This window comes from Opisthocomus hoazin, chromosome 3, assembly GCF_030867145.1.
Source record: "Opisthocomus hoazin isolate bOpiHoa1 chromosome 3, bOpiHoa1.hap1, whole genome shotgun sequence".
NCBI classification, from domain to species: Eukaryota; Metazoa; Chordata; class Aves; order Opisthocomiformes; family Opisthocomidae; genus Opisthocomus; species Opisthocomus hoazin.
The window spans coordinates 35,010,382-35,132,277 of NC_134416.1; the positions used below are offsets into that span (position 1 = coordinate 35,010,382).

Below are 121,896 nucleotides of genomic sequence, written 5' to 3' on the forward strand. Positions count from 1 at the left end.
TAAAATTCAATACATTTTGCTTGTATCTGCTATTGTGTACATACAAAGAAAAGGTAAATCACTACATTGCTGACCATCACTAGCAGAAACCCAGGATCATCTTTGAGACAATGATGATTAAATAAGAGAATTTTAATATTTCAAATTTTAACTGTTTTTTTGCAACCTATCAATTTTAATATGAGGTTCACAAATCTACGGTGCTTGGTGTTTGTCTGCCACTTGCAACACTCAACTTTTATGCCAGTTTTATAAGCTCTGCACTGAAATAAGAATGGGGATATATAGATACCTGCTATGGTCAATGAAATAGTAAATTTGTTGTAATGTTTGTTAAAAATGAATTCTCCTGCTCTGCTGACAGGCAGGAGTCAGTACACTGATTTTCGTGACTGACTGGAGGATCAGATCTGTTTGGGTGACATGTCTGCTGGAGGGACAGTGTGAAGTCTGGTGGGTGCAGCCTCCTGAAGGTCATCTACTTATTCCATTCAAAAAGACGGTGCTTTTGCAATTCAGCAAAGTTCAGAGGTGGTAGTAGGCTTTGCTTGGTTAAATGGTCTGTGAAGAATATTTAGTGACTGTCAGAACTAAAGGCAGAATTGAGAGCTTATCAGAAAACAAGAAAAAAACCATAATGCTTGTCCTTTTTTATATACCACATGTTTTTGATGTTATAGACACTGGTTTATTTTGTATGAATAATGGAAGACCTTATGGAAGGGCCACCTTTACTAGAAAGCTGTATGTGAATTTGAAATGGAAATACGACTGGTGATCAGCAGCAGGGAGAAGGAGGACCTCCCTCTGGTTAAAGGAATAGAAAAAGATTGCAGAGATATCACAGCCTTAGTGCTATACGTTATTCTTTATTTTATTTCCTTTTTCCAGTTACCTCACTGTTACCAATTGCCAGACAAACAATATGACTTCTAGTTGAAGAAAGCTGATGCAGCTAATGATTGTGATACCAACATTTCATATTATAGAACGGATGGGCAGATTTGGTTCCAATCAAAGGTGTGCTAATGTACATTAAATAAACTATTATGTTTTATATTGAAGCTTGTGTAACTCAGTCCATAAGAAATCAGAAACCAAAATCTGCTTTCATATTGTGAAATCTTACTGTGTTGATTTTTTTCCATATTTAGCTAACAAGACAAACAGAAATTTTTAAATGTCTGTGACTGTGTGCATACTAACAGGGTGCTTCTACAACTATGATCAATGATCAAGTGGAGTACCTCCACTGGTCTTCAAATACTACATAAACAGAGAGGTCAGAATGGCAACAATATATTGTTCATGGACTCTACAGACTTATCCCTCTAGGCTGTAGCTTTTCTACAAACGTGTTTCTGCTGCCAGTAACTTGAAAGAACATATATTTGTCTCATGTTTTTCACAGCCAACTATTGGGATCATGGATTCACCATGTTGTAACTGCATTGGTTTCAGCTCAGATCTGGAAGGAGCACATTTATCCTCAAGCCATTCTAACATGAATTGTTGACTCAGTGCGTTATAGTCAACGTCAGAACAGCTTTTTTCCCCCTTTTTTTCTCTTCTCCCCTGTGATGTGTGCATTGTGCACCCTTCAGCCTTACTTCGCTATTTTTGTTCTTTCTCTGGGCTTCCTTCCCCCCCCTTTTTCCTTTTTTCCTTGCATAACAGACATCACTGTGCTTTAGTTCTCTTTTCATTCAGAAACAGTTAGCCATGGCACAAAACAGTAAAGACTAAGAGAAACACGATTATGGCAGGACAATATCCTGCTTTGGACAGGCTTCAGAACAAACTGATATTTAATGAATCAATATATAGTTACCATGGCAATCTTCAGTGATCACATTTGACCTTGCAGCCATGAAATCCTTCCTTTAAGAAACAGGCAAACAAGAGTGTTTGCTGCATGAACCTTCATATCCCTGATCAAAACCTGAACACAGTCCTGAACACAAAGTCCTGAACAGCCCAGCAGCATCCTTTGTGTGATTAGTGTAAGAAAAAATGATGCGCTCAATTGTAGCTCCGTATTTGGAATATTTCTTTGAGGTCATAAATAAGGAGGCAAATTGGAAATTTAAGTACTTTGGAATCAGATTCTGTATGGAATGGGTTGCAGAAAAAAAAATGAAGAAGAAGACAATGTCTTTTTATCTCTCTGTGAGACTATTTTATAACAATATCTCAAATCATGGGTTTTGGAGGAGGGATTAGCAATTGTAATCAATATATGTCATGGCTAATCTTGGGCTATATGATATCTTGAGTCGGCAAGAAGCTGAGCTGCTGTCAACTATTTTATTCCTAGCTTGCAGCAGTTAAAAATACATTGTAAAATATGGTAATACCAAATAATAGTGAACAAGAATTTGTGGGGGTAAGAGTGCTACCTCCATTGATTTTTAGAGGCTAATCATTGCCTCCATTGACACTTTGAGGCTTATGGGCTCATAAAAGTGTAAGCTGCTCAAACAGCATAATGACTCTTGCCTTGTTATTCCGTGATATTCACTATATGCAGGCAGTAGAGTTCCTTCTTATTTTAATAATGCAGCTCTTGATATATAGCTACTTGTTATTTTCTGATTATTAATTTTTACGAGCTTTCTTTTTTTGAATTACTGACACATGGCATAATAAGGCTGCATGCTCTTGCAATAGTGCTGTTTGAACATATAAAAAATAAAAGCTTGCATTATGCCTAGGGACACTTTAAAACATCATCTAATAAAAATCTCTAATAGGTACTTCTTTCTCATTGGGGAGGTTCATGTACAGCAGCTTTGTGTTCTGTTCCCTGGTGAATCTTGGAATGGAACTATATCTGACCTCAGTATCAAGCCGTTTAAATTGTTTTGTCTTTATTCTCTCCAATTTTGGTTTTGTTTTGTTATGACAGGATTATACAATACTTAAAACTGGAACAGACAGCTGCAATCAGTGCCTCTCTCAGCTGAGGAGAAGAGTTCATGCTACAAATCTGCCAGTTGGCTGGGTGAGAGTGGGCACATGACACAGCAGAAGTGAGGATGGATTTTCAAATGACAGGAGCTAGAAGGGGATGGAACCTGCAGAAGTTCATACATGTGCGTCTTTCTCTGCACTCACTTTCTCTGGGTTTACCTTTTGATTGGCCTAAATTTAGTTAATTTTACATTTTCTGCTTTTGGAAAACTTTCCCCTATAACACCATTCCTCTTCAAGCTAAGAAAATGACAGATTTAGGGGTAAGTATTTGATTTCTAATTAAACGTAAGTTTCTAAGTGATTCAGGTACTTTTGCAAATTTTACTTCTAGTGTTTATTCTATTAGCAGTACAGGGCTGAGTGCTTTGAATTATGCAGGTCTAAGGCAGTAAGATCTATACACTGCTGTCATTTGCATCTTCTTTCTGAAAAAGAAAATTTCATTTGAAAATTTTGTAGATGTAAGAAAAATCTTCATGATGTCTTCAGTCCTCTTGTGCGCATTCATTCTATTAAATTTTCTACTGGTTTCACGTCAGTTGTATTTTTTCAGAGTCACTACAAGTTTATATATTGGCATATCTTTAATGCCAGCCCATGCGTGATTTACTTTCTGTATCACTGGAAAAAAAGGAAAACTAGTGATGAGTGGTACAGTAAAAACTTTTTTCTCTAACAAATAAGATAAATCATACCAGAGAAATCATTTGTAAAAATAATGTGTCATTATAGAAACAAAATCTGGCTATTATATGTAAAGATTTTAGGTCTGTTTAAATAAAGTACAGAATTTAATTTTGTGCGTATTTCACGGTTTTCTTCTGCAGACAGTTCTGTTTAGGTTTTGACACATCTCCCAGTTTTTAGTATTAAGTAGTGCCCTGATACTGTTTCATATTATATTGCAATGTTTTATTTTCAAGTCCTCACCTTTTTTTGATTAAAATAATGTACGTGACGTGGCTACAGTTACAGCATTTGACCTTCCAAATGACAGTGCTCTTTCCAAAAAGGAGTCCAGTTGGCAAGAAGAGTATGGCTTCAAATCAAGACCCATGTTTTCTGTCAGACTGCTTAGCTCTGAGAGGAGCTAGCAAAGCGGGACCAGGATGAGCCCAGGCTGGTAAGTTCCTGTCACTATGGAGGGTCTTAACCTTAGTGCAGTGCTCTGATGTCAGATAGGTTTGAGGTGCCCAAGGGTAGGAGGGCTACCAAAAAAAGCCAGAGAGGAATTCAGATGAACATGGCAAATATTTTCCATCTGGTATTTTTAACACACTTCAAGAAGGAAAAAAACAAGATGCACAGAAGGCAGCATGAACTTGTACTGTTCTATAAAAATCTCTGACAGGATCTTGCATCTTTCATTCAGTTCATATGAGCACACAAAAATGCTTTTTTCAAAGCGCTAGGAGGCCTTTCCCATACCTCCTGTGCTCCATCCAGCCAGGCTTGCTGCGAAGAAATGGGTCTACAGAACTGTTCATCAAGGGCTCCTATCGGTGTTGTCAGAAAGAAACTTGCTCTTTCTTTTCTTCTGTGCTACATCTGGAAGGAAGTGGTACCTAAGAAGTATATATATTCCAGTATACTAGCCAATCTTTTGCAGGAAGAAGGGCCTGTCTTTGCCTCAATCATGTCCCACAGCCCACCAATCAAACCTGGGAATCATGCTGGTCAGTATGAATTAGTGATAGGAAGAAAATCCAGAACACAACACTTGCCAACACTGAAAAATATCCAGAGGAAAGAGTGGAAAGATGTTCAGTTTAGCTCAGTTTAAACACAGTGACCACAAAGCACTATTATTTTCAGAGCACCTCAGAACCCTCTCCCGCCTGCACCGCTCTTTGCTGCTTCAGATGTTTCCAATCACGTGCGGTGTTAAATTGAACAGATCATGTCAGAGAGGAGACAGGGGAAAGTGGCAAGCTGAAGATCTTTACTGTCAATCCGTTTGGTTTTCATGTACCCTGCTGCAGAGAATCTTCTCAGTATTTCATTGCCAGCAATATGATTTCTGAGAGTGGAAGATTATAGTTTCTCGGGGTCAGAGCTGTGCAAGTTCAGAGAAACTAATCTCTTTCACGGCCACAGGGAAGCCTGTTATCCACAGTAAGGCATCTGACCTGAATATTGGTTAACTATCTTGTGATGGTAAGATGTCCTATGGTAATCCAGTCTAAGGCGGGCAAACATGCAAAAATAGAAATCATATGTATAACCTACTCTCCTGCAACGAGGCAAATTCTTGAAAGAACAAACACTTCTTGATGTTTCTTTGAAACACACATCACTGAAAATACAAATCACTGAATTAGTGTCCTGGGTTTGGCCAGAACAGGGTTAATTTTCACCGGACTCCAGGAAGGGGCACAGCCGGGGGGTGGGGGCTGACCCCACCTGGCCAAACAGAGCCGGGTATTCCATACCATGTGACGTTACGCTGGGTTCCGGTGGGGGGGGGGGCAGGGCGGCGGGAAGGCTCTCGCGGCTTGGGCGGGCGCAGCGCCGGTCCGGTTTCGGGAGAGCGGCTGTTGTACGGTTCGTGGTTGTGTTTTCTCCTTATCTGTATCGTTGTTGTTCCTGTTTTCCCTCTGTTTGCTGTTCTGTTAAACTGCCCTTATCCCGACCCACCAGTTTCTGCCTCTTTCTTTTCATTCTCCTCCGCACGCCGGCGGGGGGAGGGGCGGCCGCGTGGCGCTTTTGTTGCCGGCGGCAGCCGAAACCAAAACATTAAATTGGCGCCCAGACGTGGAGCAGGGATAACGGCAGGGCTGAGCAGCGGCTGTTAAGACTGTTTTCTTAGATTTGCTTAAATTTTGTTATACGCATTTTTCTGTGTTAAGTAGTCGCCGGTAAAAAAGGAAAAAAAAAATGTTTCTGACTTTGATCAAGTGGCTCTGCTATGTAAATCCGTACTTGCACTATGTGTTCATTGCCATGCTGTTCATCATCACTGGAAAAAGGATTAAGATGATGATTTTGCTGTACTGTACGATATCGACTTATGATATGATAACATCACTGTGCATGAAATTAGTCTTGTATTTGCATGCGGCACTGCGGTCATTTCCGTACCTCGGATCCTATGTCTTAGATTTTGTTAATAATCAAACCCAGTCTGTGGGGAAAACCGAAGGGGATACCTTCCCCCACTCTTTCGCCCCCCCTCTCTCCCTCAGGCTGGTCCTAACTGCTTTTGAGAATTTCGAGTACCCGTGGGATGCTCAGGGCAGCGCTCTCCTTTTGTTCTGCCTCCTGAATGGGTTGCAGGTTTTGTTTAGGGTTAAGCAAGTCGTTAAGAACATCGTGCAGAGACCTGCCCCGGGGCTGGATAGCTGTGAGTGGCTGGGTGTGTGGGACAGCATGGGCAGATGTCTAGAGCAGTGGGCACCTGCGGTGTGTTTTAAACTCACCCCTGAACAAATACAGAATCCGGACAATCTGGTAAAATATCTGAAAAAAGTGTGCTGCCACCCTGGGAATTCCAGAGAGACACAAATCACCACAATGTGCTGGGGTCTGGCCCATGCCTACCGAGCCCTGTTCAACACTGTTCAGTGCCTTAAAGGGGAAAGGGGGGGAAGCGAAGCGGCAGGCGCTGCAACTGGCGCTGCCCCCCCAGCCGGCCCTGCAGCCCCTCCAGCCCAGCAGGCAGTCACAGCCCCCCAGACTGGCACTGCTGCTGCCACAGCTGCAGGGTCTGCCTCGGTTTCCCCGGTGGACACAGCAGCTGCTCCAGCTCCAGCTGCAGGCATCGCAGCTGAGCCCAATGACCAACCTGTGCCAGTAGCAGTCGCCCCCGTAAAACTAAAGAAAGATGCAAAGAGAGCAGATCGCTCCGGGAGGGATGACGATGAGCCAGGGTCATCGCGGGAGATAGAGACAGAGATCATCACCCGGTCCCTGTCCCTGGGCGAGCTGAGAGACATGCGGAAAGATTTCAGCCGCCACCCAGGTGAGCACATTGCCACCTGGCTGCTGCGGTGCTGGGATAACGGGGCCAGCAGCTTGGAGTTAGAGGGCAAGGAAGCCAAGCAGCTGGGATCCCTGGCCAGGGATGGGGGCATTGACAAGGCCATTGGGAAAAAGGAACAAGTCCTCAGCCTCTGGAGGAGACTTCTGTCAGGTGTGAGGGAGAGGTACCCCTTCAGTGACGATTTTGTATGCTATCCTGGCAAGTGGACCAATATGGAGAGGGGTATTCAGTACTTGAGGGAATTGGCTGTGCGGGAGCTGGTTTACTGTGACACAGACGATGAGCAGGTACCTACAGACCCAGATGAACTCCAGTGCTCACAATCCATGTGGAGGAAGTTTGTGCGGAGTGCACCCTCCTCGCATGCCAACTCACTGGCAGTTGTAAACTGGAAAGGTAAAGACGCACCAACAGTGGACGAGGTGGCTGTCAGACTCCGCCAATATGAGGAAAGTCTCTCTTCCTCTCTTGTCTCAGCTGTGGAGAAACTGGCCCGGGAGGTGCGGCAAATCAAAGAGAACATGTCCTACTCCCCACCTGTACGGGCCAGTGTCTCAGCTATTAGGGGCAAGCGTTTCCCTGCTCAGGAGAGGGAATACAGAGGCTACACACCACGGGGCACCCTGTGGTTTTACCTGCGTGACCACGGAGAGGACATGAGGAAGTGGGATGGAAAACCCACCTCAAGTCTAGAGGCACGAGTACGTGAGTTGCGAGGTAAAACAATCACAAAAGGGGACTCTGTTAGGAAAAATGCCGCTCCAGTTTCCAAAAGCCAGCTCTCCAGACCAGGTAGACAGTTTGACCTTGATTCCGATCCTCTGGAGGGGACCTCCAAGTCATTTTTACAGCAGGTGAGCAGCAATTTCTCTGACGAGGATTAGAGGGGCCCTGCCTCCAGCCAGGTGGAGGAAAGGGACAACCGTGTCTATTGGACGGTGTGGATTCGGTGGCCTGGCACGTCAGATCCACAAGAGTATAAAGCTCTAGTGGACACTGGTGCACAGTGTACTTTAATGCCATCAGAGTTCAAAGGGTCAGAGTCCATTTGCATTTCTGGAGTGACAGGGGGGTCCCAAGAGCTGAGTCTACTGGAGGCTGAAGTGAGCCTCACTGGGCAGGACTGGCAGAAGCACCCCATTGTAACTGGCCCCGAGGCTCCGTGCATCCTTGGGATAGACTATCTTAGGAGAGGCTATTTCAAGGACCCAAAGGGGTATCGGTGGGCTTTTGGCATAGCTGCTGTGGAGACGGAAGAAATTAAACAGCTGTCCATTTTGCCTGGTCTCTCGGAGGATCCTTCCGTTGTGGGGTTGCTGAGGGTTGAAGAACAACAGGTACCCATCGCGACCACAACGGTGCACCGGCGACAGTATCGTACCAACCGAGACTCCCTTCTCCCCATTCATCAGCTGATCCGCCAGCTGGAGAGTCAAGGAGTGATCACCAAAACTCGCTCACCCTTTAATAGTCCCATATGGCCAGTGAGAAAATCTACTGGAGAGTGGAGACTGACAATAGACTACCGTGGCCTGAATGAAGTCACACCACCACTGAGTGCTGCCGTGCCAGACATGCTAGAACTTCAATATCAGCTGGAGTCAAAGGCAGCCAAGTGGTACGCTACAATTGACATCGCTAATGCATTCTTCTCCATCCCTTTGGCAGCAGAGTGCAGGCCACAGTTTGCTTTCACCTGGAGGGGCATCCAGTACACCTGGAATCGACTGCCCCAGGGGTGGAAACACAGTCCCACCATTTGCCATGGACTAATCCAGACTGCACTGGAAAAGGGTGAAGCCCCAGAACATCTGCAGTACATCGATGACATCATTGTATGGGGCGACACAGCGGAGGAGGTTTTCGAGAAAGGGGAGAAAATAGTTCAGATCCTTCTGAAAGCCGGTTTCGCCATGAAGCGAAGTAAAGTCAAGGGACCTGCACAAGAGATCCAGTTTTTGGGAATAAAATGGCAGGATGGGCGCCGTCAAATCCCAATGGATGTCATCAACAAAATAGCAGCTATGTCTCCACCAACCAGCAAAAAGGAAGCACAGGCCTTCCTGGGTGTTGTGGGTTTTTGGAGGATGCACATCCCAAATTATAGCCAGATTGTAAGTCCTCTGTACCACGTGACCCGGAAGAAGAATGATTTTGAATGGGGCCCTGAGCAACGACAGGCATTTGAACAAATTAAACGGGAGATAGTTCATGCCGTAGCCCTTGGTCCAGTCCGGTCAGGGCAAGATGTTAAAAACGTGCTCTACACCGCAGCTGGGGAGAATGGCCCAACCTGGAGTCTCTGGCAGAAAGCACCAGGGGAGACTCGAGGTCGACCCCTGGGGTTCTGGAGTCGGGGATACAAAGGATCCGAGGCCCGCTATACTCCCACTGAAAAAGAGATTCTGGCAGCATATGAAGGCGTTCGAGCTGCTTCAGAAGTGGTCGGCACTGAAGCACAGCTCCTCCTAGCACCACGATTGCCGGTCCTGGGCTGGATGTTCAAAGAGAGGGTCCCCTCTACGCATCATGCCACCGATGCTACGTGGAGTAAGTGGGTCGCTCTGATCACCCAGCGTGCTCGAATGGGAAACCCCAGTCGCCCAGGAATTCTGGAGGTAATCATGGACTGGCCAGAAGGCAAAGATTTTGGAGCATCGCCAGAGGAGGAGGTGACACGTGCTGAAGAGGCCCCACTGTATAACCAGCTGCCAGAAGATAAGAAACAGTATGCCCTGTTCACGGATGGGTCCTGTCGCATTGTGGGGAAGCAGCGGAGGTGGAAGGCTGCTGTATGGAGCCCTACACGACAAGTCGCGGAAACTGCCGAGGGAGAAGGTGAGTCCAGCCAGTTTGCAGAGGTGAAAGCCATCCAGCTGGCTTTAGACATTGCCAGTCGAGAGAAGTGGCCAGTGCTCTATCTTTACACTGACTCTTGGATGGTGGCCAATGCCTTGTGGGGGTGGCTGCAGCAATGGAAGAAGAACAACTGGCAGCGCAGAGGCAAACCTATCTGGGCTGCCCCATTGTGGCAAGATATTGCTGCCCGGCTAGAGCAGTTGGCTGTAAAAGTCCGTCACGTGGACGCCCACGTCCCTAAGAGTCGGGCCACTGAAGAACATCAAAACAACCACCAGGTAGATCAGGCTGCTAAGATTGAAGTGGCTCAGGTGGATCTGGACTGGCAACATAAGGGTGAACTCTTTATAGCTCGGTGGGCCCATGACACCTCGGGCCACCAAGGAAGAGACGCGACATACAGATGGGCTCGTGACCGAGGGGTGGACTTGACCATGGACACTATTGCACAGGTTATCCATGAATGTGAGACATGCGCTGCAATCAAGCAAGCCAAGCGGGTAAAGCCTCAGTGGTATGGAGGACGATGGCTAAAATATAAATATGGGGAGGCTTGGCAGATTGACTACATCACACTGCCACAAACCCGCCAAGGCAAGCGCTATGTACTCACAATGGTGGAGGCCACCACCGGATGGCTGGAAACCTACCCTGTGCCCCATGCCACCGCCCGGAATACCATCCTGGGCCTGGAAAAACAAGTCCTGTGGCGACATGGCACTCCCGAAAGAATCGAGTCGGACAACGGGACTCACTTTCGCAACAGCCTCATAGACACCTGGGCCAAAGAACACGGCATTGAGTGGGTGTATCATATCCCCTACCATGCACCAGCCTCGGGAAAGATTGAACGTTACAATGGGCTGCTAAAAACCACTTTGAGGGCAATGGGGGGTGGGACTTTCAAAAATTGGGATACCCATTTAGCAAAGGCCACCTGGTTGGTTAACACCAGAGGGTCCACCAACCGGGCTGGTCCTGCCCAGTCAAAACCTCAGCGCCCAGTAGAAGGGGATAAAGTCCCTGTAGTGCACATGCGGAACATGTTAGGGAAGACAGTTTGGGTTAGTCCTGCCTCGGGCAAAGGCAAGCCCGTCCGGGGGATTGCTTTTGCTCAAGGACCTGGGTGTACCTGGTGGGTAATGCGGAAGGATGGGGAAGTCCGATGTGTACCTCATGGGGATTTAATTTTGGGCGAGAATAGTCCATAAATAAATTGTATAAAGTTAGTTGTTAAATAACCCTGTCACTGTCTGTTATCACTGTTATAATTGTTATATTTTGTACAAGTAGTAGCATAGTAAGAATCGTCCAGATTAAAGAAGGATGGACTTTTTCAATGAAAACCTAGCAGAGCACAGCGATGATGGAACTGGACCTGGTTTTCAACAACTGGCATCCAGCAACTTCATCAAGATCAACATCTCCTGCAGACTGTGGGCACGGGCCGCACCAGATACATCAGCCGTGAGCTCCAGATGCAGCAAGTGACCGCCCATCACCACACATCACCTCCCCTGCCACGGAAGATCATTACGACAGATGGAGCCTGAAGTCATGGATTAAATGAACTCAATGGACACTTTAGAGTGATGATCCATAGACTAAAGGAATGATATCTGGAGACAGGAGAAGTGGTGGTGATCAACCGGACAATGGGGGACCTGGGCATGACGTAGATGGTATGGAATAAGGGGTGGATAATGTCCTGGGTTTGGCCAGAACAGGGTTAATTTTCACCGGACTCCAGGAAGGGGCACAGCCGGGGGGTGGGGGCTGACCCCACCTGGCCAAACAGAGCCGGGTATTCCATACCATGTGACGTCACGCTGGGTTCCGGTGGGGGGGGGGGCAGGGCGGCGGGAAGGCTCTCGCGGCTTGGGCGGGCGCAGCGCCGGTCCGGTTTCGGGAGAGCGGCTGTTGTACGGTTCGTGGTTGTGTTTTCTCCTTATCTGTATCGTTGTTGTTCCTGTTTTCCCTCTGTTTGCTGTTCTGTTAAACTGCCCTTATCCCGACCCACCAGTTTCTGCCTCTTTCTTTTCATTCTCCTCCGCACGCCGGCGGGGGGAGGGGCGGCCGCGTGGCGCTTTTGTTGCCGGCGGCAGCCGAAACCAAAACAATTAGCTAATTTTTCACCAGTATGGAACATAACTATGTCTTATCAATAGCAATTATGAAAGTTTACACCATATTAGCATACAGAACTGCACAGTCTGTGATGCCATCAGATTACCCAACGAAAGCAGAAAGAAGCGTTGACACTGTAAGGAAACACATTGTCAAACTGGAGTAAATCCAGCAGGAGGGAGGCGGTTAGGAGCCTCGAGAAGATGACATATGAGGAGAGACTGAAGGACTTGTGTTTGTTCACTCAGAATAAAAAAAGAATCAGGAGGGATCTAACCACTAATCATTCAGCTACCTAATAGCTGGTAATAGAGAGGGCAAAGCCAGACTCCTCTCAGAGGTATCTGTGAACATACAAGAGGCTTTTGATGCAAGTTGTAGCAAGGGAAACTCTTACTAGAGAGAGAAAAAGTTGTAACACTTATGGTGGTTTCTGAGGGCTGACTAGGGGAACTCTAGAGGTCCCTTTCAACTGAAACTATTCTAGGATATATGGATTTTCTTTTATAAAAAGAATAAGTCCCTTCTCTTTTTATTTTAGTGCTAGAAAGTTTCTCTGCACACTGCTTCTTGGTACAAAGCAGTATATCTGCTGCTTAAACTTCCACTTGATAAACCATTAATACATGTTTTTTATTCATTCTTCTTTCTTTGATATCAGAATTACCAAAATACCCCTCAGTACATGTTCCCTGTTAATGAAAATTGCTGCTGCTTTGAGATGGATTAGAGACATCTGTAAGGCTACCTGTAAGGCCTCCGTTGCTCAGGCTTTCAAACTCTGGGCTACTGAGTAGGGTTCTTTAGCACCTTAAGAGCCTGCTTGGTTGTAATCGTTCATAATCTTCCTTTTCTTACTCCTTGTCTGTATGTTTTCATTCTCTAAAATAAAATTAGGAGGTTGCTTACCAGCAGAGGAGGCTGTTTGGGGTAGGTTGCTGAGTGAGGGAATGGTGGGGATGTGGAAAGGCTGAAGTAAGTGACATAGGAAAAGGAAGCATGAAGCAGCTTGGGAAAAAGATGCAGAGAAGCATGAGCAAGACCTAAGCAGCAAATGTACTAACTTGCCAAAACAGTAAGAGCTGAAGGTGGAGGCAACATCTTTCATAAAAATTGGAAGGAGCCTTGAAGCCTGTTTAGCTTGTAGGAGATGGAGGGAACAACACACGCGATGGTAAGGAACAGGAGTCAGGAAAGTTGGAAGCTAGGGAAGACATATTCCTTCTGAGCCATAACACAAGATAGACTGTTTTTCAACATCACTTTCTTTCACACGAGTTTCATATTACACTAGTGTGAGATGAAGTTTGTCAGCTCTCAGGTCCATAAGCACAAGCATTGCTCAGTGTTTTTGTATCCTACAGTAGAAATTCACTTTTCTACCTCTATTACAAAATCTCCCGATAAACCCAGCTATGGCCACATGGCTACAGAGGTCACGCAGGCTGTTTTCTTCCCCTCTTCTCCTCCCCCTTTCCACAGCAGTGTGGTCCATGACCCTCATACTTGGAGGGGAGGTATATCTTCGTTGCACAAAGAGAAATTTAGAACAGACTCTACTCTTGCTTTTCCCAGCTGGATTTTATTCCTTCTGGTAGTTTTAACTTAGCCAAATTTGTTGACTGTCTTTTCTTAATTTTATTAATTTTAACCAGCAACCTACAGCTTAACCATGCCAGCCTGACAGGGGGTAGGAGAAATGTTTCAGATGAGCAGTTATGTTGGCCAAAATCACACATCTTTGAGCAGAACTAAGTTAAATTTGGCCATTAGTTTTACAAGAGCCAACAAACAAAAGATACAAAAGTGTTCACTTAGGAGCAACTCTGAGAGCTGAAAAATAGGTTTGAAAAAAATGTCCGGGAATTTGTCTGTGTTTATAAATATTTCTCCATATCAGACAGTACTTTGTGACCAGTTATGAGCAGCAGAGCCAGAGCTGGAAGTCGTTCAGATAACAGATCACTGGCGCTAGACAGTGCCTCCTCTGCCTGTGTAACAGTGGTTACTTGGAAGGATGGTCTTCACATTCCCACCTTTCCAGCTGAGGCCAGAGTCTCCCACGCTCCAATACGGTGACAGGGGCATCCCTGAGAAAAGCAAGAAACCCCCTTCACTTGATTGTTTTTCTTCTGTTCAAGCAAATAATTTATATCAGGTTAAAAGACAATGTTACAAGGCCTATTTTAAAAGAATAAATCCTGTCTCAGTAAAAATATTAAACTGCATCATAATATATTGTAATTAAAGAAAATACAATAATTTGCATTAGCCAACTGAAGTCCAGTATTATACAGAGCCAAAAAGGAACAAAAATATTCCCTACAGGTTTATGATTTATTTTTTCTGCATTGAACAGCTATTTCTAATTATTTTTATTAGGCATACAAAATCCAGACCTGTGTACTTCGTGAAGAACAAGAAAAACAGTGGAATCCAAAGTGCTGTGTTTCCTCCAGCTTCCTTTCAGACCTCTGGTGTTACCATCCCTCGCGCAGTGAAGGCAAAGGAAGCCATTTGCAGAGCATGAAAAGGTTGCTACTTCTTATGCAGGTTCAATGCTACGCATTCTTGAGTGCCATCTACTGGCATTTTATTAACTGCTTGCATACACAAACGGAAGCGCTCCTGTAACCTCTGGTGCCAGTCAGAGACAGAGTATCGGACTTTGTGCTCCCAGGTATGTCCCATTATGATGGCTCCCATGCTTCAAAATCAAGCGCAAGAAATTGTATCTTAAGATGTGTTCTCAGGGTAGAATGAGATAGAGGAAAAAATACTGATCTAAAACGTAAAACAAGAAATTAGATACTTTAATGTTGTTCTTAAATGTAAGCCTTTTATCAGGAAATTAATTGTACATATGCATTTGTCACTTAGGAAAACAAAACTTTCCTTAAACCAAAGCGGAATGTTTTTGGCTTTTTAAGCAAAATCCAAATTTATTTTGATTCTATGAGCAATATTTTAGCTTGTCTTAATTTCTGAGTCATTAAACAATTATTGCCTCTTCAAAAGGAAAATTCAGATAATTTTTTTAGACCAAGCTGTCATTTTAAAATAAGAAATTAATTTAGCACCTAATAATATTAAGTTTAATACTTCTGGTATATTCAAAAGTAAACATTTAAATTTTATTTACTTGGTATGAAACATCTGAAATTTTCTGAAATCCAAATTTTTTTTTTCTTGTTTCTTGGTAGATGAAAGTCATATGATGTTCATTTGAGAATTTTTGCCCAGTTGTAGATCCTTTACCTTATTTAGGTTTGTCTCAAGAAAAAGAAAATGCCATTTAGCATGACTTTGTGTTTTTAAAGCAAATTTTATGCATTCTTTTCCAAACTGAACAGATGAAGTTCATTAAATCTAATGATAGCTTGAACATTTTTGGCTCTAAGTTTCCAATTATTCACACCTGTGCTCCCAGCTTTCCACCACTGCTGAGGAGATGAAGCTGTATTTCATTACATGGTGAGACCTATCAGAATAACGCTCATTTAGTTTGCAAAGTATTTGCAGACAAAGTCTCCCAGTGCAATTTAAATCACCTCCATTGCAGTATGCCACTAGACTTGTCACTTCAGAGGCCAGGGATGATATCTGAAAATGGGATGTTATAAATAGAGTGCAAAGCATTTTTATAATAGTCTCTGGTCCTAGGCTACGGCGATAACTTGCCTGTTGAACGGAAGATGAAATGAACTCTTTCTAGCATTCCTAAACTGATTGAGTGGGTTGGTGGGAGAAGGGAATAGAAGGTCTATTATAAATTTTTTTTCTCTGTTTTCCTGCTACCACTCTCTGACAATGAATCCCCAGGATATATAAAGCCTTCAGGTTCACAGGGGCATGACAAGACCTGGTTCTTATTGTCACATAGACACAGGAGAGAATGAAATACACTAAAAAAATGTATTTCTATTTCCTTGCTGGAGGGATAGTAACTGACATCTTAAAAATAAGTGAAAAAGGTGTAATATCACAAGCTTTTGAAATCAAAGTCATCCTCAGCACAGTCAATAGCAAGCCTCTACTTACTGCCCTACTAATAAGTCTTTTTTGGCAGGTCGGGTAGCTGGTAACCCAAAACAGCAGAAGCTACACACTCTGTTCTTCTCAAGACTTATTTCCTCCAAGTCTCCCTGCTTTCCAGACAACCCGTAGGACATGCAACTTCACCAGTCAGGCCTAAGCCCTGATTGCAAGAAAACTCTCTTCCATCCTTTTTTTTATGAAGGAAAGGGTTTTGCATATCTACTGCCTAATCCCAGGCCCTGGCAAAGCAAGGTAAAACTCTCTCCAGCCTTCCAGATCCCAGCAGTCTGCCCAACATACTGTTGCCTTGGATTCTTTGAAGCTGTTTGTCTAAAGATGTCTTTTCATTTGTCATTTTTTAATTTTATGGCGATTCTGCTTGACAATCTTTTTTGATTGCACTCCATAAAGTTTGCCATCATTAGATCATTAAATATATATTCATGTTTAGTGAGTGTTAAATTAATTTTTGTCTTTCTAAGCATTGCAGTCTTCATTTTATAAGAAGTTGCATTCTGCTGATTGAGGAGGATTTGTTCTGTGGCAGTACACCTTGAGGGAAGCAGACATCTACTGATGGACATTTCAGGCAGCGCTCTTCAAAGGCAGCTATGTTATCCTTTTAAGACAATAGCTGACAGTTTGCATGACTCAGGTAGCTCTTCTTTCATCACAGTTGCTGTTCTGTCATTTAAACTGCTCAGTTACGGGTGCTATAACCTTTCGAGTTAGCTTTGGTGTTAGTGTAAATGGGAAGAAGACCCAAGCATTGAACACCTGCTGGAGAGGCAGCCCTTGATGTCCTGCATCTCTGCTCACTGACAGGTTTATTGCATAGCAAATAATCTTGAAGGTTGATTAAGCCAGTGAACACTGCAATTCAACACATTTGCGGCCTTACCATACTAATTTGGGAAGAAAACCCAATGTGTCACACATCATGCTGGGTTACCCTCCTGATCAAATCCATGGTGAGGCTTGTCACCTCTCCTTTTTTGCAGTGAACTTCATAAGCACCATACTAAGCCCCGGCAGTGGTAGTCATGCACTAATTTACAGTGTTTCTAGCCAAGGCCCAATCAATTTCTTTCCTACCAAGTGAGACTGGTCTTCTCAGTAACATAAATATTGTGAAGAAATCAATTCTAGGAGAAAGTATCATTCCTTCTGCAGCTCCAAAGAAATCTATATTTCTCCATAATGGTGCCAGTACTCCACTATTAAAAAGCCTTCAGGTCTTTGTGATTTATTTGGACAGAAGACTTAATTTAATAAGGCATATTCTTACCTTGCTTCTCATGACCCACATGGCTGTCAGCAAATACCAAAAGCTTCTGAAATTCTCTGAAATTCCCAGATAACCTCATAAATGTAAGATGACAGTGTTCATGTTGGAGATTTTTGCTAATTTCTTGAGTTTCACTTTTTCTATTAAGCCATTAGGAAAAGCAAAGAGGCTTGGGGGCAGATATGTTTCAGTCTGTTTACTGTGCTTAGCAAGTGGATTAATTTCCTCCTGCTGAAATTGCAACTTCAGAACAATCAATCTTTCTACATCTTGGAACTTTAAACATTGCTGTTCATTTTCAGCTCCATTTCTCTCTGTGATTCAAATGTTTTCTTGAAATGTAGCTGATTTGCTGTGCCTCTTATTGTGGCATAAGGCACCACCAGATTGCGGAGGGTGCTACAGGGTGGTCATCTCAAGGCAACATTCCAGCTGGAGAGAGACAATGACCTGGAGAGGTGGCTGACGTCTTTATTGCTTAGCTAAACATTCGCTTGCCCTCAGCAGTTGGTAAGCTACAACTGACTGTGGGAGTCGCAAGAATAAAGCAAATAATTTACCCTTAAAACCAGTAAACAATCAATTAGAGAAATTTTTCACTGCACCAATTATGGAATTTAGAAACCTTGTTTCACCTAAATAGGACACTATTCTCAGGAAAAGCAGCGAGAAGTGCCAGTGACACCAAAATGTAAGACTGTATTTTAACATAAGATATGTATATTTCTGCCCTGTGCCATTTCTCCCGAACAAACAGCAAAATTAGAACATCAAATATTAATAATGTTTAGAGAATTAAGTGCAGACAATCCGTAGACTATATAAACTGCAACAAGAAAAAAACCACCTAATAATTTTGAATAATGGATAGATTCAAATAAAGCCTGATCTGCTTGTAGATATTCTGTGAGAAAGATATGCCTAAACTGTCCACGTTAATTATTCATTATAAATTAAATGTCTGCTGTTAGATTCCTATGAAAAAGTGTTACAATACAGTCTGTGATCAGCCTAAGCAGTCAGCAACACTTTAGATACTGTAAGGTATCCTGCCTCCATCTGCTGGTGTAGAACTGGTCCCTGTTAGATGCCAAATCTGCCAGCCCTATACGGATGTCTCAGACAACCTGGAGCACATCAAGGGACGTTAGATGCCTTTGTTTAGACCTCTGAGAAAAATGTCAGGTATCCCATTTGGTCTCGAGTCATCTACCTTGCAGGACACGTGTAGCCCTAAATCTTGTGCCACATTTGCCATATGGATTTCCTGGACAGCTGGATGGTGTCACAGATGCTACCAGACAGCTCGATGGAGATGAATCCCAGAGTCCTGAGGGAACTGGCTGATGTTATTGCCAAGCCACTCTCCACGCTATTTGAAAGGTCAGGGCAGTCAGGCGAAGTCCTTGGTGACTGGAAGAAGGGAAACATTGTGCCCATTTTTAAAAAGGGTAGAAAGGAGGACCCCAGGAACTACCGACCTGTCAGCCTCACTTCTGTGCCTGGGAAGATCATGGAACAGATCCTCCTAGAAGCTATGCTAAGGCACATGGGGGACAGGGAGGTGATTCGAAACAGCCAGCATGGCTTCACCAAGGGCAAGTCCTGCCTGACCAACCTAGAGGCTTTCTGTGATGGTGTGACTAGATCAGTGGACGAGGGAAGAGCTATGGATGTGATCTATCTGGACTTCTGTAAAGCCTTCAACACAGTCCCTCACAATATCCTTCTCTCTGCATTGGAGAAATATGGATTTGAAGGGTGGACTGTTCAGTGGCTAAGCAATTGGTTGGAAGGTCGCAGCCAGAGAGCAGTGGTCAATAGCTCAATGTCCAAATGGATGTCGGTGACAAGTGGTGTCCCTCAGGGGTCCGTACTGGGACCAATGCTGTTAAACATTTTCATCGATGACTTAGTGACACCGAGTGCACCCTCAGCAAGTTTGCAGATGACAGCAAGCTGACTGGTGCAGTTGACACAGCAGAAGGATGGGATGCCATCCAGAGGGACCTGGACAAGCTGGAGAGGTGGGCCTGTGTGAACCTCATGAGGTTCAACAAGGCCGGGTGCAAGGTCCTGCATCTGGGTTGGGGCAACCCCCACTATCAATACAGGCTGGGGGATATGGGGATTGAGAGCAGCCCCGCCGAGAAGGACTCAGGGCTATTGGCAGCTGAAAAGCTGGACATGGGCCACCAACGTGTGCTCGCAGTCCAGAAGGCCAACAATATCCTGGGCTGCACCAAGAGAATCATGTCTAGCAGGTCGAGGGAGGCGATTCTGCCCCTCTGCTCCACTCTGGTGAGACCCCACCTGGAGTCCTGCATCCAGCTCTGGAGCCCCCACCAAAAGGACATGGAGCTGTTGGAGTGGGTCCAGAGGAGGACCACCAAGATGATCTGAGGGCTGGAGCACCTCTGCTATGATGAAAGGCTGAGAGAGTTGAGGCTGTTCGTTCTGGAGAAATCTGCAGGGACACCTTATAGCAGCCTTTCAGCACCTGACAAGGGCCTATAGGAAACAGGGGGAAAATATTTTCAGCAGCGCTTGTTGCAATAAGACAAGGAGTACTGGCTTTAAACTAAGAGAGGGTAGATTTAGACTAGACATAAGGAAGAAATATTTTACCATGGGGGTGGTGAAACACTGGAACAGATTGCCCAGAGAGGTAGTGGAGGTCCCATCCCTAGAAACATTCAAGGCCAGGTTGGACGGGACTCTGAGCAACCTGGTCTAGTTGAAGATGTACCTGCTAACTGCAGGGGAGTTCGGCTAGACGATCTCTAAAGGTCCCTTCTAACCCAAAGCATTCTATGATTCTATGATCCTAGACCGCTCAGCAGCTCAGCAGAGCACAAGGAAGAATTCAGCTGATCAACCAGGCTCTTAGAGGAAGACAAACCTCGCTCTGAGCTCCAGACAGGTTGTCTTCGATTTTTAAATTTTTTTTACATTGACTGTAGATTTTGCTAGTGTTTCCTTGTTACAAGTGAACATAGCATAGAGTAACAAAGGGCAGAAGGAACTTAGAGCTTCATTCTAAGTTATACAAACCTTTAAATTTTAGAATGTGATTTTTTTAGTATTATTTCAACTTGAATATTTTGCCATGTATACCACGTTAGTCCTGCCAATCTGGTGTCATTTTTCTTACTACAGCCTCAAAAGCCCACTTCAAAGACATTATTTTTGAAAAGATAAGGTCACAAAACCGCTGTTAGAAGTGACAGTGGGACTGGCATAGGGGGACAGCCATTACCATGTTAAAATCCATATTTGTGAAATTTTATCAAAGTATACCTGGATATGACAGCTGATGAATTACTCTTTTCACTTTGTAAATGCTGTCACTGCTGCTCTTTTTCAGAGTAAAAACTGTGCTTTGTGCTTGATGGTAGTCAAGATGGCAAGATTTTGTGGTGCTCTGCAATTTCTGTTTCCAGGTTGGTAGTGAATTGTGTCAAAGCAGGGAGTATGAATGTAGCTGTTGTTTTACAACTGATTGTCTTCCTGTGTTTTCCTGGATTGGACTACCGAAAAAATGCCTGTGTGATCACAGAACATGTCATTTGTTTGTAATGTTGCTACAGTTACCACTTTCAGAGCTTAAATAAACAAGTTAGAAACTATATATACTACAGTTGTGCAAGGAGCTGAAACTACCAGTTTGGACAAGCTGGATAATGGATGTTTAATTGCAATAGCAAGCCAAGAATATTAACAAAACAGTTTATAACAGGTAGTTATTTTGGATTGCTACAGAATGTTAGCTCCAACTGTTGTTAGAATTTTTTTTCCGTGCTCAGAAGTTACCACTCCTTTTTATACCCTGAAAACTAGGCTTCTTTAATGCTTCTAGAAATTCAGATATGCTTGTTAAATATTGTGTTTATGGAGAACTTCTTTACAGCATGGAAAGATTCACAAATATTGGAAGTTTAAGAATCTATCAGAAATCAACTGTTAACAAACTTCACTACGCTTAAGGTTCAATGTATCAGCCATATACACTTGATTGATGTATATGTGGCCAAATATCCAGAGGTGACTCAGAAAAAGAAGGAATCTTTTTCACTTTTTTTATCAAAGACAGGAGTGTTAAGATAGGAACTATCTGAATTGCTGTTGTGAATGAGTAACAGTGGACGAATGTCAAGTTGCTGGGAGGACTTCTAAATGGTTTTTAAATGTAAAGATGGTCAGATTGATGCTACAGTTGCCCACCTAACCAGAAGGGAATTCCTTGTAACACAAAGCCCATGGTACATAATAAATTAACTATATTCAAGACTATTTCCAGATATTATATTGCTCATATCTGGTATACCATAGAATCATAGAATCATAGAATGTTTTGGGTTGGAAGGGACCTTTAGACGTCATCTAGCCCAACCCCCCTGCAGCGAGCAGGTACATCTTCAACTAGACCAGGTTGCTCAGAGTCCTGTCCAACCTGACCTTGAATGTTTCTAGGGATGGGGCCTCCACTACCTCTCTGGGCAACCTGTTCCAGTGTTTCACCACCCTCATGGTAAAACATTTCTTCCTTATGTCTAGTGTAAATCTACTCTCTCTTAGTTTAAAGCCATTACTTCTTGTCTTATTGCAACAAGCCCTGTTGAAAATATTTTCCCCCTGTTTCCTATAGGCCCTTGTCAGGTGCTGAAAGGCTGCTATAAGGTGTCCCCGCAGACTTCTCTTCTCCAGAATGAACAGCCCCAACTCTCTCAGCCTTTCATCATAGCAGAGGTGCTCCAGCCCTCAGATCATCTTGGTGGTCCTCCTCTGGACCCACTCCAACAGCTCCATGTCCTTCTTTTGGTGGGGGCTCCAGAGCTGGATGCAGGACTCCAGGTGGGGTCTCACTAGAGCGGAGCAGAGGGGCAGAATTACCTCCCAACTTGCCTTGTTAAAAATCCATTACTACAACCACAGTAGTAACTCTCAGCAGATTGGTATAATGTAGCAAGAATATGAGTCCTTCCAGATTTGACTGATTACTGCATTACAGTAAAATTACCCTTACCACCTAAGGGCAAAATCTTTTTTCTAATAAAATATTGAAACTTGTTTTATACTTTGAGTACCTGACCAGCTGAGCTTGTATTGTAAATTGAGCTGGGTTTTTTGCAGGTTTTTGATAGTGTTTTTATCCCTGAAGTATTTCTATTTCTCAAGTCTAAGAGAATTATTGTGGAGGTATGAGTATCAGTATTGGTAATTAGTGTCACAATTTAGCAATTAGAGCCTTATCATGGAGCAGCAGAAAGATACTGTTTTAATATCTCCTTAAAATTATCATCATTTCTATCACATTATGTAGTTGCCTGCAGTTCAGATAATGAATTCTCTTTTCTCCTTTGCCTTCACTACCTGGAAGGCAGCTCCACCAGGTCTAGTGGAGTTTTAGGTAAAGTTTTTTTGTATTTGATCTTCATTTACACCATAAGAAGGTGAAGAAAACTGAAGAGGAATTTGCAAATGCAGATTTATTGCCATGGGAAGGCAATTCAATGGTCCTTGAGCTCTTAGATCACCCAGTTGCCATTGTACACTCCATCTGCGCATGTCAGAAACTAAGACTCAAAAGAGAACACAGCTGCCTGTGCGAAATGTTGGGACAAACGGAAGCAGGTACAAACTAGCCATGAATAAATCTGTAGATGTTACAGGAAAATGTCCACAAAAAGCTTGCCAAAGCTTCTCCTCAGGGGCAGCAGCTTGATTTTACTAAGTTTTCAGTTTTCACCACCATTCTTGACAAGCATCCAGACACCTGCCACTTATACTAAACATGTTACCATTTAACCTATAGCTATACCAAGTAACTAGCAAGTTCAGAAGGACTTCTAGGAAATGCAAAAAAATAGGCCTTCAAACTAATGATTTGGCTATGCTTCCAAAGTACTAGTGAGCCACATACTAAATGCGTGTAACCTTTTTTTTTTTTTTTAGCACCAGACGAAATAAGGGCAAAAATGTAGCCATTCCAAGAATAAATATAGTTTACAGAAGTCCCTAGAGCTTTTTGCAGGGGTTAAATGAGGACAAGTTCCTTGCTAGTTTCTCTTTCAAAAGGAGGAAAATGTATTTCTAGCAGCATCGTATCAGGACAGAGTTAACTATCATAGGATCACCTTAAAAGCAGTATTTTCAAGGCTTTTGAAAATTGCTACTTTTCTGGTACGTATTTGTATCTCATTTAATTATGCAGCAAAGCTTGAGCAAGAACTGAACTTTCACAAAGGCAATGAATTTAATTTTGCTACAAGAATTTTCATTTGATAGTTCATTTTAGGGTTTTTTGCATGGGTCAGAAATCTGTTTAGCTAAATCCTTTTTGTCCTAGCCTTAGCTTACCAAAACCTATCTCAGTGCATCCTCTCTTAAGACTTATATATTTGCTTGTTTAAGTCCCTGTACTGAAATGTCTCTCCTGCAGTTCTGGGCATCAATCAGTCACTCAGCCCTCACTACCATGCAGGCAGAGCTGTGCTTACAGGTGACTGAAGCACAGCTAGTCACCAGCTGGTTTCAAATGAATACAAGAAAAAAAAATCAAGTAATGACAGCAGGAGGAGGCAATACCTGGAAAGAAGTGATAACTTTCTAACTTCACTTTCCCAATGAATAAAAATGCCAGCATGGTAGTCAGTGCATTTTTTTAAACCTCAACTTGACTATCACACTGCCCTCTACTTTGACTACTAATTCTTCAGGACATGTTTGCAAGATAAATATACTGTCCTTCGACAAAGCTTCCTTCCTGAGAATGATTAATACCTCAAGAATCCAAATGCCTAAGGGTCAATGTACTAATTAATGAGAACTCAGACCTGGTATCAGAAAGAGCTGGTTAGCGTGTCTGTGGAGCACATAAGCTTTACAGTGTGCGCTGCCTCCTGGACTCCCAAGTGTCAGGTTCAGCGACCTGGCTAGGGTACTACAAAACTCACTTCCAGACCATGAACCCATTTGCTTTGCATGAAAGAGCTGTGCTCAGGTGTTGTTCGAATTAAAGTCGGGACACAACCATGACATATATTTGGACCTTTGCTGGCAAAATGCTTCCATGCTCCACAGTGCAGGTTGAACTTTGAAACACACAATCACAAAAGAGTTGAACTGCATTTTTTAATATGCAGTATTTTCAGTTTGGTGTTCTGTAGCCAGAAATAAGCAGGTCATACAAGTTATAAGTTGTAGATTGCACTGATTTGAGTAGGCTTGGAAGAGATGGATATGGTTGTATCGTACCAAAGAAGCTTCTGATAGTGTACTTCTCCATTAAAGAAAGAGAACAGCTCAGAATCCAGTCTAACTCAATGCAAAAATGCATTACGAAATTGGGGAGTATGACAAGAGCCAAGGTTCACTGGGAATAGAACATTAAACATAAGTTCAGTGCATAGTGGTTGGTTTAAGAAGGATGAATGTACACCTTTATTATGATAATAAGGTATGAACAAAGGAGCGGTGAAGAACAGTGGCTGTTAGAAAGAGATGAGAGATGAGTGCATAGGGGTCACCAGGAAATAGCAAAAAACTACTAAGAAACCTTAAGAAGCAACCAGGTAAACCTGGCTTGAGTCAGGTATAACTTAACCCATCTTAAATACACCTAAAAGTGAAAATAGGCATTCCTTATTAAAAGGTTGATGAATCTAAAAACCTTCTCAAAGACCCTGTCCATCCTTCACAATATCCAACAACTGCCTGCCTTGGTTAAGTGGACAGCTGGTCCTGCAGTGACCAAAGGAAACAGAACTGTTTTCCAGTCACGACTTTGACAGCTTCTAGTATTCAATTGGGTCTTAAAGTACATACCTGAAACCCCAAGTTGAAACTCCCCAATGTCACAGCTTCCCAAAAGAATTCAGTAATAAAGTCTTCACGAAGAGCTACTTTTTAAATTTTGCTGTGCTTATTTTCACATTCACACATATTTATCTTTTGAGTTTTTAGAATTCTTCTTTAAAAAAACAGCCTTGAAATAAATCTGTGCTGACTGAATTCAGAAACCACAAATTAAATAGATAAATTCATTTGCACCGTTCCCAGTCTGGCAGGTGGACTATTTTCCTTAAAGACCTTCTCAATGCTTACATATTCCACTTGTGATTTCTTTGGAGAATAACTCCTATAAAGATTTTTCTCTTTATATATGGATGTACTGTGAGGAGCCAGACTGGATCTAAGTCAGAATCATTTACAGAATCAGTATAAATTCTTTTATTGGCTTCAGATGGAATACAAGACCTCATGTACAACTTTCTGTTCTTCTCCTTTGGCAATGTTTTGAAGAAAATTGTCTGAAAGGCTTGGCTATGGACTTTTGCCATAGTTAACATGAAAGAAAATTGAAAAATTATGACAAAATTCTGTAAAAAACAATAAAACTATAAAAAACATATTGCCTGTAACCTTGAACAGAAAATGATGTGCAGATACTCTGTCTGGTTCACTGTGTAACAGTGAGAATTTAAGGCATTCTGTGGATGTATTTACAAAAGTATTTCAGGTCAAATTGGTGCATTTTTAAGCAAATTGTTTTACAGCACACAGCAATCTTCGAGAGCAAAAGCAGTATTCCTCTTAGGAGAAAATTAATTCAAAAGATGTACCATAGGTGCTTAATTCTCTCCAGATGCTGATTTAGTCCCTCTGAAATCAAGACCTTGAAACATGTTTTAAGTGGATATAGGCAGAAACCAAATTTTTCACGTTACAGGTCTTCTGTTGTCCTGAACTAATGGCTAATGCAACCATAGCCAAAGGAGGCACCATTTATTTTGATAACTTGAAAGGGAATTTTGGCCTTCACCATCTGAAAAGTAAATTATTTCTGAGGCTAGTTTTAGTTTTTTAATTTGGCAGTAGTTATAGTTCCCACACCCATGTCATATTTCTCTCTTTCTGGATTGATAGGCTTCAGTTATTCATTGCAGAGATGTGTGCTTGTGTAGCCTGGCAGCTAGGTGACAGAGGGAATGGATGCAGCCCACGGATTACTATCTGCTGATGAGGCTGGTTCTGCTCACAGGGAGTAGATTTCTACAACCTTGAGAACTCTCTCTTCCAGGAACAAGGAAGGGCTCCTAGGCAGAGATGGGATGCACCTGATGAAGCGATGCAGAAGCATGCTTACTACTAGGCTTGCTATTCTTATACTAGTTTCCATAATAAATTTGTCTTCTTACCTTTTTAGGCGGAGAAATAGGGGATGAGTGCTCTTAGCACATTGTGACAGGAGACGTTCCTACCCTCTTCCAAGAGATCGCAGCAAAAGGGGGCCCTATCCCAAGTGCCTATAAATTAATACATGCTGCCTGGGAAAGAGACAGCGAGGATTAAGAAATCCTATGCAAACACAGAAGTATGGGATACTTGGGATTACAGATTTGTGGTAGGCAGCTCACAACTGGACCACTGCACTGGATAAGTAGACGTTTTTTAGAAAAGACAGGCTGGGAAGACGAGACCTGGGGGATCGCACTCTACACAAAGGAATAGTTCACGTGCACAGATCTCTTCAAAACTTACAGGTCAAGATCAGAACAGTAGCCAACAAGTGGATGCTGCGGCTAGCATCTGCTACAGATTGCACAATTAATAAGAGGAGAAAGTGGACAAACCTTTAACAACTAGAAGCATTCTCCTAGTTGAGAGCTCTTGTTTTCAAGGGGCACTTTAATCCCTCCAATATTTGCTGGGAGGGCAAAAATGCAGGGTGTAAGTGATGATTTTTTGGTGTAGCTGTGAGAAAGGCTGACCGGGAAGGATGTTCTGCTGAACTTGCTACTTATGAACAAAGAAAAACTTCCTCTCCAACCAGTGACAATCACTGAGAGCTATGACTGAAGTGACCACGAGTTGAGTTTAAGTGCCTGAGGGAAATGAACACAGGCAGCAAAGACAGTAGATTTCAGGAGGGTGGTCTTGGCTACTTCAGGACCTTGGTAAGCAGGATCACTTAAGAGGCTGTCCGAAAGAGCAAAGGAGGCAAGAGAGATAAATTTTCAAGGACAATCTCCTCAAGGCATAAGAACAGTCTGATCTAATGGACAAGCAAACAGGCAGTCATAGCAGGAGGCCAACTTGATTCAACAGATTATTCCTGAGCTCCAATGCTGAACGGAAGCTTATGGAAATGGGATAGGTGACCAAGGATGAATATGAAAAAATTATCCTGGCATAGATGGAATGGAGGCCCTAGGGACAAAGGACACAGAAAAAGCTGAGCTGCTAGTGTGTCCTTTGCCCAAGTCTTTGCTGGCATTGTCTGCTCTTAGGTTCCCCATGCCTCCATGAAAAGCAGCAAAGTTTGGGAAGAGAAGTACTATCCATGGCAGAGGACAATCAAGTTGGTGACCACTTAGATAAGCTGGACACACACAAGTCCACAGGATCAGATGGGATTCAAGGATGCTGAGGCAGCTGATAGACGACAGCAAAGCTGTGGTCTGTTAGTCTTAGAAAAGGTGTGAGGACCTTGGGAGGTTTTCAGTAACTGGGGAAAAAAAAGCAAATGTCATTCTCATCTTCAAAAAATGCAAGGAGAATCTGGGAAAATGCAAGCTAGTCAGTCTTACCTCTATCCCTGGAAAGACTATGGAGCATGTTTGCATGTCCTCAAACAAATAAATAAACATGAACAAGGTGAACTAGCACATTCACTGAGGCCAAATCATGACTGAGCACCCTAATTGACTTCTGTGATGTCTGCCTTGCTGCAAGATGGGGGAGGAGTGGATTTTTTATACCTCAAAAATGCGGGGTTTTAAGCATGAACAGTCCTACTGACAGCCGAAGTGAGGCAAAATGGCCTAAACAGATAGTCTATAAGGGGTGTGAAAGACGTAGCTGGACTCCTGGCCTCAGAGAGCCAAGGCCAACAGCAGTCAGTTACAAGTGGCTGTCTTCAGGTGTCAGTATCTTCAAGCCCAGTCCTGTTCAATATCTCTGTCATCTACCCTGCACACTCACCAAGTTTATAGACGACACAAAACTGCGGTGGATGAGAAAATGGTTGGTATTAATGTACTTGAAGGGGAAGGCTGCCATTCATAGGGACCTTGACAGGAGCGTCCTCCAGTCCAGTAAAGACAATCAGAGGAAATTCCAGCAAAGTCCTGCACTGTTAACAAACAGGCTCGGATGCATAGGGCCAGTGCTGCAAGTCTGATGGGCCACAAGTTGAACGTGTGTCAGTGAGCCCTTTTGGCAGCAATGGCTACTTGCAAATTTGTGTAGCAAGAGCATAACTGAGAGATTCAGGGACATGTTTATTTCCCTCTGCTCAACACTGGAGACCCCCAGCCAAAATACTGTGTCCAGGTTTGGGCTGCCCTGAACAGACAACTAGACAAGGTCAGCAAGCTGGACGGAGTCCAGTAGAAGGCCAGGAGGATGGCCAGGGGTTGGAGAGCACCAAGTGCAGAGAGAGGCTGAGTGAACAGAAATTTTTCACCCAGGAGAAAAGAAGTCTTCCTTTTCACAGAATCACAGAATCACAGAATGGTAGGGGTTGGAAGGGACCTCTGTGGGTCATCTAGTCCAACCCTCCTTTTGCTTTACTCCACAGTCTAATGGGGGCTCTAGAGAAGATGGACATATTTTCAGAAATGTGCAGGGTATCGAGAAGAGACAATGGCTGCATCTTGCAGCAAGGGATACTCCAGAGGGCTTATGCTGTGCTGCGAGTGCACCAGAAGAAATTGCCCAGAGAGGTTTTGGAACACCCATCCTTGGAAACTTTCAAAATTTGACTCCATGAGGCCCTCTGCAACTTGAACCGACTTTGAAGTTGTCCCGGCTTTGAGTGGGGGGGTTGGAGTGGACGGTCTCCAGAGTTCCCTTCCAACATACATTTCTTATGTTTCTGTGCTTCTGCTGAATCAGTCTGGTCCTGTTTTCTAGCTGATTGTCCTTATATTTTGAAACTGTGTTTTTTTGACTGTGGGGGGTTAGATAGTTGTTGCCACTTTAACATTTTTTTTAAGATATTGGATTATTATGGTGTGAAGTAAGAACCTAATGTGGACAAGAAAATCTCTCCATCCCCACATTTTCAAAATTTCTGTAGCGTCTTATGCACCTACAGCAATCCACATGACCATTCTGAAAATAATCATCCTTAAAGAAGCTGAACTGTGCTGTAAATATTTTGGGTTTCTAAGCTTTATTTTTTTTGTCAGGTCAGGGTTTTTATATTTTGTGAAAAATTTAGAAATTATTTTCCTGTCTAGATAGGAAAATCACCACTACTGCTACTCTCTGCTATCGTAAATCTACACTCTTCTTCTTTCTATATGGAAATGGTTTAGTAAATTGGGATGGTGCAGAGGCTGGAGACATTCTTGTTTATTGAGAGTTTTTCTGAGAACTGGCTACTCTGTACCTAAAAACCTGTACCACAAGAGTTTTAGTTTATGACTTCTGACTGGAGACATGTTTTCCTTGGCTTTAGAGAATTGTGCAATCTCTACTTGTATTGAATTTGTACTGCAGCATACATTTCTGGGATTGGGGGATTTTTTGGTAAATTATTTAAATATTCTGCTTCAGAGGTATGCAAAACATTTTTGCTTTCTAAGTTCAGGGAGCCTATTCTGTACTTGACAAATTATTCTTTGTTGGAACCAGAAGGAAGAAGAGTTGCAGCTTGCTTCACATTACTGATGCATCAAAAGCTTGTACGGCTTTAAACGCATCACTGGACACTCTTTCTACAGTCCCAGCAACAGGTCTTGTGAAACAGTCACGTGATTTTTTCCACCTGTGTTTCATTTTATTACTATTTGGAAAAGGACATTGTGTTTGTGTAGTGCCAGTTTGAAAAGTGTGCTTTTATGATTATAGCGATGGTGTAGTAGATGGGTAGATAGATGTAGTTCCAGGGCAGCACTAGGAGTAGGGCCGAGTATGGTCAACCACCATCCTGTTAGATGCAGCAATGCTACTGCCTTTGTATATTGCCACCCATACCCAAATATGTACATGGCAATTTGCAACAAATTTGAGAAGATATTTATAGAAAGTAGATGGTGGATCCAGTAACGAAATATTCAGACCTCAAGTCTGATTCCACAGCAAGCTTGGGAACATGCATACAATTGACAGGGTGAAGAGAATAACTGATAGAGTTATCGATCTTGCTTTCAGATGCTGAGATAGGATGTTTTCCAGGAATTCCTTGGCTCTGAGACAAGCTGTCAATAATCTTGAATATCCTGCTAGCAGAACTTTTTTGTCTCCTGCCAACGGATGCCCTGGATAACTCTGTACTAACTCAAGATTAATCTTGGGAAAAGTGCTTGCTAAAAGAAGTGCAAGCATGTAAAACTTGTCAGGAAAGCACGTGGGTGGAAGCATGGAGGACTCGACTAGCAGAGGCCAAAGCTGAGTAACAGCTGCTGGATGGAGGAAGCTCACTAGTTCATCCCTGCACCAGGAACTGATGTTGCAATTGCATAGATTTCAACAACAGCAATGGAGAGAAAGTGTGTTGGCAGTGTGGCTGGAAGCATTCACCTGGAAAAATGCCTTACAATGCACACTGCACAAGAAAAACCAGGAGAAAACTTACAGCCTTACACCGAAACACTTGCTTTTTCCACAACAGAAAGACACCACTTCTTATCTAGAGCTAGGAAAATTCTTGTCTTCATGGCACTGAAAATTTACACAGTGATTATCCCTGTGAGTAAGATGCCTTTTATGTTTACAGACTGTTCTCCTTTCAATTAAATTTAAATTTTGTTGTCAGAAAAACTACCCCTAATAGTTATTAAATTCTAAACTGATGGAGTAAAACAACTTGCAGACTTCCCAGGTGAGATTTGATCCATTTTATATTTCAAGTAAATAGGAAGAACCAGCATAAGTTGCTAAATCATTCTTCTTGCTTGATCAATAGCCTATGTATAAAACTTTCCAACAGACAGAAAATTCTTTGATTATAATTCTTCAACACTGTTAATCTCCCAAATTAAACTCCACCTATGTGCAGATGTCTCATCCCCTTGAGCTCTATTTTTCACAATAAAAATTAAATATAAACTTGCCTTACAACAGGCCCATAAATTGAACTTCCTATTAGATACTTTATGTCGCATTGGTTATGAACCTGTTCACAATCCTGGGTATAATAACTAAAATGCATCTGTTCAAATTTTTTCCTGAATTTGTGTGTTTAAAATATTAAGTGTCTGATTCACACATAACTCTGAGCATAAGTTTAACTGCATCCTACCTTGAGAGAATCCATAATAAATTGTTTCTATTTCAAACAAAATCAGAATGTCTGCTACCTCTGTAACATCTGATACAAATACCCATGGATCAGTAATATGAAAAAGTGGAATTTCCACCAGCCATTTCTGCCAGTCTTATATATTTTGAGTGTTATCTCATGTCTCCATTAGACATTTTCTCTGAAAATAACATGAGAGTAATAGGTTTTTAAAAAACCTTGGGCTGAAATGAAACATTCTGGTTGATATATTTGTACTGTCATTTTAGCTTGGGTTTGATCTCACCCTCAAAACTGAACTCTTCAAATAATCCTTATTCAAATTTCAACCCTGCAGCCACTCAACCAGTGTGCCATATGGGGAAAGGCATATGCATGATGGGTGCTGGCTCTGAACTCAGCCCCGTTTCCACAGGCGCTGTGGATGCAATCAGCTCAGGCCATGATGAATAGGAACCCACACTCACGAGTCTAAAAAAAGCCATATAAAATAAACCCATGGAGACCTGCAGCTGTCAGCGTGCCTTACTGGGTGACAGTGATCCCATGTCCCTCATGGTACTGATCTTTTCCGCAGAGCTTGCTAAATTACCTGTTGTTATGTGAAATACATATATCATAATGACAAATGTCAGCCCACAGATGTCCAGGAACACTGCATTAACATGAACATTTATTGTGATGTTACTACTTTAAAGAGGAAAATACTACAGAACTTCAACTTGTGGGGAAGGGTCCCTAGATGTCATTTTCCATTATGGAAACTAACCCATAGATTGTAATTTTTTTGTGATGAACCATGCTGACCATGGCTTTCCAGCTTTCCAAAGAGGTTATGGAGAATAAAGTCTAATAGACCCCTCAAGATTCACAATCCCAAGCTCCTTTTTTGTGTGAATCCCACAGTTTTCCTATCCATCCATCTAAATACCTTTACGCCAAAAAGCCAGTATGAGTCTGCCTGTGAGTCACTGAAATTCAATGACATCTGGAAATTTGATTGCGGTGCGATTTAGCGGGTGAAGCTCAGAGCCAGAAGCTTACAACTCCTCACTGCTCATCCGATTTTGCTGCAGACATATTGGCTATCATTAGGCAAGCTATTTAGATGCTCTGCCCTAGTTTGTCATGCTGCAGTAATGGGAGCAACAAATACTATGAAATCCTGCTAATCAGAGCACTGTGCAGTCCCACTGCTGGTCAGGCTGGTGAAAGTTTGCTGTACTACAGCTAGTAGCAAATACATGTTCTTCAGCTATGCTACAGATCTGCCAATCAAACTTAGGTTTTTAAGATGAAACAAAATAAGGCATTGTTTTCAAATACTTGTAATAAATATATTTCTTAGGATAATCACTGCAGATAACACAGAAGCTAATGTTAAGAGAACTCAATTATTTACGTTAGTTAATATCCAGAATGGATAAGATTTCTCTGTGTCTGTACTGCTGGGTATTTTGAAGTTTAGCAAGTTAATACATTCTGCAAAGCACAATTGCATATAATTTTCTATCCAGAAGCTTGCCTAATATTTTTATGCAAATACCACAATTAGCAGTAGGCCCAGTGAACATGAACACTTCTAATTGCTTCCATATTGTCATGTGATTTAAAACTGAATCTTCTGTTTAGTATTAAAGCATTTTTCAGATTAGAACACAGCCTGCATAGCTGTTTTAGCAGCTTTAGTATGGTTTACAAATGAAACAGAAATGATAAAGGTGTCATATGCTGGATATTTGCCACATGGTTGTAAATGTCAAATAAGGCTCTAGTTAAGAGATATGTCCTCCAGCCTCCTCCTCAGCATTACTTTTTTTATCCTTTTTCTCTAGCAAGGTCAATGTCCTGCAGATCCAATACTGCGGCTGCTGCTCATAATCATGTCACCTTTACCCTTTGTTTTTCCATCCATCACATCAGGCTTTTTGTCCTGCACTTTGCTTGTTAGATTTATATGGCAGGGACCATCTCTTGCATTTTACATTCTTTAAATCCAGTGAAGGCTGATATATTGTAAATTCATAAGTCACATTCATCACTTAAACACCATTTATACATTGCTTCTAACTGTTCCCATGTCATAAATTTCTGTATTGGTTAAGTAATGCCATTAATCAGACCATGGTCATCTAGACTAAATCACAGTTAAGGAGAGGGTTGTTACACCCTAATGTTACAAATTCCTGTTTAAATACAAAAAATCTCTTGATTTTTGTGTGCAAGAAGGGGCAAAAACATTCCTGTTTTTCAACAAGAAAGGCTTCTTAGCATTGAGGCTGGGGCATTAAGGAGCCCTGACGTGCGTAAGGACGGTGGGGCGGCAAGGGGCGAAGGCAGACTGCTCTGTCCCCTTGCTCCTGCTGGGAGGATGCACAGCGATACCCGGGCGGTACCCGGGCGGGATGTAGAGCCCGGGCACAGCTGTTAGCATCTGCGCTATTCCTCTGCATGGCGCTGGCAACACTTCTGCTCCACAGCTTTTTGAAGGGTGCTGTGAAGGGACCACTGGGTGATGTTTCTTACCCCCACAAATCTATTTTGGAGGGGCAGGTGGGTGGCAGGGATGCTAGGCCTTAAGTCTCACACGTCACTTTATGACTAGTAGACTTAAACAAGAAGACAAAAATTGCTTTTCTCTCCAAAGCAAGGACAACAATAATTTCTAGAGTGCAGGGTGCTATTACCCCATAAAATCTGCTTGCTAGCCTTCCCAGAATGTTGCTACTCTCACCACAATTCCCAGTGGTTAATGGCTGTATCATGAAAATGTTACAGAAGTTGGCAATCGGCTGGCAGCACATTAGGAGAAGGCCAGGGGCCTTCAGCAATCTCAGAAGGCTGGCTTCCATTCGAAGTGCCTGTCTGTTTGTGGCTGCTTCGACAGCACCGTGCAATCATCAGCTGCACCAACGCCCATGGATGGACACAGGATCAGCGTCTCCAGCTCCATCATTCTGGTACCTCCCATAACCACCATCATGGAGAGCCCAGTGTCCCACTCATCGTCTCTTTTACAAAGAGCTCGGCTAGAAAGAGGATTGCAGGATGAGTCTGGTTTCAAGCTGGTGTCAAGATGTCTTAATTAAACGTTTTCCATGGCTTCTGCTGTACGCTCCATCCCCACCACAGCTTCATCTCCAGCATTGCCTCTTACCCCTACCACACTGCAGCACACACACACATGCCGTAAGGATAAGCAGCCTGAAATCAGCATTCCTGTGAAATTCAAAGGGAATACAAACAGAATCTCTGGGGCCAAATTCATAACTTAAACTAGTTACGTACAGCCCTGCTGAATTAATGGCATCTGAGTCTCTGCATGCAAAATAATCTAATTTTAAAGAAATACAAGACATTAATTATTCAATATAGTGTGCTTTTATTATGTTAATACTTTAGTTTACATGTTTTTATAAGTTTGTACTGTCATCATTTCTCATATTCCTGGCTTAAGATGAAATTTTTAAATGAATTGTGTATAATCTGGCTAATAGTCACTGTGTAGATACAGAAATGTACTGGTTCAGAACTAATGAAAAAGTGACAAAATGGTCATGAGGGTTATGTGGGCAATACTTTGAGATGGTTTAATTTTCATACACTCATATTATCTATATGTAGAATATGAACATTCCTTAATTTACATTAAGGTTTTAAATCAGATTTGAATACAGAGGACTAAAATTATCTGTCATGAAAAGATATATACATATAAAAAAACTAATTTACAGATATTTTGTCCTATACTAATTTTCAGCTGGTTTTGAAATTTTCAAAAACTCTCAATTCTTGTCAAGTTAATTTGTGATTGCAATAAAAGCTGAGCTAAATTAATGAAAATACTACATAGCAATTGCATTCAGTAGGTCCTAAATATGTTTTACAATCATGCTAGGATATATTTTGTTTTTTTACAGTTTATGAGGAGATTTATATTATCTTCAGGCTGTAGAACACATCACTAACAAAGCAATATATACAGAGGCTTGGCCACTGTTTTCACAAAGCCAGTAAAAGAGATGGGTATGAACCAAAAAAGTGCTGGGGAATTTTTCCAGGGAAGGATGTCCATTGTCTGCTTGGCTGCAGGCAGGAGGATGGTCCCTGGCACAGATTTGGCCCAGGCTGGCTGGAGGTTCCAAACCATCCCAAGCACAGCTCAGGAAATAAAACCAGTCACTCCCAGTGGGGACTCTGCATATGGCCACCGGTCATAGACGGTCCTACAGTATGTGTGTAGGTGGCCTTTCCTTGACAGTTGGCCTCCAAGCCAGGCAATGGCATGATTACATACTAACATAGATGGAGCCGTATGGTTCACAACTAAACACAGGGAAAAAAAATGATCTCTCAGACATTTCAACACAAATTCCTATGCTGTCAGCTCTGGTTTTATTGTAAGCACCTTGATGTTTGATATTTTATTTAAAATGTGATTTCTGGAAATATTTTATTTAAATACTAGCTTCCTTTTCAAAAGCATCTCAACAGTTCCTTTTTATTTTTAATTTTATTTTGACTTTGATTATATTGGGAGGGGTTGCAGCTCATTCTGCAACATGAATTAATCCTAGTGCCACTTTTTTGGAGAAATCCAGTACCAAATGAAGGTTATCAGGAGTAGTCAGCATGGATTCACCAACGGAAATCATACCTGACCAATATGATAGCTTTCTACGATGACATGACTGGCTGGGTAGATGAAGGGAGAGCCGTAGATGTTGTCTACCTAGACTTCAGCAAGGCTTTCGACACAGTCTCCCATAATATCCTCCTAGGGAAGCTGAGGAAGTGTGGGCTGGATGAGTGGTCGCTGGGGTGGATTGAGAACTGGCTGAATGGCAGAGCTCAGAGGGTTGTCATGAGCGGCGCTGAGTCTAGTTGGAGGCTGGTAACTAGTGGTGTCCCCCAGGGGTCAGTACTGGGCCCAGCCTTGTTTAACTTCTTCATCAATGACCTGGATGAAGAGTTAGAGTGTACCCTCAGCAAGTTTGCTGATGACACCAAACTGGGAGGTGTGGTAGATACACGAGCAGGCTGTGCTGCCATTCAGCGTGACATGGACAGGCTGGAGAGTTGGGCAGAGAAGAACCTGATGAGGTTCAACAAAGGCAAATGCAGGGTCCTGCACCTGAGGAGGAACAACCCCATGCATCAGTACAGGCTTGGGGCGGACCTGCTGGAGAGCAGCTCTGCGGAGAGGGACCTGGGTGTCCTGGTGGACGACAGGATAACCATGAGCCAGCAGTGTGCCCTGGCTGCCAAGAAAGCCAATGACATCCTGGGATGCATCAAGAGCAGTGTGGCCAGTAGGTCGAGGGAGGTTCTTCTTCCCCTCTACTCTGCCCTAGTGAGGCCTCATCTGGAGTACTCTGTCCAGTTCTGGGCTCCCCACTTCAAGAAAGATGAAGAGCTACTGGAGAGAGTCCAGCGGAGGGCTACAAGGATGGTGAGGGGACTAGAGCATCTCTCCTACGAGGAGAGGCTGAGGGAGCTGGGCTTGTTGAGCCTGAAGAAGAGAAGGCTGCGAGGGGACCTTATAAATGCTTACAAATATCTGAAGGGTGGGTGTCAGGAGGATGGGGTCAAGCTCTTTTCAGTGGTGTCCAGTGACAGGACAAGGGGCAATGGGCACAAAATGAAGCACAGGAAGTTCCGTCTGAATATGAAGAAGAATTTCTTCACTCTGAGGGTGACGGAGCCCTGGAACAGGCTGCCCAGGGAGGTTGTGAATTCTCCTTCTCTGGAGATATTCAAGACCCGCCTGGACAAGGTCCTGTGCATCCTGCTGTAGGTGACCCTGCTTCGGCAGGAGGGTTGGACTAGATGACTCACAGAGGTCCCTTCCAACCCCTACCATTCTGTGATTCTGTGATTCTGTGATTCATGGTGGAGCTGAGTAAGATCACTGACCACATCAGCCATGTGCTGCACTATTGACCTAGAAAAGAGGTTTCCTGTCACAGGGGTAAATGTGTTCTTTAGCTTCACTTTTTCCAAAGTCTCTCCAGCCTAAAGCCATTGGAAACCTCCAGAAAAACTTTTGTTAGACCACAGACGCAGAGAAAGGGACTGAAAAGAAAACCAAAGACCTCTCTATTCTTTGAAAGAATTTCCATCAACTTTAAAAGCCAGCTCCCTATTTGTGATTTCTTCTGGGTTCTTTGAAAGAACTCTCACTTGAATTCAGTTCTTGACCTTAAGGGAACTGTGATTTTACAGCAAAAGTTACGAATGAGTTTGGATTGTTCTGACTTACAAATATCAGCATACATTTATGGTCAGTTGGCATCTACTGACACTCACTACCTGAAAACTATTCCCAGAACTTTCTCATGAATTATTGTATAGTAAAAGCTCAAAGGTGAAAAGTGAGCTTGCAGTAAGTGCATAACATTTTTTACAGAGATGTACAAATAAGTTTTAAATTGATATATTTTGAATATTGATGCTTTATGATATGAGAAGTGTGTGAAAACAAGATTACTGTTTTAATCATATATTTTATTGGCTTTCCCCAAAATTATACTAGCAATAAAGATGAATGTTGCAAAGAATCAATTCAAGTCCTGTGTTTTATGCTGACCCTTCCTGACATCTGAGCTTCTGCAACATTGAAAGCTGACATTATTAGTTGTTCAGCTCTATCAAACTGGAAATTTCTCCTTATTAAAATGCAGTTGCTATGGAAACACCATAGTTCTGTGATTTTTGCTTGCAGGCAGTATAGAAAAAATCTTAGTACCAATATACTAGTCAATGCATGTCATTTTAAAATACCTTCCTGGTGCTCTGATGCTTTTAAAATGAAAAAACACCAATAGGAAATGTAAGCTGTAGCACTTTATCTTAATGTACTGGAAGAGTGAAAGACACTTTTCAACAATAATCTTGGGTATATACCATAGAGAAATCACACCTACACAGAGACTGCTTCTGAAATTGCAATTTTTTTATTAAAGCTAACACTTCTAAAAGCCCAGTTCCCGTCTCTTTTATTCATATTTATTTATTTCATTTGAATATTTTTATTTTAATAGCTTTGTCCTTGGGATTTGAAGGCCCCTCTGCTTTCTTGAGAACTCTGAAAAAATGACCTTTCAAATGTGTATCACGCTATCATCCTTTAAGACAATGGAAAGGGGCTTTCACGGTTAGTAATGAAACACAAAAACTGATAAGAAATGTAGCTAGGATGTACAAGAAGCCCCGGACAGAGCAGGAAATGAAACTGTGCTTGCAACACTACAGACTAACCCTCATTCACTTCACCATGTTAGCATTCTCTGTTCTACTGTTTTTTCTGGCAGTTTTTTTTCTTATTCTACCTTCTGTCATTTAGGTCAGGAATATTTATTCAGCTTATCACTTTCTTTACTTTAGTAACACACACATAATGGAAGAAGACAGCCCACAGAATCGGACAGAGTCCCCATCGCTGCTACACGAGAACTGGACTAAAGGCTGGATAGCTAAGGTTTTATTTACAGCTCTAGCACAGATTTCCTGGTTATGTAGTGACACTAGGGCATATGTGCTGGGTCAAAGGAAAGGTATGCTGTGGACAAGTGTTTTATCCCCAATCTGGTCAATAGTAGATGCCTTAGAACAAACAAAGGGCAATGTCACTTTTCCAATGTTCTCTTGTAGCCTCCAGCAATCTAAGTTCAGGATCTTCTGGGATGGACTTTTCTTTCCACAGTTTTGTCTAATGCATGGTTTGGTCAGGTGAGTTTTAAACCAACCAAACCACCCTGCTGTGATGCCCCAAAGTTTGCCCAGGGACTATATGAAGAACCTCACTGGTTTTGAATTTGTCGTCTGATATCTCACTTGACATCCTCTAGTTCCTGAATTACAGGAGTCAGTAAGTAATCACGAATGAGGTGTGTCATCTACCTTCTCTACATGCTCATGACTTCATAAACCTTTATTGCATCATTCCAAGGCTATTGATTATGGGCAAGTCACTGCAATTCTCCATTCTTTTATGTCACCTTGAAACAGAAATAATGAGAGCTCTCTCTTTTCAGAGCATGTTTCTCAATGCATACTAAAGAAACCAGTATATTAAAGTTAAAATAGTACCTAAGATTATGTCAATGGATAGGTACTAAATATGACAGAGTGAAAAGAGAAGCATCTCAGACCCCAGTGCATCTGTACTGGGTGTGGCAGTTCAGAGTGGGGCCTTCTGTAGAGGCCCCTTGTTTTGACAGCTTCTTTGGCCAGGTGTAGCCAGGAAAGCTGGGGAGGGAAGGGGGCTGATCACGCCTATTCAATTACGGTAAAAGCCTTTTAATGGAAGAACATGACAGACCAACACTATGACTTATACCCGAGACCTCAGATACCCTCTAAAGAAAGCTTCACCTGTGATGCTTTGGATGCTGAGATGGGAAGCCATTTTCTGAAGTGTTCCCCTTTCCTTACCACTGATTTAACAGGCTGCCCAGGGAAGTGGTAGAGTCACCATCCCTGGAGGTTTTCAAAAAACGTGTAGATACGGCATTTCAGGACATGGTTTAGCAGGTGTGGTGGTGTTGGGTTGACAGTTGGACTTCGTGATCTTAGAGGTCTTTCCCAGCCTTAATGATTCTATGATTCTGTGACTTCTGTGCAGCCATTCCAGACAGCCAGTGCTGAGTGCCCACTCCTCATCCCCAGAGCGGGCTTCCAGTGGGATGCAGCCAAGCTGCAGAGGCTGGGGTAGCAGTTGTGTGGAGGAGCAGCGGCAAGGACAGACCACTCTTCCCACTCTGCTTGCTCGCCTGCCACCAGTACTCCCATCACTCTCCTTCACGCAGCCCTGCCCTCCCGGCTCAGCAAATCTCCCTGTAGGACACACAGCAGCGAGTGAGCCTGGATGGTGGGGTATTCACAATAGCGGGTCCACACCAGTGCTTCAGCAATCTGCTCTGCATTTAGATAGGTACACCAGGAGTTCATGTTTTAAGTTATAATTGTCAGCAGCCCAAGGCAACACACAAATTAGAAACAGCTATGACAGGGCCCAGTGGAAGGGAAGGAAAACAGCAGAGACAATACGAGATGTGGGAAGGTTTTGTGTAGTGAAACCAGCCTACGGGGCCACCTAAGCAATACGAGGAACTCAGACGCAGGGACATTCAGGCTGGAGAAAGTGACTGGAAAAGACTGATTCAGTGACATAGCGAAGAAACTGAAAATTTTAACTCTTTCATGTGGTTAAGGAGGAATGTGACCAAACAGATTTCCATACTATAGATATTTTCAATCTACCATTTTGGTGGCCAGCCAGTATTTCAGAACGTCTGACAAAGACACTGTTATATTATGTGCTGTAGGAAAATTACTTACAAGACATACGGGATCACTCATATTTGAGAGTATCTGAATCTTACAGGTAGACAGAGCACTGATAATATATTACTGTCATAAACCTCCTTTGGCATGAATGGGAGGTAAGTCTTGCTGCATTCACTATCTACCAGTTTTATTCGCTGATTGTTATGCAGAAAACTATAGGATCTTGATTTATTTCCCTCTGAAAAATATAAAAGAGAATTGATATGAATATTTTATTGTTCAATATTTGTGTCAAAGTCATTTTTATCTCAGGTACTGTGCTATTCTGAAAGGTAAGACAGTCCAACTAGTTATTTGTCCGAGAAGACCATACAAGACAACCACAATCCATTCTTTCTATACAAGTAGTTTTAGGTCCAAAAACATAAAGCAATTTTCTGGCTTTTAGTAAAACAAAATACAATAATAAATAATAAACACATAACACAGTGATTGAAGAAAAACGGGAAAAAATACTTATGAGAGGAACATGTAATGGTCGCAGATGCCAGTCCGAGTCCTCAGGGTTGCGCGGCACAATGAGCAAAGGCAAGTGAAGGCTCCACTCCAGGAGAAGCAGCCTGACCACAGCGGGGTTACAGCAGGCTGGCTAGCCTTCAGCTGCCCCTTGCTACACACAGCCTCACCATCAGGTCTGCTCCCTCACGCCCTGTACGGAGGTGTACAGTAGGCCCATGTTTATTTGCAAACGAGGCTAAGTTTTCATTTGTCATCAAAAGTCATTAACTCTAAAGACTACTAGATACAAAACTGTTTGTAAGCCATTATCTTGTTCATCCTTTTGTCCATTTTGGGAAAGTTCCACAGTTTTGTTACATAAATTGCCTAATCTACCTTGGGTGCCGTATACACTTTAATAATAATTTGACAATGCCTAATTTTCCATTATAAAGCCATAAGACCTTTTCCACAATGGGTCCACGATCACCCTTTAGCTAAATTGCCATGTTACAATGTGGAGGGCCCACTTCAGGTTAACAACTGACATCACGCACATAATGGCATCTAATAATAAGTCCTGATTTTTGTTAGTGAATTGAAATGCATTTCTCACCAGAAAGTCTAATCTTTCTATGGAAGCAATTCGTTTTAACAGTTCAGCTAGTTTTGCAGTTTTCATATAGAAGCAAACTGCTTAAATACCTTTTCTTTTAGCTATTTATAGTTATACCCACTCACAGAATGTACTTCATTTTCATACATTGTTCCAGCTCGCCTCCAGCATTTAGAAAGTTTCAGCAGGCTAGATTAGGACATTAGTGGCAATTTTGTATTAATTGCTCACAACAATTCTGCTGAAGATGCTCACAACAAAGTGGGGTCTACCTAATCTGCTTGGCTGCTAAGGAATTGCAGAGCCAAAGGAGAAAAAAATATTAGTAAATATTTTTTTCAGTAACCAGGTTAATAGTTACAAGACAGTACTGAGAAGCAGATCTGTTAATAAAGATCACTATTTGGTTATTTTCAGACTGGTACTATAACTCAAACTGCTGTAGCAATCATATTTGGCATTTTAATAGGGACAAGTCAGTTCTAGATTTTAGAGGAAGCTTTAGGACAAGACTAACACCATTAAGCTCCAGCTGTAGTACCTTGATTGTGTCATTCTCAAGGCTTCATTGCTTGAAGGTCTATATGGCCTTTAATGTGTTTGTACTACCCCCACTAACACAATTACTTGTTATTAGCAGGAGTTTTGTAGATGCAGTGAAGCAAATACAGACCCATTAAAATGTATGAGTTACATATTAATAACACACACAGGGGCTTACTACTTTCCTTCTACATTCATCTAAATATCTGCTGAAAAGGATACACCAGATGCAGGAAAATATTCTTAGCTACAGACACAAGGAATAAATTTTATGAATGTTTTTTTTTTTTCACTTTTTTGTTTTCAGCTTGATTCCAGCTTGATGATTCTTGCTGCTTTTAAATTCCTTCTAATTAATTTCATAATGTTTTACTTTGTCAAATAAACAACCTCCCAGATATTTATTTCAGTTTTTTAAAGTTAAATAAAACTGGCCTCTTTTCCACAAGAATTCTGTGTTTTATACATTTCCTTTTTCATAGTGTTTCTTCTTCTCCAGACTGTTGAAATGCTGTCTTGCAGAAAGGAAGGCAAGGCAGGCTATCACATCTTAAATAACTACCCAAACTCTGGACTCTGAATTAGAAAGGGAGCTCCTTGTTATTCTTCACCTATGACCTGAAAAAAAAAATCTATAGGGCTTCAGGGCAAGAATCAGAGCTGTGACCCCTGGATTCAAGTTGTTGCTGTTTCAGCCTGGGCATGATACACATTCAGATGCAATACTTCAAAAAACTCTACTTCTCTTCGTATTTTCTATCAGCTACATTGTCTATTGGATCCATAGGCTGGTTTCCGTGGATGCTACGTTACTCTCCTCACATATTGCATATGGAGCATAGACGCTGCTCAGCTATGGATTTCAGGGAGAAGGGTGCTCATGGTTGGACACTGTCGTTCTAGTTTAGTGGTACTTTGGCTTCCTTTGCAGGCACTAGGCATTACAGCACTGCTCACTTCTGCTCAGAACTCCTACATACACTTTCTCTTATTAGAGCTTAATCCTTGAATTAGGCTATCCCAGGAAGATTTTTGGTTTTGTTTAATATTCAAATGTTCATTTGCCAGTGCTCACTCCTAGTTTAGTGCCTTGAAAAATGGGTTAGAATTGCCCTCCCTGGTCCAGTAAATATGGATTCACGTATTCATATAAATGGAGAAGCACTAACAGCAAAGCTCCCTACCTAAGCACACTTTATTACTGTGTGCTAAGCACCCCTTCATGGGAATCAGAGACTGTGATTCGAGGTCATTTTTCCCTCCCCCCCAGGAGACTGGATTTACACATAAGACTGGCAGAGGTCATGGTCTGATGATCCTACCATGAGTCAAGTGTGGCCAAACACTCCAAGTACCTCAACAGCGTCATGGCCTCATGTGGTTATGCATGTTCTCAACAGCCAAAACATGGTGGTATCGAGGGGGAGCTGAAGCGAAGTACAGGTGTTTCAGAGGGATATAGTTCTAGCATGTAGCTGCCTGCCTTTTGTATATTTACTTTCTCACTGACTACAGTATCGCCCTTCTCTTATTTGCTCCTTTACACTGGCAATTTCAAAGTAGTGGAAATAAGATATTGTTCTTTTTCTTGAACACATACGTGCATCCTCATACAGTTCTTCTTCTGATTTCTAACCTTCCTGACCCTAACCCTAACCTGGGATTCACACACAGGACTCTGAAGCACTGCTACAGACACTTCTTTTGTTATGGCTTTACTGGTTGTCTGTGCATTGACCTTGCACCTGTGCTAATGTCCTCCATCTGTACATTTTGTCCCTTTTCTCATATATATTACTGCCAGTGCATACCTTCTTCTCTTATTCCTTGCCCAGAACATATCCAACCATGGCAGATGCTCAGTTACCTCAAGCAGGCCGCAGGTTCTTCATTTTCTGTATCATTTGCTAGTTCACCTGAGTCCCTTCCGTGCTTTCTTTTGCCCTGATATTTCATAGAACAGTTTATATACTGTAAATTGCCTCCTGCCTCCCTTCACATTAAGTTACCATCTGTTATACATTATCCCCAAATTATATTTGCAGTCCAACAAACTTCCACTGAAAAATACGGGCTATTTCCCTTCATTTTCTTCTTCACTCTAGATTTGGCTCTGTGTAAAGCACGTGTGCAGCTGTTCAATGGTTGCTCAGAGGTTTATCTGCTACCTCAAGGCTTTATCTGCCATCTCTTTTATCTCTCACTCAGTTTCTTGATTTTACATTCTCCTTTTTCTTTCTGGGATGAAAGGGTGAGGAATAAGTGTGCCCACAGTCTCTCTGTAAGGATCTGCATCCCTGTCTACCCTCTGCTATTGCCATTGAGTCAGGTATCAAAGCGGGCATCCTTTTAGCTTGTGCTATCAACTCTCCTGCCCACTTCGATACTTTGGTGAAATGTGACAAGCTGCCAGGTGAAAAATATTTCTGTGTTTTAACATTTGCTTTAACAGAACATTTTCTTCCCTTGACAATGTGACTTTTTATTTGATCATGAACTGTAGTAAACAGTGACTTTCCTGTAACATCTCAGGATATAGCACCTCTTGGTAAATGTAGAATAAATACATTCACTGTGCGCAGAACATGAGGAGAGAGGCCTAAAGGGAAATGAATCTGCAGAAGTCAAAAGTTTTCTTTCACTAGTTTTTTAGAATGGCAGGTTTGGCAGTGCCCTAGCCCCTGAAGCAGAGGGACAACCTGAAATTCTCACAGAGGGCCCTAAATATACCTTCAGCCCACAGCAAGGAGAAGCCCAGCCTTCCTGATGTAGTGCCCTTGAACTCCATTAGGGCTGTGGGTCTGAAGCATCACCTCTGGGAGGAACATGTGTCCAGTTGTTGGCTAACAAAAGATGCTCATGTCAAAGGGTGATTGGGTCTGATGTTTGAACAGGCATAAAACATATACTGGAGAAGTATGAAGGTGAGGTGACACGTGAGGAAATCTTTGAGGTCTGGGCACTGGTAAAAAGCCAGAAGGAACAAGCCCTATATAGACTAAAAGAGGGAAAGAATGCTGTTCTTCTTAGTGAGATCAGGGAACAAATTGCATACCATCTGCAATGCAGAGATACAAATAACTCACAGAAAATAGCCTGGTCTAAGGAATAAGCTTCTGAACAGATTCTGGAAGTACAGTTTTACCAGTTGCAAGCAGGATTTTGCAGGACTGAAATAGCTATCTTCCATTTAATGCTAAGAGGAGTAGTAACAGTCAGGGAGGATGGCAGTGCTGGTCCTTTCTGTGGTTTGACTGGCTGCAGAAACATGGTTGGACAATGTTGGACAGACAGCTACATCTGTCCCCCTCAAATGGAGGAAAGCCACGGCTATGTGGATCTTTGTAGCATTCAGTTAGAAGTGGAAAAATGAAAAGCTTCGGGATACTACAGTATTATAATATATAATAAGATATTTAAATGCAGCACTTTGATATTGTGAAACCAAAATACACCACAGAACTTAGAGCAGAATCAAAACTAGACTTCATTGACATTCTACTACCCGGTTTTGGCACGTTCTGCAGCATCTGGGTTGCCTCAGGTCACTGGGATTGTGTAAACCCACAGCCACAGGTGGCTGATAGAATGCTGTATTAGCCAGAGAGATTGTGGAAATCTGCTCTCTGGTTCCCTATGTGTCTGACGAGTCATTCCTTCAACATGTTGTGTGCATGCAATGCACAGCCTAGTACCATTTTATATGCAACAGGAGCAGCACAGAAAATTACTGAAATTGCAGCCAATATGTCTAAGGGAGCTGACCAGTGAAGGCTGGTGTTACTGGGTATTGAAGTCTTCACTCCAAAGAAAAGAAGTCTTTCTGTAACTGCAACAGCACCCTACAAGACCAAATTCCAGGCTCTGTTGACTTTGTGCTTGAAGGAGAAGTCACATGTATGAAAGCTGGGTATTGACTGGCCTTCTACTTCACTGTTATGTGCTTGATTAACTTTTTTTGTTTGTTTTCCCCAATTACTTTTATATATAAAAAAAGATATATTCTAAGCAAAGTTATTTACCATAGATATGAAAAAAGTTCTGAGCAACCTGCTTGAATTGACCCTGCTTGGAGCAGAGTGTTTGGACTGGGAGCACCTCCAGAAGGACTTTCCAACCTCAACTATTCTGTGATTCTGCACTCCAGTTCTCCAGCTAAAAAAACATCCAAAGTATTGGGAAAACGTCTTACTACCAATCAAGATGAAGATAATTTTAAAATGTTCCCTAAATCAACAAACCCAAAGAAAAAAATTTTTGCACAATTACAGCACTGCATTCTGACTGGATTTCAGGCACTTGGTGTAGTTTCACTGTAGTCAGCTTAAATTTCTAAAGAAAAAGTAATTCCAGAAAAGGAAAGAGAAATTTGCTCTATAAAAGATGTCCATATATGGTGATTTCAAAACATGTTTCTTTTTCTTCTTGGGTTGTTTTTTTTTGAGTTGCAGAAATAGATATTGCTTACAAGAGACCTGTTTTTGTAATAGAAAACATTTTTTAAAGCATCCCCAACAAACAAATGGCCCTTAATCTTGACTGCTCTTAAGCTGTGAGCATGTTCTAGGGCATAAGTGCTCAAGGTGTGATGGTAAGCAAGGCTCTACACATGCAAAAGAGACAATGGTGGGGGGCATTGCCTGGCCAGGTGCTGTCAGTGCGTTGCTGAAGCACTTCACAGCACAGGCTCCACCATGGAGCCCAGTGGCATCATGAAGGGCAGGTCCTGAGAGCAGACTGGGGGGGAGAGGCATTAGGCATAGGGGGGAAAAAAGGAGCAACTGACACCCTCATGAGCAGCCTTACAAAATTTCTCTAACCCCATGCAGCTGGGTTGACTCCTCAGCTGATCAGTGGCAAGTGTGCTATTTGTGGTACTGTGAAAGGCTCCCTAGCATCGCACATCACTGACAGGCAGGCTGCTCTTGTACAGAGCCAGACACAAAAACAGCAGGGTTACAGTCTGAGTTCACTGAATGAGGTCTAGCCCTTCCCAGCTGAAAGGCAGAAACACTCTACTTAATATGAGTTGCAGTGCATGAAGCATTACTGTGGATTGTTATTGTTTTGAAGGGTTTAACGGCTTTGTTTCATTTCACAAATAAGCAGCTCTTCAGAAGCATCAGAACAAGATACATGTTTGGGTTCAGCATTTCTGAGTCAGAAGCTCTGGAGGTACTTCTTGGAGCAGCTCTACTGGCAAAACAAGCACCTTCCACCTCCTCCCTGACCACACAACAAATAAACAGTTGGTTTCATTGATTACATCTTATTTTCTGCTTTCCTCAACTCCTTTGGGTTTTGTCAGTATTAAAAAGAGTCTCTGCACCCTCATGAAATATAGGTCCATGACTGTAGTCTGTAACACCTGCAGATGCAGATTAAGGCTCACAGGCTACAGATCTGCCTCCTGTGGCAACGCCCTCAACCCAAAGATGTTGCCAGGACCTGGGACCAGGACTGACTGAGACCTGTCTTCAAGATGTCTTGCAAGGTTGCTTACAAACTCTGACTTGACAGAACATCATGTCACACAGTTTATCAGGAAGTGCAAGGCTCCAGCTACCTTTTCCCAGGGCAGATGGGATAGCTGATGTGCAAGAACTGCCTTTTTTCTGCATCATATATCCACGTTACTGGAGATGAGGTTTGCTACTCACAACACTATTCTGTTTGCCCAACAATTTGTATGCAGGCAATGCAAACAGACTGTCAATTTTGTCCTCCAAGACATGGTCAGGATCACTGTAAATGCAGGTATTACAATCTTTCACTTCCACAGAAGTCAGGCATAATTAGAAGATCTTCAGGTCAAACAGGGAACATTAGGCATACTCATGTGTCTGGGAATAGTTCAGCAGAGGAATAAAGTACTGCCTTATTCACTGTGTAATCAAAACACATCTTTGGCAATCTGGGGAACTTCTGAAGATGGCACTTGCCTTCCCCATCCACACTGTGTTGCCAGTCTCCCAAGATAGGTCTCCCCTGGAGGTAACTGCTGCTCCACTGTGTCGCACATGACATAGATCCATGACAATAAACAGGCTTTTTAATACACAACAAAGGAGAGATTCATTTCCTGGTGACACAGCAGAGGTTCAGACAGGACTATGAATGTGGATTGAGAAAAAGAGTAGCAGGCAAGACAAAGGCATAAGGTGCATTTGAGGCTGCAGTAGCAAGCCCTGTTCTGCTGTGCTGCACTCCATCCTCCACTCAGTCCTCAGAGGGCCCCTTGGCCAGGCTTCATGGGGCAGCCCATGATCCCCGCTTCTGCTCGGACAATCTCCACACTCCTCTGAGGTCCCAAGCAAATGATGACTCAGACCTCAAGATGATTCTCCTGGTGTTCACATCTCCTGGATATGACCTGCTTCACAGCTGCCTTAAAAAGGAACCATTGTCTTTTGGCTGCTTATGACTCTGTGCTCTGGGGCCCGCTGCATATTTATAAATCTTTGGTGGCCCAAAAATTTCCACACATTATCTGCTATGAGAAGTATTTGGAACACCTGATTTTTACCAGGCCACTGTCCCGTTCCTAAATTTTTACGGACAGAGAGACCACACGAACGCCCTGCAGGCATTCTGAAAACAGATGTCAGACATGCCCATGAGTTTGTGGGCAGGCTGCCTTCACTTGCCCATCTTTTGTCACTTCTTAGGGTTTCCAGTCTCAAGCAAACACTCAGAGGAGCTGGGCTGCAAGGAGGCAGCTAAATTTCACTAGAGTGTGCAGCTGCAAACTGAAGAAACCCATTGCCAGTTTACCCAGGCTGTACACTTCCCAGATGGTGCCTAATTATTGTTGCATCCCACTTCTCTTCCAAAGACAGAAATGCATCAATAAACACATGTATTAAATAGGATTGTTCAGAAGAAGACTTGAAAAAAATTCTTCATTTATACGAGATGCTGAAGGCAACCCATGAGAAAACTGAGAAAAAATGTGATTATGGTGTTTTACAGCGTGTAGTGTGATAAACTTGAAAATTAAAAAAAACCAAGCTGCTGTTAAAAGTTGCAAACAACATTGTCCAGAAACCAAAAATTTGGAAAAGGGTTGGTTTTAGACTATCTGGTTTTACACACAGCTCGTGTCTGAGCTGCTTTGATGCAAATTTATGTTATCTTTGTCAGCACAATATGTTTACAGTCTGAACACATTTACCAAACATTTGATTCAGCTGTAAAAGTGAATTTCTGAAAGCACAGTTGCAATGCAAGTGGATGCAACATCAGTGACATCAAAGGACGTGTCTTCCTGTAATAAAGGATTATAGATTGCCCTGATACGTCTCTTTCTTGTTTACATGAGACATTTTTACCCCACTCCAGCAATACATAGGGGCTTGAAGTAGAAAGTAGTTAGTTTTCATCCATTTTTGTTGGATAAAACAGATAAAACCCAGATGTTTTTCACATAAACCCCAGTCCATCTTTTAATCTCCATCTGTATCTTTTGTCAAAGCTGTTTCTGTGGGTTATCTTCTGATGCTTGAGGGGCTGCAGGGGTGGGAAGGGGCACAAAGGAGATACTTTGAAAGCTCTCCTTTCCACAGCTGTTGAAACTTCAGTGTTAGGGCTCCATGACTCAGGTGCTGATTTCTGAAGGCCAGGGCCTCACAGAATTTCATCAGAAATTACAAAAGAAATGCAATGGAAACACAACAAATGGATTTTGATTTGCAGTTGAAAGTAGAAGGGACAGAAATGTTATTCATTCCAGGCAAACAGCTGTAGAATGAGCCATGCAAAAGCAAAGACCCTCTCAAAAGAACACCAAATTAGACCTTATATCTAAATGCGTCAATTTTATTTGCACAGTAGCAAGAGTGTTTGCCAAAGGCACAGGGTTTGTAAGGATGTGCTCATACCTACCTCCTCTAGACCATTCCCTACCATGAAAATGACACTGTTGCAAAGATTTCCAGAAAATGGAAACTATTGCAAATATTCCAGAAACTGGAAATATTCCAGTGGTGGCCTGGCCGGGGGATGGCCCGGTGTTGTTCTGTGCTGCAGTGGAGGATTCACCTCCATTTGCTGAAGGCAGTTGAGCAACTGAAGAATTTGTACCACTACCAGGATCGCTGTTTTACAGGGAAAATCTATCCCTCCAGAACTCTCTGCTGGAAGAAAATTATTTATTTCTCTTTCCAAACGTGACCTTAAGACTATTATTATTTTTCAGTTTACATCTGAATGTCTTGCTCTGACGCATTTGAGATACCATGAGTGAAGGGCAGTTTTGAATGTATAAATGACTGTAATACATTATACTTTATGTCTGGTTTACAGCTCTTTTGATTTAAATGAAAAACCAATCCAGTCCCTTTGGCAAACTGTCAATGGCTAGAGTTATATAATGTGACTTTGTCCTTATACACGAGACTCTGTAGTTTATGTTACATATTTTTAATTTTGGGGGGTGTTGCTTCTGTGTAGAATGGCTCCCATAAACCTGGCAGCACGGTATCAAAACCAGGCAGGGGGCAAATAATGCCTGTAGAGGATTCATAGGACTTAGTGGCTTTTCACTGCTCCCATCTTGGAAATTCCCTTCTGTATTCCGGGCCACCAGTATGTGATATACCCTAACATGAAAATCATTTGGAAAAATCCTCCTCTGCCTTTCCACCTCCAACTTTGGACTTCAGCGTAATGAGCAGGTAATGGCTGTGTGGCCTACAGCAAATGTGAGGGAGAAGCTGGTTTCCTTTATGCTCAAACTCACCATGTAAAAGGTGTATAAACTGATTTTGTTCCGGGTCTTTCAGTGAAAAATGGTATCTTATTAGATGCTAACATTTTTCACTATACACCCACTGCTGTTTCCCTTTAGACTAAAAGAGTGTTCGGCCGCAAGCCCTCTCACCCGTTATTTCTCCTTTCTTCTGGCATTTTGAGCCAAATAAGCATCAGTATAATTCAGAGTGTTGCCTGAGGTGATTTCCCTAACTTCCTCCTTTTGCCCAAAGCGGGAAGTCAAATTTCATAGAAAACCAGAAAATGATTAGCCTGTTACCTCTGCAGTGTTAGCTCGTGATTTGCGAGTGTGTTCTGGTTCATGGCTGAGGTGCCCCTAGGGACCGTGAAGGAGTTACAAGAAATAACCACACAAACGATGTTAAACCACAGTAAGCTTCAGGAAAAAAAAGAGTAGATTTCTCCCCTGTTTTTTGCCTATCTTTAGTAAGTTTCCACAGTAACATGTAGACATGGTAAAAATATCTACGGCAATCTCTCAGGCTCTTTCTCTTTCTAAGAATAGCCCAATGAGTGGTGCATGTTTGTCTGTTGCTGCAGTCACCTGAACAATGTATCTGCAGAGACTGACGGGTGGAGTGGATACTTGGATATCACGAGTATTTAGCTCAAGCAATGAAAATATATTACTAATTAGAGTGGGAAGATACTAACAGGTTAAAAGATGCCCATCTCAGTGACTGGCATAAAGAGGGTAACCTCAATAAATAAGTTCCTGGAAATAAAATTGCCCATTAAAAGGAGTAATCATATCATGGCTTATTGATACACTGTAGAACGAAACATATCACTCATTTTTAAATAAAGTGACATTGGGATGTGAAAATAATGATATGAACTGGTCTTTTTGCTGTAGGAAAGCACTGAACTTTGGTCTTGCTTCATGTTTATTTGTATTGAGCTTCACATTTATTTGAATCAAATGCAATTTTGCTGTGAACTAGCAAAGTAATCTGCAAGACAAGTTTTGGGACTAATACTTGAGAGAAGAATTTAACACTACTGCAGGAAGAATGGCAGATTCACCAAAAACTTCAGAAAAAAGTAAAACTGGATTAAAGCGATTCAAACAGCCAACTGTGAGACAAGGAAGAGCTGATATGTATGCTGCTTTGAAGGCACTTTCCAGATTTAATAATTCTGCTTGACACATAACGTGAATTGAAACTCTCACCAAGGTTGTACAAGGATGTGACCACATACTGAATAGAAAAAGAGCTGAGCAAAAAAGATAAGAAAAGCACATAAAGCAAGAAGGCAATCAGTGGTGAGCTGTCCTGCACGGTGGTGAGAAGTACTCCTTTGTAGCAGGTTTGTTGTGAAGAGCCAAGTTGTTTAAACCCTGTTATGCTGAAACTCTTACTGTGGTCGCGTGCAGCATTTTCTATTGTGTTACAGAGGTCTCCTCTGTCCACAGTGAAAAACGGGCAGGACTCCAGAGTTAGCAGTTTAGGCCAAGCAGTGGACCACTTCCATAAAGTGCTAGCTGTCTTGTTTTCCTTCTCATTGCCCCTGACATAGAAGTTGGGTTTTTATGGCAAACGTACATGCTACTTAAAAGAGCAAAGCAGGCACCCAGTCTAAAAAATGTCAGAAATAACTCTCTTTTGAAAAGAAACCAACTTTCTGTCTAGAAATGCTACTCGACATTTTTACTTGGCTACCAGAAAAAGAAAAGAGTTTTCCTTGTTTTCCAGAAGGTCAATGTCGCACTTGATCTCAGTGTGAGTGTTACTCTTGTGCCAGTAGAGCACAGCAAGGAAGGGAGGTCATGCAGATATTACAGGAGAATACTAAATCACCTTCGGCAAAAGCAGCCTCTGATTGTTCAATTGGATTTCCTAAATTTTTTATTTATGTTATATCCATGGATGAGGGAATAGGTTCAGATAAAATAAGTAATAACTCATGGGATGATGTCTCAGGATTACAGACGACAGTATATCTCCTTTGGATCTGGCAGTCATCTAGGTATTGTTTGAGAATATCTGGCTTGTCTTGACTCTGCAGGATATAAAATTATATTGGAGAACTGCCTTCATCTAATCACGATGTTTTTCAAATCTCTTAGTGTACTTTACAAAATTTATATTTATAGGCAGAAAACTGTGCTACAGCTAGATATCAGCTTTTATTAAAAATAGAAAAAAGTCTTTGTAAAATTCACAAATAAATTGGCATTTTACTCTCCAGTGGATTTGATTTTCTAGACTGGAGTGTTACCACTTCCACCACAGAGAAGGCATTTGTACTGTTGGAATTGTTAAGAAACTATCTCATACATATCCACATTGTCCCCTTAATCTGGAAGAGTAAGATCTTATTGCTTTAGGAGTTAGTATTTCCTCTTGCTCTACTGCTGAAGTAAAGAAAGGCTGTCAAATTTGGATACGTTTAGAATGCTATGACAGCTATTACAGCTGTTTCCCTTGAGAACAGCACAAAGGATTCTCGAAGACTCAAAGGCATACAAAACCTCCTCCAGTGGAAGAGCTTGCCCATGTACCTTCATACATACCTAAGTTTATTTTCATCTGTGCAATGAAGAGCAAAGAAATTGAGCAAATGGATAATTCAGAGTTTCTCTGAGATAAATAGGTCTTATAAGAAGGTGTTTAAATCTTTTGCTCAGTTCAGGTTAGAGCTGATCAATCCTAGAGAAAGCAGAAGACTGCGGGTTTTATTGCAGTCACTTTAATGTAAGATAAATCACTTGAGTTTGATGTTTTTAATCATTGGTTTTACTTGAAAGCAGTAGAAGAAGTAGATTTGTGGCCTAAACAAGGAAACACTAACAGAACTATCGCCTTTGACCTCCTTTTTTATTGTCTCAGAAGATGAGCAAGAGCCATGCTATATAAAGCTATTTTTCTTTTTTACTACATGCTCTAGTGACACAGAAACAGAAAGGTTACTAAGAGAGCCGTCCAAATTCCTGAAGCCAACAATAGAACTGTATTTCAGCCTATCCTGTGAATAATGTTCTTTTAACTAAGGTCGTTTTTGGGCACTGTCAGGTATTTGTATATTTTATTTTAAGAGTTTGGACCAATGTGATTTATGTTAGCAAATCACAAACAGTATCTTTTAACTCCCTGTCCCTATGCATCCTTTGAGTTTAAGTTTCCAGCACCCCTGCCACAGTGTTTTAATGGTCTGCTAGCAGTGGCCTTCCATTTCCAGAGTCAATGACAGAAGTTAAGAACTCTAATATAATTAAATGCTAAATCAAGATTACCCAAGTCTTACAAGCTGTTGCAGCATGCTGAATTTTAAAGGTCTCTCTCAAATCCACAGTGCAATTTAAAGCCTACCTGCTTTCTACTGTGTTGAATTCTTTGATCATGAGAAAGTCTGGTCATTGTTCTATATTCTTCAGATAAGTGTGATGGAATACAGTGAAGAATGCTTTCCTGAATGAAAATAAAAGAGAGTGACATGGTATACAGCTTTCTAAAAAATGTGCAACCATTGCACTGTAATAACTGTTCCGGTTTTGTCACCTCCTATATATAGCAGATGGTAAGCATGGAGCCTATCACTTGGCTCAACATCTGGGTCAGTGACATAAATTTTGACTTATCAGAGATAGTATTCTCTTCTGGGATTTCAGTCTTAAATGGCATTAGTGTATGGATGTGAGAAGACTTCACACACTTCGCTTTCTCGACATTAAAAATTGAAAGTCCATGACTGATTCAGGGAAGCGAGATGAGGGAGCGGAGAGCTACACTTCAGGGCAATTTTTCTAAAATCAGTCCAAGACCTAGAAACATTTGCAGTTCTGCAATGTAGCAGAAGACTTGATTTTCAAAACTAGGGATGTCCAGTACGAATGCAACTACTTATTCTGTCAGTGTGCCAGCAAATGAATTACTAGCAGCATAATTAGGCTTTTAATTACACAAACTCCAGTACACATATACAAATGGAAACTTGTGTTTGTAACCCTCTGTGTTCCCTTAAATATATCTACATATATATATTTCTACCTGGCAGGAACTTACAGGTAATTTGCTTAATTTTTAGCTATATTCCTTCACAAAAGAAACTGTAATCTACTTTTTGAATCAACTCTATTTTGCACATAGTCCTGGAAAGGGGAAGTACATTGTTTTACCATGTTGGAAATGGGCCAAGAGATACACATTTTCATTCTTATATTCATAGTGACATTCACAGCTTTCCACTTCTTCTGCAGTAGTGCTATGCTGGCTTACATTTCTTTCCTTTCCAGGACAACTGTAAAGTTCTTCACCCATCAACACTCCTTCTTTGCCCATTCACAGAATCACAGAATCACAGAATGGTAGGGGTTGGAAGGGACCTCTGGGGGTCATCTAGCCCAAGCCCCCTGCCAAAGCAGGGTCACCTACAGCAGGATGCACAGGACTTTGTCCAGGTGGGTCTTGAATATCTCCAGAGAAGGAGAATCCACAACCTCCCTGGGCAACCTGTTCCAGTGCTCTGTCACCCTCAGAGGGAAGAAGTTCTTCCTCATGTTCAGACTGAACTTCCTATGCTTCAGTTTGTGCCTGTTGCCCCTTGTCCTGTCGCTGGGCACCACTGAAAAGAGTCTGGCCCCTTCCTCTTGACACCCACCCTTAAGGTATTTATAGGCATTTGTAAGGTCCCCTCGCAGCCTTCTCTTCTTCAGGCTAAACAGGCCCAGCTCCCTCAGCCTCTCCTTGTAGGAGAGTCCCCTCATCATCCTTGTAGCCCTCCGCTGGACTCTCTCCAGTAGCTCCTCATCTTTCTTGAACTGGGGAGCCCAGAACTGGACACAGTACTCCAGATGGGGCCTGACTAGGGTAGAGTAGAGGGGAAGGAGAACCTCCCTCGACCTACTGGCCACACTCCTCTTGATGCATCCCAGGATGCCATTGGCCTTCTTGGCAGCCAGGGCACACTGCTGGCTCATGATCAACCTGTCGTCCACCAGGACACCCAGGTCCCTCTCCGCACAGCTGCTCTCCAGCAGGTCCACCTCAAGCCTGTCCTGGTGCATGGGGTTGTTCCTTCCCAGGTGCAGGACTCTGCACTTGCCCTTGTTGAATTTCATCAGGTTCCTCTCTGCCCATCTGTCTAGCCTGTCCAGGTCTCACTGAATGGCAGCACAGACTGCTAGTGTATCCACCACTCCTGTTCATACCGGGGAGAAGTAACAGGAGGCCTATGGATCTGTACATTTTAAGCCAAACAATTCACGTTTCCCCTTCAAGTAGAAATCGAGACATTTTCATCTTTGCAGCCACAAGGAGACCATCCAGAGACACCCCTTTACAGAGCTGCTAGACCCGAAAGCAAGAGGGCCTCTGCCCTTGGGAAGGAAGCCACAGAAAGTTCCCCCAGGACATGCCATAGCTTCAGCAAAAGTTTGCTCACTACAATCATTTTTATTACAACTTGCATAACAACTGTAAGTGGAGATCGTACTATGAAGAACCACACAATTAAGACTGGAAGGTTAAGATATTTTAAACCTTTAATCTCAGACTTTTGAAGCTATATTTGGATTTATCTCTGTTGGGCTATCCTTACAGGGCAGAAGTTATCTAACCATGCACTTCCACCCTCCTAAATATTTTCGTGCTGACGATATTTACTCTGACATGTAGAAAGGTATCATCTCTCTTCATTCTATTTTAACCTTTGAGTTGTCTAGGAATTTCTTTCCCTTCCTATTAAAATTTTGTAATGACAATAATATGATTAAGAAATCTAAGGACAATGTTGCCTCATTATTTTTTAACTGCACAATTCACAATCACTTAGGAGTAGTTAAATGCAACCAGAGCAGGCTAGCAAGCAGTACTAGGGTTCAGCAAGCAGCTAGGTCATGTATCGCTTTTACCTTTTGCAACAAGAATTGACCTGTATACATTCCCTTTGCCTGCCTTCCTGTTACACACTTACTACTACCCACAAATATATTTGTTTAAACATGCATGCAAATTATGCCTGCACAATTGGAAAATAAATACCTAAGGGTAATGGTCACTTTTGCTGCTGTTTTCAAAGCATCTACTTGACATTAAAAGCTCACACCCCTTGAGTCCTCACAGAATTTTGTTGGTCTTTAGCCAGAGATGATGCTTGTTCTCATGAATAATATTTATTACTGTCTTTCAATTTTTCCAAAGCCTTCCAAAGCAGCCTGCCCAAGAGGAAAGGCAGTTGCCCAGGGCCAAATCATTGTTTAATTGCACTGCCTATAAACAAGCATTTACATTGACTTCAGATGAGTCAGCATATACCAGCAAGAAGTGGTACCATCTTTGCAGGACAGTACTTGCAGCTATTGAAGGTAACATCGGCTCCCTTTTTTTTTTTCTTTTCTCTATGGCAGCCTCATTGATGGAATATATAACTTAGTTTAAACACAGCCTACGTTTATTCACACAACTCTTTTCACATGTTATTTCAACTAATTGAGTCTTGACTATATGTGTGTTTCTGGAATACCTAAATATATTCTGTCACCTAGGCTTACATTGCTTGTACATTCAATTGTTAAAGCTAGAAGCTAAGACTGCTGCTTGTTCATTTTCTTTAAGCTTTAGAAGTAAGAAGGCGAAACCAAGGAGGTTTTTTCAGGAAGCATTTCCTGGATAGGGGCAGACTAGATGATAAACCAAAAATGTATTTGCTGTAAGTAATAGCTCAAAGTAGCCAACACTAACCACAGTTCACCTATTGCTTTTTTCCTATACATCTCAGTGAGAACTATTGATAATAATTTTGTCCCATTGTTTTGGTTTGACTTGGATAAATGCCAGGTGCTCACCAAAACCTCAGCTGGACAGGGGAGAGGAAATGTAATGAAATGCTTGAGGGTTGAGATGAGGACAGAGATCACTCACCAATTGCTGTCATGGACAAAACAGATTGAACTTGGGGAGAAAAGAAAGTTTCCTTTGTCACCAATCAAATCAGAGTAGGACAATAAGAAATAAAACCCAATCTTAAAACACCTTGCCCCCACCCCTCCCTTCTTCTTGGGATCAACTTCACCCCTGTTTCTCTTCCTCCTCCTCCCCTGCATGGCACAGGCTGATGGGGAATGGGGATTGTGGTCAGTTCATCACATGTTGTCTCTGCCACTCCTTTCTCCTCAGGGGGAGGACTCCTCACACTCTGCCCCTGATCCAGCGTGAGGTTCCTCTCATGGGAAACAGTTCTCCACAAACTTCTCCAATGCGAGGCCTTCCCACAGGCTGCAGTTCTTCACGAACTGCTCCACCGTGGGTCCTTCCCATGGGGTGCAGTTCTTGACAAACTGCCCCAGCGTGGGTCCCTTCCACGGGCTGTAGTCCCGCAGGAACACGCTTCTCCAGCATGGGTCCCCCACAGGGGCACAAGCCCTGCCAGCAAACCTGCTCCGGCGTGGGCTCCTCTCTCCACGGGTCCGCAGGTCCTGCCAGGGGCCTGCTCCAGTGTGGGCTCCCCATGGGGTCACAGCTTCCTTCAGGCATCCACCTGCTCCAGCGTGGGGTTCCTTACATGGATGGATATTTGCTCCACTGTGGACCTCCATGGGCTGTAGGGGGACAGCCTGTCTCACCATGGTCTGCTCCACTGGCTGCAGGGGAAAAGTCTCTGCTCCAGCCACTGGAGCACCTCCTCCCCCTCCTTCTTCACTGACCTTGGTGCCTGCAGAGTTGTTTCTCTCAAACTGCCTCACTGCTCTCTTGACTGCCATTTTTCCACAGTTTTTTCTTCCCCTTCTTAAATACGTTATCACAGAAGTGCTACCACCTTCGCTGATTGGCTTGGCCTTGGCCACCGGAAGGTCCGTCTTAGACCCTGCGCTCACTGGTTTATCAGACACAGGGGAAGCTTCTCGCAACTTCTCACAGAAGCCACCCCTATAGCCCCCCCCCCCCACACCAAACCTTGCCACGCAAACCCACAACACCCATCTTTACTCATATTAGCGTTGAAGACTGCTTATAAATATCTTGATTTTTCAGGATTTTAACTGTACCAGCTAGACAAGCACTGTAAGGTTAGGTGGTAGTAACAGAAAAAGGATTTTGGTGTTTTCACTCCTACGCATTATGCTCTAATATATCTAGCAGGCAATCAGTCACTCATGTCTTAAATTAACTATAAAACTTGGGACAGAATAGCAACAGCAAAGTGAATCATGCTGGTATAGTGACAGAATCCTTCCTTAAGATTTCCTTGTTTCCTTCTTCATACTTTTTATAGGCATACCCATTTCACTTTATTTCTAGCTGTGGTCTAAATTGCATCTGACAGGAATTCTTTTCAATATAGATATTCTGCTGTTAGAATGTGCCACGTCCCAAAAGAGTGAGAACGGGGTATTTTCACAATCCTAAAAACAGCTGGCAGTACATTTCCCCCCTTTCACTTCAAATGTTAAGAAGCTAATTTTCACCAGGGCCTGAATGATGCAGCTCCTGAGAAAGTCAAGCCTTTGTGAAAGTAGCTCCTAAGTCTTTCAAGTGACACATTTTGTTCTTTGCTAAACAAATACAACTTATAGTAATACTACTTTTATTGCCCGTTCTAAATCGGGAATCTTTATTGACAAATCCAATGTTTTCTCTGTAAACAAATATAACATCTCAACATCTGCTATGCCATTATGTCACCTAGTCCTGCACGGACTTGTTTAAAACAACATACTCTTGGCTTGTACAGTTGTCCTTTGTTGTAACTCTGCCTTTAATAACAGTGCAAATACTGAGTCTATTCTGGCTACATCTTAGCTCTCAAAGCCATTCGAGGGCCTTCATATTAACAATTTGCTTTGGTCAAGATTTCTTGTTGTTGTTTGAAATAGACCTTCACTGGGAATATATGCCCTGTCTTCTGGATGATTTCAGAGTTGTAGTGCTTTCCTTGGAAATGTAAGTCTTTGTCAAAGGTGGGTGTTTTTTCCAAATAAACATTCCCAACTTATATGCTTTAAAAAGTAACATCTAATGTCTCTTTCTCAGACTGAAATTCTACTCATTTTCACAAACAACAAATGTTATCTTTATTCTTACTCTCATGAGCACTTCAATTCCCCTGTCACAAGTGCAGACTCTTGGATGAACATTCTGATATTTGTTTCTGTTGCACTTAGTCCACTGCCAGCAGAAGTTTCAGGGTGAGGAGAAGAGGTCAAGCGCTTTCAGGAAATCTGTACATTTCTGGTACTGCTTTAATAGGATCTTATGAATAAAAATTAGGAAAAGCACTTCACAAATCCATGCAATTTATATTTCAGCCTGGACCCACAACGGCCATTTTTCCATCCAAATCCATACGGCACAACTCCTGTTAGAGTCTATTCTACAGAGCAAGTAGCCTAAACTTCCTCCAAACGAGTTAGGTGTAGACATAATATTCAGTGTTTGCAACTTCTTATATTAAAAAAACCACACAAATATTAAAAAATTTTGTGATGAGCATTAGTAACGGAGTAATATCAAGGGTAGCAACATCAGCTACCTGACTGTCTCTATTATGAGGAATAATGAGTGACTGCAAACAACAGAGGGCAAAGATTATAATCTTATATGAAGAATAATTTTCTCAGTAACAAACAGATAGTGAAGGAAAGATTGTCACTGCGGATCTTCCTGGCTGCTGCTACTGCATTTTCCTATCTCTCCAGATTTTGCAGGGTTTTTTTAGAAAAGAAAACCCCAGAGAAGAAAAGAATATCAAAAAGCAAGGCTGGCAAGAATGACTTTTTTTCATACAGATTTGACTGACTGACCCTCAGCTGCCATTCTGCTCTTGCTTTGGCTTTATTTTCAGGATTTGATTTGCCTTCATAAAGTTTGAAAAAGTAAATAAATCTTCAAGAATGCATTCCCTTTATATGTTCATTTATGCTTGTTTCTCAGAGTCAAGCCAGAATTTTAGAGACTGATGGAGTTTTTTCTTTACTTCCACGCTTCCTGAATGACAGCAGTATTTCTCTCTGGAGATTTTTGAATGTCCCATTAAAAAAAATCATATCAGAACAGTGGTCGTTGAACATATGGCTATCTGGTTACACAAACATTTGCTCTGAGCATAAGTAGTTGGACTGGTGCTGACTGCTTATTAGAGGGGTTCCTTCAGCCCTTTTTGACAGTGGAAGTTGATATTGCCAGGACCAGCCCATCTTAGATCTTAGAGAGCGCAAAGTTTCTGTAAACAGGGTTATCTTTTTTCCCCATGGATGGTTAACACTCTTTACAGTAGTCTGCTGCCCAGACACTGTGAAGCGTGGTTACAACTTAAGCAGGAAAGACTACAGAATCATGTGCTCCTGCTGTGCACAAATGGATTCATCCTGGATCCCATGCCAGAAGTCTGCCATGAATTTCACTTAGCAGAGCCTGTTGGCAAGTCATTTTGGTCTTTGGTGTCTTTGCAAAGTTAGCCATCAAGACCAGACACGACAACAGTAGTATCGCAGGTTGTTTTTGTAATATTTTCTGTCTTCATTTTAGAAATCAAGAAAAATGCCTGAAGTTTTTTCAATTGGCAACTTTGTTTTTCACCATATTGTTTAACCAGTTTAGTGTTTAAGCAATTCCCACAACGATATATAACTCTTCTGTAAAAATCCTCCCACATTTTTAGTAACAAGGGCAAACAACTGTTGTCTGTCTCAGTCCCCCCTCCTCCTTTTTTGCTAGTAATATGACTGGAGAGGAAATACGGAGAAAAGAAATACAAAACACAGCTTAAATAAAGGACAAAGATGTCACTGCAGAAGGAAACAGCAATTCATGAATTATTCTGACAGAAACCGTAAACACAGTGCTAGGGTAGAACTTCATCCAGTTTTGGAAGGCTTAACTCCAGTCCTTACTACTACACAATATTGTCAAACTTACTAATGCCCAACAATAACGTGGAAGCCTTATTCCTCTCACAAAGGATAAATGCCTTGTTTACATGTTGTAGGTCATTTTCTCATGAAAAGTAAATGCAAATACATATTCTGATAGTTTTAAAGAAGAGCACAAACAGTAGGAGAGATCAAGTGGTTTGAATTAGGGATTGCAAAATGGAAATATGTAAATAAGCCCTTTTGTGTCTCTAATCCTCAGAGTTTATTCATGCAGCACAATCTGACATGTACATGAAATCATAGAATCACAGAATGTTCGGGGTTGGAAGGGACCTCTGTGGGTCATTTAGTCCAATCCCCCTGCTGAAGCAGGGTCACCTACAGCAGGCTGCACAGGACCATGTCCAGGTGGGTCTTGAATATCTCCAGAGAAGGAGAATCCACAACCTCCCTGGGCAACCTGTTCCAGTGCTCCGTCACCCTCAGAGGGAAGAAGTTCTTCCTCATGTTCAGATGGAACTTCCTGTGCTTCAGTTTGTGCCCGTTGCCCCTTGTCCTGTCATTGGGCACCACTGAAAAGAGTCTGGCCCCGTCTTCTTGGCACCCTCCCTTAAGATATTTATAGGCATTTATAACATTCCCTCTCAGCCTTCTCTAAATATTTCAGGCTGACATTCAGAACATCAGCCATTTAATGCAGCACCTTTTCTTTACTGAAAATTAAAAGACTAAACCAAAACAGGCATTCATCACATGGCAGTGTCACTTGACACTTTTTTTTACTGCAGTCAGGTTCTAGTATAATTATGTCATACATGTCAGCATTTAGAACATGAAATATAAAATGATGAAATAACTGAAACTTTTAAAAGTTTAGTCTGTAAAACACACAACCTTTAAAGAAAATCATATTAAAAACTAAAAACTAAAACTAAAAAAGAAAACAACTTTTTTTATTTTTTCTCTAATTAGTAAGAATTGAAAAGACTGGGGGACTGGATTGGGATTGCTAAATCCCAGAGTTTAAATGTCAAGTTCCAAAATAACTGTTTAAAACATGAGTCATAAGATGTGCAACCACATGCTTCCTTTTACTCTACTCAGATTCATTACAGTTACATGGATCCTGCATTAACAAGGGATTACACAAGAGATGTGTAACTTTATTTAGGTTATTTATAGTTCTTTACAGATTAAAAAGAAAATGTTTTTATCTGGCTTGAATACCACCATTCATTTATTCTACGTAAATTAACATAATGCTATAGTACAAAACCTATGTACTCAGAAAAGAAGTCACACGAGAGTCCTACTTACATGATCCACGTAAGCTAATAGGATGCATTAGAGATTTCAGTTTGCATGGAACTGAATGCTGAATCAAGCTCTTCATATTGAATGTTTTTGCTTTTTGTACAACAATAGAAGATATTCCAGGCTTCTTTACACATTCACTACACAATGTGCTAAGCTAGACCATGATTCTGCTGCAAAAGTGAGTACAGCAATAGAATATCCCTCTCCCAGCACAGCCATTGTTACTGATGATTCTTGTTCTTTGTGCAGGAATCACAACACAGATGTAGGCTCAGTTTCATGATGCCAGCCCTGGCTTCTCACATCTTTCATGACTTTCTCTGTGACAGAGGAAGAACAAGGTGCCTATGGGTCCTGTTCTTCATGGTAATTTCATTAAAGGCAAAACCTATCTAAGCGTTTCCCATTCTTTTAACCATTTACTCTTTCATACAGAGAGTGACATAGGCATAACTGAAGAGGACTGCAAAATGAATGAGTAAAGTGAATCATAGAAAGTTTTGGGTTGGAAGGGACCCCTAGAGGTCAGCTAGTCCGACCCCCCCGCAGCAAGCAGGGACACTGCTAACTAGATCAGGTTGCTCAGAGCCCTGTCCAGCCTGGTCTTGAATGTTTCCAGGGATGGGGCCTCCACTACTTCAAGAAGAATGACTAGCTGGAAGTAAGCAATGATGAAATATTTTTTAACTGGTATTACCACTCAGAAAATGTTAACATTGAACTGGAACCTGAGCATGGGATCCACAAAGGTAAGTACATGGATGTATAGTATAGCACATGGATGTATAGTAGTACATGGATGCTCCTTGTAGGAGATGAAGGGTTTGGAGAACCTTGTTTTTCTCCAGGTTTTTAATGCAAAGCTCTGTACAGGGAGGAGAAGCCTTCTCCTGCTGAGAATTTGAAGGCATGGACCTCCTCATTGAGATAATCACTTCCTTTTTGTGCAAAGCTCAAAAGAAAGAAAAATGCCAGTCTTTATACAAACAGTTCAGCAACTGGAATGTTCACTCACAAGTAGAGAAATCCAACTTTTCTCCTGGATTTGCTAAGATAGCAGCAAACTAAGCCAAAATCTCCTACTTGTCAGAATAGGGCATTAAGGTCTGGTGTAGGGGGGTGTCCTCTTCTGGACCACCCTCAATAGCTCTTGTTAAAGCTCATCTACTTACTGCAAATTTCCTCTGGAACAAGGAATGGATCATGAGTCATATATACAACTGGCTAGCTATCAGGCTACAAAATTCTTGGCTTTCCGTATTTTTGGCTCAATATTTTTGACACGATACTGCTGTAAAACATAAAAACTGGAGGACACAGCTTCCTACAGCTCCGTAATTCAGGATCCCATTACTTTCTACAATGCCTACCATTATTATTATGATCTTAGAGAAAAAGAACCACCAAAAGCACTATTTTTCCCTACAGTTTTCCACCTAACTTAAGAAAAACAATGCATCAGTCTTACAGAGCAGAGTCCTAAAAGGACTAAGAGGAACTTTTTTTGTGCCTCTAGTTCGGAGTTTGACCTTTTGCACCATATTAAAGCCTTGTATGTTGGAGTTCAGCCATTTCCTAGAAGATCCATAGAAGTGTCCAGTGGCTTCTCACATGCCTTCTGTTCTCAAGGTCTACTGCACAGGTGCTTGTGATTGTAAGGAATTGAACACAAAGATTCACACGGCACCTTTCAGTGCTATACTCCTGAAGGCTTCACAAGTTTTAAATACATTTTTTGGAATATTTTCACAATCTGTTGGAAAATAAGAATAACCTTTGCTCAGAAAGGTAGCAAAAAAATGCCTTCCAGGACTGATGGATTTTATGCTGCTTGATCAAAAATTTCATCTTGTTGTTTGTGTTTCTGGCTCTGCAAAGAGTTTTTAGTAATTGCCTGAATTTCTGTGTCATTTACATTGAAAACAACAAATGAGATGCAGTTGTAAGGTTGCCACTCAGAATACAATAATGCTCCCAAACAAGGTAAACAAAAAAGCACAGGCTTTATTATCGCATTTTCACTGAGGGTACCCTGTTGATTTTAATAACCTTTATAACCTCTAAGCATCAAATAAGACACTGCCATAAGACTCACGTCAAATTATATAAAATATCCTTATGTTTAAAAAGTAGATTTGGGGAAGCTAAAAGAAACAGATTTTGATTTTAATTCACTTCAGTTTCCAGTGCAACAGAAATCTAAAGAAGAGCAAATATCTATAATAAATAGCAGCGGAAGCAGGAATTATTGGCGCTGATTTTGGAATGCAAAGTGAATTGCCTTCTCTTGATCTTTTTTAGATGTATCAATGGTGATTTGTATATACCACTCTTTTTCTCTAGGATAGTTAATTTTCTGTATTTTTTTTTTGTTATTAAATGTGTTCTAGTTACCATATATATCTCAAGGGTGGGTGTCAGGAGAATGGGGCCAAGCTCTTTTCAGTGGTGCCCAGCGACAGGACGAGGGGCAACAGGCACAAACTGAAGCACAGGAAGTTCCATCTGAACATGAGGAAGAACTTCTTCCCTCTAAGGGTGATGGAGCACTGGAACAAGTTGCCCAGGGAGGTTGTGGAGTCTCCTTCTCTGGAGATATTCAAGATCCACCTGGACATGGTCCTGTGCAGCCTGCTGTAGGTGACCCTGCTTCAGCAGCGGGGTTGGACTAGATGACCCCCAGAGGTCCCTTCCAACCCCTACCATTCTGTGATTCTGTCATTCTGTGATTTCTACGGCAAAAGTCTCCATGTTTGTAGGCATACAAAATAATGAGTGATAGATTTTTTTGGGGGGAGGGGGAAATATGGTGCTTTATCCACACAAATAAGACACAAGATTTTGCAAACGAGGTAATTCCTCTGTTGCCATTTGGTTTTAGCATCTTTCATATTTTTCCTCTAAGTCCTAATGCCATTTAACATCAGCAAACAGCATTTCTGCCTGTAAGCACTTAGCACTATTCACAAGAACCCCTGATGTCCTCCTGGAGCAAAGCTCCTCCTATGACCCTGCTGCAGTCATGGCTCCACGCCAGCGTACCCTACCAGAGAATTTCTCCCAGTCATTCCCATATCATGTCATACATGATGTCTCATCAGACTGTGGCTAGACAATATCCTTCTGCTACTGGAAGAGTTTGCCTCTTTGTCCATCTTTTTTTGCTCTGCTCTTGATAACAAATTATATATTCACAAATGCTTTATTTTGCATTCATGTCCAACACCCTGATTTTTACAGAAACAAAGATATCTCCAGACAAAGACATGAACATACCACCACTGCTGCTAATATACAGTGCACTAGGATGAAAAATTAATCCCCAGTTATGACAACTACTGTTGTAAAACAACTTTCAGAGCTGTTTTAGTGACAATTAACAATCTGCCAGGTTTTGATCAACTTCAGCTTCTGAATAGCTTTAAGCTCCTTGGTCTAGCTATCTTTTGGATCTTGCAGCAATTTAAATTCAAGGTGAGAGACATGAACAGCACAAGAAATCTGAACAAACGACTGCAGCCTTCTGATCAGTTAATGTTGAAATGTTACTTCCTGATGACTATCCCCACCTGATTACCAACTAAATGGTGAACTAAAGCCACTTTTACCTGTTTTCACCTAACATAATCATATTACAAGTTCCACAGGTTTAGACACAGGAAGGGATGAAAAACAAAGGCACTACACCCTAAGAGAACCATTTTCTTAAGTTCTATGTATTGACAACTTTTCATTGGCTGCCCTGAAATTATGGTATCATGCATCACAGGCAAGTGTCCATATACCTTATTTTTAAATTTTTTTCTAACTCTTCCTCTTAAAATTTGCTCTCAAACTTTTACTACGAAGTTCTGAAGGAAAGATCTGCATCTTAAAATTTATTTTTCATCCACTTCAGAAGGTTTTTTCAGTTTTTTGATCCATTTTTTCAAGTGGTACACTGTAGGATAATTTTCATCATGAATACTTCCTTCTGATCACTAGGTGGAGAAAAGCTTCACAGGGAAACAAATGAGGAATATAAATTATCAGCGTTAGAAGCAAACCCTATGAGCTCTACAAAGTTCATCTCACATTTTGTGGAGGGTTTTTTTACTTTTTCATTCCCAAACCCAAAATTTGTCTATAAAGAAGGGATAAGGGACCATCAAAGTTGGCAAAGGAAAGCAGAATTTCAATCAAGTAAGTTTTTTCAATATAAATTAAATTTTCATATAGATGAGAAAATATTTAGGCAGATCGAGAAAAGTGCCACTTTCACAGTAGCTTAGTCTCAAAATTCTAGGGTCTTACATCCCATGTTTTCTAGTCCTGCATATATGTATTCATTGCCTGACACTTCTGTCTTCAGTTATTATTGAGAATTGATGGAAGATTTTTACTTAAGTTTTAAGCTAAATATTACTTGTAGAAAAGGGTTAGGTTTCACGTAGTTCGAGGGAGACAAAAGTTTCTGCCAAATCTCATCTCAAGCTGCTGGTATTATCCTACCTGGAAAGCTAGTTAGAAGTCATGCATAAAGCAGGTGCAGCACTAGAACCAAATGAAATACATGCCGGGACATTTTTCTTTTATTTTTCAAAAAAAGCGAATGTGCAGACAGAAGCCTTTGGCATTGATAGCTTTTTAATTGCTGTCAAGGAGCAAGGAAGTATCAAGGCAGCTGGAGAATGAATCAAATGAAATAATGTACACTATTGCATATATACATATATCATTCTGACTTTTCTGAAGGCAAAATAGGGGAATATGTATACAGGAGAAAAAGAGCATACTTTAAAAATATGCAGAATCACAGGTAAGTATGAATTTCTGAAAAACAAAGCAATGTATCGCCAGAGTTCCTTTTGCATTTACTTGAAATCAGGAGACAAAAGAAAGAATAAACTGAACACATTCATATGAAACCCTCTGCCATGCAAAAAGATCGGTCTACCAAGGTGACAGGTAAGGTAGGAGCAGAGAGCCACAAATATGAATTAGGAAACAGGTTCAACAAGGACAACAGAAAGCTGGATTAGGGGGTAGTGCTTCAGGGTTCTGGAAATCCCTACCTTGTTATCAGGCACCTGAGTGATATTTAAGAGGCTACACTTTCCAGACAAGTAAAACGCACTGATGGTAACTCACTGTAGCCAAATATGAAGTAACACATTTATGAAGCAAATATTATAAAAACTGCAGAAACATACTTTTAAAAAGTGGCCATATACCAGTTCATAAAAGATGGAGCTAGTCTGAAATGTATTTCCTTGTAAAACTAGTTAGGGAGCTTTTTGTCTTATTGAAGGACATGGCTTCTGAAAATGTTAGAAAGCTTTCATCAAAAGAAAAATGTACGAAGTAAATTCCTATGGATACATGGTTGTAACATATCGAAATAGATCATCTTTATGTCAACACAGCAGAAAAACTAACTGAACTAATAGCTATAAAAGTAATGGAATAAACATAATTTTCACTGCCATTACCATTCAGGTGTCAAGTTTGCAAAGTATCATAAAGCAGCTCAGGCTAGAGAGCAAGAGCTGAAAGAAGGGGAATTTTTGACAGAGGTAACTCCAGACAAAACAGTAGAGATTTGAAAGACCACGATTTGAGGGCAGTTAAGTTTTATTCTTTATTTTTTCTACTTCTTTTTAGACGAGGGTTTGTAATTATAGAGTAGATATTCTTGCCTTAAGAATCTTTCACTTATATTTGCAATTAAGGTATCCTTATGATCATTTAAGCAACACTAAAAGCTTTAAAACTACAAGGCACTGTAACCTCTTGTTCTTAAGGGCTAGTTTCAGTTTATCAGAAAGTTAACAAACTGATGTGGAGTAGCTATGTGGAAAGGTCATGACATTTAATCAGGAGGAAGATGTTGTTCTAAGGCAATGGGGCCTGTAAATACATGCCAATGTGGGAATTTCTGCTACTCCAGTAGCTGCCACTTTGGGAAATATTCTTAAATGCCTTTAATCCCTATTCTAGTAAACCTGTTTCTATAAAAACAAGATTCTTACCAAAACATAATTTCAAAGGAATTGATCAAATTAGATTACCAACACTAGCCCAGAGACCTTGTGTTGCTGTCAAAACTTTGATTAGCTACAGCATATTTTAAGATATTTTATTCTGATCCTTACAAGCTTCCTTCTCTTCCTTTCACACTCTTCAGAAATACGGGAATGTGTAGAGAGATAAGCAGGGAAAATTTCATAGAGATGAAGTGGGCTGCAGGCAGGTTAACCAATGGCATGAAATTTTGCAACGCAATGAAGGCCCTGACAGACCCGCTCACCCATTTGGCTCTCAAGGCCACTTCACTCACTCACTGGCTCCATCTTCACTGGTGATCACCCGCTCACTTGTACATCTGCACTAGCTGCCCCATGAACCCCTGTGCCCTCCGACTCATGGTTTGGTTCACGTTGCTGCACTCAGACCCTTATACACACACATGCACACAGAATAGAAATGCCCAGGAAAGAGTAAACAAGGAATTTAATAAGAAGGTGGAACAGACTGCACTTATCAGGCACGGGGCACCGGCAGACAAGCAACAATATTAACTTCTTAAAATGTCAGGAAATGTAATAGCAAGAATTCCACCCACATACTTCTGCAGTTATTAGGAGTTCCAGCGATGGGCACAGTAACTCATAAATTTAATGTATCTTTCTTTAAACAATTGGCCTTGCCTGACTGATAGTTTACTGAGTGAGGCCGATATGATGGACTAACATAGCTCCCTACTGACCCAGCACGGTAACCTCTGCCATATAACATATCACTTGCAAAAAAAAAATGCCTGCTGTTACCAGCTGAACTGCAGCACAGCTCTACTAGTTCAGAGTAGCTTCCCTTAAGGGAGAAAAACTAGTTCAGCAGAGCCAGGTGGAAATTTCAGAGAAAAGAATCAGGTTCTGCCAGCTTCCTATCAACAGCGCTGTGCGCCTGTAATTACTTTTATTGATCAATGGGTCTATTCACGTAGTAATGTTCAAAACTAGTTCCATGTAAACTCAAACTCAACATAGTAAAGGTGTACAATCTGGCTCATTTTTTTGTAGCTACAACCCACCGGCTTTCTAAATTATTATGGAAGTATCAACAGCTGTTCTCTCCACCCAGCTATTCCACCTCGAGCTGGAATGCACGCTAATCCATCAGTAATGAGAACCAACCCCTTCAAAGAATATGAATAAACAAAGAAAATCTTACTGGAAAAACTTGATATGTAAAAAGAAACTTATAGATCAAAATACCCTAACTGTGTCTTGGATAAAATAATACATAGATGATTCACATGAACAATCATCTTTGTGAACAAGGAAAAAAAAATAATGTTCTGTTTCAGTGACTGATGTTTGAAAACCTTTGCCAAATTTGTGAAGACAGATTCATCCAGCCCCCTGGGGTATAAAAGTATTAACGTTCACACATAAAAAAAAGAGAGCTACTAATATCTGAAACTTGTGATTTCCTTCTGATCCTTAGTTGTCAGGGGACTTCACAGATAGTCCAGGACAGAAAGACATTGCAAGTCCAGTGAAGAATCCTGCACTGCACAACATTTCACAGCTAACACAGAGTTCTCACAAAAATATCTTTACAGTATTTAAAGGTGTGAAATAAAATGAAAACTGGCACCTCTGATATTCAGCCGAAAGACTATTCAAGTCCAGGTTCAGAAAAGTACTGAAAAATAATTTATTTTTGAAAGGACCAGGTTGTCTCAATTTCAATTTTCAATAGATCTGCTATTCAGGTAGGAAAAGGGGGCAATGAGCACCTAAAAACTGCCAGCAGCCATTATCAGGCACATTGTCTGTTCTTGACAAGACTTCCCTCTAGTCCATTTTTCTCTATGAAATTACATGAGTTAGAACTCAGCTAGGGGCTCTTTGACCTGTCTGCTTCCTTCCACTACAAATCCCAAAGGTGGCTGCATGAAATGTCATCATCAGCAACAGCACCCAGCTCTTCACTAAGTGTAGCTTTAAAGCCACAAAAAAATTTTAATTTAGAAACAAAATTTAGAAATGTGCAGTATTTGACAGTATTTTGTAAGTTTTGGAGTATTTGTGACAGGATGCAGAACTGAGCCTCAGAGACTTAGGACTGTGACAAACGGGCTTGAAGAGCCTTTGTTACGACAACTCAAGTGAGATGTTACCACCCTCAGCTGTCTACCCCATACCTCTTCCGATCCAACCACTTTCAGAGGACAAGGACCAACATGCACACAGCCTGCTTCCACTAATCCATTCCCTGGACTTAACCCATCTCAGTTATACACACCCCAAGCTGTGATAGTTGGAACGAAAGCACGTGGCTGCAGAGGGAAAAAGGGAAGAACAGAAAGTCCTGTAACTTCTTATTTTGCTGCAACTTATTAGCTCTGGGTTCAGGAGGGGAAATCCTTAGACACCAAACCCACCACCACATTTGTCTCTATCAGTCATGGACTTCAGACATATTTAGCTTGGATATGAAGGGCCTTTAAGCACATGAAGGGTTGAACAAAAGCTGTATGGTATTTTAAGGATGCCAATAGTGCCTAAAAAGTTACCTTACACAACTAAAGGGTTTATTACATAAACAAAGGACTTCTGTAGATTTCAGCTGTGCGAAAAGACTTCTAAACATTGCTTAAAGTTGCAGATAAATGCCTGACAGTGTTTAGAAAATTGTCTAGGTTAAGTTATGTGTCTGATTTGCTTTCTTTCTATGAAAATTTCATTGAAAATCAACAGTAAATGCCTGCTTTACTCCAGCCATTTCAGATGCACTATGAGTTGTCTTACCTTACCTCTTTGGGTACCTTTGTAAGATATCTCTTTGTAAATATGACCTGGTAGGCTTTTTGCTTTCACCCTTAATAAGTTACAAATTTAAATCTTCATGAAAAAGTTGGGAAGGAGTTCTTCAAGACCTGGGCACACAATGCACATTCACTCTGTGTATGTTCAACCTGACAGTATTTTCATTTGAACTTCTGTGTGTTTTCCCTTGAAGTATTTACATGTTGCTACTGCCTACCATTCATATTCTGGTAGAGGTTAAGTGCAATAAACAAAATCAGGAGCTGTAGGTACTGTATCAAGAAACAGCCCATTCCCATTGAGATATCACCTCGAGACAAAGAGCATGTAAGTGGAAATTGGAGGAAAATGATTTGTTGAGAGTCATATAAGACATCAGTGGCAAAACACAGCTTCTAGCTTTTGGGTCTCCAGAAACTCTGCCCTGGTCTGTTCATCAAATTATTTAGCCTCCTCTTTACGCTGTATTGAAAAGGAGAACTTACAATGCACATGATCTGACCTAAAGTTTAGTCATTAAGGTCAGAAACGTAGCCTTAGTCTACCCCCAGCATGCTTTTGCTGGCAGTGAAAGAGGGGAGTCACAAGATAGACAAGAGGATGCCTAAGTGGACCTCAGAAAAAAGGGCTTGTAGCAACAGTCATTTCAAGAACAAGCCACAGCCAAGGTCAAAGTGATTCCTCCTGATATAGCTCCAGAACCAGTAGTGCAGAGGCACCCAAGCTCACCACATGGAAATGCCCACAGATGCATTTTATGAATAGCAGGACTAGTCAGCTCACAGATACTGGAACACAAACACAGCCACACTGGCTTGGATCTGAGCTGTTAAGTCCACACAGTGCTACATCATCCGGACTTACCTGTATGGATCAGCTCCATATCCAAGCTTTCTACTGTAACATAACTTTGTTTGTGGTGTAGTAATTGTGTTTTCTTTGAATTTTAAGATAGTGATAGTTTTGCATTTACAAATATATTGTGTTTAAAGAGAACCAATTTTTCAGAGAAGGATTTAGATTTTGAATTAGTACACTCCTACGAAGTAACATAGACTTAGTGTAGCAACTGTATTTTTCAGTGTTGCATTTAATTAAAAATCTCTTGTATTCTTAGTTGTTGAATATTTGTTATATTCCTGAAAAAAAATTGCTTTCCAATGAAAGTGGGTCAAATTGTAACCAACTTCTTGTTAAAAATTCATTATTGCAATAAATACTTCTATTTTAATTTGCCACGGCTTCCAAAATCTTGTTATTTGTTATTCACAATTTATGTCGGTGGGTTTACAGGCCATGGAATAACAACTGAAGACACAAGAGTACATACTGCCTGCCTGAATTAGGAGGATATCCTTATACCAAATAAGGCTAGTGTAGGTAGTTGTGTAGCATGACTGCTCAACACTGCACAGAGGCTGTGGCAAGGAGGTTAGCTAAAGCTCTCAAGCAAGCACGTCTAGGCTGTAATTTAGGCAATCATCAGCTTGTTCTTGAAGCCAAACATATCTCTTGTTCTATGATTCTATAATCTTCAGCTGATAATTGGAGATAACAAAGGAGAAAGTGTGGATCCCTGCTACTCAATGCATGCATGCACATACAACTGAGGGAGGTGAGAATAGTATTATCCATTTCATCGGCCCTTGTTACGTTGCTGCTGTGTGACAGCCATTTGGTCACGTAAGCTTTTCCAGAACTGCCCAATCCTGCAAACCGCCAGAGTAGTGGGATTTATGGCCAGTGCAAGTTAAAGCTGTCTTTGAATAATAAAAGGTCATTAAGTGCTCAGCTACAGGCACCACAAAACAAGAAGTGTGAGCGCTAAGAGTTACATTAGCAAACAAGGAGGCAGCAGCCCAGTCTATTATCTGGTATAAAACGATGGACATGCAGATGGGGTCTAAATGAACACTGCTCACTCTCCATCATTGCCACCAAAAGGAGTGTCCCATATTCGGTGGTTAGAAGGATAATGAGCAGTGGGTTACTAATTGCTATTTGCTGCACTCAGCTGACACAGGACCAGATGAAATGAATCCCTCAGGCTAAGCAAATTCATAAGAAAACTATTTTTGACTGCAGGCCATCTGTGGCTGTAACTGTTCTGTGGGTAGCAGCTTCTACAATACTTGTTTGAAATTACTGAGTAAGTTAGCAAGAGATTTGGCCTTCAGAGTATTTTTAGCTGAATCACTGAACTGGTCTGCCAGTTTACTGACTCCATCCAGCATTTCAGTCCTCAACACATTCATAGGTAATAAATACCAAATGCTCAGAGTGAGATAACTGAAAACAGCAGTAGGATGATAACCAGAAAATAGCAAATCTAATTAGAGAAGCAGGGAAGTAGGGACTTCTTACAAACTATATGCTATTCCTGGGAAAGGTAAGAGCTTCAAAAGTCCTAAGATAACCACTGTCATCATCTGAGCACTGCTGATGGTGTCAGAACTACTTTTCTGTGGTCAGCAGTGCCAAACCGAGGGAGGTCCTCCTGCTGTCTCACAGCTCACTGCCTGCTCTGAATTCTCACCCTAGAGCAGAATGAGTTAAACTTCTCTTTTCCACACAGGGGAAAATCCAACATTGCAAAACGTGATCTTGTGCCAACACTGAATGAAAGAAATTATCTTCAGCTTTTCCTCTGAAATGAACATACAAAAAATACTGCAGAAGAAGAGATTCATTATAGAGCTCTGAACATTAATTTTGGCTTTTTGTATTATTTTTCCATCATTGACAGCATCTAATCTCTCATGCATATTAAGCACCCACTGCTATTGCAGGCTTTTTATTTAAGACAATTAAACCAGTTAAAATATTTTATGCTTTTGTTGTTAAAAAAATTTATTAGAATCTTTAAGACAGCTGCTACCTAACAGTGACTGAAACATCTTATTTGCTAGATCAAAGTTTCTTTGTGTCAATATTGAAATAATTTGCACAACCAGGAAACATTTTAGTGGTAGAGAAACAATGACTAAACCCATTTTTAAGGGATAGATAGTGCAACAAAAACCAAAATGATACAGAAGTTCTTTGAAGATCTGAGCCCAAATTCTTAAGTGATGAATAGCTCAAACAAGAGCAGTTTTTCTTAACAGTTGAAGTGTTTCTTTTCATCTTCTGTTTACAAAAGAAAAACAAAGAAAAATATTTGGCTGTCAAAACTTTCCCTTCTATATGGCTAGATGCCAAATTGGATGTTATATGATCTATAAGATAGATTACTAATGTGGATTAAAGTGAAGTCTGTTGTTCCTCCCTTCACTCACTCTGCTGTATTAAGTGACCTGACTTACATTATAAGCTAATGACGAGCACTAGGGTTTATTAAGGTGGGACGCTCAAGATATCCTGCATTTCTGTACTTCATGGAAAGAGGGGCTGCTGTAATACCATGTGATTTGATACACTAAAATTTTTAGAAATCAAATGTCAGTGAACAGGAGAAAACACATCAGAAAACAGTATTTGTTCATAGCATATTTGGTCCTTAATCCACACACAACCTGTTTGTTTATTTCTTTGTGTGACAGAAAATGTTACAGCTTTTTACGTCTCTCTCTCTGCATGCACACACCTAACCACAGCCACACTCATGCATGGTTTATAAAACTCCTCTTATTGACCTTCTATTTAGTGCCCTTTAATTTCATGTGTTACTGAGCTTCACTAAAATGTGGCAAAGTAAAAAGAAAAAAAAATTCTGAGCCCTCCATCACTTGCAGTGTCTCAGTCAAGTGCTCTTTAACTCTTCTGTGCTCCAGGCTGAATAATACCGGCAATGTACTTTCAGTTTCTCATTGTAATATAATGATATTTTCCCCTACAGAGACCTATAATCCACTATTGCTCATCTAAACTATTATCCACAGGAGGTGCTTTTTAACCTGAGAAAGAGGAACTATTTTTGAGACAATTGATATTTAGTATTTGTGATTAGATCTAAAATGGATCAATGCAGAGATCATTACTGGTTACAAAGATACATTTTGAATCATCACAGAAGTTCACCAGAAAAATATGGGAAAAAAGAATTAATCCCTTGTTTCTTGGAACTTTTGTCTTACTTTGGTAACAAGAAAAAAGTCACAGGAACCTTGAAACTTGCAGATGACATAAAGTCCGGACCCACCTGTGTTTTCAGTGTGCTTTCATCATTGCCTGTCACGGTGATCTTGACAAAGTGACAATCGCATGCACTTGCATATAAATCTCCCAGACTTTCTCATCTAGGTCGAATGGTACTACTTCCTTATGGCAGTCCTGTGAATTTGATTATTTCAATATTTGTAAAGCTTTTTGTAGACAATTGCAACATCTGACCATGCTTGCCCTGTTTGTCTAACAGATGCCATGAGCAATGCTGAGCAGCCAAATGAAGCAAGTAATCTGCATGGGGTGTGAATGCCTTCTTCTACCACACACGTTGAGAAGATGACAGATGCAAGCTTGTCCAATTTTCAAGCCTTAGTGAGCTGAGAAGGAAACCCTTCAGTAAATATCATCTCCTCCTCAAGCAGAAAACCCATAACTCCAGCCAGAACAGGGGCTGGAGACAGGTAACTTCATTTTTAGAGTTTTTTACCATCCTGAGAACTAAGGAAATTAAAAACTTCTGTGACAAAGGAACAAATCCCTTCGGAGCAAGAAGTTGTGGAATAGATGAAAACACACTATATGAACAAGATGTGTGGCTCATGGTTACAATACAATATTCTTTGATGTGTTTCAACAAGATGTCTGAGTCATAACTGGGAACTGTGATGAATAACAAAGCAACAGCTAGAAAAGGTCACTTAATATTCCATCTTGTAGCTCAGCAACTCTCACTAGTAGCGTTTTAGGGATATTTATTAGGGATGCATAACTCCTCCGTTAACTCCAGTAAAGGAATGGAGGAGTGGCAGGGTGGGGGAGATTTCTTCGCAAACCTAGACAAGCTATGGAAGATCACAGGGACTTTTAAAGACATTCACATTCAAGCTGAATGAAAGTCTACCCCGATGGTTTTCAAGCATAGCCACCTGCAGCCATGAAGCATTTCAGGTGTTTTACAGGTGTTTTATATATAATGTGTATATATAAAAATGGGTGTGCATGTGTATATATGGGTACATTACATGTGACAATAATGCATGAAATTTTGGGGTGGAACATGGGGAATGTGGTAGCTAATTGAGGCATCAGAGAGAAATAAGGCAAAATGATGTTACTGCCTGATTCAGTATTTGGCAATCACTAGTGCTCAGTATACCTGCCCCAATAAAACCTACTCCATAGCTATAACTGGCCCTAAAACATATTCTGTGCCTGTGACGGTTTTCCCCAAACTTGCTGGTCCTCAGGAAACAAAAACAAGTAAAGCATTGCTTTGCTTTACTTACAGACCCATGGAAGAAAATGCATCTGCAGAAAGCAAAGTACCACAGTTTCAGAAGCTGTAGGTTGGGGGTCTCTGGTTTATGATACTGGCAATGAGCAGAAGCAGCTCTGTTTTACCTCTCCTTTAGCAAAGAATCTCCAGCAGCAACATTTCACTTAGCATTGTGCTGAGCTACAGGGCTACACTAACGTCAGTTCTGATATTGACATGACTTACATCAGTCAGTGGGACTGCTTGTCAGTGGCTTATGATCACAGGCACCTAGGAGTCCGACTAAACGAGACCATGCAGGCATGACCACTGCCTTCCACTGCAGGAACTACTTCAGCAAGCTTTGAAGATCTTCAGTATGCTGGCCTACCCCAAGCTTTCTTCATCTGGAGGATCTGACAAAAGTTGTTTCAAATCTCTACTGCTTCTATTTTTTCAGGAATTCTGATCCTATCAGAGCAAGGCCATGCCCAATGTGACAAATCACGAGCCAGCATAGCAGATGTTCTTCACTGGATTCAGACACCACCTTTGATCAAGCAGTGTGGGTATGGTCAGAAAGACAGCAAGCCTTCCAAGTGGATGAAGTTCACGTGTAACATCAGAGCCACAAGCCAAAAGAACAATTTTGTTCTTGCATCCACTCCTCAGCAACCTGATTTCCCTTAATAGTTATCACTGTTGTGTTGAATCTTAACTACAGGGCATGAAGATTGCGACATCGCTAAAGGAACACATATGGCCGATTAGTATCTCCATATGAAAGTTAATAGCTTACTAGTTGCACAGGTTACTTTAGGGTAGCTGAATGTATAGATTCAAACATTTTCAGGACTAAGGGCCTGGCTACTTCCCATGGGATGATATTTACTTGCAGTCATTGTGACAACAGCTCTTTGCAGGACAGTTTGTGAATCTTCAGCAACTTCAGACAGCCTGTATAAATGCTTTTAAGTGGTAACTACAAACAAGTCTCTGTTACTGAGTTACGTCCAAACCCCATGAACTGCTGATAGCAGAGTATTCACAGCCTCGCCCTCCTCTGCTTGCGGCCCAGGAGCTAGGCTGCTGCCTTGCCTCTCGCCAGCACTGCCGCGGCCAGGGGAGCAAAGCAAGACGCAGACTGCAGCGCCAAAGGGGAGAGAAAGAAAGGGACTGAGATACTTGTATGCGTGTGTATCTATCGGTGAACACACACATTGGATTTATTTGCCTCTAAAACAATCTTTAATGATTTAGTACTTCCAAGTTACACGCACTCATCCTGGACTTGCGTCACTGAAATCAACTACTGGCAGAGGGACAGAATCAGGCCGGCGTGAAAGCATATTCCCAGCTCTGTTCTGCTCATTGACACACGCAGAGTGCTCTTCACTGTCTACTATTGTTCCCATTGCTTGCTGGGACCTGTTTTATATTAGAATGCAAGTTGCTATGGCGAAAGTGTGTGTACTTGGCCATACCCACATCACCCTGATCCCGGCTTGGGGCTTGATTGTTTTTATCGTGAGTAATGTGTGATGAAATTATCCATACAACCAAAGAGAACAAATATCATTAGGCAGTTTCTCAACAACCTGCAGGTGGGAATTATTCATACAAATAATTCAGCAAGCATTCTGTATGAAATATTTGACAAATTAATAAGGCCTTATGTGTCACTAACTATAGGCAAAGCTGTCCATGGCAAACTTAAATAGAACTCTGTCTTGTGTGAAAAGGCTTTATTTCCAACTACTAACAACTTTTCTAAATGTTAACTGTTTTAAATTAAAGTTTTCTATTCTACCTACTAACTGAATTGTAAATTTTTTTCCCCCTAATGTTTCTGTCTGAAAATTTCAACCATTTCTGAGAATGAGTTTTAGAGAAAAAAAACCCTGCTGTTTGGTCTTCTATGAAAACATTTTAATAGTATTCAGGGTTTCTCAATTTGAAAGGGAACATCATGCTCTTTACCATGATCAAAAACACAAATCCAAGACAGTTCTGCTAAGAAACATTTAGAAATACTTCAGTGAAACCTGCGTGCATCATGTATATTCCTTGAGGGTGTTTGCTGAATATATATTATTATTGTTAGAGAACTTAACCAGGGAAAAGAAGTCATTTACTTTCTGGTTATTGACTGAAGAAATAGATATACTTTGCTAATTATCAAAAATTAGGAGGATCCAAAGCACGTTGTTAGAGCTGGCATGTTAGTGATTTGTATGTTAGTGACTACAATGTATGTTAACAAGATCAAGCTAACCCACAGTCCTGTAACATAAAATGAATGACCTTTCTTCTCGTCTTTTGCACAGAAGCAATTCCATATTCACAAACTTATTGGAAAATGTGGGCAAATCAATTTGTCTAAAGAAAAAGGTAGTCAAACACTTCCCTGATGGAGATAGCATAGTTGCTTACCTAGAAGTATAGTACAATTATGAAAAAAAATCAATATACTTGTCCTCTGGTCTTGTATTCAAAACTGAAAGCATTTCCATCCCCCAGGAGGGCTTTGCGATGTATTACCTTAGTGCAACTAGCAGCAATTAATGGATTTTGCAAACTGCTATTTATGAATCTTGATATCCTGTTTCTTGTAGCTCCTTTCCAATCACATCTATGATTAAAAGCAATCATATCTGTCAACTCCTCATCATATCTGACTCCTCCTCAGTAGCACACAATACTCAGAGGGCTGAATGTAAAGTCTTGGGCTATACCTACACCAGTAAATAAAATTAAGTGCAAGCAACACCACGGCTTACATTCAAATGGCTGAACTCTTTTGTCCTTCCTATACCCTGTGCTATTCCTTGCTGTGTCTGAGCAGAGAGCTTTTTTGGCATGGACATGGACTAAAACTGTTCCTTGGAGCATGTTAACAATTTAAAAGAATAAACGACTCTGGGCAGCGCATAAGCCCAAGCACGGGTCATCCTAAGTGTGCTGATAGAGAGGTAGCCCCAGAGTCTGAATTCAGTTCCCTTTCCTCTCCTGAGCAAGAGTGTAGCCCGAACCAGAGATCACACTTGGGGAGCAGTTTCTGACATACATCACATTTCTCTGCAGGGATGCACACAACATCTCCTCCACACATTTTCAGTGACTTCTGTTGCACTGAAAACTGTAGTTTATCTACAAGTCACAACCTAGCAAACATGATTACCTGTATGAGTAAGATGTAGCTTCACTTCTAACATTTGTAACAGTTATAATAAAGTTGTCACAGACACTGACTTTATTCCTGATGGCAGGTGAACCTGAAAGCAAGAAGCCTTCACGATTTAGACAGGACTGGCAAAAGAAAGACACTAGGGCAGTATATCTACAGTAGGACAGTGTATACATATTTATATATCCTTTTTTTGTGTGTCTTTGGGTTATTTGCAACAAGATTGTACTTGCTTCTGAGAAAAAAAAAGGTCCCAATTCTGATCTTACTGAACATGCAGGTTCTTGCATTGGAATGACATAAAACATCAAGATTATAATTTCCAAGGTTTATGCAGAAAAATTTCCAGAAATGTTAATGCAAACTGCAAGACAAATGTAATACTAAAATTAGCATCTAAAGAACTGCAGAATATACACAAAGAAATCTGAATTCTGTATTACACTCTTAATGTGAGTGATGAATGACAAAGACCAGCAGAGTATGAGATAATAGGTTTCTAGACACAATTTACTTCATGCAAAATATCATGAACAATCCAACTTCTATCCTTCCTCATTACGGAGAGAGGAGACAGTAGAGTTAGTTTGGTTTTATGTATGTTCGTTTACTGTACAATTTACTGTTGAAAGTCTTAGAGAGACACAGTGAGTCAGTGTTCAAGGCATCACAGAGCTGGATCAAGATGTAACAGTACCTTAAAGTCAAACTATCCTACAAGGTCATTGAGGGTTGCACAGCCCTATCAGGCACTTTAGGTGAAATATCTCTGCCTCACATCCTCTGTAAATCTAGCCCCAGGAACAATTTTATCAATCTTCTATAATCTGATTTTTTTTTTTCTGGGCTTGAGACATCACTGCTCCATGTCTGGAGGACTCAGTAGAGGTGTTATAATTGGACTAAATGTTAGCAAAACAGATACAAAATACAAATGACACAGAATTAACAGAAAAGTAGTTCTTCAGAAGAGACAGACCACAGGAAAAGCAGAATATATTCCTTATTTCTCAACCTAGTAGTTCCTGATCAACAGGGTGTATCAGAGAAGACAACTGCAAAGACATTGTGGCTCTACACACTTTTATTACATTTCCTTTTATTAAAGAGAAATTCCTTCCTTTTCAAGTTACCAAATCACTGTAGACTTTGAAGTTCAAGTATTATCTGCCAAATATTCAGAATACACAGGCTCAGATAAATATCTCCATAAAACTATCTGTCTATTTTATACATTGATATTCATAGGGAAAAAAAAAAAAATCAGGACATTTTTCAAAACCTTCTATTTCTGTTATGGGGACCAACCACAGAAAAGCTGAGAAACTCAGCAATGATTCCCTTGGATACGGTCTGCTATTTGTAAAGGTGAGCATTCAAAAAGATAGCTCGTGAATGAGCCCAAACTCGTTCTGTCTTCAGCAAGACTTGCCCTTTTTTTCCGGCTTTTTTGGCTGGATTTTCTTCTACTTCTGAGAAGTTCTGAAGACAAGAAAAAATAATGATAATCATAATTCTGCGTGCAACAGATAGGTGTCTGGGTTTAAAAAAATACTAGGCAATTTAAAATATTTCATGCTGTCAATATTAACATTAAATTATAATATTATGAAATTGCCATGTAATATTCAAAGCAATGATAGAACACTGGAGAGGTCTATTATTATAATAAAAAAAGCACATGCAATGACATGCTGCCGTTCTGAACACCACAATTTGTTGGCCTTGATTCAGCATAAGACTGAAGCACATACTCACTAGGACAAAGCCTGAATGCTTTGCTGATTGGCACTTCATTAAAATTGAGGAAAAGTGTAACCTGCTTTTTTTTTTTTTAATTCAAGAACTGTGCTATGAAAATTATTTTCTTTTCCATTAGCTGAATGGAGGAAAAACCAGGTAGAAGCTAGGATTTTCCTAGTTCATACAAACCATACATGAAAATATAAGCTTAATTTACACTACATAATCTTTTCTAAAACATGCAAAGAAAAATATCTATGAGTGTCTTGTTGTCCCTTGCTTTCCTCTCCTTTTTATTTCCAAATACAATGTTTCAGCTAGGATTTCCTTAAAAATGACCAGAAAAAATCCTCTGGGGTTGGTGATGATTTGGCAATGTCCTTCGTTCCCCATCTGTTCAGCCTTTTTTCTCCTGTCTCGGAGCAGAATCACTAAGGTAACTTTCAATGCCAGACTAATGCTCCCTAAGAGCAATCCGACAGTGCATATGTGACTAAGTGACACATCTTATACTTTGCAAATTTTAAACTGTGAGAACTAAAGGGATTTAATAGTGTTTATTGCTATTTAGAGTCCTCTTCTTCTGTTTGTTCCTTCTTCCTAACCTTCCTTTCAATCCATAAACCTATACAGAATTGATGGATTGCACAATTTTGCTCGGGAGTATATCCATTGTTTTAGGAAAGGAAGAGTTATTTTTCAAAGCACTTATCCAGAAACTTGGCTGAAAGAGGCCCAATCACAATGGTACTCTAGGTCCCTTAGGACACTTCCCTTTTGTTCTAGAAAAGAAAAGATGCTGTAGAATATTTAATTAAAAAAAAGAAAAACACCAGAAAAACAAAAAAAGCCCACCAAAACCTACAGATGGCAAAAAAAAAGCTAACAGACATTGGGATATTTTGCTTTTTTAAATAATTATGTTCCCAAATGGGGTACGACAAGTATGTTGAAGAGATGTTGTGGGTTTGTGTGGAAAGTTTTAGGTAGTTGGGCAGCTACAGGGGTGGCTTCTGTGAGAAGGTGCCAGAAGCTTCCCCCATGTCTGACAGACTCGGGGCCAGCCGGCTCCAAGCCGGACCTGCTGCTGGCCAAGGCCAAGTCCATCAGTGACGGTGGCAGCGCCTCTGTGATAACATAGCTAAGAAGGGGGGAAAAAACCCAAACCTGCAGCGGGACAGAGGAGTGAGGTCATGTGACAGAAACAACTCTGCAGACACCAAGGTCAGTGAAGAAGGAGGGGGAGGAGGTGGTCCAGTGGTCGGAGCAGAGATTCCCCTGCAGCCCACAGAGAAGACCATAATGAGGCAGGTTGTCCCCCTGCAGCCCAGGGAGGTGCACGGTAGAGCAGATCTTCACCTGTAGCCCATGGAAGGGACACCATGCTGGAGCAGGTGGATGCCTGAAGGAGGCTGTGACCCCATGGGGAGCCTGCGCTGGAGCAGGCTCCTGCCAGGACCTGCGGACCTGTGGAGAGAGAAGCAGGTTTGCTGGCAGGGCTTGTGACCCCGTGGGGGACCCACGCTGGAGCAGTCTGTTCCTGAAAGACTCCAGCTTGGAGAAGTTTGTGGAGAACTGCAGCCCGTGGGTGGGACCCCATGCTGGAGCCGGGGAAGAGTGTAAGGAGGATGGAACAGCAGAGACAATGTGTGATGAACCGACACCAACTCCCACTCACCATCCCCCTGCACCATTCGGGGCAGGAGGTAGAGAAAATTGGGACTGAAGTTGAGCCCGGGAGGAAGGGGGATGTGAGGGGAAGGTGTTTTTAAGATTTGGGTTTATTTCTCATTATCTTACTCCAATTTGATTGCTCATAAACTAATTTCCCCAAGTCAAGTCTGTTTTGCCGGTGACGGTAACTGGTGGGTGAACACTCCCTGTCCTTATCTCGACCCACGAGCCTTTCATTGTGTTTTTTCTCCCGTGTCCAGTTGAGGAGTGGCAGTGATAGAGCAGCTTTGGTGGTCACCTGGTGTCCAGCCAGACCAAACCACAACAAGAGAGCAACTGGATGCTTGACTAGCTCTGAGTGTCCTGAATTAACATCTTCTTTCATTTCAGGAGTGTAGCTCTGAGATGAATCTTCTGATCATCCCCACTTACCAGTTAAGATTCACACAGGAAGCAGGCTCTGAGTGCTCAGCCTCAATTCCTTTCAGATGAACCAAACCCGAAAATGTGCTCCCAAAGCATGTTCCTCCAACCCCTAAAATGATTAGTCCACAGACTGTAAAGCTGTAAAATTCCCCTAAAATGCATATGGTACAAATGTCAGATCCTTAGCACACATTCATTTGCCCTCCAAATGCTTCTGTAGCGCTGATTGCCACTATGAACCTTGCCTCTATGGCCACACTAGCATACAATTTGTGCACAGTCATGAAATCTATTTGTGCAGATAAGAAAGACTTTTGCCTATGGTCATTCTGGGAAATCAGGTTCAGTGAGTGCTCTTCCTCTGAAGCAGTTGCTCTCCAAACGCTGCAGGTCAGTATTTCAAAGCATGTGACAGAGACCTTATAGCTGAGAGAAATGAAGGCAGAAATTCTGGGTTTATTTAATCTAATTATTTAATTTAAAAATGAAAATTTTAAGATTTTTTTTTATTCGTATATAAGGATATGTCTAACAGAAACTACTGTGCTGAGATTATCTTTGTCACAATTTTCATTGTTGTTGTTATATTGACATGAGTAGCTGCACACTTGTCACTATCTACAATTGCAAACTGATGAACCAACTACCCATTTGATTAAAAAGCATATTTGCAGAGCCACGTTCAATATGCTTCCATATGCCTATAAAGGGAAAATCACAGCAAACTACTGTAAAACCTCATCTAAATCTCCAAAAGCGGTCAAATTCTTGTTTGTTGCCAACATGTGTGAACCCAGACATGATGTCCAAAAGAACAGCATTCAGGACAAGTATATGTTTATGAACACAAGAGAATGGTCAGAGAAAGCTGGATGAATTACTCTATGAAATCAGCAGTGCCTCATTATGTAGCAGAGTTTGGCATAAACAAGCACTTCTGTGTACAAAACAAATGGAAGAGGTACGTGTGAGTTGTTTCAAAAGTTGAGGTCGTGATAGTTGTGTATTATATTCCAGACACTTCCGGGAATACAAAAGTATAGTTGGGCTGGTCTTAAAAAAAAAAAAGTAGGTAAAAAATGGAGTCCATATTTTCACTATCTTTGTGAAGCACACAGGTAAGAGCTAAAAATAGTTACTAATAAAAGTTTTGTAAAAAGAGTATTGCTCCTTGTGAAGAACAGAGATGGAAGACAGAACAGTATGACAGCAGATCAATGTGCACAGCTAATTAGGAAGAATTTTTAAGTCAGGAAAATGTCTTAAGAGTGGGAGGAAAAAGTGTTGCTCTGCTGCAGACATCTCGCCAAGAGGTAAAGGTCTAGATTTTTATGCAACAAATTTTGGTGCAAGCAGTCAGCATACTGTAGAAATCAGCTTGCATTTGTAGGAGGTTGAACAGGAAATAATGTAATAGGTCTTTTTCAATCCATATATTCTTTTCTTGCAGAAATTCACTTTTTAAAAGAGGTCTGTAAGTAGGTCTTTACCACGCTAGTATAGTGAAGTGTTGATCACTGTTCTGGCTCTGGAACAGTGATCAACACTTGCAAAACTCAACAAAGAGTATGGTCTTGAGTATGACCAGAGGGCTTGTTTACAATAGAAGAAATGTAGTTTAAAGTGACTGGCTTCTCAGCTCTTTTTAGAAGGATATGCTGAAATTATTTCAGAAAAACTATAAAATATGAAGAAAGATCAGAACACTGAAGTACACTTCTACGGATTCTTTCATTATCTTGTTTCAGACCTTTCATACTCCTGACAAAGACTGCTCTGAGAACAGAAAAGTCCCACGTCAATATATTCTTCTGACAAGTACTGTAGGCTGAAGTGAGTGATTAAGTTAACTTAACCTGTGTTAGCGTCTTTGGAATATTGTTGTCTTTTTCCCCAGCGATGCCACTGCATGGAAGCTGATCAAAGTAAATAAACATCAGGTGATCTCTCATACTCTTGTGGTTTCAATGTTAGATTGGAACATGGTTTCAGTGGCAGACACTATACAAGATACACTGTTATATATGAACAGTGATTTTATGAAGATGAAGGAGAAGACTCCAAAGACTACAAAGAAGTCCCCAAAGGTCTTCAAAGAAGAAAAAACTCTTCACATTTTCAGACATATCATCGTATCTTCAGATTCATCTTTTTGATTACACTTGTAGGTTCATTTGATGTAGGTAAGTCCAATTATACAAGACTCCAGTCAGACCCTTATGCACCAGAAAGTAGATCAAATCTGCTCCCTTAGCCTTGCTAGCTGCCTTTGTCCTCCGTCCCCTCAATTTATTCAAGCGTCTTTTACATGGAGGTCTGTGATAGGGAACGTGTCATTTTACTGAAGTGATATTTAATAGATTAAAACAATTAAATGGCATTTTGGCAAAGATGTCTTGGACTGGAATTCATATATGGTGACTGATAGGATCAGGATTTAGGAACAGAACTGCTGAAATAACATCATTAAAAATGCTCCAACGTGACTGGAATTACTAATTAAGGACCAAATTAAATTCAGCTTTCCCTGATACTCAAAGGCATCAGCCTTTATGGAGCTTTTTTGTTTGGTGGGTTTGCAGCTTTTTTCTTGCAACACTGTGTTGCTTTTAGGTTAAGTACTTGCATTACAGTACCTTTAGTTTATAATGGCATTCTAGGAGAGCTGTCAGAAAAGCTAGGGTCGCTTGCTAGTTCAATGACAACATGTTTTGTTGAAAAGCCTCTTAGGAGTCTTGTATCTGTTCTGCTAAGACCATAAATGTCTGTGTCCCACTGTATGGCACTTTGTCCTTCGAGGCTCCAGGACGGTAAGTCCTGGTGAATGCAATTCCTCTTAAAAGACAGCAACAGTCCAACAGTGGAGAAAAAAACCCACCACTTTTTCAAAGACATACTTAGACACAGATATCACTTTTCAGAAATGCTGCAAAGGACTTAAAATTAAAAATCAATTTAATCATAATCCTAGAACCCCATATTCTTTATACCGTACATTAATCATTAGCCAGTCAAAAAATTCTCCTTGTTTGCTCCAAAGAAAAAGTATAGATTACTTCAATATTTTGGCATTGTTTTTTAAGCACCATGTTTCCCTGTGTGCAAAAAAGTTCCACATCAACAAAACATTTATCACAGATCCACCAGTACATTCCATAATGGTGATTTATACTTTTATATGAGACTAATTGTGGCCATCTCACTTTTCATAAATATATGTAGAGTTGACACTTCAGGACAGAATTTTTCAGGTGATGTTTCAATTGTCCATGCAATCACACTACTATCCCTGAAGGTACTTCAGAGGTGTGTAGACGTGGTGCTTATGGACATGGCTTAGTGGTGGACTTGGTAGTGTTAGGCTAATGATTGGACTCGATGATCTTAAGGGTCTTTTCCAACCCAAATGATCCTACGACTCTGCTGCCATAATGGCTTTGCAAAGGCAATTGTTCTAAATGCTCTTTTCTGGAATTTCACTGTGAAAGGAGTCCACAAGTTGGGGTTATTTGTTTTGGGTTGGGGACAAAAAAAAATCCCAAAACATTTTTGTCTTTGGATTCATTCCATGTGGAAGAACTTTTGCTCGTGAGGTCAGAGCAGAAGGACAGCTGTGGATTGCAGAAGGATCACTATGCGCACTGCGACCCAGCAGCCCTGCTTATTGGGTGCAGAGGCAAGTTGGAGGCTCCTGTTAAAATGGTACATGACTGGAGAAGCAGCATCAGGGGCTTTGCAGATGTAGTGTCAGAGATCATGACAACGGCCACAGGAGTATTGCAGGAGCTGACTGTAATTCAGCTCCTCTGCAGTGCCCTCCACAAGGCTATTTTACCCTACTTGGGAAAAAAAAATAATTCACTCTTCATTCATATTCAAAAAGATGGAGCTTTTTCATTTCTAGTTCTCCAGATTGTCTATGTTCATTGTTTAAAATTGGTCACCCAGCACCAGTATATTTATAAAAACTGATTAATCACATCAATCTAGTAGTTGGCTTGTTTATGAGGTTTGTCTGTGATTTACAAGATAGGAAATTAAACTTGGCATAGTAAGTAAAATTTGATTGTTACTATTTCAATCATTAATTGTATCTCGCCTGCAATTTTCATACTGTCAAAAACATATTCCAGTTTGTAATTACTTTAATAGCTTTTGTTTATTCCATCGTATTGTTTCCTCTTAACTTTAAATCAACAAAAGCTCTTTTTTGTTGCCTTTTATAAGAGAATGTTTAATTTTCCTAACATGAAGACTATAATTTCATGATAGAATTACGATTAAAATGCTGATAATCCATTCCAAGGAAGTGTTTAATTAGTTGGGCTGGATTGAACCAAGTGTTCTGGAAGAAAAACTGAGGACAGCGAGTACAGTATTACTTACCTGATATTTTGGCATCAGTATGGACTTCACTTACTTTTCTGCCTTGGATTTTCAAACAGTCCTACAGATGCAAAACTTGCCTGCTTACATACAGCCTGGATATTTCCTATGCAGAAACAGAAGTTTAAATGTATAACCAGTTCCACATACTAGTATGCTTCCTATGCATCTGCAGTTACTTATCTCTAATTGCATTGGTCTAAATCTACTTAGAAAATTACTTACCTTCTGACATTGTCTATATAATCATAGGAAAATGTAGCTGTAAATGCCCCTTACCCCAGTAGTTTGGACACAAAACATGCACTTCCCATCTATTTTCCAACAATTTTTTTTCCACTTCAATATGAAGTACAACTCTGTTCCTTTACAAGACAATATATTTTCCATACAAATATAATGCAAAAGCAAAATATTAAGGATACTTTATGAAGTGTCATCTTTAAATTGTAAGTGAAATTGGACATATTACAAAAAATTAATTCAAAATATTGACAAATATCTTAGCCTATAGGGTATTAAAATTAATCCAGTGGATCAGAATAAATTAGGATAGGAGATAGATTATTATTGTCTGATAATTATTTATGAATGTTGCATCATCTGTTATGTATAGGTGACCTTCATACTTTTTAAGTATTCATTCTGCACCTCCAGCAGCTGACATGTTTTATCAAGGAAGCGCAATTCCAAAAGTGAAGTATCTTTATAATGGTTTCATTCTGGTGAGAAGAAATACAATCTATGTCACTGTATGCCAAATGTTAATACACACTTAGGGTTCTACCACTGGTGACTTCCGAGTTACCTCAGTCCTCCAAACTTCATCCATTTCTTCCCCTCCTGCTCTGTGAGCTGTTTCAATAAAAGATACTGCTTCACCCTATAACCTCACCATGTCTGTCTAAATAACTTATAGGCATACACTGGATCTTATTAGTTTCCTTTTTACAACAGAAGATATATATGAAAAACTTGGTTTTGCAAATTTAGCTTTATCCTGGATTAAATTGTGTAAAAATAATTTTCAAGTGGGCTCATTGCAAATACAAAGCCTTATCACCTAGCATGCAAAGCAGCGCAACCTTTCCTGAAAAAACATACAATTTTTTATATAAGAAAGTAGCATTTATATCACAGAACACAAATTATTGGAAATAAAAAGACAGTCAAACATGTAAAAAGGAACTCCTACCTTCTGCACATTTAACACGTGTCTTAAGCGTCTCCTATGCAGACTTGGTGGGAACTCATGGGCTCATTTAAACCTTGTCCTTTTAATGGTCCAGGAGCACAGATTCCCCCAACCTTGAAGTCCAAGGATGTAAAACATTCAGCTTTTTGTCATCCTACTTTGTGCCACACTCAGTCTTTAGGAACCTGCATGCCTTTGAAATCACAATTCTGAAAGTTATATTTTAAATACCTATGGATAGATACTCTCTCACAGTTACACTGGGAAAAGAATACGCATATTTATCCCACGTAATTTGAACTACTTCTAACTACCATTTAACTACCACTACTGCTACCAACCACAGAGGTTAGCCCAGCAGTTAAAGCCAGTGATCTTGAGTCAATGCATAAGCCAAATACCTCCACAGGAATGATTTGTCCCTTGCTGTTTCACACAGTTCTTTTGGGCTGAGTTGAATCAGCCTCTGATGGTGATGGATTTTACACAACCAGTCTAAGTTAGATGCCTAAGTTTCAGATAACTATATTCAGGTAAATTGAGTAGAACTTGAATTCTCTTTAATTTAATATTACAAGATCTTAGTTGATAATCTCTAATATAAGTTAGTTCTTCCAATGGCCGGAGTTTCTGAATGTTAACAGTCTGAATTTATTTTGACCTCAGCATTGTCACATATTGTGGACTGTTCAGATGAATGTGGTTCTGTTCTACTCTTCAAATATTTTTCAGAATCATTTTGCTAGAGTGATACATAGCCAATGTGGAAATCATCTTCCCCAACTATTTCTCTTCCATTACAAGCTAGCCCATTGTTTGCTTTTAAACAAGGCTGATTGTTAACTGATGTGTCTGTAATGACTCAATAGTATATCACCACTTCATTTAACACATAGTGCTTAGATTAGCAGCTACTGTTAAAGAGCCTTTGTAACAACTATTTGTAGTGTTACCTACTCTGAAAGGCACCTTTCGTTAGACCATGTAGCGTGTCTAAACATTCAAAATCTCTGAAATGGTACTACAAAGCCTGGACAACAATCTAGCCAATATAACACAAACGCTTCTACATTGATACTACATTTTAAAGTTTTTATCTCCATCATCTACAGTTTCATGTAAGACATTCAGTGTGCACACTGACATTCATGTAGGTAGAATAAAAATGTTTGCTAGACAATTCTTACAGTTTTGATCTTATACATAGAATTACACCCAACAGCATCTGCAAGGTGTAATGAATTACAGAGATTGAAGTGATTGCACTGTGGGGACAATATGAGAAGGCAGGATCTGTGCAGATACCCCTGAAGTTACCATCAAATAAGTGTTCATTATCAAGGAGGCTGGTAAGTCACTGGAATGGGAAGGAAAATCAAAGTTAAATACTTCCATATGATCAGATGTAGAACTGACTTTTTAAGGAATTACTTTAATTGCTTAAGTCTGCCCTTTTGGGCCTCTCAGCTTGGGTCTATTTAGGTACAGGTTAAATCTTACTTTCTTGAGTTGGGAGGTTGGATGAAAACTGTCTTAGTCTTTTTGCATATCCTAGAAGTTTTAGAATGGTTTGAGATGCCCTGCATGGGCTCACTCAACTCATGAGCAAAATGTGCTTCCTGTAGCATAAACCAACCATAAGAACTAGATAATGGGCTTTTACACAATATTTGAGATATTGAGAAGCTGGAAAAACCAATTCAGGTAGTTGCTATTGCTCATTGTATGCAACTACCCAGAAACTTTGTGCAAGGCATTAAATACAACTTTTGAAGTTATTATCCAAAACTATTAGCAAACATTTAATTTTATAGGAAAGAAACATTACAAAGAGAACAAAAGGTAACCATTACTGACATTTTAGCAGCTACTCTTTGTTTTGCTGTGACTGCACAAAGTGCCTAACAGCAGCCATCAAAGCAAAACTGTTGAAAGCATTATACTTTGCAAATGTTATCCTATAGGCTTGTTCAAAGTCTCGAAAAGATCTGAGCATTGTAACTGTATTGACGCAGGGCATCACAGAACGCACTTTCACAAGTAATTTAAAACAACTGGACATTTATAACTACCCATCCGATTCTGTAGCAGTAGCTACAGGAAGAACACTGGACAGACTCTCCAAAGCCTTTCAGTCTTGCATTTGTTAGTGACTTCCATGCAATATTGTTCAAATTACTTCATTCTCCTCTGCTTTGAGTCCTTCCTCTGCAAAAGCAGAGCTAATCATACGTGTAACGTTGTAAAGCATGTAAGCAAATAATGGAACTGCTCACATTCATCATGCCAGATGTGGACAAACTGGCTTCCCTGGGGAGAGAAATGCTACAGAGATGCAACCTGGAATTACTGGAGCAGGCACGCAGTAAGTCAATTCCATGCTCTCAGCTTGCAACAGAACACGCTGTTAAGCCCAAATGGCATAATTTCCTTCAAGTTTCATGCAAATACATGCACTTACTCTTTTTGCATAATTTCTTAGTCAAAGAGCATCATGTCAAAGATGTCCTTCACTTCTATGCTAACCTTGGTGCATTGGAGTTCTGGTCTGGTTTCGCAATGTAGGCTTAAGTCACATCAGTGTTTGCAGGGATTGTTTGTGCATCTTTCTAGTTTAGGCTGGTACATAGTTATTGGCTACTGAAGCAGAATGAATACAAGCACCTGAAGTGGCGATTTCTTCTGGTCCTGTCAGTGCATGAGGAAAAATATGTAAATCCTACATGAAAGGTAGAGCCGTCTTCCTAAAACTGAGAGATATAAAATTAAATGGAGATGTTTCTGTAGATCTTAAGGCTGACTTGGAGGAGAAACTTTAAGGCATTTCAAAAGCTAATCAGAAGATCAGAAAATGTTAAAATGCTTCTAACATCCATAGAATTATTGTCAATTAACCTTCACTGTATACACTGATAAATTATTCAGTCACTTAATGGCATTTAAATTTAAGTGCAGTTGTATAAGTCCCTAGATTATAGTCAGAGCTGGTTTAAAATGCAGGGTCTGAAATGTATTTAAGTGGAATACTGAATGGCAATGAAATCTGAAAGGCTAAAGCCACGCAAGAGGGTCTGCAGGTAGACTGGGAGCAAGCAAGCAAAAGGATTGCTCTGCTTCAACACCTCAAGGCAAGATGTTAACTGTTTACAGAATGGCTCCCAGCTCTTTTCAGCTCTGGGAAGAGTAATGAACATTTCTACAAGCAGAATTCATGACCAAGAGTAGATACAGAGCTATGGAGAGACTACTCTATTTTGGCTACCTACAAAAGATGAGTGCCGCAACAGTACAAAAAAAACAAGTAGTGTGACCTGAAGATACGAAACATCCTATATATGCACATTGCAAAAATGTGTTGAAACAACTTCATTCACCTGCATGAACACATTGCCTTGAAATTCAGTGTCCTGATCATGCTTTCCCTCCCACCTGGAAAGTGTAGGGGCACAATGTAACAGAATGGAGCTCAATCAACCTTTTGCCTGTATATTTTTCTCTGACATTAACACTCTGAAAATTAAAGTCCCTATTTGCATTACAGTTTAATGCTAGAATAACAGATCCTGACTGAGACTCCTATGCTTATATACTATATTTTATTCAGCCACTTTTGTCTGTTTTACAAATAATTTTTAAAATCTAATGTTAGTCACGCTACTAAAAATTGAATAGTTCAGATATATAATTTGGAAAACTAAGCTATGTGACCTCTGAATTGAGAGCTAGTCACTTAAGAATGTGTTTGTCATTTGGCTAAATCAGACCCACACAATGTAAGTTTCACCTGCTGGAAAGCATTACTATAACACAAATAAATTTAAAAAATGAACTCCAGAGAAGTATATTTGAGTATGCACTGGCCTATATCACTACTTAAATACTCAGATGAAACCTGTGGAACTAAACATCCATATAGGGTCATCCTGAAATTTGCAGGAGCATGGAGCAGCCTTCACTAAAGGAGATCAATTTATTTTGAAAGACAGTGGAAAACTCCCACCAAGTTTTAGAACGGCTGGGTGAAACAGTCACAGTCATTGAATCTTCCTCCAGCACAAAAACTAGATGGCTTGTAATCCAGTATTACTGCATCAGGCCATATGTGCTGCATCATTAAAGGCAGTTAAATTAAACAGATAAGCAGGAAATCCAGACTGGCTTTACAAATCTAAAGTGCAATCAATTACTTCCACAAAGCTAGTACAAGTGGCCCAGAGCTCAGCAATCTGAACTACGAAATACGTTTACGCATTTTACTCATAAATTGTCCTTTGCAGAGAGCTTGGGAGATGGGAGTAAAATGGTTTTGTTGTAGGTTTGTGATTTTGGGAGAACACGTATTCTTAGTCCATAATAAAGATACATATTTTCAAGTCTGTTCTTTAAAAAGCTAAATACATTAACAAGGAAATACAGGCCACTACTGAAACAAATAGGGCAGTATGGACACGCAATACTAAAAAAAATGGCAAATGTACTGATTGATCGAGGTGAAAACAACTCTCACTTGTCTGGATCTAAAATACTTGTAAGGGGATCACGTGAAACCTGAATTTGTCACTTCTGAAAATCCAGTCATGCTGTGCTATGTGAGAGTGGTCCACAGCTTCAACCTGCCACAACTGGGAACAGTCAGAATTTCCACAGTGCACAATGGTAGAGGAAGGAGGTCCTCCCTGTGTCCGGGTCCTCAGACAGTCAGAAGGTCTCTAAGACTTCAAATGGTGGTCCTGCATGCAAATGGTTTCTTCTTAGGAGAGCTGAGATACTCAAAAGCCTTTACAGGCTGATCCTGGGAATCAGCCACAGAGATCATCCTGAAAGTCTGAAATTAGACCTCAGTAAAAAAATGAAAAGTTTACCAAAAAAAAAATAAATTGTTTGCATCAAGTTAAAATTTTGAAGATGCCTCTTGGTGGAACAAACTCCCTTCAACTTCATTCTGGGCTCCATTCTCTTTCTCGTGCAACTCTGGAACAAAAGCCTTGCTTTTTTTCTCTGCTGCCACCAAAAAAATCCTCAGAAACTGGAATACTGTTCTTCTTATTTCAGGTCATATCTGCAGTGACAGCCCATAAAGATCTATTACCACATGGCTAAACAGAGGCCTATATTCTCTTATTACAGTATAGGGTATTCATGGAAATCAACAAAAATATTGGTAGTCTATTTTTCAGTGATCTTTTTCAAAGGATATTAATGGAAAAAAACCTATTAATTAACAGAAGAAGCACTATTTTTACCTAATTTAAGGTACATTCAGCCAGCTAACATATTTAGGTGACAGCTATATAGAATGCATGTTTTTGTTCAAATGGTCTGCTAAAAGCAGAACAAAACCTCCAAATCAAGCCAAAAATACAGATTCTGAGGAATAAACAGAAACCAAGCTGATTACTTAAAAGGCAGATGCTACATATTGGTATTTTTAACTTATTGTTATTTATTTTGCCTAGAAGCAAGCCTGCCATTTTTATACAGTTTGTTAAGGGCTTTTTAACAATTTTATGCCACTGGGTAGTATCTACTGATGAAATGCAGTCAGAAAAGCTGTTTGTGTAATTGCACATTCAGTGAAGCAGTTAAATCCTCTCCTTCAGCGCTGACTTGCTCTCACACCCACATACTCTTATTCGTATGCAGTGTCTTATCTCTTGCTGTCTGGCCTGTGAATTATGTGTCTGCTTTTACGTTTTCTGCCAATGTTTGCTCATCACTGGTTGGTCATTTTTCACCTCCTGAGATACACAGTCATCACAGTTACCAGTTGTACTTCCACGACAGAAAATGAAAAGTATGTCCCTTCACATCAATATTTAACCCCCTTTGTGCTAAAAGAGACTGAGGAGTACACTAGTGACAGCACGCTTTTTCTTCTAATTGAGATCAGTCTGAAGCTGAAAAATTAGGTAATGTTTCCTTAGTATTTTGTTACTAAAGCTACTAGAGGCAGCAGCAGTCTCGGCCTCTGTGCACGAAATACTGGGTCATAAGTCACTGTGGGGTTAAGTCTGCTCTTCCATATTACGGTACATAGCAGGCTGAGTGGGGGAGAGACAAATTAAATGGAGATGCACACAAGTGTGTGTGAATCAGAGAACACTGCAGGGCAGCAAATGATTTCTTAAAAGGAGCAAGAGGCACTTAATCAGAGGCACCATGTGAGTAGCAGGAATTACTTGCTCCCTAAGCCGGGAGACGCTAGAGCATCTGGCTCCAACACTGTCATGAAGCCCCCACAACTCCCCCCGCATGCAGTGCAAAGAATCAGATACTGGTGGAGTGACTGTCTTCCTGGTATTGCTGCCAAAAATACTTCAAGGGCATGTGTGAATGGAGGAAAAAACCCAACAGGCTGCTTTTCAGACTGAATTACTGGTGCAAAGACCTACGCATTTTAATGAAAATTCTGTTCACAGAACAGAGTGTTCAAGAAATTCAAATAACTATGGGGTTTCCAATCATATCTTAAGGGGATTCTTCTATTTATTGTGACTTTTATTAAGAAATTTATTGCTGACAAATTCATCACACATGATGTGCACAGATCTTCAGTCATCTTTGGCTGTGTGTTTCTTTACAGTGCTTTGATTTTGACAGTATCAGAGAAATCTCTAGGGGTACCAATAATAGTAATACTTAGGCAAATTGCTTGTCCCCAACTGGAAGTCAACAGAAAAAACACAAGTTAACACTTTGCTAGTAAAACACCAGTATTGCTTACAAAGGAAAAAACAGACCTAAATAATTATCCATTTATGAAATGCAGAATCATGGACCCAGATATGCTAGCAGCCTTGCCAGGATACGTTTCCCATGCTGTTTGGGTTTTTTCAGTAGGCTTTAAGGGATTGATAGTAATGAGTACTTTCTCCAAATCACTGACTCTTTGGCAGCAGTTATTAGAAAAAAATTTCTGACACAATAACAAACCCATTTCCACTTCGGAAATTATAGTTTGCCAGCCCTGTCCCCACAGCAACCCCCTGTCCCTCCGCAGTCTGATGCAGGTCAGAAGTCTCATAGTTTAGTTTTCCAAATTATGTATCTGAACTATTCGATTTTTAGTAGTAACTAACATTAGATTTTACAACTTATTTGTAAAACAGACAAAAGTGGCTGAGTAAAATATAATTCTAGTATATAAACACGGGAGTCTCAGTCGGGATCTGTTATTCCAGCATTAAGCTGCAATGCAAATGGGGACTTCAATGTGCAGCTTCAGAAACACGGGGCTGTTTGACCTGAACCATGTCCAGCCCAAAATGCAAGCATCGGGTATGTGAGCGGCGAGGAGATGCCCACTGACACCAACAGCACTGGTCATGGCTTCACCGCAGTACTGGTAATGCTGCACCCCAGCCAGACCCCAGGGGCAGCCAGGAGGTAGCTCTGGGGAAAAAACCCTCCTCGCCCAGCCAGGGCACCAGCAGCCTGCTAACACTGGCAAAGCCGAGCCCGTCAGAAGTGCAATGACATGGTCAAGTAGCATGGTGAAGCTGCCCACTCCTCAGAGAGCTACAGCTGGAGGCATGTAGCTACAGTAGGGCATGGGCTGGAAACTGTTGCTCCTTGTTTCTAGCAGGCACTCAAAGAACCGCATCTGCACCAAGGTCGGCGGAATGCCAGACAGGACAACACTTCTGAAATGGCTCCAGTTAAAGTTTATTTTTACGGCACAAAAGAAAAGAAATATGAAGTTGCTTTTCTGCAGACTTGAGGTAAATCACAAGTCACTTGGCAGTTCGTTTCCCAGGAGGGGTCCAGGAACAATCAGTACATTTGCTGCTGGCAAGTACAAAAGGCAGCACACCCCCAGCTAGGCTTACAGTTCCTCAAATGGCTGTGCTCCCAGCGGTGGTCGATAACCTCTGTACATCCAGTGTTTAAAGGGCCCTTTCTTTCATGAGAGCTAGAATTAGCGTGAGAATATTAAGGCAAAGGCTGTCTGTTATGAATTAAAGCCATATGCAAACAATATTGTAGAAATCAATATGCAAAAATTCATGTTCTTGTCTTCTTCTGCAGTGTGCAGCAGTGTAAGTATAAATCTCTTACCTTGTAAGCCCGAAAATGTACTGGAAGCTCACTTGAGTAAAACAACTGTTGGAGAACTGCTTCAAAACACAGTTGTGTAGCTAAATAGTGCTGCCAGTGGGAGCCTGTTTTATAGAACCAAGAGACAAGGCTGGGAGCCACCTGTGGACAAGGCACCCCAGGTTTTGCCCAACTGACCTCTGCTGCCAACAGTGTCCTGACCAGACACTCTGCAGTTTCGGAGGATGTGATTGAGTTCCAGTGCCCTTGAAGAGAAGAAAAAAAAGTTGTTTTTCTCTAGCTCTGGAGACTGAAACCATTGAAACTACATGGTTCTCTAATGCAAGAGCCAATTTTTATAATGAACATCTGGGAAAAAACCCGCAAATCTTTCATCACTTTGCATACAATCTCAAAAAAGCAAATCTATTTTATTTCATGCTTGTTATTTTTGCTTCACAAACATCATGGGTTCAAAAAGTGGAGCAGCTGGGAAAAAGTAACAAAAACTGCAAAGAAAAAGGAAAAAAACAAACCACAGAAAAAGAAGGTGACAGAACGTGGAATTGTGCAAAAATCTGGAGAAAAGTAGAAACCACTTCTTCCCTATCCCAAAGGGTTGATTCCCGGTGCCTGGGCTTCTGCACCAACAGCGACTTTTCCAGTCTTGCGAGGAATGCAAATGCAGAGAGATCGGCAAGCTCTTGCTTTCCCCTTCGCTCTGTGGCAGGGGTGACCATTGCAGGGGCAGACGGTACCATAGCTCGGGAGGCTGCCTTAGCATGGGAAAGCCATCTTCTCCTCCCCAGAGACCCATTAAGGGTGCCACTGCACCTCTGGATCGCTTCCCATCACTGCTGGAAGACGCTCAAACACTTTCCTGGGGGCAGCTAGCAGGGTACCACCTCCAGGAGGTTAGCAAGGGGCAAAAGCTATTCTGAGTAAGGCATAATTTCAGGCAAAGCTCCCTATGTGCTGCTGAGCAAACAGCCTGACTTACGCTGTGCAATTCCTTCCTATCTCCCTGTGTGATAAGGACTGCGACAGTCTGCTGGGACAGTGACCCAAGGTCTTCTTCAATGCGCGGCGGATAAGGCAAACAAGAAACTGAAAGAGATTACATTTAATGTCCTAGCTGCTGCCAGAAATTGTGATCCAAGGTGAAAGACTATGTGTGTGTGCATAAATATAAACATATGTCTCCTCCGTGCTATAGGGAGCAGTCAGTATCTAGTGTTGCCGTAATTGCCGTTTCTGTTGCCTTTCAGGACAAAAGCACCTGAAAGGAGAAGGCACTGAAGCATAATTTTGGTCTGAGGGATGTAATTACATACTTCCACATTTTTTATCAAGTCAGTGCTTTCCAGCAAGTTTTAGAAATGCTGTAAGTCACACCAGATCAACAGCATACAGTTGTGGACACGCTCCCCTGAAAAGTGGAAGAAGCCCTTAATCCAGATCCACTTGATGGGACCAAGATGCAAAAACTAATTGTGAAAAAGGAATTTTGCAAACTCTGCTAAACCAGACTCATTGCTATAGAGAACCTTCAAATGGTCTATTACTTTGCATTGCCCAAAATTATTAAATCACAGATTTAATAGGTTATTTTTCAGTAATTAGGTAAATCCTTTCTCAGACAAGCACAGAAGGTTTTGAAGACATTATTACTGCAAATGCGGTGTGTATACTACTCTGCATTTCTATTTCAATCTTGTTTTATATAAATTAACTTCTGTAATTGCCTTGTTTAAAAATACATCAGGAGTCACGAGTACTCTGAAATAACACGAATCTGTCTTTCACGCTTCAACATTCATCTTTCAACTACTCTTAAAGAGAATAGGAAAAATCTCTTGCACAGCATTTAATTAAAATGTGAAGTTAAGATATAAAATCACAAACATGAAAATATCCATATCACATGAAAAACCCATGTGCTATTATAACTTTCTGTGATTCAACAGATAGAAAATAGTGTAGTATAAAATTAACTTAATGCTGCCACATAAATCAGCATGTGTCATACTCACATGCTACTACATCTTCTATTACTACAGTTCAGCAAATGTTCGCTTGAAACAAAGTATCTGCTACATTAAAAAAATCTGTATATACAAATGCATGTATATAAATTACGGTGGCATTAGTCATAGCTCTAGAACTAAAACTGAGCTGAATTTTGCATGAAAAGCAGGAACTCACTTAGCCTTCAATATCCTACAACAGTAATTTCAGCCTGAAAACATCAGCCCCATAATCAAGCACTCACAGGAGAACATTCTATCGGGCGCTCAGTTGGCCCATCACTTATTTTCCCTTTATTAGAAGTTTTTTCTTAATTTGCAGTAACCATCCAAACCAAAGAGATATCTATTTCCAAACAAACCAACAAAACTCTGTTTTCCAGCTATCTTCTTTTTACCAGCTATCTTCTATTGTGACATGCATTGCTAAAGACGGCCTTCTAGTGTAAGATTGTTTTCACTAATCATTAACAAATGGCATCCTACCTAAGCCCTTACTCACCAAGCATCTACTTCAGAGTTTTCTAGGGAATGTTTACAGGAAAATTTATGCTTTTCAGTAACTCTTACTGAAATGTACATCAATGAATTCAAGACTAACAAAGAATATTCAGCTTCAGTTTGTTCCAGTTTTCATTATCTTTTTAAACTTTTGCCTATTAGTCCGCTTTTATTCCCAAATACATTAAAGCAATCTACTGAGTCATTGTTTATACATTCCAGATCAGCTTGTATTCCCTTATCTCCTTTTGGATAAAAGTTTGTTTTCCTTACCCTTTTCATATTCAATGGAGTTCTTAAATTTTAAGTTTACTGTAATTGTTCTTTTCAAATTTTCAGATGACTTGCATTTAGTGTTATTACCTGTATTCAGTTTTCATGCACTTTTATGCCACGCAGTCAAACCCCAATAGCTTTGGAAAGTTTTCAATTGTATCAACATCATTGGGAGGTATTGAAGTCCCATCTGTTATCACAATGCTCGTTATTAGTTTGTACTATTCCTGTGAAAAATCCTGGAAGAAGCCCAGATGCTTCTGTTCCTGTTCACAGAGAAAAGAGAGGGGCTTTTCTGCTGTAGATCAAGGATAGTTCTCAAAGAGTTCACCGGTTTCAGTGTACAGACAAGATATTCTTTTAAACTCCCTTTCAGCCTTAATTTCTGTGGTTCTGTGAGTTAGCATGCGACTTTATGTAGGTATGTATATACATGTTCATAAATAACGCATACAGGCATTGCTTGGTATTTGGTTATTATTGTCTTATAAAGATAGATTATTTTACTTCAAATCCTGAACTTCTCTCACATCATATAACCACACATGACTGCACTGCAATGTAACTGTTTGTTAATAAATCTGTTTCCCTGGAAGGTAAACTGAGATAAATATTTTTTAATTCATCTATCTTTATACAGCAATGATGTTTTCCCCGCCAAATAATTTGCTTGTGGTAAGCTAACCATATGGGCTCTGAACAGTCAGTTCCTAAATTCTAATTGCTAAAAGGCACTAAATTTACACCATCAACAGGCACCACCATGAAATCTATTCGCAACAGTATATATTTATTTTCTTTAGGAAATACAGAGCTTCAGCTAAGTAGGCTCTTTGCAAATCCGTATCACCACAGGATTATGTACAGAAACACGGCGTATTCTAGCAATGGGATATGCTGGGGGCTATAATGTAAGGCTCTATGCAGCAACATCACGAAAAGTTTGCCCAAAATTTACATTGCAGTTGCACTGGCCTTCCACTAGATGCCAATCTATTACAGCAGATACTATAATGGAGGTCAATTCATACTAACTCAAGAATAAGGAGAATAACATCCATTTTTTCATGTATGGTCTTGGCCTGATCTGGGTTAAAACTTCTACAGCTAACATTCCATCAGATTTTTATTAGCTGCCAGTCCTTGCCACGGTCTTAACTGGAGACCATTATGACCAAGTATAATTTAAAGATTCTCTAAATTAACTAAGTCTGGTTCTGTAAATTCAGCAGACACCAAGCCAGATGATGCTCTCGAGCCTTCTGAACCACCATCAACCTGCTTAGTGAGCCTGGGCAGAACTGGCACAGGCAACCATATTTCCATTCCGCCCGAGGTTTAGGCACCATTTGATCTGGTGTGATTGCTGGTGTGCCATGCAAATCATGCTGAACTGTATCACACAGGTAACCAGTGAATCGATGTTTGCCCAACACTACACGCCTCACCACTGAGGGAACCTAAGACATTTTATACTTAGCATGAAATATATTGTGGCAGTGACTATAGGCTTTGGTTCCACAATATTTCATTGTATGTAATTTAAGTACAACTCATAACCAGTCCTGAGGAGCCCACACACATGAAAGAAAGACAATATCCCTTAGCAACTTGAAGCTTCCCGTTTGTGTTATAAAACCACACAGCTGCCCTGTTCTACAAACTGGATTTTAGTTCTGCTACGCTACTGGCGATAAACAGGCTGGGAACTACACTTTTGTTACAGACCAACCTCTGAAAGCTGTGATGTAACCTTTACATTGGCTCTGTCTGAAGACCTCAAAGAGCATAGTGCATGGCAAAGGCTCCGAAGGATTTGCTTGTTGATTGCCATCTCCTGGGGAAGTTACGTTGACGCTATCTAACCACCAGGACATCAACACTTCACAACACTTAGCTATATTCAGCTGCCACGTTCTCAGCCTCTGGCTCATCTTTGATTTCTGACTCGTTTCCTCTGGCTGAGACACTGGCCGGCAGTGCCCAGACTCCTGCAGCAGCCAGCTCCCCGGTTGCTGGTGACCAGGAGCAGCGTGGGGTCCATAAGGAGGACCATGTACTGCAGGGCCTCGCTTCAGGGCAAGCGACAGCTCATCCCACCGACCCCACCCCCAGCCCGACGCCAACGGAGAAGTCACAGCATGTGAACTAGAGTGAGCTCCCAGGCACTGGATGTGTGACACATGGGATGCTCTACAGACATCAGAATGATCTGTACCAAAACACCTTTAACAGACTACTTCACTGGAATTTTTAAGTCCATGCTTCAGCTTCACAGAAGAACGCGCTGTTTAGTCACATTTCAAAGTCAGCATGGGATAGCCAGGCTACCTTCCTTCTTTGTCTTCTGTCCACTGTGCTGGGTATTTTGGCATTGCAATTTCATTTTTATATCGATCCAGCTATTTTATTGGGAGTTTGCTTCTTCTTAAGTAGCACTATTGCCCCTTCGGCTTTACATGAGTTTCATTTGAATTCCTTTGAATGAGACCACTGCATAACATAAATGAAACCACTGCCTCATAAATACTTTTAAAAATAATAACTTTTTGCAACCACGGTGTTTTGGCTGGCTTTATAAGAGAAGTTTTAACAAACAAAAGAGAAAAATCTGTAGTCACGCAATCTATTGTAAGGAAAACCAAGGAAGAGACACAAGCTGCCAACAGGTAGATATGACTCTGGAAGTTTTCTCTCTCGTTGTATAAAGTTAGGATGCCTTTTTTATATCATATGTATTTTCTTTATATATATATATATATATATATATATATATATATATATACCACACTGAGTTTGGGGTTCCTAAATTTCATAGGTTAGTCACCTATTACAATCTTCTGCATTTACATAGTGAGCTGCTATAGTACTGTTGCCTGTACTGTGACTACACCTATATCTATAGAATTCTTAATTTTCACTCTTTGGTTTAGCAAATATTTATTATCTATATTTATGTTTGATATCCGGATATGCGTTGGGAACCAGAAAAGCTTTTCGCATAAGCAGACAAAAAGCTTGAGATTTTTTTAAATGTAATACAATGATTAACAGAGTGCCTTGCAATATAGTGCAGACATGGAGATTTATGCAGTATAATAATGAGAATATGGGATTTGGTGTTATGTGCACAGTGAGAAAGGTAAATATTGAAAGAAAAACAATAAATATTTTAAACCAAAAGATTACTTAGAAACACTAACAGATAGCTAGCTTATTGGATTAAACTAATTGCAGTAGAGTATTTCATAGTTTCTGTAAATGTGTAAGTATGCCTTTAGCCTCAGAGAAACAACAGCCCTGAGGCTGCATTTCACTCACTGGGATAACAGATGAATCCTCCTTCACTACCCTTAACTGTCGAGTAGGATAGCTTCTTATCTGGCATTAAAAAGCCTTCTTTCCCCACGGATCTGTTCTTTCATAAAGGTCAGCACGGCCCCTGCTTTGCCTTTTTCACTTAAAACAAAAAAGAAGTCAGTAAGTATACTGGTACATTTCCTAACTCTTGAGTTCTTATGAGGTTTTTTGCCCTTCTTTTTTAAAGACTTATGCTGAATATATTGCATTTTAATTTTTTTTAAAGAACAAATGAGAGAAATTTCTCATTGAAAATGTTTGCTTCATGATTTTGTAATATTTATATATAAGCAGTCTTAAAAAAAAAAAAAATTGGTATTTGGCAGGTATTTCTTCCCTTGCCAGACAGAAAGTTATTTTTACTTAACAATTAAGGCCCTTGCTAAGATGTTTCCTCACAGATGTTTCTTCCCACACAACTATTCTGTCATACAACTGCTAACATCAAAAAGAGGACAACTGTACTGCACTGACTCTCTAAGCGACTTTTACAATAAAACAAGCTGGCTGACGAAAAATCTGAGTGCACTTGATGGGCACTGGATATTTTAAATGCATTTTGGTGCTATACAATGTGCCAGTTGTTCACATTAGCTGTTAGTATCAGCCTTGATCATAAGTTTTAGCCACACCTTACTTTATCTCTGAGCTGTCTAGTGATGCACTTTGTATTTTTAAGAATCAGTCACAATTTATACAGCATGCAAAGCTAACAAACGAGCCAGAATCACAACTTCGCTCAGTGTAATTTGAAGTGGCACTGTAGGCCAAATGCAAATGTCAATATTATTCTCTATATGCAAATATTCCCTTTGTTTGCATAATCCTCAGGCGTATCATGTTTCAGTATTTGGCTGCTTCCAGCAGACCAAAGGGCAAAGTGGCAGAGCAACCAGCAGCAACATACATTACAAGAAGCCTTTGAACAAAAAAACCTTTTTGGCCTTGGGAAAGCCAAAGCTACCAAATTCAGTCTCTGGTTATGAGTAGGTCAGCTGTACATATGTCAAGCAAAGTTTTCAGGAATCAGATGAATGAGATACTGCCCTCCTTCCACAGCCCCCGTTACTCTTAGCACAAGTAAGAGGAAGACATGCCACCTAGGGCGTGTTTATATATCCACACACATACATACACATCCTCATATAAATAAAAATAACACTTTACAGTCCAGAACATATCACCAGCCATAAGTCAATTTTTTTGATTGATTCATTCTTTTCACCAGCCTTTACTGCCCCTCGACACTGGCCATCGGGTCCATCAGACGCCAAGCTCAGGCCAACATGACCAAGTCACACATCGGCAAACCCACCACGGATCCTAGAGGCAAGGCAGCTTTCTTCGCACACTAGCCTGAGTAGCCACGAACCAGTTATTGCGTGCAGTAATCGAGGCAGTTTGCCTCTTGAGTGGACTGTAAGTGTTGCTCTTTCTCCCTCCTTCTGTTTCACACACACATATATGCCAAACCCCGAAATCCCTCCATCTCATGCCTGGAGTGGTTTTTTGCTTGTAACATCCAGTGATGCAATAACCAATAATTTTCACCGCAAAAATGAGGCTGTTGTTGCTAAATGTTTTTGACTTGAAAATAAAAGTATTTCTATACTTTGCCCATTTCACAGTTTTCCACAATTTCTGCTTTTCTTTACGAACCTATAGGTCTTCATGCTCACAGACCTCTGCCTTTGAGGTTGGACACTTCTCTGACCCAGGACTCTCCCTGGGAAGCCTCCTTCATAGGCCTCCCTCATCAAAAGCCCTTGCTCAGTCACCTCCACACTTCCAGCGTAGGATTCGGCTTGAGCTTCAGCTGTCCAACCAGCAGTTCCAGCCAACCTTCTTAAGGAACACTTACTTGCCAGAGGAAGTTTTTTCATCGCTAGCATTTTTTAGGATCCCTGACTCTTCCTTGAGACCAGTTATTTTTTATTGCAGTTGATTTCAAAACTCGGAGTCATTTTGAAATCCGTTGTCATCCACTAACCGATTCTGTAAATCTCATTTTTTTCCACGTAGCACGCATGATCCTAGAAAGTTCCAATTAGTCGCTTCATTGTTTTGCTTATGTTTAAGTCAGTAGGAAGCATAGCTTCACACATCCAGCTCAACGATCCAAAAACTGTTCTTACTTTACACTGCACAGCAAGGCACTGCATATTTTATTCCCAGTTTCACCCCCCCCAGTTTGCCTCCTGCACTTGTTGCCTCAGTTACGCAGCACAATAAACTACACTTGGGGATAAGGAACTGTATTTTTTACTAATTATCCGAACAGGGCTAATAACAGTGAGACACTTGCGTCTTTGCACTGCCATAGCAGAGTTTATTTGCACTGCTAATAATTCCTTGGTACAGTACACATCATGTATATAGAAAATAAGAAGAGGAGGAGGTGGCGGCGACTAGAGTTTGAGTGGATCGGCTGCTCGGACACGAGGGTGGGCAAAGCCCGTAGAGGAGCAGCCAGCTGCGTACATACGGCAGTTCAGCTGAAACATTGGCTTTGTCAGAAGATAGCGTGAGCGCTTCGAGTCGAGTTCAGGCTGGACCATTCGCCAGGCATTATTGCTGACATTTTAAAGACAGTTCTGGCTCCCTCTCGTGGGGAACTGGCCACAGGCAACGCTTTCCCCACGAACACGACACACTGGTTTCATGTTCACGTATTCCCAGCCCTAACGTTTACTTAATAAGATAAACTCATTTCTTATACAGATTAAAAAGACCTCACACTCTAATTTCTAAAAATATAGTTACTTTATCTACACTATCTTCCTACACTAAAACAGCCTATTCATCAGCACTCCGTTTCTCCACCAGACTTCAGCAAAGCTTGACCAGGCTCCTTTCCCTCCCCAGCGCTTCCCCGGCTCTGTCTGTGTGATGATACCCACCTCGCCGGCCGGCCTCCAGCTCCTGCTTGCACCGTACCTGAATGTGGAAGATGCTCCTCTTGCCAGAGCTCTCCCTCGGCACTCAGCATCACGCCAGACAACAACCTCCTCTGGGATAAACTGAACCAACCAAGCTCTGTTTGAAAGTAACATTTATACTTCAGTCTTGTGGTTGTTTTCTGAGTTGTTTCAAAATTTTTACAGTATCTCTTTCATAGCAGTGATACAAGAAGTGACACCGCAATGCAGTAAGAGAACATCTGATGCCACATACAGAAGTAATACCCATTTCCCCATTCTTCCTTCATATTTCCATTCAGGTCTCCCTGAAAATACAAAGATGACATCATCTTACTAAGTGTTCATGTTTATTTGATGGTCCTTCATCATCTGAAGTCCTATTTTTCCTTCATTAAACAGAATAAAAAGCAAAGTGAAACAAGAACCAGGGGAACAAAAAGAATCATCTAGACTTAAATCCCTACAAGATGCTCCCACATTGTGTCTGACTGGTGAGAAATTACCTTGTTGTTTCATTTTTACATTAAGTTTTCTCTGTGTTATTTATATAAGGTATTAATTGATATGACATATAAAAATAAGCAATATTTTGTTAAGGTCAGAATTCCACCATGTGTCATGTTTACCACTGCACTTAAAGTATAGACTACATGCAAGAAGTCAATTTTTTGTATGAAAAGTATATTTTAAAAAGGAAGTTGTACAGCCTTAAAAAAAAAGGAAACTGATTGTGTAACAGTAGTGTTCTGTAGTACTTAAAATGACATTCACTACTCCTGCTTTTCATTAATAAACTCAACCAAGTAATTTTTATATGATATGTTTTATTTTTGTCTATATAGTGGTAATAGATATTGCAACTAATAAGTAAAAAAAACAAAACAAAAAAATCACCCATGAGACTGTCATAAGAGAAGTGGATGATTTTACACCAAAGCATCCCTTAGAAAACAGTTACTTGCAGTTTTCTCGGACTCTACTGGCCTCCACTGAAGCAGTGAAACTTTTCCAGCATGGCCAAGTGCTGAATTTCACCTCCATGGCTGCAAAAAGAACAAATACTACAGCAGCTTCCTAACAACGTACAGCCAAAATAAGTAATAAGGATGCTCCTGGAGAAACAGTGGACACCACTTATGCCTCCCACAGGTACTCTAGGCTTGAAAATGTCTGTGTAGTCCCAACCCAATCCATAGCAGGCTACTTGATTATCCCAGGTTCAACTGTTTGGATAGCCTGTTCCTGTGAACACCCAAGCCAGCAATAATGTAAATAATAATAATGCTGAGTACAACCTCCCTTGAGAGAATTCAATAGCTTTGATTTAAAACTTCTGTACTAGTGAAATGTGACAGAAACAATAAACATCTTTTGGAAATTTATGCTCCCCAGAAACTGAGGAAGATACAGTGGTAATACATCTTACGTTTGTCATCCATCTTATTTTCACTTTAATTTTTAGGAAAAAAAATACTGCTTGTAAAGAATCTATTTTGCAATAAAATGAATCTGCGGAAGCAACAATGAGGCTTAGTATGTAAGAACAACATACTTTCATTATGGTTCTTGTGACTGGTCTTTGCAATGTCTTGTTTCAGTATTTTGAGGCAACTCACAAGCAGCGAATTCACATCCGCCAGGAAATTTACCCTCCTACTCAAATGAACCAGAAGAAATCAGTGGCAAACACTCATTCTGTCAGTGTTGGTGGTGCTCAGCCAGCCACAGCTCCTAGCAAAGACTTGCACAGAATATTTATTTTTTTCTGGCAAAAATATTTTAAAAAATATGATATTACAGGATAAAAAACCAAACAAAACAAAACCCCAAGTGTGCCTCCTTCTTCTAACCTTGAACATAAATGCAAAGTATATCATGCAAATTGTTCCACAGATTAACTGAAATTTGCAAGAGGCTTACATGAATACCAAAAACGATATCTGTGTCTTGCTAAAATCTCCAAAACTCTGACAAAATCTTAACTCTAGGCTTGTTACCATCATTACAGGCCAAGACAATATTTTATTTGTATACAAGTAATCAAATTATATCTTACTTGCTTGTCACTAGGCAACCATTGATTTTAAGATGAGTGATCAATTTTTGGAGACAAAGAATAAGCTAAACATAACCAGGGGTTACCAGTTAACCCTTTAAATAATCATTAAACCCAAGGAATTGCTCTCTTCTCTCCCCAGAAATCCATTCTCTTTAACCCTGAAAGAATCACAGCGGGTACCTTTGTGCGATTTTGCTATACCAGTCCCTGCGTTTAATTATGTAGGGGATACAAAAACGTTTGTATCAAAAAAGAAAATGAAAGCAAGCATGAGAGACAAACTTCAGTGTATCTTAAATCTTTTCTAAAGCTCAGGACTTTAAGGTGCTATTGAGCCATTTTACCGTGTCTCCTACAACCTCCTAGCAAGAGTATTTTTATACTGTTTCTGTACTTTTTTGGGGGTCTCTTTTTACCTCTGCCACAACATAGCCTAAATGCTTCTTCTAATGGAAGCTGCTCCAGAAATGTGTTTTCTCCCTTGGTTAGCAGTCATCTTCAAGCATCTAGACTGAAGTTACTTGTAACCTATCTACATTCACTTGTTCTGGCATCAATCACCCATTAGTTTATCTAGCTCCCTCCCATTGTGCTCAGTCTCTAGATTTACCTGTGAGGAACAACCCCGTTCTCTGCCTTTGATAGGCAAAATAGATCAGCCTGTTAGCTTCCTTGCGCACTAGAGGATCTCTGCCCTCTTGATATCAAGTGTCTCCAACAGTTCTGATCAGCCGTTATTTTTCTTGAATATGCTCCCATCCCCTTCTTCCAGATCTGTACTTCAACAGCGCCTTCCACTAATATCTCCTCTCTTCATGGGAAATGTCTTTCCTGATGACCTGCCAAGTATATCTGCCTAGAAGTGAGAAAAAGATCTGGCGTGATTATTGCTTAAAATAAGTCATACAAGGTGGCAAGCAAACAAAACCAAACAGCCTGTCTACAAAACACTTCAGACATCCGTACCAGGGAAAGAAGTGTAGGAAATTGAATAGAAGACCCTGAACACGTGAAATATTAAGCGTGATTATCTATGCCAATTAGCACAACTGCGACTGGATGGGGTAATTGGGGCAGGCTGGATGTGTAGCAGAGCAAGCCTGTTCAGGAGGACAGAGGGGTGGGGGAAGAGATGCTGTCACTCGTGCCAGGGGAGCACCCCCTTGGAAGTGGAAGATGTTGCGCTGGCAGTGCTCAGGTAAAGGTGAGGAGACCCAGCACCCTGTCAGAAAAGCAACGCACATAGTTGTCCAAAAATCTGTCTCCCAGTTTTAGGAAAGAAAAGCAAATTCTATTAATGATGGGGGGGGGGGGGGGGGGGTGTGGAGACGAGCTTTGACAGAAAATACGAAGAAAGGAGCCAGAGAAGGAGACCTCCGATGGTCAGCAGCGCTTCCAGGAGAATCAGCTGTGCACACATAGTCAGGTCAAGTAGCATAATTACATGCTAGTTTCGCATTTCCAAGAAAAAAAAAGGAAGAAGAAGAACAGTGGACAGTAAGACAGAAGACACCAGACTCAAGGAACTGCTTATATTTCACTGGCAGAAAAGTAGTACACTTCTTCAGGGAACAATTAAAGCAATTGCACTGTCTAAAAAAAAAGAATGAGGAAACTTAAAAGGAGATCAGCTTGACAAAGTCATGGGTCCTCAATAATCTGATCTCGGGAAGAAAGTATACAACAGGAAACTAATGAGGAACAAAAAACTTTTTGAAGCATGAAGGACAGAACAAGGCTGTCCAAGGCACAAAGGCAGATCCAACAGGCAAAGGTCACAAAGCACAGAAGAAGACACTCTGTCCACACAAACCCACACACATCGTAAGAGGAAAAGCACAGAAAGAGATAGCACAAGCAAAGGCAATGTTTATTCATTGTCTGCTTTTAAGTCACATTCAAAAGTTTGCATTTTGCTTTTGTATTGGCTTACTCCACCAGCTGCAGATCTTTCATATCTTCCTACAGAAATGCTTATTTCTCTTCTGTCCCCAGAACTACCCTACCTCATCAAGGTTATTTTCAATATTTATCCTGTCCTCCAGCATGCATTATACCCCTCACAATTCCATGGCATCTGAGAACTCAATGGCACACTCCATCTCCTAGGCAAAACATGGGTTAGTGTGGAACGCAAACCAGACCCTTGCAAGAGCCCATCCAACACATATTCTACTTCTTTCACAATATTCTCAGTGGCAAGCTTGTTTGAAATCTGAAATCCAAGTCTTGCACCCAGCTTGTTATACATTGCCTTGGCTATTTTCTCTAGCTTATGTACTGTACGAGCATGTAATAAATAACCATATCAAAAGCCCTAATAATGCCAAGATAGATGAAATTTACTTCTTCCTCTCTGTCCGAAAGACATGTTATCCAGTCAAAGCAAGAAATAATACTGGCTCAACACAACTTGATTATAATTCATCTCATTTTGATCTTTCAAGTACTTACACGTATTTGGAATTTTTATTCCACGATTTATCTGGATATTGGAGTTGACTGGTCTACAACCACCCATCCACCTCTTCTCCTCCTTCCCTTCCCCCTCTTCCTTACTAAAAATAAGTACCACAACTGTTTTCTCAGTACTTTCCCTGTCTTCCAAGTTTGCAGACAGTGCAAGCAGCTCTGATTTTCAAACAATTTCAAACAATTTTTATTTGGGGGTGCCGAAAATGGCTGACACAACATCCTGCCTCTTCATTGCTGCTATGAATTCTATTACTGGAGAAGGACAATAGCTCTTCATAGTATAAATTACAGACATGCCTCCCTACAAAGATTATCTCCAAATAGCTCAGAATCCAACAACCACTGCATGACAGCATGACCTCATGCTACAAGGAAATCAATTATTTAATAAATGTTTGAATCACTGAAGTTTATAAAAGAAGATTTTACATCCTTCACTGTCAGCACTTCACGTTTCCATGTATCAAAACATTAAAAAAAAAATCAGGGCATCATTTCTCAGAGCAGTAGCAATAGCTTTATAGACCAGAACTTTAAGATTAATTAGGAAAGGAACAGGTATTCCAGAAACTGATCCACTTCTGCACAGGTTATTTTGTTGGTTTTTTTTCTAATTGCATTCTTTCCAAGAATGCAAAATCTAAATCCAGAAGGAGACACCTGTAAAACATGGCACATTAGGAAATTTGGTGTATTTGGAAGGAATTAGTAGAAGTTAAACTACTATGAAGAGTCATCTAACCCATTTATGAAGCACATAAAATTTCAGATAGCTACATGTAACAGGAAGTCAGAGTGTTATGATCTCAAAAAGACCAGCGGCTATAGGAATACTTACTAAAGCTTCCAGAAGTACACAGCATACCCAACCTTATTAAACTGGCATCCATTAAGGATATGGCCTAAGCCAATGACGAGCTAAGGGGAAAGTTTCATACCCACTGCAGCATACAAATTCAATATGTAAAATATCAGCCACTTAAATTTCCAAAGTGGTGAGACTACAGCTCCTGTTATCAGAGCACAGTATTTGATGTAATCCTCCAAATATGTTTTGTAGCTAACAGAAAGGTAAACATGTCCATGCAGAATTTAACTTCGCAGCCTACCCAGACTGCCAAGTTTCAGCTGGTACGTGTTAGCCAAAATCTGTAACACTAAACAAGCATTGCACAAGATGTCTCTCCCAATCTCCGAGCTGGGCTTCACTCACCTAAATTCGGAGTCAGATAAGGACTCCGAACAACTTCAAGGGTTTAATGGCTTTGGAGATGAGACTGAAGATATATTCTCATTTTTGCAAGTTGCTGAATTCAGGCAACTTTCTTTGTTGAAGATCTACTCAGAATTCTCAAATGTGATTTCAGGTAAGATCAAAACTGCATTAATCTCTACCACAGAAGGGGGATAGTCAAAAGCAAAAACCATATTTGTTGAATAAATGCATTTTATTCCGAGCTCAGACAGTTTTTGTTCCACAAAAGCATCTGAAATAACATGGTATCTTGAGATGTACAACTATGTACTTCAGTTAAAAAGTATCAGGTGCTTTATGACCATCAGTATTACTAAATACCTAAGTGGCAGAGTTCAGAAATTTTTGGCTTCCTGACCTGTTTGACTTGAAGCTCCACCAGAGATAATATATGCATATCATAAATAATTCTTCTGGTTTTAACAGGTCTTTGTATCCCATAATTATCTTCTGCTTTGAGAAACTGTAGAGCATTACTTCTGTCTAATGGGTCATTTTCTTCAGGGCAAGAGGCAAATGAATAATTATAAAATTAATTATATCTGCATGCTTCTTTTTCCATGTCAAAGGAATGATCAGGAGGACACTTAGTGGTAGTTCTGAGTGCGTAGCTACCTAATTGTTAATGACAGTACTGAGTGACAGCAGCCCTGAGCTGAAGCAGTTAACTGCATAATAATCACTGTGGTGCATGCCATTGGATTCAGCTAGCATTACACTTCCCAGTTTATCAGTTTATCACTCTACAAATCAAATGGACTATCTTTCCGCCTCGGCACGTCTACTGATGCTACTTTTTTTGCGTATCTTATTCAGAAGTATGTATCTCTGAAATCAGTCTGTATTCATGCCCCTAAAAGGGCAAAATGATTGTCTCACAGATGACGCAGAAAAGGGAAAGCAAACAAAATCTTCACTGGTTATTGAAAAGGAAAATGGGAAATCAGATTGCTTTTTGATAAATTACAAAACAAATAATAAACTACATGAGAAGCAGCATCCTAGTGTTTCCATGATATGCAGCACCTTTACTTTGGCTCTACTGTCGTGGTTTAACCCCAGCTGGCAACTAAGCACCACGCAGCCGCTCCCTCAGTCCCCCTCAAGAAAGGATGGGGAGGAAGTGAATTGGAAGGGTAAAAGTGAGAAAACTCGTGGGTTGAGATAAGAACCGTTTAATAATTGAAGTAATAATAACAAATTGTCATGAAAAGGAAAATACCAAAGAGAGAGAAATAAAACCCAAGAAAGACAACTGATGCAAATAAAAACAATTGCTCACCACCAAACGACGATGCCCAGCCAGTCCCCGAGCAGCTGGTCCCCCAGGCAGCCTTCCCCCTGGTTTATTGTTGAGCATGATGTCATATCGTATCGAATGTCCCTTGGGTCAGCTGGGGTCAGCTGTCCCAGCTGTGCCCCCTCCCAACTTCTTGTGCACCCCCAGCCTACTCGCTGGTGAGGTGGGGTGAAAAGCAGAAAAGGCCTGGACTCTGTGCAAGCACTGCTCAGCAGTAACTGAACCAGCCCTGTGCTGTCAACGGTGTTTTCAGCACAGATCCAAAACATAGCCTTATAGTAGCTACTATGAAGAAAATGAGCTCTACCCCAGCCAAAACCAACACACCTACCGATGTGGAGTAATGAAGTGCTTTCCACGAGCCTTTGTCATGTGCCTTCCATGCTGCTCCAGAGCAGAGGTCCTTCTTTCCCACCCTACTGCCAGCACCCTCAGACAGCAAGGGAAGGGCACCCTTTAACATCTGCACACCAAGGCAGAGTCAGCAAACACTGACAGGTATCTGCAAAGGCCAGCACAAACACTTGCTACAGCTGACAGAGCGCATCAAGTTTTAATTGAACATTAAAAATGCTTTGCGCAAGCCATGCCAAATTTTCTCCTGCTTGTGGGCAGCTGGAGTGAACAAGCCACACACAACAGGTATTTCTCTTCAGCACTTGTCCTCCTTTCAGAAGTCAACCAGCCTGATTTTACTTAACTTATCCTAAAATAATCTATTAACAATATAGTCAGGCTGGGAACAGACATGACTTTCTTCAGTTCGAAAGTAAAGGGACACAAGAATAAAGCAGCAACCAAGAAGCTGCTGGATCATCAATTTTATGTATAATTGAAACTAAGCATTACAGTCACCTCAAGGGCTTTTTTCAGCTTAAAAACTCTACTCTAGCCCACTTCCTACCCTCCAAATAGCCTTGGAAGGGAAACAAAGTCCTTCACCCTTTTTTTTTGCTGAAGATATTTTTAGTAAAGAATGATTTACGAGGTATCCTGATAATCACAGAAACAGAGATGTCTTAGTGAAGCATGCTTTATTTGCTTTTCCCATACCTGCACTGTGTGAATTTGTTTAATCTCCTAACTCTTCAGCACTTATTACACAGATACTGAAAAATAAAAGCTATATGTGAATCCCAGTCCACAGTTCCAGGAGTACTTCCAAATTGGGCAATTCCATTTTAAAAAGCATGAACACTGCGGGGTGCACCAGCAGCCAGATCTCCCCCAGTAAGCAAGGCATCATAACAGCAATTTCAGTCTCTTGGGGCTAAAGTATCCTGCATTCTTGATTGCACCTTTAGCTTTTCCAGACTGTCTAGCTTATAGCCTTGTGCCAGAAATCTCCACGTGGTCCATAAAATAGTGCAGCACAGGCTGCATCTTCTCATGCCGTACATGCTAGCAACCCCTTTCCAGCCTGCCCCTTACCGTTTTTATCAGCTGCTGACTCTGCTGGATTGACACGGAGCATGTGACAGTCATTTCACATGTAGCACAACCAAAACCTGTCTCACCTCCAGAGCAACACGCAGAGAGCTGCCTAGGTGAAAGATGAGAATGATTTACAGCCTATCCAGTCTTTCCCCTCCTCCTTCTCTCATTTTTCTGGTGCCCCTGTTTATACAGAACCAGGCAAACGTGGTGATGTAATTTAACAAGCAAAAACCTACGTGGGAGCTGACTGTGGCTGACACCCGTGGTGCCAGCCAGCGCTGCACACATATGCATGGTTTTGTCATTTTATTCTTAAACAAATACTCGCCTTGTTTGAGCGCAGTGATGCCAACGCACTGTAAGAGGTCAAGGCGCTGAGCAGTGGCTCAGTCCCTGACAGACACACGTAGCCCAGGACATGAGCAGAGCTTCATCCCAGGCGTTACCCCTGGAGCTGTCAGCACAGGCAGGTCATGAAATGACCCCACTTCTGTCCCACTCAGCCATCAGCCCATCTCCTGCCACGACAGCCAGGCTCTCACCAGGCTACCCCTGCAGAAGGAGTTTATCATCAGGCTGATTTCATTCTGGCAGGATTGCTAGGAATAGCCAGGAGAGCTGACTAGGGAAAAAGAAACAGGTTAGACTTCGAGTTTATTCAAAGAGGCTCTCCAACATTTTCATAATTAGTGTTGCACAGGGAAAGTCATGCCAATTTCACCTTCTTGCTATTTGGGTGGTTGTTTTTTTTTTAAACACTGTTTTAAAAGAAACATCAGTCTGCCATATTTATGATCTTCAATTCCTGTCTGTGATGGGGCAAGATAACCACAAAGTATTCTCACAAAGTGCTTCTGGAGGGAAAAGCAAAACGCTGTAGTCTTCTACTCCCCTGTGCCCACAGATCGTGCAGACAGCTTGGGAAGGGAAGGTTGTCACACCCCAGCTGCCTGTGAACACCAGCCACCTTATCACTCATATGGAGCCGGTTCCTCCTCAGCACTCTCAGGCTGGCACACCCTGGGCACAGGGCTGAAAAGGGAGGGAAGGAATCCCTGAGTAATTAATGAGTTTGTTTACCAGCTGGTCTGGCTCTGTCCTGCCTTTGCATGCTCCCCCTGGTTCGTCCTAAGACACTCATCCAAGCCTAGCAGCAGCGACTCCAACCTTGCCAGTCCTGAGCACTTTTTATTTTTATGGACCTGGAAACTTTAAGTGCTTCTAGAAAAGGGGGAAGATTAGATTCAATTGGCACCAGAAGGACCTGGGACATAAGTATCCTACTGAATTCAGAGAGCCAAGGGATGGAAGCAGGCATCCCATTTGATTCTCGAAAGACGTGCCTCAGGTAAAATGCCTTGAACACTTTCTGAAGCTCATGTTGGAAACACCTCAGGGGCAGGGACCAGAAGGATGTCCTCCTTTCCCCCCCTCCCTGATGGGACTTCCCAGTCTTGTTCTGACCACAGCAACTTCTTGACTGCCTGGGTAGATCTCCATCTTGGATTCCGATAAGCTTGAAAGGTCACTGCAGGATCTAAGTTTCCTTGGAGGGCTCCTAGGTAATTTGCCTACCAAAAGTTACTGACAACAGAGGGCTTCTTTTCAGGGCAATGGCTAAGAAAATACCTTTTGACAGTCAGTGAGAGGCAGGTTTCCATCAGCTTAAGCCTGATTCCAGCACCTCGTTAAATGTTATTCCAGGATCCTTCCTCAGGTGGCTTTTAGATGAACAGAGGACACTTCTTACATGGGGAACACAGCCTTGTGCTGCACACGGACTCCAACCAGCGTGATCGGGAAGGACAGAATAGGAAGAGGCTGATAATCTTTCAAGGAGCAAAAGTGGAAAAGCTGGTAATTGCTAGCACTTCCCATACACCAGACAACTGTTGGTAACCTACACGCACACCGACATCCACATGCCAAAGTGCACTGAGAACCTAGCCCAAGAGAGACCAGTCCTTGAGTGATGAGGTCTAACTGGCGGTGACGACAGTGGTGCCCACGCACCATTGTATCTTCTTATTGTTCTTTATGTAATCCATTTTCAAGGGAAAATACTCCTGATATTTCAGTCCAAACTGTCTATAATGTTAGCTTTGCAGTCACATATGCACTGTTGTAGCCACTAAAACACTGCTTGTGAGACAGACTTGGCTTTTTAAGAATTTTGCAACCTGCCCACACAGCACGGGCTTGGTTTTGCTATTTCACTCAGCCATGGTGAGGCAGCAGGAGAGGCGGCTGCTGCCAAGGGGGTCGTGGCCACGGGCTGCTGTGGGGCTAACAGAATTCTCCATAGCACACTGAGGCCTCGAGTCCTGCTTTTTAGGGTACATTCTTTGTTTACCATCTCCAAGTGCTAAGAGCCAAGGTGTCTTGGCTTACACAACAATAAATATTTTTTTTTCTTTTACCAGAATTAGAACATTTGGTACTTTCTTTGCATCTCGTCTCCTGGAGACTCACTTTGCTATAACGTCTTTTCCTAAAACCACACAAACCCAGGAAGTTCCCATGTCTTCTGCTTGCCAAACTAAGAGTAGTGGTGAGCTCTGGTCATAGCCTGGAGGCTGTTCCCAGTGAGGAGGAGAGATTTACATGCCAGGGAAATGGAGAGGACAGCAGTTTTAGCTTGTGCCCCAGGGTCTGCAGCTCACTCCAAAACCACGGAAGCAAATGCTTGAGGTTTTGACCTGCTAGTATATACACCAGTAAACACTGGGGAGGACTTTTTGCCCAGGTTCACAAGCTGTGTTTGAGCACCACTGGGTAATGTTTACATTCAAACAAGACCCTTATAAGCAGAGCAGGGGACAAGGAATATTGAGTTTGGGCAGGACAAGTTCGAGAAGGATGCCACAGGATTTGAGACTGATATTCTGTCCAGGAGTACCCCAAGTATGGGTGCACCAGTGGTACCAGAAGTGCCTTAAGGGATCATAATAGAAATGTGAGAACACTATGGCACAGGGATTTCTTTCTGGGGTGTTTCACAGAAGCAACTGAAAACAGTGGATATGATGCCATGATGCCTGCAAGACTCTGCCTCCATGGAAGAAGATGTGGCACTTCTGCCACCCTATAAACCCACTCCTAATTTAGGCGCCCACGTTGCCAGCACTGAACTAGCACTCCTAAAGAGGTCCACGAACCCCTACTCCAACCCCCGTTCATCTCCTTAAATGTCCCAGTCAGAAAGTCTTACCTAGAAACATCTTTAGCTGCCTTGCTCACAGCCGTGCCCTAATCTTAACCATACACAGAAAAAAAGGCCCTAAATTGTATCAGCTGGGTCACACAAGATAACAGACAACACTGGGTGTGACACACACTGAAAATGCCACAGCTTCTCAGTACCCGTATAAAAACACATCAAATAAAACAGGCGGCAAAATGGAACTCTGCCTGTGAAATGGCCTGTGAATTACTAGCAAGTTATTTTCCCTTCCAAAACTGTATGGCCCAGAAATCAAACAAATAAGCCAGGGATAAGAAATAAGAGAGGTACCATATATTTCTTCAACACTTCTAGAGAGGAAAGGGCTAAAAACTGCTGACTTGTGAAATGTTTACTATCGATTTACCGACCTTCATTAGCTGCATCTGCTGTTGCTCCTTCAGAATTAAATGCCTTCTCTATAGGAATCTACCTTGAAAGAGACTCAAATCTTCAATGATAAGTGGAGCATTTTAGAACATGTTTCTGAAATCACAACAGCTTATTAAAGACTGATTAATTAGACAGTAGTAATTGTGGCATGAGGCAAAGAGTCTGGACAACCACTTTTGGCTTTAGTCCTTCACCTTCATTTTGAAAAACGTGACTGTTGAGTATTTTGAAAGCAACATCTGAATATCATTTAAAACTATTTAAAAAGCTATTATTGACCACTCACTCCTTTCTTCCTTTCAGTTCTAGAGTTTACATCACTATGTGATTCATTTCTGTAGGTTAGAACAATTTACAGCTCCCCACACATTTTCATTTCAGGTCACTCGCCACTTTCAAGAGCCAGTGTTGTTACCTCTGCTGCAGGAGATAACATAAATCACAGATCCCAAAAGGCTCAAACACCTCAGAACGACACACACGTTCACTGCTCCAAAGTCAGAGCGCTAAAATGGTCATGATAAAACAAAACCCACAGTACCTGCACTCTGTTCTTACGAAATACATTTGACAGGTCTTGATGTAATATTTAAGTTTACTTTCTATGTAAAAAAAAAAGAAATTCAAGTCTCAGCATGCACCAACTCTTTTGATTTGCTAAGTGATGTTTCTTGGATAAATTGCATTAGCACACCATATTTTAATTGTAATTTTTCTTCCTTCTTAACTGCCCCCTCCTGCACGCATGGATCTCACATTCACTGCAAACGAGGGAGAAAGGCACGTCTGTAAATGGAATCTTCAAAGCCAGAGATGTGTTTGGAACAATTTTAGGGTAACTCCAGACAGCAGCAAAATAAATGTCAGAAAGAAGTCAAAGCTTCGAAGTGGAGATGCTCTATTTCCAGCTGAGCTTCAAATCTGCAAACTAATCTTTTGCTTAAAAATAAGCAATGTAAGTTAGGCATGCTGAAACCAGGGCTAAGCAGGCACATGCTTGCAGGATTAGGCCCACACTTACATCAGTTTTAAGCAGCTTCTTTGTATCAATTGATTTTTTTTTAAATCAGTCTTAAGAACACACTTCAAGACAGTTTACTACCAAGCACTAAATGCAGCTCCTTGGTAGTAAAGAGTGCATTTCGTAAGAATTTTTAAGTTGCATGGATTCAAACATGTTGCTGGACCAAAACAAGTAAAATAAAAGATGTCAGGCCTGGGAAGGCACGGTTAGCAAAAGAAAAAAACCCTGAAGTTCACAGAAGGCATCACATTTGTTTTCACACTTGGAGAAATTAGGTAGCTTTTTGTTGTGTGGAAAAGACACAGAATATCCTTTCTTAAAATAACATTTATTCAGAGAAGGGATTTACCAAAAAAACCAAAATTCAGACGGAAAAAAAAGTCTTTCAACAAATTTAGGAACACACCTAAAGCCTTCATCAGAAGGGCTGTAATGGGACACATACATTTATTAACATACATCCAAAGCAAAGAGAAAATAACCATTATCACCTTGCAATATATTTCCAGGATTTAAGACCTGAAGCTTACTCCTCCAGAAGACTCATATTCTACAGTATTTCAGATATTTAATTTTATCCCCTGGCAGTGGCTCCACTGAAGTTGTTGTCTCTTTCCAGGGTGGCCCTCTGCCTCCTTCAAAATCAGGAGGAAGACTCCCAGTTCTTAAAAAAAAAAAAAAAAAAAAAAAAGAAAAAAGAAAAAAGAAAAAATACAGAAAAAGGAAAAGAAAGAAATTAAATAATATTTCAGGGACAGTTTGCCAGGGGTATCACTCACCAACCACATTTTCTCAAGATAAATGAAGAGCAATGAAAGAAAGGAGAGGAGAAAACTAAAAAGAAAAGTCCAGTGAACTACTTTTTGTACTTATATACGTAACATTGTAAAAAAGAGTCACCACTAAAAGACATGCAAGTTCACACACATCATAAAACATATTTGCTTAAAATTTTGGAAAAACACTCCTAAAAGCACAACACCAAAACCAAATGAACCTCCACGACCCTGAACTGCAATGGCATTTTCACCATTTCAATACGGGTGAGCATTTGCAACGACCATCGCTGCCACCAAACCTCCCCCCCTCCTCGAAACTGCACTTTTAAAGTAGGAAAAGCAAGAGAAAATGCATGGACAGAAACCCACCCCCCCAACTCTTTTTTTCTTCTGTGGCTCACTAAAGCAGAAGCAGGATTTTCATCATTTGTCCCAGCTGAAATAATAATTTCTCCCACATTCGAGAGCCTCGTCCGAGGCACCAAAACAGAGAACAACCGGCTAGAAAACCTCCACTCGGAGAAGAGGACAACCTCACAAAAGCCTCGGTGACGAGGACAACCCCATGAAAGCCTGCCGTGGCCACGGAGTTGACGCAAGCAGCGGACCCCGTGCGGGCACAGCCTGGTCGCCCAGGGACGGAGACGCATGGCCAGGAGGAGCGGG

The 121,896-nt window shown here is 41.1% G+C and overlaps 1 long non-coding RNA gene across 8 annotated transcripts; it reads right to left on the bottom strand.

The window, feature by feature from the left end:
• Positions 1-81,220: 81,220 nt before the first annotated feature.
• LOC142360838 (uncharacterized) lies at positions 81,221-121,074 on the bottom strand. 8 transcript variants are annotated; one of them, XR_012763415.1, is made up of 8 exons: positions 115,806-115,890; positions 109,955-110,200; positions 107,302-107,590; positions 98,222-98,466; positions 92,690-92,851; positions 90,164-90,356; positions 83,650-89,074; positions 81,221-82,221 (listed from the first exon to the last, which is right to left on the bottom strand). It is a non-coding gene; the product is annotated as an uncharacterized LOC142360838 (long non-coding RNA). The 8 variants fall into 8 exon arrangements; XR_012763417.1 differs by having other exon boundaries at positions 83,650-83,949; positions 88,969-89,074; positions 90,164-92,851; XR_012763419.1 differs by having other exon boundaries at positions 90,164-90,276; positions 92,828-92,913.
• Positions 121,075-121,896: the final 822 nt, after the last annotated feature.